Source organism: Chiloscyllium punctatum, chromosome 4 (assembly GCF_047496795.1).
Source record: "Chiloscyllium punctatum isolate Juve2018m chromosome 4, sChiPun1.3, whole genome shotgun sequence".
Taxonomy (NCBI): Eukaryota; Metazoa; Chordata; class Chondrichthyes; order Orectolobiformes; family Hemiscylliidae; genus Chiloscyllium; species Chiloscyllium punctatum.
Genome location: NC_092742.1, coordinates 105,206,207 through 105,350,385, shown reverse-complemented (window position 1 = coordinate 105,350,385; position 144,179 = coordinate 105,206,207). Strand labels below are relative to the sequence as shown.

Genomic DNA, 144,179 nt, shown 5'->3' with positions numbered 1-144,179 from the left:
AGATGGATTAGCCATGGCAAATGCAGAGTTACACGGATAGAGTAAGAGGTGGGTCTGGGTGGGATGCTCTTTGGAGGGTTGGTGTGGATTTGATGGGCTGAATGGCCTCATTCCACACTGTAGAAATTCTATGTCAGTCAAGTAAATGCCCAGGACCTGATCAGGTGCACCCTAGAACTCTGTGGGGAGCTAGGGAAATGTTTGCTGGGCCCCTTGCTGTATCATTGATTGTCACAGGTGAGGTGCTGGAAGACTGGAGGCTGGCAAACGTGGTGCCACTACTTAAGAAAGGTGGTAAGGAAAAGCCAGGGAACTATAGACTGGTGAGCCTGATGTTGGTGGTAGGCAAGTTGTTGGAGGGAATCCTGAGGGACTGGATTTAAATTCATTTGGAAAGGCCAGGGCCGATTAGGGATAGTCAACATGGCTTTGTGCATGGGAAATCATGTCTCATGAACTTGATTGAGATTTTTGAAAACGTAACAAAGAGGATTGATGAGGGCAGAACAGTAATGTGATCAATATGTACTTCAGTAAGGTGTTTGACAAAGGTAGACTGGTTGGCAAGGTTAGATCTCATGGAATACAGGGAGAACTAGCCATTTGGATACAGAACTGCTTGAAGGTGGTGGTAGAGGGTTGCTTTTCAAACTGGAGATCTGTTTGCCACAAGGATTGGTGTTGGGTCCACTACTTTTCATCATTTATATAAATGATTTGGATGTGAGCATAAGAGGTATAGTTAGAAAGTTTGTAGATGACCAAAATTGGAGGTGTAGTGGACAGCGAAGAAGGTTATCTCAGATTACAACAGGATCTTGATCAGATGGGCCAATGGGCTGAGAAGTGGCAGATGGAGTTTAATTCAGATAAATGCGAGGTGCTGCATTTCGGAAAAGCAAATCTTAACAGGACTTATACACTTAATGGTAAGGTCCTAGGGAGTATTGCTGAACAAAGAGACCTTGGAGTGCAGGTTCATAGTTCCTTGAAAGTGGAGTCACAGGTAGATAGGATAGTGAAGAAGGCGTTTGGTATGCTTTCCTTTATTAGTTAGAGTATTGAGTACAGGAGTTGGGAAGTCATGTTGCAGCTGTATAGGACATTGGTTAGGCCATATATGGAATATTGTGTGCAATTCTGGTCTCCTTCCTATTGGATGGATTTTGTGAAACTTGAAAGGGTTCAGAAAAGATTTACAAGGATGTTGCCAGGGTTGGAGGATTTGAGCTATAGGGAGAGGCTGAACAGGCTGGGGCTGTTTTCCCTGGAGCGTCAGAGGCTGAGGGGTGACCTTATAGATGCTTATAAAATCATGAGGGCATGGACAGGGTAAATAGGCAAAGTCTTTTCCCTGGGGTGGGGGAGTCCAGAACTAGAGGGTATAGGTTTAGGGTGAGAGGGGAAAGATATAAAAGAGACCTAAGTGGCAACTTGTTCATGCAGAGGACGGTGTGTGTGTGTGGAATGAGCTGTCAGAGGAAGTGATGGAGGCTGGTACAATTGCAACATCTAAAAGGCATCTGGATGGGTATATGAATAGGAAGGGTTTAGAGGGATATGGGCCAAATGCTGGCAAATGAGACTAGGTTAGGTTAGGATAACAGGTTGGCATGGACAAGTTGGACTAAAGGATCTGTTTCTGTGCTGTACATCTCTATGACACTATGACTCTATATGCTGGTCAGTTGCTTGGTTGATTCAATGGTAGACAGTCCTTTCGATGCTGTTTGGATTCTGATCGGTTTCTCAGTTTCTTTTCGAGTATTATGAACAATCAATGTCCACATGTTGCTGCAACTGAGCAAGGATAGGTTGGTGGACCACTGCTGTTATTTACAGTGCTTGCAGAGATTGACATAACTCCTGACAGATCCCAAAGTCTGTGTTTATTCTAGCAAAGACTTTGCACTATCTTTGCACAAAGCTTCAGAAATCTGAAACATAAAGGCATTTGGGAATCCTAATTCAGGATTCTATCAAGCAGGGTCAGTTGGCAAGGCACAGAGCGTTCATTTCAAGAAGGCATGAATACAAGAGCAGTGATGTATTACTGAAGCTGTCTAAGAGTCAGATCAGACCACATTTGGAATATTGTGAGCAGTTTTGGGCCCTGTATCTAAGAATGATATGCTGGCATTGGAAGGGGTGCAGATGAGGTTTACAAGAATGATCTCAGGAATGAAGGGCTTACCACTTGAGTAGCAGTTCGGGACTCTTGAACTTGTCTGTACTTGATGGAGTTTAGGAGGATGAGGAGAGATCTGATTGAAAGTTACAGAATACTGAGAAGTCTGAATAGAGTGGATGTGGAGAATACATTTCTAGTAGTAGAAAAGTCCAAAATCGCCAAGAGCACAGTCTCAGAATGAAGGGACAACTCTTCATTATTTGCTTATTATTATTGGTGCTTAGTGGTTAGTACTGCTAGGAGAAAGCAAGGACTGCAGATGCTGGAGATCAGAGTCAAGAATGTGGTGCTGGAAAAGCACACTAGGGCAGGCAGCTGTGCTTTTGCAGCACCACTCTAATCTTGACTCTAATCTCCAGCATCTTCAGCACCCACTTCCGCCCATATGTCTAACATGTGCCTGACAGACTAAATCAGCCATGAATGATGAATGAACTTTTACAGACTGATATATGATCTCCTGGCACACAATTGACATACCTGCAAAATATGATTAATATAAAACTTACTAACCAAATGACTGGGCAGTGGGGTTGGTTGGTGCAGGTGTCCCAGAGATGTTCTCTGAAATGATCCACAAGTTGGCGTCCTGTCTCCCTGATATACAGAAGACCAGATCAGGTGCAACAGATACATTAGATGACATTTGTGGGGGTACATGGAAAATTGCTGTCAGCTGTGGAAGGATCCTTTGGGGCCTTGGACAGACGTGAGGGGAGTAGTGTGGGCACAGGATTTGCACTTCCTGCGGTGGCAAGGGAAGGTGTCGGGAGTGGGGTGTGGGCTGGTGGGAGGGATGGGGACATGGATTGGATGGGGGAGCCACAGAGGGAATGATCTCTCTGGAATGCTGATAGGGGTGGGGAGGGAAATACATCTTGGGTGGTAGAGTCCATTTGTAGGTGGCAAAAGTGGCGGAGGGGGATGCAATGTATCCGGAGGTTGGTGGGTGCTAGAGTTCTGTCCTTGTTGTGATTGGAGGGGTGGGGTTCAAGGGCAGAGGTGCAGGAAGTGGATGAGATGTGCTGGAGGGCATCAATGACCACGTGGGAAGGGAAATTGCGACCTTGGAAGCAGGAGGCCATCTGGGATTTTTTTAAGGTGGAATTGGTTATCTTGGGAACAGATGTGGCGGAGGCAGAGGAATTGGGAATAAGGGATAGCGTTTTTACAGGAAGTACGGTGGGAGGAGGTGTAGTCTAGATAGCTGTGGGAGTCGGTGGGTTGTTATTACTGCTGCCTTACAGCACTAAGGGCCCAGGTTTGATTCCAGCCTTGAGTGACTGTAGGAATTCTATTTACTGAGATACAGTGAAAAGTATTGTTTTGCATGCTAACTGGACAAATTATACCATAGCTACAACAGGGTAATAGAACAGAATACAGAATGCAGAATACAGTGCTACAGCTACAAATAAGGTGCAGAGAAAGATCAACTCTAATATAGAGAGGTCCATTCATAAGTTTGATAACAGTGGGGAAGAACCTGTTCTTAAATCTGTTTGTACTAGTTTCAAACTTTTGTATCATCTGCACGATGGAAGGAGGTGAAAAGCAGTATAACTGGTGGAAGGGTCTTTGATTATTTTGGCTGCTTTCCCAAGGCAGTGGGAAATGTAGAATCGTACAGTCATAGAGATGTATAGCATGGAAACAGACCCTTCGGTCCAACTCGTCCATGCCGACCAGATATCCCAACTCAATCTAGTCTACCTGCATGCACCTGGCCCATATCCCTCCAAACCTTTCCTATTCATATACCCATCCAGATGCTTTTTAAATGTTGTAATTGTACCAGCCTCCATCACTTCCTCTGGCAGCTCATTCCATACGCGTACTATCCAATGCATGAAAATGTTGTCTCTTAGGTCCCTTTTATATCTTTCTGCTTTTGTTTTCCCAAAATGCAGCACCTCGCATTTACCTGAATTAAACTCCATCTGCCACTTCTCAGCCCATTGGCCCATCTGATCAAGATCCCATTGTAATCTGAGGCAACCTTCTTCACTGTCCACTACACCTCCAATTTTGGTGTCATCTGCAAACCCACTAACTATACCTCCTATATTCACATCCAAATCATTTATATAAATGATGAAAAGTAGTGGACCCAGAACCAATCCTTGTGGCACTCCATTGGTCACAGGCCTCCAGTCTGAAAAACAACCCTCCACCACCCTCAACCCTCCTTCCTCCTTTGAGCCAGTTCTGTATCCAAATGGCTAGCTCTCCCTGTATTCCGTGAGATCTAACCTTGCTCACCAGTCTTCCATGGGGAACTTTGTCGAACACCTTACTGAAGTCCATATAGATATAGATCATATCCACCACTCTGCCCTCATCAATCCTCTTTATTACTTTTTCAAAAAACTCAATCAAGTTTGTGGGACATGATTTCCCACGCACAAAGCAATGTTGACTATCCCTAATCAGTCCTTGCCTTTCCAAATACATGAACATCCTGTCCCTCAGGACTCCCTCCAACAACTTGTCCACCACCGACGTCAGGCTCACTGGTCTATAGTTCCCTGACTTGTCCTTACCACCTTTCTTAAACAGTGGCACGACGTTAGCCAACCTCCAGCTGGGGTCGATGGAAGGAAGGCTGGGTTTTGTGATGGACTGGGCTGTGTTCACAACTCTCTGTAATTTCTTGAGGTCTTGGGCAGAGCAGTTGCTATACCAAGCTGTGATGGATCTGGATAGTAAGCTTTGCTCTGGTACATCTATAAAAATTGGTAAGAGTCATTGTGGACATGGTGATTTTCCCTGAGGTATACAGGTAGTTCGGGGATGTTTACGCAGCACCATTTGGCAAAAACGTCACTGACAAATTAGGGATTGGTATTTTGGAGAATGCTCACTTTCGTCGGCAATAGAGCGATTCCAGCAGGGATTGCTTCTAGTGTTTCATTCTGTTCATGCACCAATGTGTGTGCCGAAATTTCCGTGCCATTCTGCACATGCGCTGGTGGCTATTGCCGTTCTGCGCATGCACCAGTACCCACGCATGTACCACATCTGTGCCAGTCTTTGTGGTATTCTGCACATGCACCAAAGTCTACTTGCCATTCTGTGCATGCACAATGTCAATGCCAAAGTCTCTGTGCCATTCTGCGCATGAGTAATGTCAGTGCCAGTCTTCGTGCCATTCCACGCATGTGCCGATGTCAGCTGCCAACAGACCAGCTTTCTGTGAGAGGTACTGTACAGCGAGCAGTGTTCTTACATTGTTTAAAAGTACGGTGCTAAATTTGATTTTGTTTCATTAATAAATATTATTTCAACCTTCGTTCAGGCTGTGCTATACTTTGTGTTAGACTTCTGGGTGATTTTTGATCGTGAGTGAGTGATCTTTTTTGCTGGTCTGCCCCTAGCCCCACTTTTCCCATAGGTCCCATTATTTCTGTGAAGTGATTTTCTATTAAGCGAGGTTGAGCTGGAACGCAGCTACGGCATTATAGGAGAACTACCTGTAGAGGCATTCGAATGCTTTCTTGACAGTAATGTCAACATGGATAAGCACCGACACCTCCTCCAAAATAATCCTCAACAGTGGAGCCCCGCAAGGCTGTGTACTCATCCCCTTACTACACTCCTCAGACACTCATGACTGTGTGGTCAAATTCTGCTCTAACTCCATTTACAAGTTTGCTGTTGACACTACCATAGAGGGTCGGATTGCAAACATTACCGAGTCAGAGTACAGGAAAGAGGCAGACAGCTTCCAGAATCATGAAGCAAGCCATTTGGCCCATCGAGTCCACATTGACCCTCCGAAGAGCATCCCACCCAGACCAATCACTGTAACCCTGCATTCCCCATGGCTAATTCACCCAGCCTGCACATCCCTGGACACTATGGTTAACTTAGCATGGCCAATTCACTCTAACCTGCACATCTTTGGCAGGAAACCGGAGCACCCGGAGGAAACCCATGCAGACACGGAGAATGTGCAAACTCCACACCAAAGAATGGAATCAAATCCAGGTCCCTGGAGGTGTGAAGCAGCAGTGCTAACCGCTGAGCCAGGAGGAACTTGAAGCTCTTGATCACCTCCATCACAACACCACTGATACAGATACACTGACACATCCTCTACTCTGCCTCCTGAAGTTAATGACTAGCTCCTTCATTTTGCTGACATTGATGGAGAAATTGTTATCTTTACACCATGCCACTAAGCTGTCTTTCCTGTACTCTGTCTCTTTGTTGTTCCAGCCTTCCCAAGTGGCCCAGCAAGTCACTGAGTTCAAGGGCAATTAGGGATTGGCAATAAATGCCCAGCCTTGCCAGCAATGGCCAGATCTCATGATAAATAAAGGGAAAACCAATCAAAGTTAAAATGAGAGCTTTAACATTCTATGTTCTATGTTCGAGAGTTTGCTTTTTACTATCATTTCTTGCTCTCAGAACCCAATTTAGAAACTGGATTGCTGTGTCATGCTTGCACAATATTGTGCTTTCCTAGCTGAAAAAAACTTCCGAAATTAAAATACATTGTTGAATGCAGAAGAAATAAAGCACCAATGTATCTGCTATAATTGGAAACACGATACACTCAACAGTTGCGTGATAGCACTCCCATCTAGTGACAGAGGTTGGTCGCTGCAAGTATCAGCTGAAACACTCAGAATCAGTCACACAGCATGGAAGCAGACCCTTCGGTCCAACTTGTCCATGCCGACCAGGTTTCCCAAACCGAAATACTCCAATTTGCCTGCATTTGGCCCATTTTATTCTAAACCTTTCCTAACCGTATTCCCATTCAAATGTCATTTAAATGTTATAATTGTATCCATCACTTCCTCTGGCAGCTCATTCCATACACGCACCACCTTCTGCATGAAAAAGCTGCCACTCACGTCTCTTTTAAATCTTTCCCCTTCCACCTTGAAGTCTGCACCTCATCTGCTCCACTGGCTGCATTTTTTAATGATAATGCCAGTTGTAGGGCCTGAGAGCAGGTTTTTGAGGAAGGGTCACACGAAACATTAACTCTGATTTCTCCCCACAGATGCTGCCAGACCTGCTGAGCTTTTCCAGCAATTTCTGTTTTTGTTTCTGATTTACAGTATTCACGTTTCTTTTGAGCTTTTATTCAGTTGTACAGCCTGTTTGAAATCCATTTGGACTTGAGGTAGTAAGTGCTTTTGCATAATTACATCATTAAACCCATACCATACAATCTCTCCGCGTTCATTAAGAGTTAAACCAAAGTCATATGCCTCTGCCAGTCATCTTAACCCAGTCAAAACTCTTGATGATTCCCCGGCTCTCGAATTGCTGAATAAAATCGATAGCATCTCAGAATTAGAGGAGGGGTTGTAGTGTTTGTTAACTCTCGAAAGATTTTAGTATCTGGTGCCTCAGAGTGATAGAGTCATAGTCATATAGTATGGAAACAGACCCTTCGGTCCACCTAGTCCATGCCGACCATGTTCCCAAACTGAACTAGTCCCACTTGCTTGTGTTTGGCCCATATCCCTCCAAACTTTTCCTATTCAAACACTTATCTAAAAGTCTTATAAACATTGTAACTGTACCAGCATCCACCACTTCTCTGGCAGTTCACCCATCATACAAGCCACTCTCAGTGTAAAAAAGTTGTCCCTCGTGCCCATATGTCCCCTAGTTTTTGAACTCCTACACCCTAGGGAAAAGCTTACCCATGGTCCTGATAATTTTATAAACCTCTGTCCAGTGAAAAAAGCCCCAGCTTACCTAGACTACTTTTATAATTCAAACCTTCCATTGCCAACAACATCCTGTTAATCTTTTCTGAACCCTTTCCAATTTAAAAATACCCTTCTTATAGGAACATAGAACAAAGAACATTACAGCACAGTACAGGCCCTTTGGCCCTCGATGTTGTGCCAACCTGTAGAGCCAACCTGAAGCTCATCTAACCTACACTATTCCATTTTCATCCATTTGTTTATCCAATGACCATTTAAATGTCCTTCAAGTTGGCGGGTCTACTACTGTTGGAGGCAGTGTGTTCCACACCTCTGCAGCTCTTGGAGTAAAGAAACTACCTCTGACATCTGTCCTCTATCTATCACCCCTCAATTTAAAGCTATGTCCCCTCGTGCTAGCCATCACCATCTGAGGAAAAAGGCTGCCCCTGTCCACCCTATCTAACCCTCTGATTATCTTATATGTCTCAATTAAGTCGCCTCTCAACCTTCTTCTCTCTAACGAAAACAGCCTCAAGTCCCTCAGCCTTTCCTCATAAGACCTTCCCTGGAGGGCGACCAGAACACATTACTCCAAAAGAGACCTCACAAACAATCTGTACAACCTCAACATAACATTCCCAACTCTTATACTCAAAAGTCTTAGCAATGCCTTTTTAACCATTCCGTCTATCGGTGACACAAATTTCAAAGAATTATGTAAATAAAAACCAAAAGAACTGCAGATACTGTAAATCAGAAACAAAAACAGAAATTGCTGGAAAAGCTCAGCAGGTCTAGCAGCATCTGTGAAGAGAAATCAGAGTTAACATTTCAGGTGCAGTGAGTCTTCCTCAGAACTGATGGTAGCTGGGGAAATGTTGGTTTAAATGCAGAAGAGAGGGTGGGGGGAGCGGGTAAACTGGAAACAATAGTTGAGGATTGAGATGGTTAGTGGCTAACAATGGGTTGTGTGTAATAGGTGACTACGTGACCACAGGGCTTGATGTGTGAGGGTGAGGGGGTGGTGGGAGATAGGGCATAAGAGAGTTCAAGCCCTAAACTTATGGAACTCGATACTGAGGCCAGAAAGCTGCAGAGTCTTCAAGTAGAAAATGAGATGTTGCTCTTCCAGTTTATCCTGGAGCACTGCAGCTAGTCTGAGACAGAGATAATGGCCAGGGTGGTCTGTTAAAGTGGCAGGCAACATCCCTCTGACTCTATCCCCTCTCCTAACACCATCTCCTGTCCCGTATTCACCATTCCTCCTAAACTTCCGCTCTCCGACGCTGAACATTCTGTACTCAACAAAGGTCTCAGTTTTATTCATCTATATCCCCACTTTAATGATTTTTAGCCACAACATAGAGTCATAGAGATGTACAGCATGGAAACAGATCCTTCGGTCTAACTTTCCATGCCTCTTAAATGGTGCAATTGTACCAGCCTCCACCACTTCCTCTGGCAGCTCATTCCATACATGTACCACCCTCTGTGTGAAAACGTTGCCCCTTAGGACTCTTTTATGTCTTTCCCCTCTCACCCTAAACCTATACCCTCTACTTCTGGACTCCCAACCCCAGGGAAAAGACTTTGCCGATTTACCCTATCATGCCCCTCATAATTTTGTAAACCTCTATAAGGTCACCCTTCAGCCTCTGACACTCCAGGGAAAACAGACCCAGCCTGTTCAGCCTCTCCCTATAGCACAAATCCTCCAACCCTGGCAACATCCTTGTAAATCTTTTCTGAACCCTTTCAAGTTTCACAGCATCTTTCCAATAGAAAGGAGACCAGAATGGCATGTAATATTCCAACAGTGGCCTAACCAATATCCTGTACAGCTGTAACATGACCTCCCAACGCCTGTACTCAATACTCTGACCAATAAAGGAAAGCATACCAAACGCCTTCTTCACTATCCTATCTACCTGCGACTCCACTTTCAAGGAGCTATGAACCTCCACTCCAAGGCCTCTTTGTTCAGCAATACTCTCTAGGGCCTTACCACTAAGTGTATAAGTCTTGCTAAGATTTGCTTTCCCAAAATGCAGCACCTCACATTTTTCTAAAATAAATTCGATCTGTCACTTCTCTGCCCATTGTCCCATCTGATCATTGTCCCACTTGTGGGCGGCACGGTGGCACAGTGGTTAGCACTGTTGCCTCACAGCGCCAGAGACCCGGGTTCATTTCCCGCCTCAGGCGACTGACTGTGTGGAGTTTGTACATTCTCCCCATATCTGTGTGGGTTTCCTCCGGGTGCTCCGGTTTCCTCCCACAACACAAAAATGTGCAGGTTAGGTGAATTGGCCATGCTAAATTGCCCGTAGTGTTAGGTGAAGGGGTAAGCGTAGGGGAATGGGTCTGGGTGGGTTGTGCTTCGGCGGGTCGGTGTGGACTTATTGGGCCGTAGGGCCTGTTTCCACACTGTAAGTAATCTAATCTAAGATCCTGTTGTAATCTGAGGCAACCTTCTTTGCTGTCCACTACACCTCCAATTTTGGTGTCATCAGCAAACTTTCTAACTATACCTGTTATGCTCACATCCAAATCATTTATATAAATGATGAAATGTAGTGGACCCAGCACCGATCCTTGTGGGATCCCAGCAGTGAACCCTGTGGCACCCCACTCATTACTGCCTGCCACTCTGAAAAGGACCTGCTTATTCCAACTGTCTGCTTCCTGTCTGCCAACTAGTTCTCTATCCACCTCTGATACCATGAGCATTAATTCTGTTTAATAATCTCTTGTGTGGAACCTTGTCAAAAGCCTTTTGCAAGTCCAGATACACAAGATCTACTGATTCACCCTTGTCCACTCTATTGGTCACATCTCAAAATGTTTCAAAAGATTTGTCAAGCATGATTTTCCTTTAGTGAATCCATGCTGACTTGGACCGATTCTGTCACCACTTTCCAAATGCTTAATAACTGGATGTAGGTTTCCTCGCTGAGCTGAAACGTTTGTTTACAGATGTTTCGTCACCATACTAGGTAACATCAACAGTGAGCCTCTGGATGAAGCAGTGGTGGTATGGCTCACTTTCTATTTATGTGTTTAGGTTTCCTTGGGTTGATGATGTCATTTCATGTGGTGACATCATTTCCTGTCATAATGTCATTTACTATTCTTTTTCTCAGGGGGTGGTAAATGGGATCGAAGTCAATGTGTTCATTGATAGTTTCGGTTGGAATGCCACGCTTCTAGGAATTCTCATGTGTGTCTTTGTTTGGCTTGTCCTAGAAACCCTTGCCACTCTCCCCACATCAAAGACTACTCAGACCTCTTGGCATCATGGTAGCCCACAAACCCACCAACACACTAAAACAGCAGCTAATGAACTTGAAAGATATTGCAATAACTGTAACACACACTACATTGGACAAACAGGCAGAAAATTAGCCACCAGGATACATGAGCATCAACTAGCCACAAAAAGACATGACCCACTGTCAATAGTATCCTTACATACAGAAAAGGAAGGACAGAACTTTGACTGGGACAACACATCCATCCTAGGACTAGCCAAACAGAGACATGCATGAGAATTCTGAGAGGTGTGGCATTCCAACTGGAATTCCATCAACAAACACATTGACGTGGATCCCATTTACCACCCCTTGAGAAAAAGAACAGGAAATTACATCACCACAGGAAATGGCATCATCAACCCAAGGAAACCTAATCATATAAATAGAAAGCAAGCCATGCCACCACTGCTTCATCCGGAGGCTCACTGAAGATTTTACCTAGTATGGTAACAAAACATCTGAAAACAAACCTTCCAGCTCAATGAGCAAATCTACATCCAGAACCTCAACCTGAGCTACAAGTCTTCTCAAAACTTGCTATCCTTAATAACTGACTCCAGCATCTACGTCAGGCTAACCAGCCTGGTTTTCTCTCTCCTTTGTTAAAAAAAAGTGGGGTTACATTAGCTACCCTCCAGTCCATTCGAACTCTTCCAGAGTCTATAGATTGCTGGTAAATGATCATCACTGCATCCACTATTTCTAGGCAATGTCCTTAAGTACTGAAGGAAGCACAGCATCAGGTTCTGGGGACTTATCAGGTGTTAATCCCATGAATTGCCCCAATATCATATCTTGACGAATAAGGATTTCTTTCAGGTCCTCTTTCATGCTCGATCCTTTGTCCCCTAGCATTTCCAGAAGCTTATTGTGGCCTCCTTAGGTCAGGTTTAAGCATGTTTTTCTATGTCAAAGGGAACATGCTTGCTTGTAAATAACATGTAGAGATTTCTCTTCACTCATACTTGACCTTCACCACGAACTGGTCTTTTACTTTCAACAATGTATTTCTAAGATCCTGTATTTTTATGCATGATACTTGTAATGTGATTTATTTAAGCTATATAAGTTAATTTGGTAAAACTGTAACACCAGCTCCTTTATCCAGTTTATACTGTATTGGTGTTCATTTACTGTCAGACTCTCATTCCAATCATTTGTTTTCAGAATCACTGATATCTCCCAAAAATAGTTTTATTCTGATCTTGTGATTTTTTGATGTCTTGAATGTGGCATTGCTTAAAGAATTTCTCTCTGTTTTCTAGTTGTTTGTATTTTGAAGTGACAGACTGTTTTAAAACAATCTACTTTGGCAATTATGGTACTGTACTCCCCTGCTGGACATTCTTCCCAGTTGCGTCACGTGTTTGTAGACCCCAACTCTACAATTTATATCAATGATCTGGATGAAGGTCAAATGGTTGCCAAATTAGCAGAAGACACAAAGATAGGCAGGAAAATAAGTGAGGCCATAAGGAGGCTACAAAAAGATATAGATAGGTTAAGTGAGTGGGCAAAGATCTGGCAAATGGAGTACCTTGTGGGAAATTTGGCAGACAAATTAAGACAAAAGTCTATTAACTACATGTTGACAGATTGCATAGCTCTGAGTTACAGAGAGACCTGAGTATTCTAGTGCATCGGTCACAAAACGTCAATATGCTGGCACAGTAAGTCATTGGGAAAGCTAATAGAATGTCATTGATGATTGAGTGAAATTGAGTACAAAAGCAGGGAGGTAATACTTCAGTTATACACTGCACTAGTGAGAGTGCATCTGAAGTACTGTACTCAATACAGACTCCTTATTTAAAGATAGATGTAAATGTGTTGGAGGTAGTTCAGAAGAGGTTTACCAGATTAATATCTGGAATGGGCAGGTTGTTTCATGAGGAAACTTTGGATAGTTCAGGCCTGTATTTGCTGAAGTTTAGAAGAGTTAGAGGCAACTTAATTTCTTATGCCCTTCTGCCAACTCATAGCCCAACCCACCATCCTTTGCCCTTCCCCGTCCATGCAATTATCCAGCAGGAGCATAACTCAGGAGGCACTACAACAGAAAATGAAATTACCAGTCTATTGATGATGTTACTCCTAAAAATGTGAACATACTCACTGATACTAAACAAACCTCTTACAACCTACCTGAGATTCGGAGACAGCACAGGAACACGGTATACAAATCACAGCCAAGGTTCAAAGCCGACAATTAGGCCTTCAGAGATTTAGGGAGAGCTGGCCTGCACTGAGTTTGAGAAAAATCTTAGAAAAATCAGTGAGTTCATGGTTGGTGAAAGGAACTGTTACTAGGAATTGTCTCTAAATATTAAGAAGTTAACTGGTAAACGAGAGGGATAAATGAAAGTCAGGACCAATATAATAAAGTAACATAAATAAGTCAGAATAGGATGAAGAAGGACTTATGCCCGAAACGTCGATTCTCCTGCTCCTTGGATGCTGCCTGACCTGCTGCGCTTTTCCAGCAATACATTTTTCAGCTGAGAAAAGAAAGGTCAAGTTAACACAAATAACTTTAAGGCAAACTCCAGTTTTGACTTTGATTTTTAAAATTTTAAATCAGTGATCCCTACAAATCAGATTCTCCCACAAACTTCTATGCTCTAGGGAAGATAGTCCCAGCCTATCCAGTCTCTTCTCATAACTCAAACTCTTTAGTCCCAATAACATCCTTGTAAATCTTTTCTGCACCTTTTCCAATTTAATAATAACATTTCTATAGAAGATCAATCAGAATGTACACAGTACTCTAAAAGTGGCATCACCAATGTCTTGTATAGCTGCAACATGGCATCCTAACTCCTGCACTCAAAAGCTCTGACCAATGAAGGCAAGCATTTACCCTGTTTATCTGTGATGCCACTTTCAAGGAACTATGTACCTGGACCCCTACATCCCTCAGTTCACCAATACTCTCCAGGGCCCTACCATGAACTGTAAAAGCCATACCAAAATGCAATACTTCACATTTATCTAAATTAAACTCCACCTGTTATTCTTCGGCACAGTGTCCCAGCTGATCAAGATCACATTGTAGTCTTAGCTAATCTTCTTCACTGTCCATCACACCATCAATTTTGGTGGCATCCACAAACTTACTAATCATGCTTCTTATATTCTCATCCAAATCATTTATAAAAATGAGAAACAATACCCTTTCCATAGTTTCTGTTATTAATTCCTAATCTCAACTTTCTATAGGACAGACACTCAGTTTGTTAATTCTTTATTTTTAAAAATACTTATGGAAACTCTTGCTAGCTTTTTTTTTATATATCTAGCTAGCTTTCTCTTGTGGTCTAATTTTTTCCTTCTTATTAATTTTGTTGATCATTTATTTTGCTGGTTTTTACATTCTATCCAAACTTCTGACTTGCAATTTGCCTTTGCATGAGCATAAGCTTTTTGTTTAAGTTTGATACCATCTTTAACATTCTAGTTAACTACAGATAGTGGATCTGTCCCTTGAATGTTTTCTTACTCTTTGGACTCTATCTATTCTGTGTATTCTGAAGTATTCCTGTAAATGTCTGGCACTGCATTGCTATTGATCTCATCCTTTAACCTAATTTGCCAATTCACTTCAGGTAACTCTGCTTTCATGCCATTATAATCGTCCGTTCCTTTTCCCACAAATCAAATGTAAAATTGAATATAGCCGTACTACCATGGGGTATGTTCAGTGTACAATCATTAATTAATTCTATCTCGTTTCATAAAACTAGATCTGATACAGCCTGCTTTCTGTTGGCTCCAGAACATGCTGCTCTAAAAAAAATTCCAAAAACAATCTCTGAATTAGAACATAGAACATAGAATATAGAACAATACAGCACAGAACAGGCCCTTCTGTCCACGACGTTGTGTCCGAGCTTAAGCACCCATCCATATACCTATCCAATTGCCGCTTAAAGGTCGCCAATGATTCTGACTCTGCCACTCCCACAGGCAGCGCATTCCATGCCCCCACCACACTCTGGGTAAAGAACCTACCCCTGACATCCCCCCTATACCTTCCACCCTTCACCTTAAATTTATGTCCTCTTGTAACACTCTGTTGTACCCGGGAGAAAAGTTTCTGACTGTCTACTCTATCTATTCCTCTGATCATCTTACAAACCTCTGTCAAGTCACCCCTCATCCTTCGCCGTTCCAATGAGAAAAGGCCTAGCACTCTCAACCTATCCTCGTACGACCTACTCTCCATTCCAGGCAACATCCTGGTAAATCTTCTCTGCACCCTCTCCAAAGCTTCCACATCTTTCCTAAAGTGAGGCGACCAGAACTGCACACAGTACTCCAAATGTGGCCTAACCCAGGTCCTGTACAGCTGCAACATCACTTAACGACTCTTGAATTCAATCCCTCTGCTAATGAACGCTAATACACCATAGGCCTTCTTACAAACTCTATCCACCCGAGTGGCAACTTTCAAAGATCTATGAACATAGACCCCAAGATCCCTCTGCTCCTCCACCTTACTAAGAACCCTACCGTTAACCCTGTATTCCGCATTCTTATTTGTCCTTCCAAACTGGACAACCTCACACTTGACAGGGGTGAACTCCATCTGCCACTCCTCAGCCCAGCTCTGCATCATATCTGAGTCCCTTTGCAGCCAACAACAGTCCTCCTCACTATCCACAACTCCACCACTCTTCATATCATCTGCAAATTTACTGACTCACCCTTCGACTCCCTCTTCCAAGTCATTAATAAAAATTACAAACAGCAGAGGACCCAGAACTGATCCCTTTGGAACTCTACTTGTAACTGGGCTCCAGGCTGAATATTTACCATCGACCACCACTCTCTGACTTCGACTGGTTAGCCAGTTTTCTATCCAACTGGCCAAATTTCCCTCTATCCCATGCCTCCTGATTTTCCGCATAAGCCTACCATGGGGAACCTTATCAAATGCCTTACTAAAATCCATGTACAGTATATCCACTGCTCTACCCTCATCCACATGCTTGGTCACCTCCTCAAAGAATTCAATAAGACTTGTAAGGCAAGACCTACCCTTCACAAATCCGTGCTGGCTGTCCCTAATCAAGCACTGTCTTTCCAGATACTCATAAATCCTATCCCTCAGTACCCTTTCCATTACTTTGCCTACCACTGAAGTAAGACTAACTGGCCTATAATTTCCGGGGTTATCCCTATTCCCTTTTTTGAACAGGGGCACAACATTCGCCACTCTCCAGTCCCCTGGTACCACCCCCGTTGACAGTGAAGACGAGAAGATCATTGCCAACGGTACTGCAATTTCCTCTCTTGCTTCCCACATAATCCTAGGATATATCCCGTCAGGCCCGGGGGACTTGTCTATCCTCAAGTTGTTCAAAATGTCCAACACATCTTCCTTCCTAACAGAATTGTTCTGGGTTTCCTTTGTCCATTGGACTTTTCTGGTTGATACATAGGTAAAAATATCAAATGATTACCACCATACCTTTCTGACAGACTCATTATTTGTGCTTTGTACTCCGCCCTACTGCGCAGTTACTGTTAAGGGATCTGTACATCACTCCTACAAGTGACGTCATGTACTTACCATTTCTCATTCCACCCAAACTGTTTCCACATCTCACTTTCCTGAATTTAGTTCATCTCTCTCAATTGTGTTAATACCATCATTGACTAATAGCGCCATCCCTCTACATTTCCTTACCTTCCTGCCTTTCCTAAATGGAGAAAGTGAGGACTGCAGATGCTGGAGATCAGAGCTGAAAATGTGTTGCTGGAAAAGCGTAGCAGGTCAGGGCAGCATCCAAGGAGCAGGAGAATCGACGTTTCGGGCATAAGCCCTTCTTCAGGAATGAGGAAAGTGTGTCCAGCAGGCTAAGATAAAAGGTAGGGAGGAGGGACTTGGGGGAGGGGCGTTGGAAATGCGATAGGTGGAAGGAGGTTAAGGTGAGGGTGATAGGCCGGAGTGGGGTGGGGGCGGAGGGGTCAGGAAGAAGATTGCAGGTTAGGAAGGCGGTGCTGAGTTCGAGGGATTTGACTGAGACAAGGTGGGGGGAGGGGAAATGAGGAAACTGGAGAAATCTGAGTTCATCCCTTGTGGTTGGCGGGTTATCCTGCACTCTTCAAGATTCAGGTCCTGATCCATCATCCCTATCCTGTAATAGATATATCAGATCATATTGATTCAGAAATAATATGTGCTCTCAGTTTAGCTGTTTTGATTCAAAAGCCAAGTTTCCCATTTATCTCTTTTTGTAAATTCTAGTCTCTGGGAAGATAGGGAGGAGATAGCAGAGCCTCTGGCTTTGATATTTGAGTGGTCATTGTCTACAGGTTTAGTACCAGAGGACTGGAGGATTGCAAACGTTGTGCCCTTGTTCAAGAAGGGCAGTAGAGATGACCCAGATAATTATAGACCAGTGAGCCTTACTTCTGTTGTAGGAAAGGTTTTGGAAAGGATTATAAGAGATAAGATTTATAATCATCTAGCAAGCAACAATTTGATTTCAGACAGTCAACATGGTTTTGTCAAGGGCAGGTCGTGTCTCACAAACCTCATTGAGTTTTTTGAGAAGGTGACCAAGCATGTAGATGAGGGTAGGGCAGTTGACGTGGTATACTTGGACTTCAGCAAAGCCTTTGATAAGGTTCTACATGGTAGGCTGTTGGAGAAAATGCAGGGGCATGGAATCAAGGGTGATTTAGCGCCAGTTGGATTAGAAACTGGCTTTCTGAAAGAAGGCAGCGTGCAGGGGTTGGTGGGAAATATTCAGCCTGGAGTCCAGTTACTAGTGGTGTGCCACAAGGATCTGTTTTGGGACCACTGCTGTTTGTCATTTTTATAAATGACTTAGACGCAGGCACAGGTTGATAGATTAGTAAATTTGCAGACAACACTAAAGTCGGTGGAGTAGTGGGCAGTTTGGAAGAACGTTTCAGGTTGCGGGGGAACTCCATTTGCCACCTCTCAGCCCAATTCTGCAGTTCATCCAAGCAGCTAAATGTGAGGTGATGCACTTTGGGAAGAATAACAGGAAGGCAGAGTACTTGGTCAATGGAAAGATACTTGGTCGTGTGAATGTGTAGAGGCATCTTGGGGTCCATGTACATAGATCCCTGAAAGTTGCCACCCAGGTGGATAGTGCTGTTAAAAAGTTATACAGTGTGTTAGGTTTCATTCGTAGAGGGATTGAGTTCTGGAGCAATGATGTCATGCTGCAACTATACAAAATGCTGTTGCCACCAAACTTGGAATATTGTGTACAGTTCTGGTTGCCATATTTCAGGAAGGATGTGGAAGCATTGGAAAAGGTGCAGAGGAGATTTACCAGGATGTTGTCTTGTCTGGAGGGAAGGTCTTATGAGGAAAGGCTGAGCGACTTAGGTCTGTTCTCATTGGAAAGAAGAAGGCTAAGGGGGGATTTGATAGAGATATACAAGATGATCAGAGGATTAGATAGGGTAGACAGTGAAAGTCTTTTTTCTAGGATGATGATGTCAGCTTGTACGAGGGGGCATAACTACAAATTGAGGGGTGATAAGATTTAAGACAGATGTTAGAGGCAGGTTCTTTACGCAGAGAGTGGTAAGGGTGTGGAATACCCTACCTGCTAATGTAGGCAGCTCAGCCACATTAGGGAGATTTAAACAATCTTAGATAAGCACATGGATGATGATGGGATAGTGTAGGGGGAACGGGCTGAGAATAGTTCACAGGTCGGCACAACATCGAGGGCCGAAGGGCCTGTTCTGCGCTGTATTGTTCTATGTTCTAGTCTTATCTATTTGTTTACTCTTAGATGGATACTCTCAAGTCACCATCTGTTTATCATTTCCTGTACCAATACCTTTCTCTTTGATTCTTTTGGATTAGATTCCCTACAGTATGGAAACAGGCCATTTGGCCCACCAAGTCCACATCGACCCTCTGAAGAGTAACCCACCCAGATCCATTCCCCTACCCTATATTTACCCCTGATTAATGCACCTAGTACTATGGGCAATTTAGCATAGCCAATTCACCTGACCTGCACATCTTTGGACTGTGGGAGGAAATCGGAGCACCCGGAGGAAACCCACGCAGACACAGGGAGAATGTGCAAACTCTAGACAGTCTGTCACCGAGGCAGGAATTGAACCCAGATCCCTGGTGCTGTGAGGCAGCAGTGCTAACCACTGAGCCATTGTGCCACCCTGACTCTACTCTTTGATTTAACTGATCTTCCAAAATATGATCACATGTCTCCACTGTTCATTGTCCAGTTGCACAGTCAGTAAGAACATTCTTCCCAGCATGAGTCAGGCAACACTGCAGAAGGCAGGAGGGAGGAGGAGGAGAGGAAGAAGGATAAGGATGGAGGAGGTGAATGGGGTGAGAGGAGAAGAAGCAAGGCAGGGGAGGGGAGGAGGAGAGAGAAAGAGGGATAAAAGTAGAGGCAAGAGAGGAGGAGCAAGGACGAGAGGAGGAAAGAGAGACAGGAGGAAGAGGAGGGGGAGGGGAGAAGGTGGAGGATGGAGGAAGAAGTTGAGAGTCCCCTGTGTGATCGGCAGCTTCTGCCAAATGTGGGTGAGAGGTGCTGGGAAGGTTATGTTGATGGAGATGTAGGGTGGGAGGAGTTGGGAGGGCTGCCTGGCAGTTTGTATACTCCCTGTGCTGCCTTCACCTTGCCCCTGTGTGCTCCTGCTGAGGTCTCTCGACTGTTTGGTGCCATCCCCATCTCCATTTTGGTCAGTCACAGGCAACGGACTCATGTATGTGATGGAAAATTCGAGGCCACGTTTACATTGTTGCCTCTCCCTTGTTCTTGGGTTTGATGCTGTGACTAGGCCCTAAGTTGGTCAGTTGTTTTTGGGGGAAATCTGGGCAGTGGGGTGGGTGGGGGGGGGGGTTGGTGCAGCATATGAACAGCACACGCTCCTCAGCGGAGCTGCTTTCCTCTCATTCCAGCCTCGATGCTGGGCATGTTTATTGGGAGAGGCTATTGGACCACCTTTAGATTTGGAAGAATTTGTGAAAGCATCCCTGGTGTTATTACTACCGGTCTTTGAGGACCTGCAGTACAATGTCCAGTTCTCAAGTACTTGAGTGCGAAGATCTGCCCTCAAAGTAAACCGTGCCCTTCATCTCTGTTTGTGCTCCATCCTCAAATACTCCCTTCCAAGGTCATTGAGACTGAGCTGGTACATTGAAGTGATGCCCAATTTAGTTGGTATCGAGCACAACTTTCCACCACACAGAAACTGTTTGATATATTCCAGGATTCATAGTTGTCGGGGAAAGTGTTTCACTGTGAGAGCCGGTTGCTAGTTTAGTTTTCTGATTGTTTTGTGAAAGATCTGTTTTTACATGGGGTAGGAATAGTGGCATAGTGTTACACGAGAACTCCAAAAGCCCAAGCTTTGGGGACATGGACTTCAATTTCACCAGTAAGAAATCAGCATCTTTAATAACTGGGCATTTTCAATTACCTACAGTGTGGAAACAGGCCATTTGGCCCAACAAATCCTCACCGACCCTCCGACGAGTAACCCACCCAAACCGATTGATAGCACATCAATACAGCCCTCCCAACCCCTCCCACCCCATATCTTCATCAACGCAGTCCTCCCAGGACCTCTCAGCCACATTCGGCAGAGACTGCTGATCACACAGGGGACTCTCAACTTCCTCCTCCATTCTCCATCTGCTCCTCTCCCCCCATCTCTCTTTCCCTCTTCTTCTCCTTGCTCCTCCTCTCTCTCGCCTCTGCTTTTATCCCTAATGCATCTAACACTATGGACAATTTAACAAAGCCAATCCACCTAACTGCACATCTCTGGACTGTGGGACGAAACCACAGCACTCGGAGGAAACCCACGCAGACACAGGGAGAATGTGCAAACTCCACACAGACAGTTGCCCGAGACTGGAATCGAACCCGGGTCCCTGGCACTGTGAGGCAGCAGTGCTAACCACTGAGCTACTGTGCTGCCCTATTTCTGCAAATTAAAGAACTAATACAGCATTGAACTTCTCTCTTTGCAATAGCAGAAACAATGCTGAAACCAGTCCCTGAAATCGTCTGGGTCAGACTATAATACTGACATTCCCAGTTAGCTGATTGAAGCTGGTGCCAGTGTTCAGAAAGACCTTAGGTTGGGAGTTGGGCAAAGAGGGACATAACTATCCCATCATTTGGGTACTTGTTCTGTGTCCATCAGATAGCAGGACTCACGTGGGCGATGGGTATTGCATAAACTACCAGCCCTCTAGAAATAGGTGAGATTAACAAATGCTCAGAGTGAGATTAGGATTGGTCAGAGGACAGTTCTCATCAGGAAGTTTTCTTCTTCATAGAGTCACAGAGATGTACAGCACGGAAGCAGACCATTTAGTCCAACTCATCCATGTCGACCAGCTATCCCAACCTAATTTAGTCACATTTGCCAGGACTTGGCCAATATCCCTCCCTAAACCCTTCCTATTCATATACCCATCCAGATGCCTTTTAAATGTTGTAACTGTACCAGCCTCCACCACTTCCTCTGGCAGCTCATTCCATATCTGTACCACCCTCTGCGTGAAAAAGTTCCCCCTTAGGTCTCTTTTATATCTTGCCCCTCTCACCCTAAACCGATGCCCTCTAGTTCTGGACTCCCCCACCCCAGGGAAAAAACTTTGTCTATTTACCCTGTCCATGCCCTGATGATTTTATAAAGCTCTATAAGGTCACCCTCAGCCACTGACGCTCCAGGGAAAACAGCCCCAACCTACTCAGCCTCTCCCTGTAGCTCAAATCCTCCAACCCTGGCAACATCCTTGTAAATCTTTTCTGGACCCTTTCAAGTTTCACAACATCCTTCCGATAGGAAGGAGACCAGAATTGCATGCAATATTCCAACAGTGGCCTAACCAATGTCCTGTACAGCCACAACATGACCCCCAACCCCTGTACTTAATACTCTGACCAATAAAGGAAAGTGTACCAAACTCCTTCTTCACAATCCCATCTACCTGTGACTCTTGTTTCAAGGAGCTATGAACATGCACTCCAAGGTCTCTTTGTTCAGTAACACTTCCCAGGACCTTACCATTAACTGTAAAAGGGTTCTGGATTAGTGGTGCTGGAAGAGCACAGCAGTTCAGGCAGCATCCAACGAGCAGCAAAATCGACATTTCGGGCAAAAGCCCTTCATCAGGAATAAAGGCAGTGAGCCTGAAGCGTGGAGAGATAAGCTAGAGGAGGGTGGGGGTGGGGCGAAAGTAGCAGCGTGCAATGAGTGAGTGGGGGAGGGGATGAAGGTGATAGGTCAGGGAGGAGAGGGTGGAGTGGACAGGTGGAAAAGGAGATAGGCAGGTAGTATTCTTGTAGAGAGAGGAGAGAAATTTTTACCTCATTAACTGTATAAGTCCTGCTAAGATTTGCCTTCCCAAAATGCAGCACCTCACAGTTATCTAAATTAAATTCCATCTGCCACTCCTCCGCCATTTGGCCCATCTGATCAAGATCCTGTTGTAATCTGAGGTAAGCCTCTTTGCTGTCCACTACACCTCCAATTTTGGTGTCATCTGCAAACTTACTAACTGTACCTCTTATGCTCACATCTGAATCATCTACATAAATATCAAAAAGTAGTGGGCCCAGCACCGATCCTTGTGGCACTCCACTGGTCACAGGCCTCCAGTCTGAAAAACAACCCTCCACCACCACTGTGTGTCAATCACCTTTGTTACTTTTTCAAAAAAACTCAATCAACTTTGTGAGACATGATTTCCCATGCACAAAGCCATGATGGCTATCCCTAATCAGTCCTTGCCTTTCCAAATACATATAAATCTTGTCCCTCAGCATTCCCTCCAACAACTTGCCCACCACCAACGTCAGGCTCACTGGTCTATACTTCCCTGGGTTGTCCTTACCACCCTTCTTAAACAGTGGTACCATGTTAGCCAACGTCCAGTCTTCTGGCACCTCACCTGTGACTATCGATGCAAATATCTGAGCAAGAGGCCCAGCAATCACTTCTCTAGCTTCTCACAGTATTCTAGGGCCAGATGAAAGTTAGACTGGAAGAGATTGAGGAAAGCCACAGGATAGGTTTCCTAACCCTTTGCTAGAGAGCAGGACACTGACTCCACTGCTGTAATGAAACAAGTATCTGTTCGTCTGCTGATGTCAGTGAACCATCCTCAATTGTCATGGGCTGTATACTCTTTGCCTAATTAAAATGCATTACATTTAAACTGCTGCTTCTTAACAAACTCTGAACAGTCAATTACCAATCTGCAGTAAGTGTGGTCCTGAATCCTGAAATCTAACAACGATAATAGGAGGTCAGTTCAGCTGAGAGTTTCATACTAGCAGAAAGGTTTAATGGGGGAAGCCTTAAGTTTTTAAGTTATCAGAACTGAAAGGAAGTTCAGGCCAGCAGAACAGGAGAAGTTGTAAAACTGTCTCAGCAGGTCCAGAAGCAGAATAGAAAAGAGTTATTTAAAGAGTTAAGACAACTATAATATAGCATTGGGATTGGTACCTATGATGGACATGGCAGGAAACAACTGGGTAGAAAATTTGTTTTGCTGTTTATTTTAAGATCATTTCAAACTGTCTTCCTTGTTCTGAGGGTCACTGGACCTGAAACGCTAATTCTGATTTCTCTTCAAAGATGCTGCCAGGCCTGCTGAGCTACTGTTTTTGTTGTTGTTAAATATATACACAGGTCATTCTGCTATAACGCATGTTTCACTAATGCAAATTCACTATAATGTGATTGACGAATTGTGGACAGTTCCTAAAGCCCGAACTTTTGAAGCGTGGATTGGTTATAACATGATTCCGGCCCCATTAGTTTAAATGATGCTACTATTACTTGATTTTCTTATAACGCAGGGTTGCACGAGGACGGAACTATCACACTTAGCAGAACCAACTGCATATCTTGATTCTTTATCTTCTTTTATGAAATAAACTTGTGTTCTTGTTGAAATAACTCCATGAAGCCCAGTGTCCAGTCATTAAGTCAGGCTTTATTAGCAATGTCATAGTACATAACATTGACCCCAGCTGGCACCGAGACATCTCCCAGAGTGAGCCCAGCCTCTGACATTCCTGTTTACATCTGTCAGCCAGGACTCCCTGATTTAGTGCACCAATCAGGGAATCAACTTCTACGAGATCCATCTAACTGACCTTGTTCCAATCACTACATCCCTCCTCGTCTAGGACGTAGACCCATTCTTTTTCTCGAAATCCCACGTTCCAGTTCCTCTGACTCTACCTCGGATACTGGCAACGTGTACCGGACCGTAGCCCACCTCTTGCTCCCAGAGCGTCTTGGCCAGAGTTCATCATTATCTTCAGGCGGTAGCAGTGTCAAGGCTGTAACATCTGCTGTATCCATCTCATCCATGACACTAGGCGGAGGGGGAGAACCTATGGGGTCTGATAACCTTGCCAGATGTTCTGAGGGGCCAGGTGTGCTTTGCTTCTGCCCCATTTGTGAGGTTGCAGCTTTCAGGTCATCCAGAACTGCCTCTCCTACCTGAGCTTTGGACATTACGGGACCTGACCTCTTACCCATTCAGGACCATTTCCATGGTTTCAATACCAAACGTTGTAAGTAAACTGCCTCTCTCACTTAGGGGAGTCTTGTGCCTGGTATTGGCATTCCTGATGCCATTTCACCCATGCAACCGAGTCCAGGATTTACCATTCCCACGAATGTGGACGAGCTGCTGGTAGTTATTTTTGTCCTTGTTGGCACTCTGGACACTGCCTCATCAACACAGTTATGTTGGCATCGCCACTGAAGTAACTCCATGAAGTCGCTCTGCAAAGTCACCCTTTATTTACACGTGCATAGTACATGACACTGACCCAGCTTGCTCAGAGCTGGCTCCCAGAGGTATCCCTGATTGGATCAGGTTAACAGCCCCAATCAGGGAACTCATACTCTATGAGATCCACCTGGCTGACCTCTATCCAATCACTACATTTCAGTTAAGAGGAAGTGGCAGTCTCACAGGAATATATTCACTAACCACTAAGGGAGGCAAACTGCAAAATAAAATGACCTCTCAAGCCAGGTTTCACTCTTAGATTTGACTGTCTGGTATTCCCATCAGTTGGAATCATAATCAATAGCCTGCTCAGTGATGCCCAGTTTGGGTTTCACTTGGGCCACTCAGCTCCTGATCTTATTACAGCCTTGGTTTGAACATGGAAAAAAAGAGCTGAATTCAAGAGTTGAAGTGAGAATGATAGCCTTTGACATCAAAAGTAGTATTTAACGATATGTGGCATCGAGGGGCCCAAGCAAAACTGAAAATGATGGTTAATGGGAGGGAAAGTCTCTGCTTATTGCAGTCATACCTGGCACATAGGAAGATGATAATTGTTGTTGGAGGTCCATCATTTCAACTCTAGGACATCTCTGCAAGAGTTCCTCAGACTAGTGTCCTAGGCCCAACCATCTTCTGCTGCTTCATCAACGACCTTCCCTCCACTGAAGTGGGGATGTTTGCTGATGATTGTACAATGTTCACCATCATTCCTAGCTCCTCAGATAATGAAGCAGTCCATGTTCAAATGTAACAACACTTGATCAATACCCAGGCTTGAAATAACATGTTGCAAATAATACTAGCACCCCTAAATACATTGCATTTATCAACCAATTTAACAATACACCCATTAACCACCAGATCATTGCACCCATAAACTACGACAGCACTGTCCCTAATAACCAGAAAATCACTGTACTCAATAACCACAACACCACTGCACCCATAAATCACTAAACACATAATCATTGCATCACTGAAACTAATAACTTATAGACCACTGTACCCAAAATCTGGAAGACACTGGAGCATGGTACACATAACCCACAAGAGCACTGTACCTACATACTACTGGACCACTATACTCAATATACACAACACCATCCATAAAGCAGTATACCACTCTACCAAATAAACACTGCAACACTCTACCAGATAACCACCAGACCTAGATATCCAATAACCTTGAGACCAGTGTACCTATAAACCACTTGACCACTGTACACAATAACCACATTCACACTGTGCACAATAAACAAGAGAACATGGAACCCATAAATAACTGGACCACTGTACCCAGTTATAAACCACGACACCATTGTGGGCAATAAATACGGCAGCACAATACCCATTAACCACCTGGACAACTTTACTAAAAATAACTTCTCATCCACTGTACCCAGTAAATACTGGAGCACTGTACTCAATAACCACAAGACCAGTATATCCAATAAACACTAGAATACTGTAACATAAACCACTAGAACACTGTAGTCAATAAACATTACTTCACTGTAACCAGTAAGACAGTGACATAACCACTGTACCCATAAACCACAAGAGTCCTGTATCCACTAACCACAGATCACCATACCTATAAACCACAAGATCACTGTGCATAATAACCACCAGACCACTTACCAATTGCCACTAGACCAAGATACCCAATAACCAGTCAACCAGTGTACCCAATAAGCACTGTATTCAATAAACACTGCAGGACTGTAACCAATAACCATTACCAGAACTCTGTATCCAAAAACCATTAGAACACTGTACCTTGAAATAACTGAATCACTGTACCCATAAACCACAACACCAGTGTGTGCTGTAAAGACTACAGCACTATACCCATGAACCACTCGAGCACTTTTCCTATTAACCACTTAACCTCCATATCCAGTAAACACTACAGTATGTACCCAATAACCACAAGACAGATATATCTGTGATCAGTAACCATGAGAACACTGTACCCAATAACCACTAGACCACTTGCCCAAGAACCACAAGACCATTGTGCTCGATAACCACGAACACAGTGTGCCCAACAGCCAGAAGATCACAATACTCGATAACCACAAGTTCACTGAGCCAATAAACCAAAAGAACACTGTACTAATGAACCACAAGACCCCTGCACTGAATAACTACTAGATTACTGTACTCATAAACCACGAGCCCAATTTCACCATTAAGCAGAAGAACACTGTACCCATAAGCCACTAGCTCAGTATCTTCATTGAGCACTCTACCCACAAACCACAAGAACACTATCCACTATCCATTCACCACTCAACCACTACACCCAATTACCACAGTGCACCCATAAACCTGCAGTTTGCTGTACCAATTAACCACAAACCAACTATACCCACAAACTACTAGACAATATCCCCATTAGCTATGAGATCACTGTTTAAGAAAGGCTGTAAGGAAAAGCCAGGGAACCATAAACCAATGCGTCTGACTTCAGTGGTGGGTAGGTTGTTGGATGGATTCTGAGAGACAGGATCGACCAGCATTTGGAAAGGCAAGGACTAATTAGGGATAGTCAGCATGGCTTTGTGCACGGCAAATTGTGTCTTACAAATTTATTTGGGTAACAAAGAAGATAGTACCTTAGACTGTCTGCATGAACTTCAGCAAGGTCTTCAAAACAAGGTCCTTCATGATACGCTGGTTAGTAAGGTTGGATCACATGAAGATCCAAGGTGAGCTAGCCAATTGGATTGATGATAAAGGACAGAGGGTGGTGGTAGAGGATTATTATTCAGACTGAACGCCTGTGACCAGCCGTGTGCTGCAAGAATCAGTTCTGGGTCTACTGTTGTTCATCATTTAAATCGGGCAAGATGGCGGCAGAGTTGGATCCTTCAAACGGAGCTCCACTGCTCCACCTATTCTTTTTGTTCCTTTTCTACTTTTTTCTCTCAGCATTCCTGGAGCAGTGAAGGGGAAATCTGAGTATGGGAGTGGCATGAAGGAGAAACCAGAATCCTGGAGTGGCACTTGGGGAAACCCAAGTATCGCAGTGGCACGAATGGAAACCTGAGTACCAGAGCAGTGTGAGGGGAGTTGAGTATCGGAGCGGCACGAGGAGAAACCTGAGTCCTGGTGCAGTGCAAGGTGAAATGAGTCCTGGTGCAGTGTGACTTACCTTGTGGCAGCTGAGCGCCGATGAATAGACCGGAGTAGAGCGAAACACTTGTGCCTGGTGCAGGGCAGCCAGACAACTTGCTCAGCTGCTGCTATTTGGAATTCTTTACCAGACTGTAATGTAAATCCTTTAACTCTCTTACAACTATCTTATCTCTAACTTTTTTTTAATATACTAAGTTATCAACTACTTTTCCTTTTAATCCTCTCTTGTACCCAAGATTTGTACCTAAGTACTCGTACCTAAGATAGCGCTATTGTAAAAGGTTTTCACTGTACTCCTGCACTGGTGTACAAGTGACAATAAAGAATATTCTCTTCTGAAATCAACTATTTAGATGAGAATATCAGAGATATGGTTAGTATGTTTACGGATGACATCAAAGCATAGTGGATAGTGAAGAGGGTTAACTAAGAATGCATCAAGATCTTGATCAGATGGGCTGAGCAGTGGCAGATGGAGCTTCACTTAAGTAAATGCGAGGTGTTCCATTTAGGTAAGTTGGGACGTCATGTTGAATTTGTACAAGACATTGGTGAGGCCACGTTTAGAATACTGTGCATGATTCTTGTTGATAAACTAGAAAGGGTGCAGAAAAGATTTACCAGGATGATGCAGGACTGGAGGGTTCGTGGTATAGGGAAATGCTAAATAGGCTTCACTCCCTGGACTGTCAGAGGATGTGGGGGATGATCTTACAGAGGTGAGGGAGTCCAGAACATAGGTTTAGGGTGAGAGACCTAAGAGGCAACGTTTTCATGCAGAGGGTGGTACGTGTATGGAATGAGCTGCCAGAGGATGTGGTGTAGGCTGGTACAATTGCAACATTTAAAAGGCATCTGGATGGGTACATGAATAGGAAGAGTTTGGAGGGATATGGGCCGGGTGCTGGCAGGTGGGACTAGATTGGGTTGGGGTATCTGGTTGACGTGAACAGGTTGGACCGAAGGGTCTGTTTCCGTGCTGTACAATCTCTATGACTCTCATGACTTAGAGTCATGGACAGGAGTGAATAGCCAAGACCTTTTTCCTGGGGTGGGGGAGTCTGTAACTAGAGGGTACAGGTTTGAGGTGAGAGGGACAAGAACGGCCTGAAGGATAATTGTTTTCACCCAGAGGGTGGTACGTGTATGGAATGAGCTGCCAGAGGAGGTAGTGGAGGCTGGTACAATTACAACATTTAAAAGGCATCTGGATGGGTTCAGAGGGATATGGGCCAAATGCTGGCCAACGGGACTAGGTCAGATGGGGATACCCTGATCGGTATGAACGTGTTGGGCCGAAAGCTCTGTTTCCATGCTGTACGGCTCTGTGACTGTATCCACTGGACAGAACAACCATTGACCCTGTGGTTGGCACCGCTGTGTCACTATGAGGGGGGAAAGGGGAGGGGCTTCGGGCGTTCTGACCTCTAACCCTACCCTCATCAAAGGTCACGTCATGGAGTCGACGCTGCGAGTTCTGAGGTAAGGGGAGGAGCTTCGGGCGATCAGGACTCTAACTCCACCCCATCTCAGGTCACGTGACGCCCCCGCCGCTGCGTCACGGCTAGCGGGCGGGGTAGAGAAGCTCGCGGACCCCGGATGTAGTGGAGCGGCCTTACGATGAGCAACGGCAAAGAGTGACCCCAACGGCGCGGTCAGTAAGAGAGAGACAGAATGAATCCCCCCCCCCCCACCCCCCCCAGGTCATTGAGTGAGTGACCCCGTCCCCCTAGGTCAGTGAGTGAGTGACCCCCCCCCCCCCCCGTCCCCCTAGGTCAGTGAGTGAGTGACCCCCCCCCCGTCCCCCTAGGTCAGTGAGTGAGTGACCCCCCCCCCCCCCCCAGTCAGTGAGAGAGTGACCCCCCCCCCCCCAGGTCAGTGAGAGAGTGACCCCCCCCCCGTCCCCCTAGTGAGTGACCCCCCCCCCCGTCAGTGAGAGAGTGACCCCCCCCCCCCCCCAGTCAGTGAGAGAGTGACCCCCCCCCCAGGTCAGTGAGAGAGTGACCCCCCCCCCCCCCCGTCCCCCTAGTGAGTGACCCCCCGTCCCCCTAGGTCAGTGAGTGAGTGACCCCCCCCTGTCCCCCTAGGTCATTGAGTGAGTGACCCCCCCCGTCCCCCTAGGTCAGTGAGTGAGTGACCCCCGTCCCCCCGTCCCCCTAGGTCAGTGAGAGAGTGACCCCCCCCCCCCCCCCCCGTCCCCCTAGGTCAGTGAGAGAGTGACCCCCCCCCCCCCGTCCCCCTAGGTCAGTGAGAGAGTGACCCCCCCCCCCCCCCCGTCCCCCTAGGTCAGTGAGAGAGTGACCCCCCCCCCCCCGTCCCCCTAGGTCAGTGAGAGAGTGACCCCCCCCCCGTCCCCCTAGGTCAGTGAGAGAGTGACCCCCCCCCCCCGTCCCCCTAGGTCAGTGAGAGAGTGACCCCCCCCCCGTCCCCCTAGGTCAGTGAGAGAGTGACCCCCCCCCGTCCCCCTAGGTCAGTGAGAGAGTGACCCCGTCCCCCTAGGTCAGTGAGAGAGTGACCCCCCCCCCCCCGTCCCCCTAGGTCAGTGAGAGAGTGACCCCCCCCCCCAGTCCCCCTAGGTCAGTAAGTGAGTGACCCCCCCCCGTCCCCCTAGGTCAGTAAGTGAGTGACCCCCCCCCCCGTCCCCCTAGGTCAGTGAGTGAGTGACCCCCCCCCCAGTCAGTGAGAGAGTGACCCCCCCCCCCCCCCCGTCCCCCTAGGTCAGTGAGTGAGTGACCCCCCCCCCCCCCCAGTCAGTGAGAGAGTGACCCCCCCCCCCCCCCCCGTCCCCGTCCCCGTCCCCCTAGGTCAGTGAGTGAGTGCCCCCCCCCCCCCGTCCCCCTAGGTCAGTAAGTGAGTGACCCCCCCACCCCCGTCCCCCTAGGTCAGTGAGTGAGTGACCCCCCCCCCCCCCCAGTCAGTGAGAGAGTGACCCCCCGTCCCCCCCCCCGTCCCCCAAGGTCAGTGAGAGAGTGACCCCCCACCCCCCGTCCCCCAAGGTCAGTGAGAGAGTGACCCCCCACCCCCCGTCCCCCTAGGTCAGTGAGTGAGTGCCCCCCCCCCCCCCCCCAGTCAGTGAGAGAGTGACCCCCCCCCGTCCCCCTAGGTCAGTGAGTGAGTGCCCCCCCCCCCCGTCCCCCTAGGTCAGTGAGTGAGTGCCCCCCCCCCCCGTCCCCCTAGGTCAGTGAGTGAGTGCCCCCCGTCCCCCTAGGTCAGTGAGTGAGTGCCCCCCCCCCCCAGTCAGTGAGAGAGTGACCCCCCCCCCCCGTCCCACTAGGTCAGTGAGTGACCCCCCCCCCCCCCCCCCCCGTCCCCCGAGGTCAGTGAGTGACCCCCCCGGGTCAGTGAGAGAGTGACCTCTTCTGATTTTGATCATGTTTTTTTAATTGGTTGCTTCAGGCATCACCTTTCACTCACATTGAAAACCAGTAGGTCATTGCATGGCTCATAGCTGTGATCAAGGATGTGGTACATAGTTTGTATTTGGGAGCACTGCTAGTTCTCACCCTCGAGTTGTGGTTGCACTTCTGAAAGCTGAGACTGTAAATTCATCATAAGTTCCTCTATGAATCAACATTGGAGGCAGGATCTGGTTCCTCTGAACCCTTCTTGCCCACTTAAAACAATATAGCATTTGAAATACTGTCCTGTGGTTGTAAATTGTTATCTGAAATAATTTTCAAAATAAAATAAAATGCTGAATATAACAGAAAAACTGAATTGATTCAAATCAGAAAATTCTGACTGATATTTCTCAGGAATGGATTTCTCTTACTTTAGCACCTATGATCTCTCTCTCACTCACTTTAATCATTGGCATGAAGAATTGAGGTCAGCTGCCCTTCACTAGTTTGAAAGTAGTACAAAATTTCCAGTTTTGATGTTGGTTGGTTGCTGGTTGACAGTCTGTAGTATTGGAGGTATTTAATTCTGACTGTGCCCACACAACCAGTTTGTAAATATTTAGACAAGCAGGAGAGCTTGGCAATGGAGGGGGTGGTAGTGGCTAGCTGGAGGATTGAGGATAATTGAATGAAAGTGGCAGATTAATTTTTTTGACACTTTTTCTGTTATATTTGGTTCCTTGTAGTGAGGAGAACGTTGGTGTCTGCATACCTGAGAAAGAACATTGAATTTGCTGTTTGGGATCTTCCTGATGTCGGAACTACCTGCCCAGGTTGTGCCTGTGTTCCAGGGAGGGCAGCCGACGGAGAGTGCATCCGAAAACCATCAAGTAAACACGGTGAGACCACCCACTTCTCATTTTTTGTCTGATTGTTTCTTCAACTTCAAATTACAAAGGGCTTTGATTGGCAGTAGAAACTGCTCATGGAAACGTAGACGATAGGAGGAGGCCAATCAAGCTTGCTCTGCTAATCATCACGATCATGGCTGATTGTCCAACTGATTAGCCTAATCCTGCTTTCTCCCCATAACCTTTAATCCCATTCGCTCCAAGTGCTATATCTAGCTGTCTCTTTGAATACAGTCAATGTTTTGGCATCAACTACGTCTGTGGTAATGAATTCCACAGGGTCGTCAGTTTTTGGTTGAAGAAATATCTCCTCATCTCTGTCCTAAATTAGATTAGATTACTTGCAGTGTGGAAACAGGCCCTTCGGCCCAACAAGTCCACACCGCCCCGCCGAAGCGCAACCCACCCATACCCCTACATCTACCCCTTACCTAACACTACGGGCAATTTAGCATGGCCAATTCACCTGACCTGCACATCTTTGGACTGTGGGAGGAAACCGGAGCACCCGGAGGAAACCCACGCAGACACGGGGAGAATGTGCAAACTCCACACAGAGAGTCGCCTGAGGCGGGAATCTAAATGGTCTACCTCGAATCCTCAGGCTGTGACCATTGGTTCTGGACACACTCACCATCAGGAATGCCCCCCCTGCATCTATCCTATCGAGTGCTGTTAGAATTTTGTAACTCTCTGTGAGTTCCCCCGTCATTCATCTAAAGTCCAGCAAAAACAATCCTATCCTAGTCAATCTCTCGTCATACATCAGCACTGCCACCCCGGAATCAACCAGGTAAACCTTCACTGCACTCCCTCAAGAGCATCCTTCCTCAGAAAAGGAGACCAAAACTGCATGCAGTATTCTAAGTGTGGCCTCACCTGTATAACTGTAACAACACATCCCTACTCCTGTACTCTACTTCCTGCAATGAAGGTCAACATACCATTTGACTTCTTTTCTGCCTGCTATACCTGTATGGTGCACCTTCAGCGGCTGGTGTACCTGGGTCCCACTACAGACTCCCCTCCCCCAATTTACAGCCATTCAGATAGTAATCTGATGCCTTGTTTATGCTTCCAAAATGAGTAACCTCTCATTTATCTAATTTATATTGCATTACCATTGATTTGCTCACTCAGCAAGCCTGTCCAGATCATGCTGAAGGATCTTTGCATCATCATCACAGTTCACCCTCCCATCCAACTTGGTGTCATCTGCAAACTTTGAAATGTTGTATTCTGTTCATTCATCCAAATCATTAATATATATTGTGAATAGCTGGGGTCTCAGCCCAGATCTCAGCATTGCTCGCTGCAGGTTCATTTAAAAAGGATACAGATTTTGGGATTATTGGCACAGGAAGCAATGGTGGGGCACAGGATACTGAATAGTAACAAAATCATTCTTGTATGGTATGTGGAATGCACTGCCTGTGGGGAGGGAATAGAAATGGAAGCTGGAGATTTGTAAGTGAGGTTAGTTTCAGTTTGAAAATGGAACTGGTTATCATTCAATGCTTGTTTTTTTTACGTCAATGAGGCCCAAGTGTGTATTGAAATAGCATGTTATTACCGGTTAATTGGTTGGAATTAATTTGTCAGTGGGGTGGGTTGGTATTTTTAAGATTGCAAGTGAAGCCAGGAATCCTGTCCCAATAGATTGTCTCAGTGACATTTTGATTGTTGTTTGTGGAACTTCTGCAATTCAAGGTTGTTGTATGTTGCTCTCCAGATAGTGCACAGTCCCATGCTCAAAGAAACAACTGTTTGCATAATGTGAGTCACAAATACAGAAATTGCTGGAAAGGTCAGCAGGTCTGGTATCATCTGGGATTTGTAAAATGGAGCCCAAAGAGAGGGAGCAAACAGTTGGATGGACAAAGGTTAGCCTGGAAGAATGAATAACTGCTCATGGTAACCATTAGTGGCTGACAATGGAATGTTTATGGTGGCAGCCCATGTGATGACAAGGCCTAATGTATTGGGGGGAATGGGATAAAGTCACTGCAGCACGATGGCTCAGTGGTTAGCACTATTGCCCCTCAGCGCCAGAGACCCAGGTTCAATTCCACCTCCGGGTGGTTGTGTGGAGGTTGCACTTTTTGCCCATCTCTGCATGGGTTTCCTTTGGGTGTTCTGGTTTCCTTTGGGTGTTCTGGTTTCCTCCCACAGCCTGACAAGGGCCCCTAATTTGTTATGAATCAGATGAAACCCCCTCAAAATGTATTCAGAAAGTAGTCTAGACCCTGAATCTTCTTTATTTTCCACGTCTTGTGTTCCAGATGCAATTCGATTGGTCAAACTACTCAACTGTTTATGCATACACTAGAGTTAAAATACAACAAGAAAGAAGAAATTGGAATAACTTTAAATAGATTATTTAACTACTAAACAGTAACTGTTCCAGTATAGTAACATCCATAAGCAAATTCAATAAAACCGATTGTCTCACAAGGAATTCCAGCAGCAGGAAGAGAGCCACCAGCATTTGATTGTAACTATGGAAGGAAAAATAGTTTCCACATCCAGTTTCACAACCCCAGCTACTGAAAAGCTAAAACTCAAATTTCTAGTTTTGTGGGAGCTTGCCCTTCCCATTCAGGCTGTTTCTATTGTTCTAATGTTTTTTTTAAAAAAAGGCCCCACAAACTGTTACTTTATGGGCTTTCAATAAATAGCTCAGAACCTGTGACTTAAAATCTCTATTTCAAACAAAACCACCACAAAATACACCTATTAAAGCCATTGTGTCATCATTTTCCATTTGTAAGTTTGCTGATGATACCACTGTACTGGGTCGGATCTCAAACAATGACAAGACTGAGTGCTTAGCAGCATGGTGTAACAATCTCTTCCTCAATATCAGCAAAACGAAGGATTTGGCCGTTGACTTCAGGAAGCAGAGTGGAGGACACGCCCCTGTCTGCACCAGTGGTGAGGTGCAGATGGTCACGCACTTCAACTTCCCAGGATTAAATGTCATCAAGCTGTCTACATTTTTCCTGTATTCTGTCTCTGTTGTTTGAGATCCACGGTGGTATTATCAGCAAACTTGTAATTGGAGTGAGAGCAGAATCATGGGTCATACACACAGTCATGGGTGTATAAGGAGTATAGTAACAGGATGAGTACACAGCTTTGCAGGGTACTGGTCTGCATCGGTGGTGCTGAGGTAAATATGGTTGAGAGTTTCAAGTTCCTAGGAGTAAATACCAACAACAATCAGACCTGGTCCATCTACATTGTCATTACAGTCAAGAAAATACACCAATGCTTCTTCTGCCTCAAAAGGCTAAGCAAATTCAGCATGTCCGCAATGATGCTTACCAATTTTTGTAGATGCACCATAGAAAGCTTACAATCCAGATACATCACAGCTTGGTATGGTTGCTCTGCCAAGACTGCAAGAAATTAGAGTTGGGAACGCAGCCCAGTCCATCATGAAATCTAGCCTTCCTTTCATTGACATCATCTCCACGCTTCCTGCTATCTTGGGGAAAGTAGCCAACATAATCAAAGACCCCTCCCATCCCAGTTATACTTCCTCTCACTCTCTTCAATCAGGCAGGAGATATATAAATGTTTGAAAATAAAGACCAAACGATTCAAGAACAGTTTCTTTCCAACTGTAATCAGATTTATGACCAGACCCTTATATATTAGCATTGATCTTTCTCTGCATCTTCTCTGTAGCTGTACTGCTATATTCTGGATTCAATATTATTACCCTTATGTAAAATACGATTTGTCTGGTTAGCACGCAAAACAGTGTACTTTTCACTGTGGCTCAGTACGTGACAATGATAAATCAAACCAGCTAGGTAGTGGTAATGGACAAAAATCTGGCATATGGAGTATAACTAGGGAAAATATGAAGTTTGCTCACAATGGTAGAGAGATTAAAAAATAACAGGGAATTACTGAGGAGGAGAATGACTGTAGAATCCTAATTTGTAGAGGGATTTGGATGTTCTGCTGCATTAACCATCAAAAAACAAGTGAAATAAAGGTAAAGATCTTATCCTTCAGTCATACAGGACATTGATGCGACCACATAACATCAGTACGGAAACAAGTCCTTCAGTCCAACTCGTCCATGCCGACCAAATATCCTAACCTAGTCACATTTGCCAGCACTTGGCCCATATCCCTGTAAACCTTTCCTATTCATATACCCATCCAGATACCTTTGAAATGCTGTAATTGTACCAGCCTCCACCACTTCCTCTGGCAGCTCATTCCATACATGACCCACCCTCTGCGTGAAAAAGTTGCCCCTTAGGTTTCTTTTATATCTTTACCCTCTCACCCTAAACCCTCTAGTTCTGGACTCCCCCCACCTCAGAGAAAAGACCTTGTCCATTCATGCTATCTATCCCCTCATGATTTTACACACCCGTATAAGATTAACTCCCCAGCCTCCAATGCTCCAGGGAAAACAGCCCCAGCCTATTCAACCTCTCCCTGTAGCTCAAATCCTCTAACCCTGGCACAACCTTGTAAATGTTTTCTGAATCTTTTCAAGTTTCACAGCATCCGTCCAATAGGAAGGAGACCAAAATTGCACGCAGTATTGCAAAAGTGGCCTAACCAATGTCCTGTACAGCCACAACATGACCTCCCAACTCTTGTACTCAATACTCTGACCAATAAAGGAAAGCATACCAAACATCACCTTCACTATCCTATCTACCTGTGACTCCACTTTCAGGGAGCTATGAACCTGCTCTCCAAGGTCTCTTTGTTCAGCAAACTCCCCAGGACCTTGCCATTAAGTGTGTAAGTCCTGCTCTGATTTGCTTTTCCAAAATGCAGCACCTAAATTAAACTCCATCTGCCACCCCTTAGCCCATTGACCCATCTGATCAAGATCCTGTTGTACTCTTAGGTAACCTTCTTTGCTGTCCACTGCACCTTCAATTTTGATGTCATCTGCAAACTTACTAACTATACCTTCTATGTGCACATCCAAATCATTTATATAAATGATAAAAAGCAGTGGACCCAGCACCAATCGTTGTGGCACTCCACTGGTCACAGGCCTGCAGTCTGAAAACCAACCCTCCACTATCACCACCTGTCTTTGAGCCAATTCTGTATCCAAATGGCTAGTTCTCCCTGTATTCCATGAGATGTAACCTTGCTAATCAGTCTCCCATGGGGAACCTTGTTGAACGCCTCACTGAAGTCCATATAGATCACATCTACCACTCTACCCTCATCAATCCTCTTTGTTACTTCTTCAAAAACTCAATCAAGTTTGTGAGACATGATTTCCCATGCAGAAAGCCATGTTGACTATCCCTAATCAGTCTTTGCCTTTCTAAATGCATGTACATCCTGTCCCTCAGGATTCCCTCTCACAATCAGCCCACCACTGACATCAGGCTTTAGTTCCCTGGCTTGTTCTTACCACCTTTCTTAAACAGTGGCACCACTGTTAGCCAACCTCCAGTCCCCTAGTACCTCACTTGTGAATTCTGATGATACAAGTATGATACATGCAAGGGGGCCAACAATCACTTCCCAAGCTTCCCGCAGAGTTCTAGGGTATACCTTTTATGCTTTTCGAGGCATCCAGCACTTCCTCCTCTGTAATTTAGACATTTTTCAAGATGTTACCATCCATTTACCCACATTCTATATCTTCCACGTCCTTCTCCACAGTAAATACTGATGCAAAATACTCGTTTAGTATCTCCCCCAACTCCTGCTACTCTACACATAGGCTGCCTTGCTGGTCTTTGAGGGGCCTTATCCTCTCCCTAGTTACCCTTTTGTCCTTAATGTATTTATAAAAACCTTTTGGATTCTCCTTAACTCTATTTGCCAAAGCTATATCATGTCCCCTTTTTGCCTTCCTGATTTCCCTCTTAAGTATACTCGTACTGCCTTTATACTCTTCTAAGGATTCACTCAATCTATCCTATCTATACCAAACACGTTTCCTCTTTCTTAACCAAACCCTCAATTTCTTTAGTCAATCCAGCGTTCCCTATACCTACCAGCCTTTCCTTTCACCCTAACAGGAATATACTGTCTCTGGATTCTCGTTATCTCATTTCTGAAGGCTTCCATTATCCAGCCATCCCTTTACCTGCAAAAATCTGACCCCAATCAACTTTTGAAAGTTCTTGCCTAATACTGTCAAAATTAGCCTTCCTCCAATTTAGAACTTCAACTTTCAGATCCAGTTTATCCTTTTCCATCACTATTTTAAAACTAATAGAATTATGATTGCTGGCCCCAAAGTGCTCCCCCACTGACACCTTAGTCACCTGCCCTGCCTTATTTCTCAAGAGTAGGTCAAGTTTTGCACCTTTTCTTGAAGGTACATCCATGTACTGATTTGGAAAATTTTCTTATACACACTTAACAAATTCGTCTCCATCTAAGCCCTTAACACTATGGCAGTCCCAGTCTATGTTTGGAAAGTTAAAATCCCCTACCATAACCACCCTATTATTCTTACAGATAACTGAAATCTCCTTACAAATTTGTCTCCTTCCAAATCTCCTTACAAACTTACAAATCAGTTACCTGCTGACTGTTAGGCGGACTATAATACAATCCCAATAAGGTGATCGTCCCTTTCTTATTTCTCAGTTCCACCCAAATAACTTCCCTGGATGTATTTCCAGCAATATCCTCCCTCAGTACACCTGTAATGTTATCCCTTATCAAAAACGCCACTCCCCTTTCTCTCTTGACCCCCTTTTTATCCTTCCTATAATACTTGTATCCTGGAACATTAAACTGTTAGATCTGTCCATCCCTGAGCTACATTTCTATAATTGCTATGATATCCCAGTCCCATGTTCCTGACCATACCCTGAGTTCATCTGCCTTCCTTGTAAGGCCTTTTCCATTGAAGTAAGTGCAGTTTAATTAATCAGTCCTATGTTGTTCTCTGCCTTGTTCCTGCCTGCCTTGACTGTTTGACTCGCTCCTTTACTGATCTGTACCAGTTTCAGATTGATCTCTTTCCTCACTATTTCCCTGGGTCCCAACCACTACCTTACTAGTTTAAATTCTCCCGAACATCTCTAGCAAAACTCCCTCCCTCCCTCCCTTCCAATTCAGGTGCAACCACAGAAGAGATTCCAGTGATCCAAAAACGTGAATCCTTCTCCCCTGCACCAGCTTCTCAGCTATGCATTCGTCTGTTGTATCCTCCTATTCCTACCTTCATTAGCTCATAGCACCAGGAGTAATCCAGATATTACTATCCTCGAGGACCTCCTTTTTCAATTCCTGCCTAATTTCTATATTCTCCCTTCAGAATCTCATCCTTTTCTCTTCCTATGTTGTTAGTTCCAATGTATACAGTGACCTCCTGCTGGTCCCTCTCCCCCTTGAGAACGTTCTGCACCCTCTGAGATAGCCTTGATCCTGGTACCAGGGAAGCAACATACCATGCTGGTTTTTCATTGCTGTGAAACATCTGTGTGCCTCTGACTAGAGAGTCCCCCATCACAATCGATGGCTTGGAACCCGACATACCCCTTATTACATTAGAGCCAGTCTCAATACCAGAAACTTGGCTGTTCATGCTACATTCCCCTGACAGTCCATCACCCCTGTACATTTTCCAAAACTGCATACTTGGTTAAAATGGGGATGTCCACAGAAGACTCCTGTATTACCTCTCACCTTTCCTGGAGTTAACCCATTTACCTGACTGTATCTGCGACTTTTCTCCCTTCCTATAACTACTATCCATCACATCCCTTAGCTCTTGTAAATTCCTCATTATCTCTTACTGGCCCTCCATCGATCCATGCGATTTGATAGCATTCACAACCAAAGGCACTTCCTGCAGACATAATTAGTAACATGAAAACTCTCCTTAAGCTCCTACATCTGACAGGAAGTGGAAGTCACTCTATGAAAGGCCATCTTCACTCCTTCACAATCTGCAGACCCAGAAAATAGCATCAAGAATACCATGTCCAGTGTTGATCTCCTTAGTTAAGAAAGGATGTAAATATATTGGAGGTGGTTCAGAAGAGGTTTGCTAGATTGGCACCTGGAATGAATGGGTTGTTTTTTGAGGCAAGGTTGGACAGACTGGATTTGTTTTCACTGGAGTTGTAAAAGTGAGAATGATTTGAATGAAGTGTATTAAGATCTTGAACAGTCAAATAAGCTGGACATGTTGAAGATGTTCACTTGTGGGTGAGTTCAGAACTAGCGAGCATTGTATTAAAATTAGGGATTACCTTTTCAGGACAGATATGAGAAGCTTTTTTTTCGAAGTGTAGTATGATATTTTAACTCTCTGCTTAAAAAGCCCGGGGAATATCATTGAATATTTTTAAGACTAAGGTGAGTAGATTCTTGTTAGGCAGAAATTCAAGGGTTAGAGGGTGTTGACGCGAATGTAGAACTCACAATACAATCTGATCAACCATGATTTTATTGAATGGACAAGCAGGTGTAATTATCATGCACCAGACTTTCCAGCCATACAGCTCAGAGGAATGCTGTCCAGGAACGTTTTGTACCCATTCTTGCCTCTGTTTGAGCTAGGTCTCTGTTAGAGCCTAACATTAACCTGCAACTGTAATTGTTATCTACCACAGTGCATTCATTCAAATGTACAGTAACCCTGATTTAGACATGATTGTACCCTCCTATATTGTAACCCCTTGCTATTCTCTATCCCAATGCTGTCTCTCACACAATATTCTTGGCATTCCCCTCGCTGGATTCCCGCATCCCTGCCAGGTTAGTTTGTGATCTCAACCTTTGCACAATTTCACTGTTTGTGAATGATGGACAACTTGAAAGTATTGAGAGTTGAGATTAGTATAGTGTTGGAGAGGACATAGGTTAATGGAATGGATGGACAAGTGGTGGATGAAATTTAATGCAAAGAAATGTGAAATTAATCATTTTGGCACAAACAAGATGGAAAGACAATACAAATTGAAGGACACCATTCCAAAGTGTGTGCAGGAGGAGAGGGACCTGAGTTTATTTTCAAATAATGAAAGGTGGAAGGGCAAGTTGTTGGAGTGGTTGAAGCATACAGCATCCTAGGCTCTATTAATAGGGACATAAAGTACAAGAGCAAGGAGGTTGTATAATATCTTGTTTATTTTATTATCTGCGGGACGAGGGCATCACTGGCTTGTTCAGCATTTATTACTCTTTCCTAATTGTCAAGAGGGAAGTTAAGCATCAACCACATGTCAGCCAAACCAGGTGAGGACAGCAGTTTCCTTTTCAAAAGGACATGAGGGAACCAGATGGGTTTTTCTGACAATCGGCAGTGGATTTTATGGTCATAGATGGTCATCATTGGATTCTTAATTTTACACTTTTATTTTTATCTACTGTGGCAATTGAACCTGATCCCCAGAACATTATCTGGGTCTCTAGATTAATAGACCAGCGATAATACAACTGGGCAATTGCCTCCCCTATATATTACACTGATTTAGCCTCTGTGAGTCTCGTATTCATTTCTCGTTCCACACTTTAGGAAGGATGTGAAGGCATTAGATTGGGTGGAGAAAACAACCACAAGAATAGTTCTGAGAATGCAGAACTTTAGTAATGATGTTAGGTTGCAAATGTTATAAATGTTTTCCTTGGAGAAGAGAAGGTTGAGTGGAGATTTGATGAAGGCATTCAAAATTGCAAAGAGCCTATACAGAGGTAGGGGAGACTTGTTCACATTGGTGAAAGGGCCAGGAATCCGAAGGCACAAATTTAAACTAATTTACAAAGACGCAATGGAGACTTGAGGAAAAATTGCTTTACACAGCAGGTGATTTTGACCTAGAATGCACTGCCAGAGTGTGGTGGAGGTACTTTCAATCAAGGCTTTAGAAGTTAGATGATTGTCTTAAAAAGAAGACTTTGCAGGGCTATCAGACAAAGTGGGGAAGTGACTCTAGATGCTACTACAGAGGGCCAGCAAAGGCAAACCTGGCTGAATTTTTTCTGGTTTTTTTTGCACATGTAACACATTGAATTTTGGAAAGCTGCCTGCTAGACTCCTTCAAGTATAGGCTTGTCACCTCAAATGTAAACATTTCCATCATGTCTTGCTGAGGAAGGACACATTGTCAAAGCATTTCAACTTACAACCATCAAGGCAGGATCACAAGAATACAAAAAGCCAAAGGGAGCAACAGTTCATATTCATGAAAGCAAAAGGGTACTGATTTGTTGGCAAGTGGTTTGTCACTCAGGCCTACCTTTTGCTTGCTAGAAGCTACATCTACCTATAGGTGGGGCTATAGACATCTACCTGTCTACTGCAGGTAGGCGTGCCCGTGATAATACTTCCACCCCAAAAGTTGACTTTTGAATTGACTTAGCTTTATTGTCACGTGCTCACAAGTACAGTGAAAACTTTACAAGTCACCACTTACGGCGCCATCCTAGGTACAAGGGTACATATAGCTACATATTCTTAAGTACAAATTCTTAGGAAACACAAATTACAAAAATAAAGAAATAAAAAAGTTCAGCATTACAGACCTTCAAAAGTATGAAATCATAGTAATACATTAGAAAAATAACAAAAAAAGGAAGTTCAGAACAACAGTACTTCCTTAACACTGTAATAATAGAGAGAAAAAGAAAGAAAGATACACCAGGCCTGGTGTTAAGCAGACAACCTAGCAGCCTGAATACTTCGTACCCTGCTGCCACCATGCTAGTTTAACTTGAACAGAAACTTGTGGAATTAATTTTTAAAAATGTATTTATGGGATGTGGGCAGCATTTATCGCCCATCCTTAATTGTGCTGGAGAAGGCAGTAGTGAGCTTCCTTCTTCAACTGCTGCTGTGATTTGGTGTAGCTAAACATGCAGTGCTGTTAGAGAGTTCCAGGTTTTTGACCCAGCGACAGGAGTAGTGATATATTTCCAAGTCAGAATGGCAAGAGGCTCGAAGGTAGTGGTGTTCCAATGTATATGCTGTCCTTGTCCTTTTGGGTGGTGGAGGATAGTGTTTGGAAGCTACTGCTGAAAGAGGGTAGATGATTTGCTGCTGTGCATCTTTGCAATTGGTACACACTGTTGCTACAGCACATTAGTGGATGTTGAAGGGAATGGATAGAGTGATAATTTAGATGGGATCCGTTGTCCTGGATGATGGCAAGCTTCATGAGTTGGGAGCATTTCATTGCATATCTCTCTTGGATCTTGTAAATGGTGGATAGGTACATAACTAAAACCAAGAACTATGGATGCTGGAGATCTGGAACCAAAATAAATTGCTGGCAAAACGCAACAGGCCAGGAAGACAGTTAATGTTTCACTGGACTCGAAACAACTCTGCTTTCTTCCCCCAGATAGCTGTCAGACCTGCTGAGTTTTGCCAGCAATTTTTCATGCTGCATAGAGATATGCAGCATGAAAAAAGACCGAGTCAAAAACAACCACTTAGATATTCTGATCCCTTTTCCTGCAATTGGTCTTATATGCCTTGGCATCACAAGTGTGTCATAGAGTCATAGATTTATCTAAATACTTCTCAAATGTTCTGAGGGTTTCTACCTCCACCACTCTTCCAGATTCCCACCATCCTCAGGGTGAACAAGTTTTTCCTCACATCTAGTAAACCTGCTTACCTTTACTTTAAATCTGTGCCTCTGGTCATTGATCCCTCATCAAGGGGAAATGTTCTCCCTGTCTCTATCTATGTCCAGCATACTTTGATATTTTTCAAGCATGTCCCCCCTCAATCTCATCTGCTCCAAGGAAAACAATCCTAGTCTGTCCAATCTGTGGGCGGCACGGTGGCACAGTGGTTAGCACTGCTGCCTCACAGCACCAGAGACCCGGGTTCAATTCCCGCCTCAGGCGACTGACTGTGTGGAGTTTGCACGTTCTCCCCGTGTCTGCGTGGGTTTCCTCCGGGTGCTCCGGTTTCCTCCCACACTCCAAAGACGTGCAGGTCAGGTGAATTGGCCATGCTAAATTGCCCGTAGTGTTAGGTAAGGGGTAGATGTAGATGTAGATGTAGGGGTATGGGTGGGTTACGCTTCGGCGGGGCGGTGTGGACTTGTTGGGCCGAAGGGCCTGTTTCCACACTGTAAGTAATCTAATCTAATCTAAATCTTCCTTCATAACTGAAACTCTCTAGCCCAGGCAAATCCTGGTAAATCTCCTCTACACTCTCCCTAGTGCTATCTCATCCCTCCTATAATGTGGATTCGAGAATTGCACACAGTACTCCAACTGAGGCCTAGCCAAAGTTTTATACAGTTTCAGCATAAACTCCCTGCGCTTAAACCCTATGCCTCGGCTAATAAAGGCAAGTATTCCATATACTTCCTTAACCACTTCATCCACTTGCCTTGATATCTTAAGGATGTGGACTGGATGCACACTAAAGTCTGTCTGATCCTCTGTGCTTCCCAGGTCCTACTGTCCATCATGTATTCCCTTACCTTATTTGTTCTACTCAAGTGCACATTTGCTACTAATCAGTCCATCTGACAGCCCATCTACATCCACTTGTAAAGGTCTCCCTCTATTTACCCATCCCCTCAAATTTTCTATTGTCGACAAACTTACTGATCACAAGTCTCCTACATTCAAGTCTAAATTGTTTCTATAAACCACAACGCTGACCCCGTGGGACCCTACTGGATGCAGACTTCCAGTTGGAAAAATACCCCTTTACCATCACCCTCCAATTTCTGCCACTCAGCCAATTGAGGATGCAATTCACGAAATATCCTTGGATCCCTTGGGCTATGTCTCCCATGCAGAACCTTTTGAAATCCAAGTAGACAATGCCAAAAACATAATCCTTATCTACACAACTTGTCACCTGTTGATAAGTTCAATCACCTCTCCTTGACAAAACCATGTTGACTGTTCTTGATTACTCCCTGCCTCTCTAACGTTCTCCCTCAGAATTGCTTCCAACAGTTTACCAACACCGTGGTTAGACTGACTGGCCTGTAGTTTTGCTAGTTTGTCCCTTGAATAACTGTACAACATTGGCTGTCCTCCAGTCCTGTGGCCAGGGAATGATTGAAACCTTTTGCCATCTCCCCCTACTATTTCTTCCTTCTCACTCATGAGCATCGATCCAAAGTATTCATTTAGACTGTGATCCTGAATGGGCCCAATGCCCTTGTTATCATTTTAACTTTTATGCTTATAAAACAACTTAGGATTTTCCTTTATTTTACTTGCCAGTATCCTTTCGCTCTCGTAAGCCCCCCTTTAAAATTCCTCTTGCACATCCAAATTCCTGTTGGGCTTCTGCTGATTTGAGCCCTCTGATCTGTGACAAGCCTCGCTTTTTTTTCTGAATCCAATACTGTATATCCTTTGCTATCCAGGATTCAGAAAATTTTATGGTCCCACCCTTTATGTTTTTTGGAACATATTGGTGCTGTTTATCCACACTTCGTTCTTGAATGCATCCCCTAGTTCTGAGACAGATTTATTCAAAAGTATCTGCTACTAGTCCACTCTGGCCAAATCACATCTGATTTTATTAAAATCAGCTTTCCTCAGTTTGATTACTTTACAATATGGAAACAGGCCCTTCAACCGAACAAGTCCACACCGAGCTGCTGAAGCGCAACCCACCCAGACCCATTCCCCTACATTTACCCTTTCACCTAACACTACGGGCAATTTAGGATGACCAATTCACCTAACCTGCACATCTTTGGACTGTGGGAGGAAACCGGAACACCCGGAGAAAACCCATGCAGACACGAGGAGAATGTGCAAACTCCACACAGACAGTCGCCTGAGGCGGGAATTGAACCCGAGTCTCTGGCACTGTGAGGCAGCAGTGCTAACCACTTGAGAATTTTGATTTCTAGCTCAGCCCTGTCCTTTTCTGTTGCAGTTCTGAATCTAATAGTGTTATGATCTCTGTTTGCAAAATGCTTTTCCACTGATGCTCCAACCATTTGCCCAGCTTCATTACCTAAAATTATGTCCAGGATTATTCCCTCCCTTGTAGGACTTTCTGTGTATTGGCCTTAAAAGCTGTTCTGGATGCATTTTAAGAATTCCACTTTTACACCATGACCACTCCTTTTAATATTGGGGAAGGATTAGTTTAGACTGTGATCCTTAATGGGCCCTATGCTTTCCCTTGTTATCATTTTAACCTTAATGCTTGTAAGACAACTTAGGATTTTCCTTTATTTTACTTGCCAGTGTCCTTTCATACTCCTTTTTTTCCTCTCCAAATCCCCCTTTAATTTTCCTCCCCTACTAACATTTCTCTTTTTTTTTGACAGTTTGGTTTCTGGTTAATAACCCCAGAATGTTGTTAGTGGCAGATTTAGTCAGGGTTCTATCATTGAGTGATGATTAGATTCTCTCTTGTTTCTACATGGCAACACTTCGACCAGTCATTGTCCACTAACAAATAAATCAATGTCCTGTTTCTCATGCAGTACAAATTATTGTTCCCTTTGACATTGATTAACTTTGTGCTTGCCTTGATAAGTGCAAGATGAAAAGCTATGACAGTATGTCTCTTCAACATACACATACCCCTGTACCATAAAGGAAATGGCCCAATAATGAACTAAGATATTAATATTCTGGGTGTCAGCACATTCATGAGGCTTTCCTTCAGCATACCATGTATTTACGCATCTGGAATCTGAGTGTAACTATTTACACTGTGCTCCTTCATACAAGTAACTGGAATTTTTTTCGTGGACTAAAAATATGATATACCAAATGCATTGAAAATATTTTCCACATGTTTGTGAAAATGTATTGTGTCTGAGATTGACTTCAGGATGTCCATGTCAGTTCGAGCAGGTAGTTTAATTGGGGCTCAATAGCATTCCACGTGACTGGAGCTTGAGAACGAAGGGTTTTATTCAAAACACAGTGACTTTACCACCCACCCTTCTAGCTGTTATTATATTTCCAATCTGTATTGTTTGACTTGGTTATCTGTCGATCTGACCTTGATCCTATTTTCTGCCTAACTGTTCCCATTAAGGTACAATGGCTTCAGATGTCAGTGAGCTTGGTATGACTTGTCAATATATTTGTCTTGCTGCTTGCACGTGAAGGAATGAGTGTCTCTGAATAATGTTTGAGAGTAAGGATATGGAACAATTTGTCCCTTTATTTTATGTATTCCTCCTCTCAACTTTTCCTCCAATCCTATCTCGCATAAGGATGCAAAGTCCAACTGTGAATCTGCATTCTAGTGATCAAGTCATACAGCATAGAAACGGGCCCTTTGGTTGCCGGGTTTGTATTAACCAACAAACCCTAAACTACACCAATCCTATTTATGGTCTATAGCTTGCTGTGCCCTGGCATTTTAAGTACTCATCCAGATGCTTCTTAAATGTTGCGAGAGTACCTGCAACCACCACCCTCTCAAGTATGCCTTCCATATTTCTGCCTTCCATATTTCTACCTCCCTCTGGGTGAAAAATCTTTCCCTCAGATCTCTAAATTACTTCATCCTCACCTTAAACTTGCGCCCTGTGGGCTTAGACATGTCTGCCGTAGGAAAGAGATTCTCACAATCTACTTTATCAATGCACCTCATAATTTTGTATATGTAACTTAGATTCCCCCCTCAGTCTCCTCTACTCCAGGGAAAACAAATACAGCCTATCCAATCTCTCTGCATAACTCAGACTTTTCATCCTGAGTAACATCCTGCTGTATCGTCTCTGCACCCTCGCCAGTGCAATTGTGTCCTTCTGATCAGAACTGCAGCAAGACTTCCTTGCTCTTGTATTCTTCACCCTAGCTAATGAAAGCAAGCACCCATATGCTTTCTTCACCATCCTGTCTACCTGTGTGGATCCTTTAGGGATCTATGGATTTGGACACCAATGTCCCTTTGTTCCCCAGTACTCCCTCGGGACCTGCCATTCATTGTGTAAATTCTTTCCTTAATGGACTTCCTAAAATCCACTATCGTTATTCCTTTCCATAATGACTTTAAAGGGCCACTATCCCTAAAATGTTCGCCTACTGCCATTTCAGCCACTTGACTGACATCATTCCCGAGGACATAGGTTTAGCACTGCCTCATCTCTAGTAGGGCTATCTATGAACGGGCACTAAAAGCGCTACTGAATGTACATTAAAAATTCCACCCTATCTAACCCTTTCAAACAACGATAATGTTAGCAAATTTGAAATCTCCTAACACAGCTCTGAATTTGTGTACAAACCTGCTTCTGTATCTCCCTCTGACTGTTGGGAGGCCTGTAATGTAATCCCAGAAAAGTGATTGCCCTCTTATTTTATTTTTAAGCTCAGTTGCAGCTTTCTTGAGTTTCTGGTCATAATTTAGACGCAATATTTGTTGTAGACTATCTCCTAGGTCATCTGTGAAAACCCATAATAAACAAGGTTAAATTACTTATCAGCTTGGAACTTGTACTGTTCTCTTTAATGAGATGCTACCAAGTATTGCAATATAATTCCCTTTAAATCAGAAGCTCTTAGCTATGATTCCTAAATAGCTTATGATTCATAGTTTGTGATTCCTAAAGGCGGTGGGAGTCAAGAGCATCATATCCATTATTATTCTGAGTGGTGGCTGGCCTTGTTCTGGTCTCCACACCTGGTCAGTGAAGCCAAGTAGATCTAGCCACACTCAGATGTGAAATTGCCATCTTTGCCTATATTGTTCATATTCCTTAGTGTAAATGCTAATCTGGGCTGTGATATATATGCATGTTAACATTTTGGGAGGTGGATAATTTTGATTCTCTTCATTATATTGCCTAAATTACTAGTTTTCTTCTATCTGGATTCTGAATGATTTCCACTCTTTGACGATCAGGACTGACACAATTTGGTCAAGTTGATCAGTTGCTGAGACCCACTTTATGCTCTAATTCCAGTCTGAGTGCCAACTGTGCACTAACTGAGGGTTTACCTCACTTTTCACCGCTTTGAGTTTGAGCTATGTATACTAATTGGTCCAAGTAGAGTTCTGATTGTGGTTGAGTTTGGGGTGATTCAGTTCATCAGTGATCTATTTGTTGCTGCAGGATTGAATTGATACCTTGGCCTTTGACTCTGCTACTTTGGAGATTTGGGGCCAGGTTTACCATTTGATAGTCTTGACCTGTTTGGCAAATTATCATTAAGTATTTAATTAAACTTAAATTTTAATGTTTGTAAATGAATAAAACCTCTATGATGAAACACCAAGCCCCACACACCCATCAGTGATGAGGGCATGCAGGACCTACAATTCAATACTTTCATTCTTGTATCCATTTTCTCTCCATCTCTCATTACCTCCAATCTTTCAATGCTCTAAGTTCCTTGCACCCCTTCAATTCTGACCTTTTGCAAATCCCCAACTTGACCTCAGTGATAGAGACTGAGAACTCTTTGAGTCTTCTCCCTGTCTCTCTCTGTCCTCTTCTAACATTCTTTAAAGCTTTTCATGTCCTTTAAAGCTTCACATTGTCCTAGTGCATTGGTGATTCTGTACGTCGTCCCCTCCCCTCCCCTTAACCTTGTTAACCCATTACCCTTGTCTCCAGCACCCCATTGTTAACTGTAAGTTCTTATCTGATCTAAGTCATGCTCAGCTGAATCCCTTGTTTCACAAAACTCTTCCCCTGCCTGCTTACACCCTTTACACATTCTAAATTTTACAAGGAGGAGCATTTAGATAATGCAACATGCATATTGATTGGGTGACCATTACAATGAGTGAGTATCAACGGTCAAGATTAAGCCAACTGCTGTTACGCAATAAATGTTCTTAACCTTAACTGGCTTCACATAATGAATACTTTTCACCTGGTTAAACTGACCTTACATACTGAATGCTTCCAATATTGTTAAATGGCTCTGCATAATGACTGCTTTTCCACCTTGTTAGCCCACTACCCTTGCCTCCAACACCCCACTGTTAACTGGAAGTTCTTATCTGATCTGAGTCATGCTCAGCTGAACCGCTTGTTTCACAAAACTTAACTCTTTCCCTGCTTGCTTATACCCTATACATATTCTCATGTAGAACTCTCTACCCCAGAGGTCTATGGAAACTCAATCATTGATCAGGTTCCAGACAGATGGCATGCAGGGGTATGGAAATAACGCAGGCAAATGATGGTGAGGTAGGTGATCAGACATGATTGTGAATGACAGCAGACTTGATGGGATGAGTGGTCTATTCCTCTTTTTATCCCTATGACTCAACATCAAATTTTTTCTGATGTGAAAATATAGAGGTTGTTTATTAACCAATATAACATATAAATATGCTGTATAAGTGCATGTTGATGTAAGAAGTGTTAGGTTTACATAATGAGCAAATTACAGCATTGTCCTTAATTTCAATTGCAGTCTTATCCTTTGATCTGGACATGATGTTGACTTAATAAAAGCAAGTTTTACTGCCTAATTGTTGCTTTCTCCTGTGCAAAGTTCAGTGGCAAACAGCTGTCCTGTTCTCTAACAAGTCCTGCCTTGCTATAGACCCTGGCCGGACTGTTCGGAAATGGACAGTGTTGATGAAAATGAGTGTGTTCCCTTGCTGATGTTCAAAGAGGCCATGTCCATCGAGACTGTGCAGGTAGGAATCTGCTCCTGGCTGAGACCTCATGGCAGTATGGGTTGTATTGGCCCCTATGCTTGATGTACTGGATATTCAGGCAGTTTCGTTGCTTCACACAAACAAGACACGTACCTCCTGGAATCTCAACAAACAGGAGAAGTCTGTTTATTCAGAAGGAGAAATTTCCAAAGTGACATTGTAATTTTAGAGTTGAGCAGGAGCTGAACAACCTAATGTCAGTTATTGGTGTGTACCTGTGGCTGTTAGTAGTGAGGATGATTTTTATTTTTTGTAGGAAATACAGCTGAAAGTGAGAGCACCTAAACAGGTCTGCCACAGTCTGGGTTGATTTATGGACTTGTATTGGTGGTGAAAATATTTGCAAACGATTAAACTTTTTGAGCAATTCTTCGAAATATGTGATGTTGTCTGTTTTTCCGTTCGTTCTATTCGTCCATCCCTACTCTCAAGACTTTGGAAAGGGGCAGCACCCTTTATTTGATTTGTATATTGACGCTTCTTTTTTTATTTATCATCCCCTGACCCTACGCCGGTCAAAGGCAGCACAATGACTCAGTGGCTGGCACTGCTGCCTCACAGCGCCAGGGACCTGGGTTCGATTCCAGCCTCGGGTGACTGTCTGTGTGAAATTTGCACATTCTCCTCGTGTCTGTGTGGGTTTCCTCCAGGTGCTCCGGTTTTCTCCCACAGTCCAGAGATGTGCAGGTTAGGTGAATTGGCCATGTTAAATTGTGCATAGTGTTCAAGGATATGTGGGTTAGGTGCATTATTCACGGGAAGTGTAAAGTAATAGGGTAGGGGAATGGATCTGGGTGGGTTATTTTTCAGCGGGTCAGTGTGGACTTGTTGGGCCAAATGGTTTGTAGGGATTCTATGATTCCATGATCTCAAAATCTTGTATGATTCAGTTGTCAGGCGTCCATGCGTTTTAGATTTGGAAAGTTCCACATATGCACTACCTTCTGGGTGGATCCCTGATCCCTGATTTCAGTCCTGAACGGCCTAATGCTTTTCCTGATTCTGATTTCCCCAAACCACTCTGTGAAATCTTATTTAATCATTCTGAAGAGCTGTAAGGCCACCCCACTAACTGTCTCAAATCAAGGTTGTACAAATCAGAGATATAATCCTTACAGATTTCTTAAATAAAAGTCTCTTGGTGTTTTAGTGGTTAAGTGTATTAGTAAACAACACAGACCAACAGTTCCCAGCTTTAATACACATTCTAAACCAGATTTCAGCAGGAACTGACCATTGGGGCAACATCCATGACTTCAGATGCCTGCAGCTATATGCATATAGATATAGCTTATAAGTTAACTAGGTTAGAAGTTTGTATGACATTGCTCTTTAATGGGACTGAAATGTCACTGCTCAGTAATCTCACTCAAGGACAAATTCAATTTCAATCCTGATTAGACTTTGGAACTTTAAAAGCTTTTATTATTGCCATATCCAGCTGCACACTTTTAAATGGCAGAGGAGATAAATATTGCAATAAAACCTCACTTGTCCGAAAAGTGAATACGTGGGTGTTACACGGGAGGAAAGAGAGAAAACAGGATACTCCGGGATGTTGAATCTTCTCAATTGTTTTTACTGTAACTGTTTCTCATAAACAGATGCAACCTTTTTTTGCTGGAAATTTCATTTTTTTTGGCGTGTGCTATTTTCACTAATAATGGAACAGTCCAGTTAGTTACAGAGGGTGTGACTTGTTACAAAAGTGATAGATTGTGTCCCCTCATTCGGGCCTGATTTAAAATGATTTTTCTCTTGATTGCCAAGGTAAAGGTTTGGTGAAAATTAGACACCCAATGTCATGGTGAGAACAGCATTACTCAGCAGCTTCCACTGGGCAATTGAATTGTGACATTAAATTGGGAACACTTTGCACATTTTCTTAAGGATAAGACTTATAGATTAAAACATTATGGATGTAAGTTTGCTCGCTGAGCTTGAAGGTTCATTTTTGGATGTTTTATCACCATAATGGGTTACATCTTCAATGAGCCTCCGGTGAAGCACTGGTGTTATGTCCTGCTTTGTTATTATGTGTTTAGGTTTCTTTGGGCTGGTGATGTAATTTCCTGTGTCGGTGATGTCATTTCCGGTACTTTTTCTCAGACGGTGGTAAACAGGGTCCAAGTCGATGTTTGTTGATGGAGTTCCGGTTGGAATGCCATGCTTCTAAGAATTCTTGTGCATGTCTCTGTTTGGCTTGTCCTAGGATGGATGTGTTGTCCCAGTCAAAGTTGTGTCCTTCCTCATTTGTATGTAAAGATACTAGTGATACTGGGTCATGTATTTTTGTGGCTAGTTGATGTTCATGTATCCTGGTGGCTAGTTTTCTGCCTGTTTGTCCAATGTAGTGTTTGTTACGGTTCTTGCACATATTTTGTAAATGACATTAATTTTGCTTGTTGTCTGTATTGGGTCTTTCAAGTACATTTCAAGTTTTAGTGTGTTGGTGGGTTTGTGGGCTACCGTAATGCCAAAAGGTCTGAGTAGTCTGGCAGTCATTTCCGCAATGTCTTTGATGTAGGGGAGAGTGTCTAGGGCTTCTGGGTGGATTTTGTCTGCTTGTTTGGGTTTGTTGCTGAAAACTCAGTGGACTGTGTTCATTGGGTACCCGTTCTTTTTGAATATGCTGTATAGGTGATTTTCCTCCGCTCCTCGTAGTTCCTCTGTGCTGCAGTGTGTGGTGGCTCATTGAAATAATGTTCTAATGAGCTTCGTTTGTGGGTGTTGGGATGGTGAAGAAACATCTGAAAATGAACCTTCCAGCTCAGCGAGCAAACTTACATTCAGAACCTCAACCTGACTTACTAATCTTCTCAAAACTCATTAAAACACTATTCTGGTTCTTTCCATTATAATTCCTCTGACCTTGTTTCTGAGAGAAGAATTTAAAGTATGAAATCTAGTTTAATGTGGTAAAGAATAAAACAACTCCCTGTCGGAGAATAAAAAGTTAAAAGCAAAGACTCGTTGAAGAGTAAGATTACACAACTGATTGTACTCTTGAGAAATCTCACCTTGGATTACTGAACCAGATCCTGGCGAAGAACAAATGTCGGAGGTGTAAGGAGTTTTCAATCTCACACTCAGAATCTGATCTTTTTGTCCCAAATTAATTCCTGAGTAGTGTTTAGTTTCTAAAGCCTGTGTGTGCAGTAATTGTTTTGTTTAGTTATCTTTCTGCTCCACCCGTTGAGAATTGTCTTCATTAGTAAAATGATAGACTGATTCTTTGTCCATCTACGACTTGTTCCCTGAAGCTGGATATGGCAAGGACTATTGGGGCACACTTACAATTCCTATACAGAGGATATGGATTATGTAAAACCTTCTCGCCCTTCCCCCCCCCCCCCCCCCCTCCCATTCATCCACTTTCCCTCCCTCCTTCCCCTTTTCCAACCTCCCTCTTTCCCACCTTTCCTCCCTCTTACTGTCCCTCCTCTTTCCCTCCCCTCTTGCCTTTCCCTCCCTCCTCCTTCCTCCCCCACTTTCCCTCTTCTCTTCCCCCGCTTTTCCTCTTCCCTTCTTCCTCTTTTCCATCTTCCCTCCCTAACTCAGGCTCTTCCCCTTCCTCCACCCTGCCCAAAGCTGCAAACTTTCGCATTGTAGTTAAGAAAATGTCACATTACTTTTTTTTTGTTGAGATATTTCTTTACATGGTTGCACTTTTATTTTCTGTCTAATGCCAACTCCTGTAAATCTTTTCACAGTCCGATCTCGCCCGCAGGAGGCTAAGTGATGACAACTCTTATCAAGAGAGGAATGGCCAATCTCAGAGTGCCAGCAGGCAGACTCAGGAGGAGGATGAGAGTGATGATGAAGAACTGACCCTTAAATATGGGGCCAAGCATGTCATCATGCTGTTTGTGCCAGTCACCTTGTGCATGGTGGTGGTGGTGGCAACGATCAAATCGGTGACCTTTTACACACGGAAAGAAGGCCAGTTGTAAGTGCATCCTTCCCCTTAAGTGTTTCATGCAATTCTTGCTTTGTCAAATCATCTCTTCTCCTTGTGGTGAGCAGATGTTTTCTATGTTTCAAAGGCAGTTTGAAACTGCACTTTTAGTATGTGGTTTCATATCTCCTATGGCTTCCAATAATTGGAAAGATGGTGACTATCTTTGTGTGCTCAGGGTAATTTTCTGCAGCATGTCCTCAGACAAAGAGAGGCTAGACCACATTAGAACTTCGTGTTGCTTTAATGAATCAGGTTCAGTTCTCAGCCCAACAGCGTGTGAAGATTTATTAAATGGTAATTATAATATGGTAAGCATACTGGTAAATGTTTGAAAGGGAGAAGTGTCGGGTTTTTAGTTTTGGGTACAGTTGACTTCAGTCATCTCCCAGATGATGACCATCCATAGTCAACTAAGCAAATTTGTTAATGGGTAAAATAGCTGTTCGTAAAAGCAAAATGTGATATCCAACCAGTTTGTATTCTTAAATTATCAGAGCTTTACTTCCAAGTTAAAACACCATAGGCATGTAAAAGAGACATGAAACAAAGAAAAATGTGCTAAGCAATGGCATATCCTGGTTAATGGAAAGTCTGCAAAAAACAGCAAAAGATGAGAAAACGATGCTGTAAGATCGGAGAATGAAAAGAAACTTACAAGAAATGTCAAAATGAGCTGTTTTTATAATTTACTTGATGGAAGTGTGGGTGAACAAGTACAATATTGGAAGCTTGTGTTTTTGTGGCCAATACATTGATTAAGGATATAGTGGATGTGCTGACTGATTACTTTATGACAGTTTGAAAGAGTACACTGAATGTTCCAATGAAGCTAATCTTGATCCAACAGTTAATAAAATTGATGTAAGTCCAGCTCTAACAATGTATCTTAGAATAGTCATAGCGCTAGGACAGGCTGTTTTGCTCATTGTATAGATGCTGCAGTACCTAATAGCAGTTTGCCTAATACCATTTCCCTTACTTTTGCCAGAAGGTCTGGATATTTTTCTTCCAAATAATGACCCAATTCCCTCTGTCATTCAACAACTGAATCTACCCTTCATCATCAGCTGGTGGTGTGGCTGGGCGTTCTAAGGCGCTGGATTCAGTCTCTAAGGAGGCGTGGGTTCGAATCTCACCGCTGTCATTTGTGTGCGTTGCCTGTTTTGGGGTGGCACCGGTGGTTCAGTGGTTAGCACTGCTGCCTCACAGCACCAGGGTCCCAGGTTCGATTCCAGCCTCGGGTGACTATCTATGTGGAGTTTGCACATTCTCCCAGTGTCTGCATGGGTTTCCTCTGGGTGCTCCAGTTTCCTCCCACAGTCCAAAGATGTGCAGGTCAGGTGAATTGGCCATGCTAAATTGCCCATAGGTTAAGTGCATTAGTCAGAGGGGAAATGGGTCTGGGTGGGTTACTCTTCGGCGGGGCAGTGTGGACCTGTTGGGCCAAAGGGCCTGTTTCCACACTGTAGGGAATCTAATCTAATCTAATATTCACAGGCAGTGTGTTCCAAATTCTAATCCCTTTCTGGTTTTAAAAGACCCTTTCTTCACGTGCTACCATTGCCTCTTTTATCAATTACCTTAAACCCGTGTCCTCTGTTTTACAATGCTTTTACTAATGGGAACAGTTTGTCTCTATCTAGTGTGAATCTGTTCTATTCCAGATGAGGGTAAATTGGTGCTTTGTATAGGTTTATCATAATCCATGTGGGAGAAAGTGAGGACTGCAAATGCTGGAGATCGGAATCGGGAGTGTGGTACTGGAAAAGCACAGCAGGTCAGGCAGCATCCGAGGAGCAGGAGAATCGACATTCTGGGCAAAAGCCCTTCATCAGGAATGATTTGATTAGATTAGATTAGATTAGATTAGATTACCTACAGTGTGGAAACAGGCCCTTCGGCCCAACAAGTCCACACCGCCCCGCCGAAGCGCAACCCACCCATACCCCTACATCTACCCCTTATCTAACACTATGGGCAATTTAGCATGGCCAATTCACCTGACCTGCACATCTTTGGACTGTGGGAGGAAACCGGAGCACCCGGAGGAAACCCACGCAGACACGGGGAGAATGTGCAAACTCCACACAGACGGTCACCTGAGGCAGGAATTGAACCCGGGTCTCTGGTGCTGTGAGGCAGCAGTGCTAACCACTGTGCCACTGTAAGGCTTTTACCTGAAACGTCGATTCCCCTGCTCCTAGGATGCTGCTTGACCTGCTGTGCTTTTTCAGCACCGCACTCTTGTGCCAATTTATGAATCCATGTCCCAATTTATGAAGCTCTGATCTTGTATGCTTTATTAACTGTGCTCAACCTGTCCTATTATCTTCAAATGAGCTGTGCGCATGTACACCCAGGTTCTTTTGATCCTGCATCCCTCTTAGAACTGTACCCTTTATGATGTCTGTCTGATTCTTCCTATCAAATGTATTATTTCACACTTCTTTGCATTAATTTCCCTTGAAATATGGCTGTCTTTTCCACCAGTCTGACTAGCTGTTAAAGCTTGCTTGGCTTTCCTACTAACAACGAGAGAACAAGAAAAAATTAAAGTATTAAAGATCCTTTATTGATGGCTTCTCACCACATGGTGGGAGAGCCCAGCAATCCCGAGTGTGTTCTTACACACTAGGCAGCGCTGCAAGCAGTCTCCCATGTGATTACACAAACCAAGGCTTTTTATGCCTTTTTTAAAAAAAAGAGGCGTTTCCTGGAGTTTCGTGTGCAACCACCACCAATTCAGTTACTGCTGGGACAAGCCTTTGGTCACATGCACTCGTTATCTTGCTGTTCTTTGTTTCTTTATTTTCTTTGATTACACTTGGCCATGTCCAGGCTAACCACACCCTGCCCCGACACTATTTTGTTTAACATATCAGTTATGTCAGTTTCAAGCAAACTAACATATGCCCTAAAATGTACCATTCTTACATAGCTTTCTGAAGTTTAGCATTATCCTCCTTTTGCAGTACTTCCAAGCTCCACATCCACAAATGTTGAAATGTTCTCCATACACAACATTGTTGTGCATTAGTATGGATCAAGAAGAACCAGTATCCTAACACTGATCTCTGGGTAATTCTGCTCTGAGCCTTTTTCCAACCTGAAAGAGTGATGACGAACCATTGCTTACCTGACACTCCGCTAATTTCATATCCAGTTACTGCTGTCTTTTATTTGATGAGTTCCAACTTTGCCACACAGCAGACTTGTGAACACTTTATCTCTAGCTTTACAGAAGCCCATGTCAACAGACTTACCCAGATACTGATCCTCCCTGTTACCACATCAACAAATTCCAAAATTAGTTGAATGAAAGACTATGGGATCAAATGGCTTCCATGTCAGGGATTGAAAGGATGTAGCTGATACCAGTACAGATGCACATTTGTAGTTTTATAAAACTATCTTTAAAACTGCTGCTTTAGCATGGAACGCGGGCAATACAACATTGGTATCTATTTGACCAGGTAGATACCAGTCCGGAAAAATCAGAACAAATCCAAAATGGTCTAATTCCACCCCAGTCTTGATCACCAAAGGGTTGCATGATGTTGTTGATGGTGCTATCAAGCTGCACTTAATGCAGTAATAACCAGTTCACTATGTTCACTTTTTGGTTCTGTCATGTAGCTTCTGACCTCATTACAACCTCACTCCAAACATAGACTAAAGGACTGAACTCTAGGTGAGGTGGCACTAATTACTTTTGACCAAGAATAGCATCAAGGAACCCAGAGAGAATGATGGAGGACAATAATCTCAGGCTCAGACACCATTACAGGAGTTCCTCGGCTTAAATATCTTTGGCTGATACATCAATGGTCTTCCCTTCTTTGGTCAAAAATGAGGATGTTCGCTGGTTGTACAATATTTAACATCATTTGTAACTCCTCAGAAACAGTTGTAGCAAAACCTGAATAATATCTAACCTTGGGCTGATAAGTAGCAAGAAACCGTGTACAATGTAAGTACCAGGCAATAGCCATCTCCAATGACAGAGAACCTAAACATCTCTTTTTGATATTCAGTGAATTACTGTCACTGACTTTCCTTCAACATATTGGATTTACAAATGTAATATGTGGCTACAAGAGATGAGCTGGCTGGATGGGTGCACCTCCAACAACACTCAAGAAGCTTTAGGATAAAGCAGCCTGCTTGATTACCACCCCATCAACTACCTTCAACGTGTACCTCCTTCGCCACCAACATTCACTGTGTATGCAGTGCAGTAACTCCTGAAGGTTCCTCTGACAGCATCTTCCAAAGCTGTGACCTCCGTTACCTAGAAAGGCAATGGCAGCAGATGCATGGAAACACCCACCACCTACAAGTTTTTTCTAGGCCTCGGAAATATATCACTATTCCTTCCTTTGGTGTCAGTGCGCCAAAATCCTGGCATTCCCTCCCTACCGGCATCAGTCCGTCTATTTATTATTATTCGTGCATGGAGCTGAAGATGGTGTGGGGAATAATAGGGGATACTTTCGGAGTGGAGGTAGAGTGGACTTAATGGAATGCTACATGGATCTATTGGAACATCAATCATTGATTCACTCATAGAACCATACAGCATGGAAAGAGACACTTCTGTCCAACCAGCCCATGCCGAACATAAATCGAAACTAAATTAGTCCCATCTGCCTGCTCCTGGCTCATATCTGTCCAAACCTTTCCTATTTATGTACTTAACTGAGTGTCTTTTGAATGTTGTAACTGTGTCCATGTCCACTAATTCCTCAGGAAGTTCGTTCCACATGTGAACCACCCTCTGCGTAAACACAAAATTCACCCCTCATGTCTTTTTTAAATCGCTCTCCTCTCACGTTAAAAACGTCCCCTCATCTTGAAATCCACCATCCTAGGGAAAGACACCTACCATTAACCCTATCTATACACCTTATCATTTTGTAAATCTCAATAGGGTGACATTTCAACCTCCTCCCATTCCAGTGAAAAATATTCTTGGTTATCCAGTCTTTCTTTATAACTCAAACCTTCAAACCCAGCAACATCCTGGGAATTCTCTTCTGAGCCCTCTCTAGCTTAATAATATCCTCCCTATAACAGCACAACCAGAACTGGACATAATAGTCCAGAAGAGGTCTCACCAATGTCCTGTACAACCTCGACATGACTTCCCAACTCCAATACTATAAAGGATTGAGCAATGAAAGCAAGCATGGTAAACATATCCTGTATATGCAATGGAAACTTTAAAGAATTATTTACCTGAACCCATAGGTCCCTCTGTTCTGCAACACTACCCAAGGCCCTACCATTAATTATATAAGTCCTACCCCTGTGTACCAAAATGCAATACCTCGCATTTATCCAGATTGAACTCCAGCTGCCATTTTTCAGCCCTATTTGATCACGATCCTTCGTAATCTTAGAAAATCTCCTTCACTGTTCACTATGCACTAAGTTTGATGTCGTCTGCAAATTTACTAACCATGTCTTCTATATTCTCGTCCAAGTCATTTATATAAATTTCAAACAAAAGAGGACCCAGAACCAATCCCTGTGGAACACTGCTGATCACAAGCCTCCAGTCAGAAAAGCAGCCCTCCACCACCATATTAGATTAGTTTCCCTACAGTATTTAAACAAGTCCACACCAAGCCTCCAAAGAGAACCCACCCAGACCCATTTCCCTACCCTATATTTCACCCTGACTAACGCACCTAACGCTATAGGCAGTTAGCCTGACCAATTCACCTGATCTGCACATCTTTGGATTGTGGGAGGAAACCGGAGCACCCGGAGGAAGCCCACACAGACACTGAGAATGTGCAAACTCCACACAGGCAATCGTCGGAGGCTGGAATTAAATCCGGGTCCCTGGCACTGTGGGGCAGCAGTGCTAACCACTGAGCCACCGTGCTGCCTACTCTGTCTCCGGCTGTCAGACCAATTATGTATCCAATTGGCAAGTTCACTCTGAATCTCATGTGACTTAACTTTACTAAATAGTCTACTGTGCAGATCCTTGTCAAACTCTGGAACAACTTGGCTGATGGAGTTATAAGCCTACATATGCTAAAGACACCATGATTGCAACCGTCTCTGAAGGTTGATTGCTGAAAAGTAGTTTCACAGCTGACCTTGGGAGACCTACAATATCAGGATTGCACACTGCAGTTGGAAAAGCTCACTGTTGATTTCAGAGCCTGATCAGCTAAGTGTTTGCTTTTAAAACTTTTAAGATTTAAATTGTGATTTTTTTTGTAAATCTATAATAGTAGAGTGAGGGTATATTTTATTGTATGCTTTACTGAGGTCTGACTTGACTGAATTTTAATATAAAGATAGGTACTAAGTTATCCCACAGCAGTGTTTTGAGCAGTAAGACTGTGCTGATATTGAGTTTCTGAGCAAAGTGTGTTGTGTTTGTTTTAGGTATTTTCTGGCTTTGTAGATTATTAAAGGGGCAGGGATGGCTTTTAGAAAAGAGTGATGTGCACTTTCTGTGACATGTGGGAGATCAGGGTGAATTTAAACATTCCTGGAGGCTACATCTGCAGGAAATGTGTTTGATTACGAAGCATGTTGGATCGCTTGTATTGTTTGGTGCGGCACTTAGAGAGGAATTTACAGGAGTTGGGGGTGTGATAACTGGTGGTTTTCAGGAAAGTAGAAAAAAATGCAGGTACAACCAGGTAGATGGGTTACCTCTGGGAGAGGTAAGCAGTAGTCTCCTGTAGCTATCCCCATCTTAATCAAATGCGCTGTTATTGATACTGTATGGTGGCCTCTTTGGAAGTAATATCTGGATTACTCCCAGTGCCATATGCTAGTGAGAAAAGGAATCTGAGGATAGTGCAAATGAATGTGTGGCTAAGGAGCTGGTGTATGTGTCAAGAATTCACACTTTTGGACCATTGGAATCTCTTCGGGGGTAGAAGTGACCTGTATGAAAGGGATGGGTTTCATCTGAATTGGAAGGGGACCAATATCCTGGTGCAGAGATTTGCTAGACTAAGCGGGAAGCTTTCAATTAATAAATGTTTTGGTGGCAAGGGGTACCCAAAAAGAGAAGTCTGAGGCTGATACAGTAGATAAGGGGCGCAAGTTAACTAGCCAAGGCAGGCAAAAGTGTGGCAGAGAACGAGGTGAAACTGATAAATTAAACTGTATTTATCTCAAATCAAGAGGCCTAACAGTTAAGGCAGTTGAACTTAGAGCATGAATAGGAACACGGGACTGGGATATCAAAGCTATAACAGAAATGTGGCTCAGGGAGGGGCAGGACTGGCACCTTAATGTTGTGTGGTATGGATGCTATACAAAGGGGGGGAGGAGAGGGGGAGGCTTGACATTTGTGATGAAGGATAGCATTACGGTTGTACTTGGAGATGATATTTATGGGAGAACGTCCAGTGAAATTATGTGAGTGGAACTGAGAAATAAGAAAGAGATGATCACTTTATTGGGACTATAGTGTAGGCGCCCCAATAGTCAAGATATCAAGAAGCAAATATGTAGGGAGATCTCTGATATATGTAAGAATAATAGGGTTGTATTGGAAGGGGATTTTAACTTCCAAACATAGACTGAGACTGCCATAGTATTAAGGGCTTGGATGGAGAGGAATTTATTAAATGTATACAAGAAAATTTTCTTATTCTTTATGTAGATGACCCTAGTAGAAAAGGAGAAAAACTTGCCCTTGTGAAATAAGGCAGAGCAAATGTGTCACTGGGGGAAAACTTTGAGACAATTGATCTAAATTCTATTAGTTTTAAAATAGTTGTGGAAAAGGATACACCTGATTTAAAAGTTGGTTCTAAATTGGAGTAAAGCTCATTTTGACAGTATTAGGCATAAACTTCCAAAAGTTGACTGCGGAGGCTATTTGCAGGTAAAGAGACCTTTTGAAAGTGGGCGGCTTCAAAATTGAGATAATGGGAATGCAGAGACAGTATGTTCCTGTTAGTGCGAAGAGCAAGGCTGATTAGTGTAGAGAATGCTGGATAACTAGACAAATTGAGGTTCTGGTCAAGAAAGAGGAGACAGCTGGGATCAAGTGAACCCCTTGAGTATAAGGGCAGTAGGAGTATACTTAAGAGGGAAATCAGGAGGGCAAAAAGGGGTCATGAGATAGCTTTGGCAAAGAGGTTTAAGGAGAATCCAATGAGATTCTATAAATACATTCAGGACAAAAGAGTAACCTGGCGGTCTATGTTGTTATGGCCCAGTGGTGAAGCCTTCTGTTAAATAAATCAAATACCCAGAAAAGCTCACCTCGCCTCAAAATCTGTTAAATTATGAGTGACAGAGAACTTCCAAATTCCACTATTTAAAGAAAATAGTATCAATTTATTTTTTCACTCTAAATGTGAACATTAAATAACAACTATTCACAACTTGAATCCCCCCCCCCCTTTCTCTTAACTGCTGATTACCTGTCTCCAACTCCATAACAATATACAGTTCCAATAAGACACTTACTAAAAATTACATCAACTTAGTTTCAAAATCACACAGCTGCTGTTGTCTTCGGTGTCTTTCTACTTCTGGCTGCTGAATTCCCTGGGTCATCATCTTTCTTTTTACAGCAAATGTGTTTCATATGAAAAGATACCTTTGATAGAGTGTTTCCTAATTACTTGGGTCGCTCTCAATAACAGTTTCTCTTACTGCAATTTTCAAAATGTCTGCATTTTTATATTTCCAACATCAGATCAATTTTTGCAAAATAATAAATTCAAACTCAATTGAGAGTCCAAAACTTAGAGGGCATAGAATCCCTACAGTGTGGAAGCAGGCCATTCAGCCCATCAAGTTTACACTGCCCCTATGAAGAGCATCCCACCCAACCTACCCCACTTACCCTATCCCTGTAACCCTACATTGCCCGTGGCTAATCCATCTCGTCTGCACATTCCTGGACACTACAGGGCAATTTAGCATAACCTGGGACATAATTTGAACTGGTTAAATTAAAATTGTTGTCAAAACAGCAAACAAAACTCATGTATCCATTTCGCAGCCAAATGTTTCAATTTTCCAGTACACACTGAGACTGCCATCTAGTCATATCACACAGGTGCTTGTCAGCTCTCAGTGCAGAGCAGCATTCACAGACTCTTAAAGGTACAGTACACGCCTTCAACTTCATAACAATGTGTGGAACCACAGCCACTGGGAGAGACTCCAAATGAATATTTTGCATCAGTATTTACTTTGAAGAAAGACATTGAAGCTAGGGAACTTGGGGAAATAAATTGTGATGTCTTGAAAAGTTTTCATATTGTAGAAGAGGAGGTGCTGGAGTAGATAAATCCCTGGGACCTGATCAGGTGTATCCCAGAGCTTTGTAGGAAGCTAGGGAAGAGATTGCTGTGTCCTTTGCTGATATATATGAATCATTGACCACCACAGGTGAGTGGACAGAAAACTGGAGGGATGCTTATGTGATGCCATTATATAAGAAAGGTGATCAGGAAAATCCAGGGAAGTATAGACAGTGAGCCTAACACTAGTGATGGGTAAGTTGTTGGAGGAGATTCTGAGGGACAGGATTTTCTCGCGTTTGGAATGACCAAGACTAATTGGGAATAGTCAGTGTGGCTTTGTGCATGGTAAATTGTGTCTCATGGTAACTTGATTGAGTTTCTTGAAGGGGGTGACGAAGAAGATTGATGAAGGCAGAGCAGTAGATGTTCTCTATCCGGACTTTAGCAAGGCGTTCGACAAGATTCTGCATGAAAGACTGGTTAGTCTAGTTCGATCATGTGGAATCCAGGGGGAGCCAACCAATTGGATACAAAATTGGCTTGAAGGTAGAAGACATGGTGGTGGTAGAGGGTTGCTTTTTCGACTGGAGCCTGTGACCAGTGGTATGCAGCAAGAATCTGTGCTGGGTCCACTGCTTTTCATTTATATGAATGATTTAGATGTGAATATAGGAGGTCTGGTAGGTAAATCTGTAGCTGACATCAAAATTGATGGTGTAGTGTACAGAGAGGAAGGTTACCTCAGAGTGCAAGGGGATCTTGATCAGATGGGCTAATGGGCTGAGGAGTGGGCTGATGGAGTTTAATTTAGATAAATGGAAGGTGTTGCATTTTTGTAAGGCAAACAAGGGCAGAAGTTGTATAGTTAATGATAAGGCTTTGGGACTGTTGTCGAACAGAGACCGAGGGTTGCAGGTGTGTAATTTCTTGAAAGTGGAGTTGTAGGTAGTCAGGATGGTGACACACTAGCCTTCATTGAGTATAGGAGTTGGGATGTCATGTTGCAGCTGTACAGGACATGGATGAAGCCACTTTTAGATTACTGCATACAATTCTGGTCTGCCTGCAATGCCTAAAGGTGTTAAACTTGAAAGGGTTCAGAAAAGATTTACAAGAATGTTACTGGGATTGGAGGGTTTGATCTTTAGGGAGGGGCTCAATAGGCTGGGGTCTTTTCGCCTGGAACATTGGAAGCTGAGGAGTGACCATATAGAGGTTTATAAAACATGGGGCATGGATAGGGTGAATAGTGAAGGTCGTCTTCTTTGGGTAGTGGAGTCCAAAACTAGAGAGCATAGAATCCCTACAAGTGTGGAAGCAGGCCATTCAGCCTATCAAGTTCACGCTGACCCTATGAAGAGCATCCCATCCAACCTACCCCACTTTGCCTGTGGCTAATCCATCTAGTCTGCACATTCCTAGACGCTACAGGGCAATTTAGCATAACCGATCTACCTAACCTGCACATCTTTGGACTGTGGGAAGAAACCAGAGCACCCGGATGAAACCTACACAAACACAGAGAGAATGTGCAAGCTCCACACAGACAGTCACCTGAGGTTAGAATCAAACCTGCCCAAACCTTGGGACCCTGCAACGCCTCATCTTCTGCCTTGGGACCCTGCAATTACACGGGATTAATGTGGATTTCACCAGTTTCCTCGTTTCCCCTCCCCACCTTATTCGAGTCCCAAACCTCCAAATAGGCACCACCCTCTTGACCTGTCCATCTTCCTTCCCACCTATCCACTTTACCCTCCTGTCTGACCTATCACCTTCCCCACCTCCATCTACCTATCACATTCGCAGCTACCTTCCCCAAGCCCCACCCCCCCTCCCATTTATCTCTCAGCTCTTCTTCCCCCCCCCACCATAAGCCTCATTCCTGATGATGGGCTTATGCCCGAAACATCAATTCTCCTGCTCCTTGGATGCTTCCTTGATCTGCTGCGCTTTTCCAGCACCACACTCTCGACACTGGCCATATAGCCACCATGCAGCATGTGAGGGGCCACTATCCCTGTCTCTTTCAGCTCCTTCAGCCAGTATTATATCTGCCGGTCACACAAACTGAGATTTCTCCTTAAGTTCCTCTCCTCTATTTTTTATAACCAAATGTATTAGTGATTGGACTTAAGATGACCAATCACTTTTGTCCACACTAGCCAAAACTGTAGCATTCCTTTCCCAACATGCTGAAACATCTTCAGTTTAGTTGCCTTTGGCATTCCTAACATTATGTGAAGATATCCTGTTTTCTCCTGCCCCCTCAAGACTGAACGAGTCACCTCTGTTACATTTACTGTCCTTTCACAGCAGCAGTACTATGGCTAGACTACAAATCTAGAGGAACAGGTAATGTTCTGGGGACCTGGACTCATTCTACCGTGGAAGACGTTGGAATTTGAACTTAATAAATGTCTGTAACCATCTGGTTCACCGAAGCCTTTCAAAGAAGAAAATTTGCCATTTTTACCTGGTCTGGTCTATATGTGACTCCAGAGGCACAGCAATGAAGCTTATTTTTAAATGGCCCAGCAAGCTACTCAGTTGTAGCAATTGCTACACGGTCTGAAAAATTAATTTTAACTGGGAAGACCACCCAGGACTGACCTAAGCACTGGAAACGGTAACGCCAACATTGTGTGTTTACCGATTAGCACTTGACTGCAGTGCTTCAAGAAGGCAGCTTTATCACCACCTTCTCAAAGGTAACCAGGGATGGGCGATAATGCTGGCCAAGCCAGGAGCACCCACATCCCATGAGTGAATTAAAATCAAAACAGAAATTGCTGTGTGGCTCTCAAGTTTCAGTTGTAAATCTCAAGAACTTCTCTGACCTGCCATCTCATTGGCACAACAAGGTCTAGCTAGATATGCAACTTGGGTTTCAGAATTATTCAACCCACTGCATTATTATCAAGATTAGGCGCCATTAAAAATTTACCCACTTTACTGCATCAAAGATAGTGTCTTTGTAGCAGATTAGTAAATGAACCAATAAAACGAAAATGGCATTTTCATAGAATCCCTACAATGTGGAAGCAGGCCATTTGGCCGATTGAGTCCACACCGACCCTCTGAAGAGCATCAACGTTGACTTCGCCAGTGTCCTCATTCCAGATCCAATCCTCCAACTCGGCACCACCCACTTGAGCTGTCCTACCTGTCCATTCTCCTTCCCACCTAACCGCTCCACCCTCCTCTCCGACCTATCATCATCACCCCCCCCCAAACTGCTTCCAACTTTCCAGCTACCTCATCCCCACCCTTACTTTTCTATCTATCTCTCAGCTCCGGCCCCTCTTTCCAACCCCATCTCTGATCAGGTTTTATGCCCAAAATGTCGACTCTCCTGCTCCTCATGCTGCCTGACCTATTGTGCTTTTCCAGTGCCGCACTTTTCAACTCTGATCTCCAACATCTGCAGTCCTCACTTTCTCTTCCACTATAAGCTTCTGGCACTCATCCAGGCAAGTGGAGAGTATTCCATTCGGCCGCTGACTTGTATTTTTAAATGAGGACAGACTTTGAGGAGGCAGGAGGTGAGTTACTTGCTACAGTATTCCTAGCCTCTGACCTGCTCTTGTAGCCACTGTTTATATGGTGAGTCCAGTTTCTGGCCATTTGGTAACCTTTGAGGATGTCAATAAGGGATTGAGTGATTGTAATGCAATAGAAATTTAAGGGGCAGTGATTAGATTCTGACTCTTATTGGCGACAGTCATTACCTGGTTTTTGTGTGGCATGATTTCATTTTCCAGTTTTCAGCCCAAGCCTGAATATTGTCTAGGTCTTGTTGCATTTGGAGGTGGACTTCTTCAGTATCTGAGGAGTTGCAAATGGTGCTGAACATAACGCAATCATTGGCGAACATCTCAGATGGTAAGATTGGTGGGGTGATAAATTGTGACAATGATAGCATTCAATTATGGGAGGATATAGATGGGCTTGTCAAATTGGCTGATCAGTGGCAAATGGAACTCAGTCTAAATAAGTGTGGGGTGATGCACTTGGGCTGGACAAACCAGGAAAGGGAACACATGAATGGTAGAACCCTGGACAGCATCAAGGATCAGAAGGACCTTGGTATGCAAGTCCATTTAAGGTAGATGAAGGCATTTCGAATTCTTGCCTTTTATTAGACAAGGTGTGGAGGTGCTGGTGTTGGACTGAGGTAGACAAAATTAAATAATGCACAAAACCATCTTATAGTCCAATACGTTTGTTTGGAAGCAGTAGCTTTTGGAGCACTGCTCCTTCGTCAAGTAGCCAGTGGGGCAGGATCATAGGACACTGAATTTATAGTAAAAGATCCAACTGTCATACAACTGATACAATGAATTGAACAAACCTAGCTTGCTGTTAAGTCTTTAATCACTTAGAATAGGTTGCAGATTTTGATTCATTAATATGTAAAACCCTGAACTTCTTTCAGGTTACATTCCCGAGATTCGGCCTAGGATCTTCGGGTGACCATCCTCCAAGGTGGACTTTGGGATGCACAACAAAACAGAGTCGCTGATAGCTAAGTTTGGTACCCGTGAGGGTGGCTTCAATGGGGACCTTGGGTTCATTTCACACTACAGGTGACTCCACGACACAATATGCACACGCATTCTTACACACGTGCACACAATCACACTCATGCAGACCCCTCTCCTACACACGCTCTCAGACACATGCCCCCCCCCCCCCCCACACTTTCACCCATGTGCATAACCTCTCACAAATATATACTCCTCTCTCTCATTCAAAAAGCTCACAACCTGTAGGCAGTTAGTCCATGTGACATTTTAGAAATTCCTATTTTGGTGATAGAACCATGAGTGAATTGTCTGAGCTAAGATGTCACTTTTTTTAAAACCTTAACTTATCTCACGAATGTGACTTGAAAGAAGTTCTGGGATTTACATATTAATGAATAGAAATCTGCAACCATTTTGCAATCCAGAGTGTGTAATGCCTGCTTATTTACCTCCTCCCTCCTTACTATCCAAGGCCCCAGACGTACCTTCAAGGTGAAGCAGCAATTTACCTGCACTTCACTCAATCTAGTTGTTGAGTCCTAGAGGCTGCAGGGTTCCCAAGTGTGAAATGAAATGCTGTTCTTCAAACTTGTGCTGAGTCTTGCAAGAACACTGCAGCAAACCCTTGTTGACTTAGTTTCTCCAGTATTTTCTGTTTGTATTTCAGACTTAGAGCCTCTGCACTATCATGCCTTTGGTCTGCACTCTGGAGACCATTGGAGGGAAATAGATAAGTGATGATTAGGATAAAAATATCACAAAATTTGTATTATCTTCTTATAAACATGCAATTTTCTCTTTCAAATTTGGTATTTTGTTAAACATCATTGGATGCGTAATTTCATTCTGACATCTACCAGAAGATGGCAGACCTGTTATGTTGGTATAATACACTGAGCTTGCCGTTTAAAGACCTATGTTGTTTTCTTAACTCATTCATAAGGTGCAGGTGTTGCTGGCTAAACTTGCCTTTATTGCCAATTCCTAATTACCACAAAGGTATTTCAAAGTCAACTATAATATGGAGTCAAGCATAGGCTATTCATAGAACCCCTAAAGTGTGGAAACAGGCCATTTGGCCCAACAAGTTCACACTGACTCTCTGAAGAATAACCCATCCAGACCCATTCCACTACATTACCCCTGACTAATCCACCTAGCCTACGCATCCCTGAATGCTATAGGCAATTTAGCATGACCAATTCACCTAATCTGCGCATCTTTTGGATTGTGGGAGGAAACCGGAGCACCAGGAGGAAACCCACACAGACACTGGGAGAATGTGGATTAGTGGTGCTGGAAGAGCACAGCAGTTCAGTCAGCATCCAAGGAGCTTCGAAATCGACGTTTCGGGCAAAAGCCCTTCATCAGGAATAAAGGCAGTGAGCCTGAAGCGTGGAGAGATAAGCTAGAGGAGGGTGGGGGTGGGGAGAGAGTAGCATAGAGTACAATGGGTGAGTGGGGGAGGGGATGAAGGTGATAGGTCAGGGAGGAGAGGGTGGAGTGGATAGGTGGAAAAGGAGATAGGCAGGTAGGACAAGTCCGGACAAGTCATGGGGACAGTTACTGAGCTGGAAGTTTAGAACTAGGTTGAGGTAGGGGAAGGGGAAATGCGGAAACTGTTGAAGTCCACATTGATGCCCTGGGGTTGAAGTGTTCCGAGGCGGAAGATGAGGCGTTCTTCCTCCAGGCGTCTGGTGGTGAGGGAGCGGCGGTGAAGGAGGCCCAGGGCCTCCATGTCCTCGGCAGAGTGGGAGGGGGAGTTGAAATGTTGGGCCACGGGGCGGTGTGGTTGATTGATGTGGGTGTCCCAGAGATGTTCCCTAAAGCGCTCTGCTGGGAGGCGCCCAGTCTCCCCAATGTAGAGGAGACCGCATCGGGAGCAACGGATACAATAAATGATATTAGTGGATGTGCAAGGAAAACTTTGGATGTGGAAGGCTCCTTTAGGGCCTTAGATAGAGGTGAGGGAGGAGGTGTGGGCACAGGTTTCACAGTTCCTGCAGTGGCAGGGGAAAGTGCCAGGATGGGAGGGTGGGTCGTAGGGGGGTGTGGACCTGACCAGGTAGTCACGGAGGGAATGGTCTTTGCAGAACGCGGAAAGGGGCGGGGAGGGAAATATATCCCTGGTGGTGGGGTCTGTTTGGAGGTGGCGGAAATGTCGGCGGATGATTTGGCTTATGCGAAGGTTGGTAGGGTGGAAGGTGAGCACCAGGGGCATTCTGTCCTTGTTACAGTTGGAGGGGTGGGATCTGAGGGCGGAGGTGCGGGATGTAGACGAGATGCGTTGGAGGGCATCTTTAACCACGTGGAAAGGGAAATTGCGGTCTCTAAAGAAGGAGGCCATCTGGTGTGTTCTGTGGTGGAACCGGTCCTCCTGGGAGCAGATCCGGCGGAGGCGGAGGAATTGGGAATACGGAATGGCATTTTTGCAAGTGGTAGGGTGGGAAGAGGTGTAATCCAGGTAGCTGTGGGAATCGGTGGATTTGTAAAAAATGTTAGTGTCAAGTTGGTCGTCATTAATGGAAATGGAGAGGTCCAGGAAGAGGAGGGAGGTGTCAGAGATGGTCCAGGTAAATTTAAGGTCAGGGTGGAATGTGTTGGTGAAGTTGATGAATTGCTCAACCTCCTCGCGGGAGCACGAGGTGGCGCCAATGCAGTCATCAATGTAGCAGAGGAAGAGGTGTGAGTGGTGCTGGTATAATTATGGTCGATCAACTGCTCTACGTAGCCAACAAAGAGACAGGCATAGGTGGGGCCCATACGTGTGCCCATGGCTACCCCTTTTGTCTGGAGGAAGTGGGAGGATTCAAAGGAGAAATTGTTAACGGTGAGGACCAGTTCAGCCAAACGAATGAGAGTGTCGGTGGAAGGGTACTGTTGGGGACGTCTGGAGAGGAAAAAAACGGAGGGCTTGGAGGCCCTGGTCATGGCGGTTGGAGATGTAGAGGGATTGGATATCCATGGTGCAGATGAGACGTTGGGGGCCGGGGAAACGGAAGTCTTGGAGGAGGTGGATGGTGTGGGTGGTGTCCCGAACGTATGTGGGGAGTTCCTGGACTAGGGGGGATAGGAGAGTGTCGAGGTAGGTAGAGATGAGTTCAGTGGGGCAGGAGCATGCTGAGACAATGGGTCGGCCAGGGTGGTCAGGCTTGTGGATCTTGGGAAGGAGGTAGAACCAGGCAGTGCGGGGTTCCCGGACTATGAGGTTGGAAGCTGTGGGTGGGAGATCTCTTGAGGTGATGAGGTTCTGTATGGTCTGGGAGATGATGGTTTGGTGATGGGGGGTGGGGTCATGGTCGAGGGGGCAGTAGGAAGAGGTGTCCTCAAGTTGACGTTTGGCTTCAGCGGTGTAGAGGTCAGTGCGCCAGACTACCACTGCGCCCCCTTTATCCGCTGGCTTGATGGTGAGGTTGGGATTGGAGGGCTGCGCGTTGTGAGGGTGAGAGGTTGGAGTGGGGGAGGGGGGGGCGACAGGTTGAGGCGGTTAATGTCCTGGCGGCAGTTGGAAATGAAGAGGTCGAGGGCAGGTAATAGGCCAGCGCGGGGTGTCCAGGTGGATGCAGTGTGTTGGAGGTGGGTGAAAGGGTCTTCGGGAGGTGGGCGGGAGTCCTGATTGTGAAAGTAAGCTCGGAGGCGACGGAAGAATTGTTCGATGTCACGGCGTGTATTAAATTCATTGATACGTGGATGGAGGAGGATGAAGGTGAGTCCTTTGCTGAGGACTGATCGTTCGTCCTCAGTGAGGGGGAGGTCTGGGGGGGTGGTGAAAACTCGGCAGGGCTGGGAGCTGGGATCTGGGATCTGGTGTGGGTGTAGAGCTCGGAGTGGGGGCGGAACCTGTAACTGGAGTGGGTGTGATGGTGGGGGGAATGCGGGTGGAGTCATGAGCAGGGGTAGTGTTACCCTTGGGGTACTTTATTTTCTGGGGTGTGGGGATAGTGACAGTGGGGTCTGTGGGGGCATGTCAGCAGAATGCAGGTGAGTGGTGCTGGTGGGGGCGTCAGTGATGGTGACCACGGCAGTAGGGGTGGCGGAAGTCACTGAGCATGTGTGTGCAAACCCCACACAGACAGTCGCTCAAGGCTGGAATCGAACCTGGATCCCTGGCGCAGTGAGACAGCAGTGCTAACCACTGAGTGACTGTCTTGCCCAAGTGTCAAATCAAGGCAGGAGTTTCATGATGAATGGTAGTGCCTTAAGGAGTGTAGTGGAACTGAAGGACCTTGGAGTTCGGGTGCACGGAGTGGACTCACAGGTAGACAGGGCAGTGAAGAAGGCTTTTGGCACACTGGCCTTCATTAGTCAGGCCACTGAGTATAGATGTTTGGAAGTTATGTTGCAGTTGTACAGGACATCAGTGATGTCACACTTGGAGTGTTGTGTTCAGTTTTGGTCACTTTGCTACAGGAAGGATGTTATTAAACTGAAAAGAGTGCAAAAGAAATTGACAAGGATGTTGCCACGACTCAAGAGTCAGAGTTATAGGGGAACATTGGACAAACTAGGACATTTTTCTTTACAGATAGGAGACTGAGAGGGGACTTTATAGAAATGTATAAGATCATTAGTGGCATGGATAGGGTGAATGCACTCAGTCTGTTTCCCAGGGTTAGGGAATTGGGGACGAGAGGGCATCAGTTTAAGGTCAGAGGGGAAAGAATAAAAGGGAACCTGAGGGGAAACTTTTTTACACAGAGGGTGGTATGCAAATGGAATGACCTGCCAGCGAAGTGGTTGGGATGGGTACATTAATAGCATTTAAAGGGCATTGGGACAAATACATGGATAGGAAAGGATTGAGGTTGGGTCAGAAATGGTTGAGGACTCCACATGGGTGTCATAGGCATCAAGATGAATGATTGACAGGTGGTGGAGTTCTAGATTTTCTCCTGTCTGCCACTTCCTAGGTCAGTATTCAGGTAAGTGAGTCAGAATTGTCCAAAGCCTCTAACTCTAAAGTTGAGACCTTTTCACAGGGTCCTAGGGTGTTGCCTGCCAGACATTGCTACCTTCCCCCACCCTCCTTTCTGACCTATCACCTCCATCCCCACCCCCATTCACCTATTCTACTCTATGCTACTTTCTCCCCACCCCCACCCCCCTCTCATTTATCTCTCCACTCCGCAGGCACCCTGCTTCTATCCCTGATGAAGGGCTTTTGCCTGAAACGTCGATTTTCCTGCTCCTCGGATACTGCCTGACCTGCTGTGCTTTTCCAGCACCACTCTAACCTAGACTCTGGTTTCCAGCATCTGCACCCCTGTTTTTACCTATTTAGGTTTCTTAAGCAATTTCCACAGAGTCCACCCATCAGGAATTTTGAGGGTTCCCGTAGCATTCTTTGTGGGTGCATCTGATTTCCGATTATTCTGAGCCTTTGAGATTTGGGCAGTATTGGCCAAGAAAGTGTTGAATTGAGCATGTGTGAGCTGGGTGAGTTACAATGATGCTAAATGAATTTAACTGCAGTATCTAAAGTTGAAGCAGAAAAGGTTTGAAATACTCAGCAGCTGATGTGGAGAGAGATGAACAACAGTTGATGTTTCAGCTCAATGATCTCTGGGATTACAGTTTATCTTTGTCATGTAAAATCACTGTGATTAAGAAGGATAATCACTGGGGTGATTTACTGGAAGCAAATAGAACCTGAGCCTAGCTTTGTGACAGTAGAAATAAGCCCTGGGGTAGAGAGGGAAGTGAGATGAATCTCTGTTCCCTGTGTGACAATGCTGTCACTTTAAGAGGTTATTTTGTCCTGTTTTATTTTGAGAGAGAGATTGTAAGGCAGAGGTGCTGAGCTTACTACTGAAAACGACTTGAGTAAACAACTTGGGAGGCATTAGGTTTTATTTTAAAACAAACTGAATGGGTGTAGCCAGCTGTCTCAGATTCAGATTTCTGGGTTTTGTTTTTTTTTCAAAAGCATCAGAGCTACTGGGGTCTGAACAGAGTTGGGAACTTCAGTGATTGTTTCCTGACTGCTGCTGCTCTCGTGTTTTCCTCCTGGATTCGAGAGCTGCATGTGAGAATCTATCTGAATTTTCCTTTTTGCCAAGGGATGTTTTATGGGATGTAACTATATTGGATCAGTTAATTATTAATAGTTACTGTTATTCTTTATTCCTCTTTCTTTGGTTGCATTTTAACTACACTGTTTAAATAATTTGTGTTTTGCTTAACATGATTAGTTTGACCAGTCGCATCTGGAACAGACACTTGACATTTACCTTAATAAGACAAAGTTAGGGTCTAGGCTACCTTCTTAAAATATTTCAAGGGCTCTGGTCTGTAACACTTGAGGAAGGCAAAAGTGGGTACTCCAGATGCTGGAGATTAGAGTCAAGATTAGAGTGGTGCTGGAAAAGCACAGCAGGTCAGGCAGCATCCAAAAAGCAGGAAAATCAACATTTCGGGCAAAAGCCTTTATCAAGGCTTCATGATGAAGGGCTTATGCCTGAAATGTCGATTTTCCTGCTCCTCGGATGCTGTCCGACCTGCTGTGCTTTTCCAGCACCAGTCTGATCTTGACTCTATAACACTTGACTTTGCTGTTGATGAACCTTCCTGTTTGGAGTGACCAGAAATTGGGGATGAGGTCTGAAATGGATTCGCTGAGAACAACTGGGGTAACCTGCATATTGAAAAGTCTTGAATTGTTGTTAATAGTTTGCTCAGGAAACTGCAAATGGATCAGGTTGTTTGTTCTGATGCAAATGGATTGAGCACTATGTAACGTTTGCTTCTAGGTTGTATACCCCATTTACAGAAGACACAGATACCGTTGGAGAGCGAGCTGTAAACTCCATATTGAATGCCCTCATTATGATCAGTGTCATTGTTGTGATGACACTTGTTCTTGTACTTCTCTACAAATACAGGTGCTACAAGGTATGTGTCCACAGAAGTCTCCTCCTGTCTGCAGAATGCATTTGTGGTTGTACATGTTTATAACCTCCTTTTCCCATTGATTGACGGACTAACAAAAATGAGATTGCAGCAGCTATGATGAAGTGATCAAATTGGTTGTATCCTACATAAGTGGACCCTCTTAACCTATCTGCTAAGATTGTGACACTCAATGCAATTCATCTTTCTCTGCATTACACTATCTGCAATTGCTTTTTAGATTACCTTGGATGAGATACCTCTGCCTTAATCAGCAGCTACATGTTGCAACTTCCATTTAGCTTTTCTTGTTGCTGCTACATGCTGAAGATACAGTAAAGGTGTGGTATAAATACAAACTGATGTAAGCCTTACCGTTCTAATGTAGAGATGATCCATCTTTGGATAGGCCCTGGGAGTTCAGCTGCATTTCTTTGGAAGCTTCCACTGGTTTGTAAGAAGTACAGAGTAACTGGTTCACTTGGAGAATGATTCTGATCAATTCAAAAGCTTTAGCAACAGCTGCAGGAAAGATAATTTGTTTTCATCAAGTTTGAACTGAGTTTTGTTACTGCAGAGAACAGGCAGTTTCTGCTGGGGGCAAAAAAACAGCACATGCTTCTGTGTGCCTCTCTATGTAAGTTGTTTCCAGTTCCAATCAGCTTTGCTTCTAAACAACAACTCCTTGGCTCCTGATTGCTTGTGCATAGTGGGTAGGGGTTCCTGTAGAGTTCACAATAGGTATCAAATTCCTTGCTGTGCAGTTCTGCAGCCATCCTGGTAAATCCCTTGTCTTTTTTAGATATAAATAAAAGTAATTTTGTTTTCCTTGAAACCCACAGATTTTGAAGATACAAAATACAAAGATATTGTTCTTATAACGTTCATAGGGCTAATAATGTCCTCATTGAACTCCAACATTCTGTAAATCCAATGATGCACTCACATCTAGTGTGTCATGGCAGGAGGAGTGTTGTACAAAAGAGGATGTTAGATTCCTGGACCCCAGCCCTGACCTTCCAAGATAAGACCTATTCAAAGTAAGCCACTATCTGCTCAAGAGCCAAAGGAAATTGCCAGCAAATACTGACATTGCCAACGGTAGTCACCTATGGCAAATAAGAAGAAAGATGTGAAATGAAGAGAAAAGCTTCCTCAAGAAAGAAGAAGCTGTTCCATTTGAGTTGGGTTCTATTTAAACCTTACTAGGATCAGTGACGTGACAAATTGTATAGTCAGGGCTGTGAACACAGCTTCAAATTAAAAGGTGGGGTGTCTAGCAAAGAGAGAGAAATCTAAAAGGAAAAGCATTACAGCAATTGCTTAATTTTTGGGTAGAGCAAAGCAGAGTGTCACAGGAAGAGACAGTTTAACAGTGATATTGCAACAACAAATAAGGTTTATGCAAAGGCAGCAATTAAAAAAAAATTAAGATCTTTAGAGCACAAAGCACTATTAAGACAGAGTGGTGCAAACAGATGATAAGTTTGTATAACCACCTGGATAACCATGTGGGAAAAGGGTCATCTAGATCAGGAAGTAAATGTTCCAGGGTGGACAACAGTTTGGAAACCGAATGGAAAAAGAGTAGTAATCCTGAAGGGTGACCTATGGAGACAAGTAAGAAAAAGACCTTAGATTAAAAAAAGGCAGCTCTCCACTCCCTTCCCTCCAACCCCAACCTCGCCATCAAACCCACAGACAAGGGGAACGCAGTAATAATGTGGCACATCTCTACAGTATTGAAGCCAGGCGAAAACTCGTAGACACTTCGTCCTACTGCCCCCTTGATCGTGACCCGACCTTCCATCACCAAACCAGAATCTCCCAGACCATCCACAACCTCATCATCTCTGGCAATCTCCCATCCATGGCCTCCAACCTCATTGTCCGTGAACTCCACACTGCCAATTCTACCTCCTTCCTAAGATTCACAAACCTGACTGCCCTGGTCGACCCATTGTTTCAGCCTGCGCCTGTCCCACCAAACTCCATTGTCTCAACCTCCATTTCTTACTCTCACATCAACCCAACCAGTACCCTTCCACCGACACCCTCGGTGAACTGGTCTTCACCCGTAACAACTTCTCCTTCCTCCCACTTCCTCCAAACCAAAGAGTAGCCATGGGCACCCGCATGGGGCTCCGCCTGTTAGTCGGATATGTGGAACAGTCCATCTTCCGCAGTTACACAGGCTCCACCCCCCCCACCTGTTCCTCCATTACATCAATGACTGTATAGAACATAGAGCATAGAAAAATACAGCGCAGTACAGGCCCTTTGGCCCTCAATGTTGCGCCGATCCAAGCCCACCTAACCTCCATTAGCCCCCTATCCTCCATATGCCTATCCAATGCCCGTTTAAATGCCCATAAAGAGTCCACCACTGCTACTGGCAGGGCATTCCATGAACTCACGACTTGCTGAGTAAAGAATCTACCCCTAACATCTGTCCTATATCTACCACCCCTTAATTTAAAGCTATGCCCCCTCGTAATAGCTGACTCCATACGTGGAAAAAGGTTCTCATGGTCAACCCTATCTAAACCCCTAATCATCTTGTACACCTCTATCAAGTCACCCCTAAACCTTCTTTTCTCCAATGAAAACAGCCCCAAGTGCCTCAGCCTTTCCTCATACAATCTTCCTACCATACCAGGCAACATCCTGGTAAACCTCTTCTGCACCCGTTCCAGTGCCTCCACATCCTTCCTATAGTATGGCGACCAAAACTGGACACAATACTCCAGATGTGGCCGCACCAGAGTCTTATACAACTGCAACATGACCTCAGGACTCCGGAACTCAATTCCTCTACCAATAAAAGCCAGTACGCCATATACCTTCTTCACCGCACAGTTTACCTGGGTGGCAACTTTCAGAGATCTGTGTACATGGACACCAAGATCCCTCTGCTCATCCACACTACCAAGTATCCGATCATTAGCCCAGTACCCCATCTTTTGTTACTCATACCAAAGTGAATCACCTCACACTTACCCACATTGAACTGCATTTGCCACCTTTCTGCCCAGCTCTGCAGCTTACTGTAACCTGACACATCCTTCCTCACTGTCAACAACTCCACCGACTTTCGTATCATCCGCAAACTTGCTCACCCAACCTTCTAGCCCCTCCTCCAGGTCATTTATAAAAATGACAAACAGCAATGGTCCCAAAACAGATCCTTGTGGAACACCGCTAGTAACTGCACTCCAAGATGAACCTTTACCATCAACTGCTACCCTCTGTCTTCTTCCAGCCAGCCAATTCCTAATCCAAACCTCCAACTCACCCTCAATGCCATACCTCCGTATTTTTTGCAGTAGCCTACCATGGGGAACCTTATCAAACGCCTTACTAAAATCCATATACACCACATCTACCGCTTTACCCTCGTCCACCTCCTTAGTCACCTTCTCAAAGAATTCAATAAGGTTTGTGAGGCACGATCTGCCCTTCACAAAACCATGCTGACTATCCTTGATCACATTATTCCTATCCAGATGTTCATAAATCCTATCCCTTACAATTCTCTCTAAGACTTTGCCCACAACAGAAGTGAGATTCACCGGCCTATAGTTACTAGGGTTATCCCTACTCCCCTTCTTGAACAAGGGAACCACATTTGCTATCCTCCAGTCTTCTGGCACTATTCCTGTAGACAACGAGGATCTAAAAATCAAGGCCAATGGCTCTGCAATCTCCTCCCTTGATTCCCAGAGAATCCTGGGATAAATGCCATCAGGCCCAGGGGACTTATCTATTTTCACCCTTTCCAGAATTTCCAACACCTCTTCCCTACATACCTCAAAGCCGTCCATTCTAATTAATTGTGACTCAGTATTCACATGGGCAACAATGTCCTGTTCCTGAGTGAATACTGACGAAAAGTATTCATTCAGTGTCTCCCCAATCTCTTCAGCCTCCACACGCAACTTCCCACCCTAGTCATTCTTTTATTCCTGACATACCTATAGAAAGCCTTTGGGTTTTCCCTAATCCTACCAACTAAGGACTTATCATGTCCCCTTCTTGCTGCTCTTAGCTCTTTCTTCAGATCCTTCCGGGCTACCTTATAACTCCTAATCGCCCCAATTGAACCTTCACGCCTCATCTTTACATAGGCCGCCCTCTTCCCTTTAACAAGGGATTCCAATTCCTTATTAAACCACGGCTCCCTCACACGACCCTTTCCTCCCTGCCTGACAGGTACATACTTATCAAGGACACTCAATAGTTGCTCCTTGAACAAGCTCCACATACTTTTCCAAGCCACGCATCCTAAGTCGTGCCTCACCGCATCATAATTACCCTGCCCCCAGCTATAACTCTTGCCCTGCAGTGCACACTTATCCCTCTCCGTCACTAGAGTAAAAGTCACCGAATTGTGGTCACTGTCCCCAAAGTGCTCACCTACCTCCAATTCTAACACCTGGCCTGGTTCGTTACCCAGAACCAAATCCAGTATGGCCTCACCTCTTGTTGGCTTATCTACATATTGTGTCAGGAAACCCTCCTGCACACATTGGACAAACACCGACCCATCTAACGAACTCGAGCTATAGTTTTCCCAGTCAATATCTGGAAAGTTAAAGTCCCCCATAACAACCACCCTATTACTTTCACTCTTCTCCTGAATCATCCTCGCAATCCTTTCTTCTACGTCTCTAGGACTATTAGGAGGCCTGTAGAAAACTCCTAACAGCGTGACCTCACCTTTCCTATTCCTAACCTCCACCCAAACTACCTCAGATGGCGAGTCTTCATCCATCGTCCTTTCCACCGCTGTAATACTATCTTTGACAAGCAAAGCCACACCCCCCCCCCTCTTTTACCCCCACCTCTGACCCTACTAAAACATTTAAACCCTGGAACCTGTAACAGCCAACCCTGTCCCTGTTCTACCCATGTCTCCGTAATAGCCACAACATCAAAATCCCAGGTACCAACCCACGCTGCAAGTTCACCTACCTTATTTCGTATACTTCTTGCATTGAAGTATACACACTTCAAGCCACTTTCCTGTTTACAGGCACCCTCCTTTGAGATTGATGCCATGTTCCTAACCTCCCTACACTCCAGGTCCTTCACTCTAAAGCTACAGTCTCGGTTCCCATGCCCCTGCAGAGTTAGTTTAAACCCCCCCCCCCCCCCCCGCCCACAAGAGCACTAGCAAACCTCCCCCCATATATTCGCGCTGCTTTGTGCTCCGACAAGGAGGTTGAACAGTTCATCAACTTTACCAACATCTTCCACTTCAAATTCACCTGGACCATCTCTGAAACCCCCCTCCCCTTCTATATACTACAAGCCCATCAACCCCCACAGCTACCTAGACTACACCACCTCCCACCCTACCTCCTGTAAAAACGCCATCCCTTATTCCTAATTCCTCCGCCTCTGCTGCATCTGTTCCCAGGATGACCAATTCCACCTCAGAGTCCTAGATGGCTGTCTCCTCCCATGATCGCAACTTACCTTCCCCACGTAGTTGACGATGCCCTTCAGCGCATCTTCTCCACTTCACGCACCACTGCCCTTGAACCCCACCCCTCCCAATACAAGGACAGAACCCCTCTGGTCCTCACCTTCCACCCCACCAACCTCTGCATACATCACATCATCCTCTGCCACTTCCGCCACCTCCAAACAGACCCCACCACCAGAGATATATTTCCTTCCCCACCCCTATCAGCGTTCTGGAGAGACCATTCCCTCCGTGACTCCTTTGTCAGGTCCACGCCCCTCACCAGCCCACACCCCACTCCTAGCACCTTTCCCTGCCACCGCAGGAAGCGCAAAACCTGTGCCCACACCACTCCTCTCACCTCCGTCCAAGGTCCCAAGGGATCCTTCCACATCCATCAGAAATTTACCTGTATGTCTCACAATCTCATCTACTGCATCCGTTGCACCTGATATGGACTCCTGTACATCGGGGAGACAGGAGACATTCTTGCCGATCGTTTCAGAAAACATCTCTGGGACACACGCAGCCACGCACTTCAACTCCCCCTCCCACTCCATCAAGGACATGCAGGTCCTGGGCCGCCTCCTCTGCCAAATCCTTACCACCTGACGCTTGGAGGAAGAACACTTCATATTCCACCTTGGGACCCTGCAACCATATGGGATAAATGTGGATTTCAACAGGTTCCTCATATCTCCTTTCCCTACATTATCCCAGTCCCAAGCCTCCAACTCGGCACCACCCTCCAGACCTGTCCATCACTGCCCCCTCTGACCTATCACCTTCTCCCTCACCTTCATCCACCTATTGCATTCCCACTACCTTCCCCACCCTCCCCCCTTCCCATTTATCTCCCAGCCCCAGCCTGAAGAACTTATGCCCGAAACGTCGATTCTCCTGCTCCTCAGATGCTGCCTGATCTGCAGTGCTTTTTCAGCACCACTCTCTCGATTTTGGTCTCCAGCATCTGCAGTCCTCACTTTCTCCTATGAAATTAAATCAGTGTGGATAAAGATTAGGGACAACAAGTCAAAACACAGGTTTTTAAAGTACTTGCAGCAATTGAACAGTAGTTGTACCGTTAGGTAGAATATTAAGTAAGAAATAATTAAAGCTTGTAATTAGCACTGTGTAACCATTGTAGGGCGCCAGTTCTTTTTTGTGGAAGACTAATTTGTCAGAAACTTTTGTGTGATCATTTTCTGGAACAAACTAAGGGTAAAGCTATTTCAGATGTAGTATTGTGTAATGAGGGACACTTGATTAATAATCTCTTAGCAAAAGATCCTTTGACCGGTTTCTCCCATTGTACAATTAACTTTCAAATTAAATTTAAAAGCAACATACTTCAGTCCCAAAAGAAAATAATTAAACGCAAATAAAACCGATTATGTACGTATATGGGGAGGTTGATTGGATAAATAGTCTCAAAGATTTGGCATAAACAAATCGAGAATACTTGAAGAAACTATTCAAAATATTTAACAAAAAAACGTTCAGTTGAGTAACAACCTCAGTGACAATAACCTCATGCGAAGGTTAATAGACTGTGTGGAAGAGGACAAATGAACTTGGCAGAGACTGGACAGCAGAATTTTTAAAGAAATGAAACCAAGTGCACCTCTAACTGAGGAGGCTTCAGTTTAAAATCTCACCTGAACAAAACCAGCTCCTGTCAGTGCACCTTTCCCTCAGTGTCACACTGGAGTGTCAACTGGGGTTAAGCAACTGGACTCAGAAGGAAAAATAAGTATGTGGAATTCTGATACATAACTCAGGATATATAGAAAGGATCTACCCCCTTTCCTATTGTGGTGCCATAGTGATCAAATTGTATTTCTATTAACTAATATGAGAAAGAAATCTGCCAAGCCAGTTACTTCAGCCGTGTGAAGCCTCACAATCTTTCTTGATGTCTTTTAACAGGTCATTCATGGATGGTTGATAATCTCATCTCTGTTGTTGCTTTTCTTTTTCTCATTCATCTATTTGGGGTAAGTTTCTCCTTTTAAAGAATTGTAACTGTGCTGGGAGTTTTATTTGATATCTGTTCCTACTGTAAATATCTTAATGCTAATTTGTCTAACTGGTGGCATCTGGGTGTAGGAGCTGTCAGGTGTTTGTAGAAGATCCGCAGGTCTGGCATTAGCAGGGTTCACAGAATTAGATGGAGTATAGGATTCATTCTCCGTGTTGGTGTGTTTGTAACTACTGGGTCAGAATTGCGTTAGAGTCATAGAGATGTACAGCACAGAAACAGACCCTTCGGCCCAACTTGTCGTGCCGACAAGGTATCCTAACCTAATCTAGTCCCATTTGCCAGCACTTGACCCATATCCCTCTAAACCCTTCCTATTCATAAAGTGATAGTAGTCCTTGGAGTCTAGGGACACCCAAAATGCTGTCAGGAAGGGAGTTTCAGGATTTTGACCCTCAACACTGGAAGAACAATGATCTATTTCAAAGTCAGGATGATGTTTTTCTTGGAGGGGAACTTGCAGTTGGTGGTGATTCTGTTCATCCCTTGTCCTTCAGGCTGGAAGTGGTCATGGGTTTGCAAACTGCTGTCTAAGGGGCCTTAGTGAGTTACTGCAGTGCACCTTGTCAAAGATACAATGTCACATTGTTGTACAACTCATTTGGTTTGCTCATGTCATTTTAGGGAAGAAATCTGCCATGTCTCTCTCTAGTCTCACCTACATGTCATTCTAGACCCACAGCTCTCTGGGTATTTAGGGGTGGGTGATTAAAGATTGACCTCACCAGTGAAAACCAATTTCAAGGGAGTGAATAATGAAGATATTGAATGACATCACAGTTAAGTGGACTGCCTTGTTCTTGTTGCTGTTCATATTGGGTGTCATTACAGCATTGCCCTCAAAATGAGGAATGAGAATGTAAATGTCTGGAGAAGATGAGAAAGAGTGGCTTGCAGGAAAATGCTTAGTTCCATTCAGTAAATCAGGCTTCTGTCCTTTCTCTTCATCAGGGAAGTCTTCAAAACCTATAATGTTGCCATGGATTACTTCACGTTGGCATTGGTGATCTGGAACTTTGGAGTGGTCGGGATGGTCTGCATCCACTGGAAGGGCCCACTTCGGCTCCAGCAGGCTTACCTGATCATGATCAGTGCTCTTATGGCTCTGGTTTTCATCAAATACCTCCCAGAATGGACTGCCTGGTTAATTCTAGCGGTGATTTCAGTATACGGTAAGATCCCCTCCTGGATTTGTGTTTGAATTTTCCTGTGAGCTTCTGATCAGAAGGAGTGGAATCAAGTTTATTCTATTTTACAGAAGGCTGGGTTGAGTTAGAGTGAATGCTGGGATATATCTCATACAGAATAGAGATTCTCGGTGATGTGAATCTTGAAATGTTAGGATTTCCAAAAGGTTTTGATGCAATCTGGTGATTCCAGTAGCCGATGGCAAGAGAGCAAAACCTGACCTTACATGGGGCATTTACTAAATAATCCCCTATACAAACTAAATTCTGCTCATTTGTATGTCAAAGTAAATCAACTTGAATTTCTCAACCTTCACTTCAGTGAGCATCTATCCTAAAGGTAGATTGTGTGCCTGTACATTTTTAATTGCATTTAAATGTCGACTTCTCCATCTCCTGATGCTGCCTGGTTTGCTGTGTTCTTCCAGCTTCCTGCCTGTCTATTTTGGATTCCAGCATCTTCAGGTTTTTTTTTGTCTCAAACCCACATATGTTTTTAACAGCACAAACAGCACAACACAGTCACATGGATGACCCAGTGGCTCAGTGGTTAGTACTGCTGCCTCAGCGCCAGAGACCTGGGTTCGATTCCTTGGGCGACCGTCTGTGTGGAGTCTGCACGTTCTTCCCATGTCTTGTGGGATTCCTCCGGGTCCTCCCACAATCCAAAGATGTGCAGGTTAGGTGAATTGGCCGTGCTAAATTGCCCATAGTGTTCAGGGATGTATAGGTTAGGTGCATTAATCAGGGGTAAGTGTAGAGTAATAGGGTAGGGGGAATGGGTCTGGGTGGGTTACTCTTCAGAGAGTCAGTGTGAACTTGTTGTTTCAAAGGGCCTGTTTCCACACCATAGGGGTTCTATGACATGCACTGTACGTTTCCAGACTGAGTTTTGAAATTAGATTAGATTCACCACAGTGTGGAAACAGGCCCAACAAGTCCACACCAACCCACTGAAGAGTTACCCACCCAGACTCATTTACCTACATTTACCCCTGACTAATGCAATTTAGCATGGCCAATTCCTGCACATCTATTTTTGGAATGTGGGAAGAAACTGGAGCACCCAGAGGAAACCCATGCAGTCACGGGGCGAATGTGCAAACTCCGCACAGACAGTCACCCGAGGCTAGAATCGAACCCAGGTTCCTGGTGCTGTGAGGCAGCAGTGCTAACCACTGAGCCACCGTGCCACCCTTGGAGGGGCAAAAGCTGTCAGTGATTTGATGAAGCAACAAGTGTGCTGACAAATTAATTCAATTCTTCGTGCCTGTAGAGAGAAAAATGCCAACAACGCGCACAGTCTCTGATCATTCAGTGTGAACTTCAGCCACGGTGTGTAGTGTGCAAGTCCTCGATCATTGAGTGAGAGCTGGAGCTGAGGTGATTGCTTCACTGACTTCATTGCATTATACTTAGCTGCTGTTTCTCACTGGCACAAAAGCAAATCCTGTACAAGTATAATAATATTCATTGCCATCGTCATCATTCAAACTTGTGGGGAAAATCACCAGCCGTGGAGTCAGAATCGGGATTCAACGACAGAGTTTATTGTACAAAGAAACTGGAGCTCTGGAGAGAGAGAGAGAGAGAGATGCCCACCAGCAGGGCTGTCAGCTGCGAGCCTTCTCTTACCCTCTGAGCATATGTCATAATATTTTATACATTTTGTGGTATAATATTTGAAGTCTTTGTTTGTACAGCATGGTTTGTTTACAGAAAACATTGCAGAATCATTCAGTTTCAGTAGCTGCACAGTACTGCATATTGTTGCAGTAAATGGTCATGTTCGTTCTTCCTGAGAAGCAAGATTGTTTTCCATTAGTGCAAATCTAAGGTATTAATACTTGTATACATTTCTATTGAAGGTGGTGGCTGGACTCAGACACTTTGGGCAGTAGACATTACTGATGTGTATTCTCTCCCCCCGTGCGCCCCCCTGTGTTCTGTGTCTATTGTGCTGGTATCCTGATAGCCTCAGACAGTATCTGTGTATGCTTTGTTGTATTTTCTATGTAATGGCTCAATGGTCATCTTGTGTGCTAAGTGACCAACCTATGACTCAGTGGCCATCTTGTGTCTGTATACCCTGTGTCAGCTAACCCCATGTAAACTCCCACTTCAAAACCATTACTGATCTACAGCTCACTCCGTGTGTTCTGTATCCCACAAAACCCCAACAAGATTAAAATCTTTTAATCGAATGTGAAATATTTTAATTAACTTCTTCATCTTCCACCTTTTATGGGGAGAGAGTTTCAAATGTCCACATTTTCAGGATGTGGAGGAGCTGGTGTTGGACTGGGATGGACAAAGTTAAAAATCTCACGACATCAGGTTATAGTCCAACAGGTTTAATTGGAAGTACTAGCTTTTGGAGCACCGCTCCTTAGCCGATGAAGGAGCAGCGCTCTGAAAGCTAGTGCTGCCAAATAAACCTGTTGGGCTATAACCTGGTTTTATGTGATTTTTGACTTTGTTCACATTTTGAGGGTGTGTAGTAGTATATAATGTAAAATTAACATTTTCTTTACTATCCAATGTTCCTCAAAGTAAAACATTCTCTTCACCCATTAAGCTGAAATTATACAACACATTCAGACAGTTTGATATGTTCATTTTATATCAGTCTGTTTTGTAGAGATTCTCTGAATAACGAAATGAAGTGAACTGCTCCTCATGACTCCACTGCCATATTCTCTTGGTTACCCATCCCGAATGGTTTCATGGCAGGTTTCCACATTACCCAGCTAATTGAGGCTGATGTGATTGTCAAGACTTGCCTTTTGTTGTCTATTAATGGGGAGCTATGTCTCCAGAATTCTCAAAGGGCTTTTCTTTCTTCTCAAAAGCAAACACCGAAACCACACACAGCCATCTGTTTAAAATAATTAGAAGTATCAGACACAATAACACCTTTTTCAGAGTGTGATTCTTCCCTCCCTCCTAAGGTTATTGGACTGTTTGTTGTATCTACATGTTCAAGTACATTTATACTGGTATGTTCTTGCGAGTTAGATTAAAGCTTCTCTTTGAAGTTCAAACATAGTAGTTTTTACTATGATGTTCATTTGTAACCCACTGTCTGCATATGTCAGTAGTAAGGAGGCACTGGGTGGGGGTAGGATTTAAAGCAAAGAGACCTTAGAGAGTTACTTGGCTAATTTTGTTTGTAATATTGAAAAGTCAATGTACAGAGCCTAGACTCATTGTTCAGTAGGCGGTGTAGATATGAAAAGGGCCAAATTGAATTGTGGTGGTTTAGTTCTGTCATAAACCTTGAGATGGGAGATGGAATGCAGGGGAAGGTTTACTGTTGGGTTACTGGAAATAGAGAGGGTGCAGTGAGAAGTTAGGAAGAATACAACCAGAACTGCATTTACCTATCCTTTGATACAATGTGAGTCCCACAGCTATATGCAGGAGTGTAAATCAGCCAAAAGATTACACGATGTATTCACTGTGCAAGAGCCTCAGTCATAGTCAAATAATAGTGAGATTATCAAAAGTTGTGGTATGAGTGAGTGACTGCAGACTGAAAACGTGAGAAGGAAGGACTTGCTCCATCTCCTACCCTTGAAGAGTGGTACTATGTGCCATCTCTTAGATGCTTGCTGCCACTATTTGCCAGTAATACAGGCATTGACTGTTGCTCTGTGCACAGGGAGGATACTCCGAAGCTGCACATTTAGTGTGAGACCGCATTCTCCCCTTATTTTCTCATTGCGAAATCATTCCTACATGTAAAATCTTTGAGGGATTTGATAGATCCCATGTCACTGGTTATTGAATTCCTTCCCCTGTTTACCTGACAAACGTTAAGCCCTCAAAAACATCAGCAACAACAAATTATTTAGTCATTTATCTCATTCCTGTTTTTGAGCATTTGCTGTGCGTAAATTGGTTGTTGCATTTCAATTTTACTATACAAGTGCTTTGACTACAAAGTCATTGGTGATGTTCTGAGACTGTGAAAGGCATCGTATAAAGGCAGTTCATTTTCTCTCATTGTGTGATGAAATAAGTCTTGGTAATAAATCATCTGGACCTGTGCACCACATGTCATAATTCATGGTGCAGCCACAAAATTACCTGTTGGTTGTTCACATAAAGCTTACCTCTGGTATAACTAAACTCTTGAAACCATATTCCTTATTAAGCCTCCAGGCAGGAAAAGCGGTTGCTTGCAAATGACAGGATTTGGTTATGCAAACAATAGGTGAATTATGAGCTCCTGAAAACTACTGAACAATTATTTTTAACTACTACTTGCAAAGTCAAGCAAAGTTGCTTTGATCTGGCCTTGTGCAGGTCTGGAGAGTGGGAGGAAAGGGCCAGTGGTCCCTGCAATAGGGTGTGTATATGTAGCCTGCCAGTTACCCAAATCTCTGAAAAGAAAAGAAAGATTTCCATTTATATTATGCTTGGTATGTCCTCAGGGCATCCCAAAACAATCAACGGAATGTTGATGCTATTGTAAAATAGAGAAAATGCAGCAGCCAATTTCCACACAGCAAGCTCTCAAAAACACCAAAACTCGAGGTGTACAGTGACTGCCCACTTCCAAGGTGCTCCATTTTTAAACTGCCCCATCACTCTATTCTTATATATGGACGATCCTCCCAAGCAACGAACTGATATCCGTCTCATCAGAGCTCAGTGTGCGTCTTGTCATATCTGGCACAAATGAAGATTGTAGTTGTTGGAGGTCAGCCATCTTCACTTCCTCAGTGGAGACATTTTCGAATCAACCTGTTGAGAGATCTAATTACACATTTCTGGAGTTGGTGGATCTTCAACCCGAGCCTCCTGGTTCAGAGGTAGGGTTGCAACTCTGCACCTCAAAGCCCTTTTAAAGTTACTAATGTACATATTTTTAATCATAGAAATTTAGAAAATAAGAGCAGGAATAGGCCATTCAGCCCTTCAAGCCGGTTTCAACATTGAGCATGATCATGGTTGACCATCCAACTCAGTACCAGTTTCCACTTTCTCCCCATACCCTTTGATCCCTTTAGTTCTAAAAACTTTATCGAACTCATCCTTGAAAACATTCAATGTTTTGGCCTCAACCATTTTCTGTGGTCATGAGTTCCACAAACACTGGGTGAAGAAATTTCCACTCTATTCCATTCTAAATGGTCTACCCCACATCCTTTTACAGTGATGCCCAGTTCTGGACTCCCTGGTTATTGGGAATGTCCTTCTTGCATTTGGCTTGCCTAATCCTGTTAGAATTTCATAGGTTACTATGAAATTCCCTTTCTTTCTTCTAAACTGCAGTGAATATAGTCTGCCTTCATATGTCCTGCTACCCCTGGAATCAGCCTGGTAACCTTGTTGAACTCCCTCCATAGCCAGCTTATGCCCGAAACGTCGATTCTCCTGCTCCTTTGATGCTGCCTGACCTGCTGCCCTTTTCCAGCAACACATTTTTCAGCTCTGATCTCCAGCATCTGCAGTTCTCACTTTCTCCATAGCCAGAACATCCTCCTTCAGAGTAGGAGACTAAAACTGCACACAGTGCTCTAACTGTGGTCTCACCAAAGCTCTGTACAATTACAGTAAGATGTTCCTTCTTCTGTCCATGAATCCTCTTGCTATGAAGGCCAACGTAACACTTACTGTCTTCACTATTTGCTGCACCTATATGCTTACGTTTAATAACTGGTTACAAGGGCACCCAGGTCATACTCCCGATCTACTGCCAGTCAGATCATCTGCCTTCCTGTCTTTTAGTCAACCAGAGTGGATAACCTCATACTGAAGCATCTCTGCATCTTCTTCAAAGCTCACCCTGCCAACTCACTTTATGCCACCTAAAATCTTGCTGATATTACTTTTAATTCCCTCCTCTGAATCATTACAATATTTTGTGAATAACTGGGGTCTAAGCACTGATCCCTGTGAGATATAAGTCACTGCCTGTCACTTGGAAAAGGCCCTTTTATTTCAGCTGTTTCTTGTTTGCCCATTAGTTCTCTATCTGTCAGTTCACTATCCCCCCCCCCCCCAATGTGCTTTAACTTTACATGCTAGTCTCTGTTATAGAGCCTTGTCAAGAACCATCTGAAACTCCAAATTGCATCCACTGACCCGCCACCCCCATATCAACTCTACTAGTTACATTCTTGAAGAGTTTCAGGAGATTGGTCAAGCATGATTTCCCACCTCAATTACCCTCCTTGGTGCTGCATTCCAAGCTTCTACCATGTTCTGGGTGAAAAGAGTTTTCCTTGAATCCCTTCTACATCATCTGCCTTTCACCTTCAAATTATACCCTCTTCTTCTTGACTTCGTAATCTTATATACCTCGATCAAGGTCCCACCTCAGCCAACCCTGCTCCAAAGAAATCCTGATGAAGGGCTTATACCCAAAACGTCAATTCTCCCGCTTGTCAGGTGCTGCATTACCAGCTGTGCTTTCCCAGAAGCACACTCTGATATCCAGCATTTGTAGTCCTCACTTTCTCCAAGGAGATCAACCCAAATGTATCCATCCTTGCTCCAAAACTAAAATGTTCCATCCCAGGCAACGTACTGTTGACTCTCCTCTGCGCCCCCTCCAATTAAGTCACCTCCTTCCTATAGTCTTGTGATCAGAACTACAAACTGTACTGCAGCTGTAGCCTTATCAAAATCCTGTACAGCTTCCCTGTAGCCTCCCTTTTATTGGAATCTGTGCCCCGGTTGATAAAGGCGAGTATCCTGTATGCTGTCTTAACTATCCTATTGACCTGCCCTGCTACTTTTAGGGATGTGTGGATAAGCAGCCCAAGATCATTCTGTTCCTCTGAGCTTCCCAGTGAAGACTCCTTCATCTTGTTAATTCTTCCAATGTGCATGACAGTCAGTTTTGCTATAACACATGTTTCTTCAATGCGAATTGGTCATTAGGTGATTGAAGATTTTAGACTATTATTTGTAGAATGCAAACGTTCCTTGCGTGTGTTGGCTATAACACAATTCTGTTCCCATTGGTTTAAATGGTGCTGCTTTTACACAATTTTCCTATAACGCGTGATCGCACGGGAACAGAACTATCGCGTTCTATCAGAACAGACTATATTTCCCACTTATCAAGGTTAAATTCTATCTGCCATGTCTGCCCATCTGACCAACTTATCAAGGTTAAATTCTATCTGCCATGTCTGCCCATCTGACCAACTTATCAAGGTTAAATTCTATCTGCCATGTCTGCCCATCTGACCAATCTATTCAAGTACCAGCAATGATCATACCCAGTAAAAGAGAACTTAACCATAGCCCCTTGACATTCAATAGCATTACCATCACTGAATCACTCATCCTGGGAGTTACTGTTTCCAGAGACTGAATTGAACTAGCCACCTGTGGCTACTAGAGGAGGTCAGAGGCTCAGAATCCTACTGCAAGTAATACACTTCCTGGCTCCCCAAAACCTGTTCACCATCTACAAGACACAAATCGGGAGCATGGTGGAATACTCCCCACTTGCCTGGTTGGGTACAGCTCAAGCAACTACTCTATCTAATCTGCAGTTTAATGAAGTCCAAGTAGGTTTACAGGAATGCCATCATAATAGCCAGAAATAGGAAGAAGCCTATTTTCAGTGACAAATTCACAATAAGCTGTGTTCACTCAATCTGCTCTGTTTTCTTTTTAACCAAGTCTGTGCTGTATTTGCTCTTGTTGAAAAGTGCCAGATTTGTGAGTAACACCATGGGAGGGGCATGGGTGCAAGTTCACTGTCCCAATGACAGCTTTGTTGGACGCTGTGGACAGAAAGCAAAGTCTGTAAAAAGTACTTTTCAGAACCAAAACTCAGGCTTTGACTCCCAAACTGCTGTGTGAATGTTTGTGCCTGTCTATTCCTGTACATGGTGGTGTTAGTTAGAGTATCAGTCTAAGGCAAGTAAGTTATGACACAAACAAGCAAAAATTATAACTAGAAACATAATATTCTGAATCACATTTATCCAGCAAGTTATAATTAAGGCTTATATGTAGTCATAAGTGTTTTAAAAAGCTTAAAATTAGATAGCACATGGTCCAGGGAATGATTTGACTGACTGCCAAAAATGTTTAGATATTATGTATATGTTCAAGCTTTGAATGTTTGACATCATTCAACAATTGCTGTGAGGCACTCTTACTGGCAGAAATCAATTGTACTGTAATGTTAAGATGGCTGTGTGGTTACTAGACAGATCTGTATTCATTGAGGAAGAGCATTGAGAAACAGTATTATTAAATGTTAAACTTGTACAGAACCTTGGCTTGACCACACTTCAAATACTGCACAATGCTCTGGAAAAGTTGCAAAACATGATTTATAAGAATTATGCCAGAACTGTTTTAGTATGGAAGGGCAAATGTGTCGGCGCAGGCTTGGAGGGCCGAAGGGCCTGTTCCTGTGCTGAATTGTTCTTTGTTTTAACTCTGTCCATCAGGAAAGGATGAAAGACTGAAATTGTTTCCTTGTGTCTGAGCCATAGAAGGGTCCAACAAATTGACGCCTTGGGAGATTATGAAAGGGTTTGAGATTGTAAAGATTTACAGTTAGAACATATATAACACAGGAATGGGTCCTTCGACCCACAATACTATGCCGAACATGACACCACATTAAACTGATCCTTTCTACCTACCCTTGGTCCATATCCCTCCATTCCTTGCATATTCATGTGTTTATCTAAAAGTCCCTTAATCACCCCCCTAGTATCTGCCTACACTATCACCCCTGGCAGAATGTTCCAAACTCTCTGTAGAAAATTTGCTCCTCCTCTCTCCTTTGAACTTGCCCCTCTCACCTTAAATGCATGCCCCCTCGTACTAAATATTTCAACTCTGGTTGGTGGTCAGAATCTTTTTCCCAATCTATGCATCTCATAATTTTAGATTTCTATCAAGTCTACCCTCAGCCTCTGTCACTCCAGAGAAAACAAGCTGAGTTTTTCTAGCCTCTCCTTATTGCTCATACCCTCTAATCCAGGCAGCATCCTGGTAAACCACTCCTGCACCCTCTCCACATCCTTCCTGTAATGTGGCAACCAGAATTGAGAGCAATACTCTAAATGTGCCCAAAGTTAACAGTTGATTCTCCTGAGGTGTAGCACCTCACACTTGCCCAAATTAACTTGATCTGCCATTTCTGCACCCATATCTTTAACTAATCTATATCTATATTCCATTGAAAGAGGATGCTAAACCAGGAATTATCAGTACAAAATAGTCCTAAATAAATCTGATAAGGAACGCAGGAGAAACACATTTACCCAGAGAATGGCAAGAATGTGGAACTCACTAACCTCAGGGCTGGTGAACAACTAAGATGCATTTAAGGCAAAGACGGCTAAACATTTGAAAGAGAATAGAGGAATAAGCTGTAATGAAAGCAAACTATTGTTGATGTTAGAAACCTGAAATTATAGAAAATGTTGAATAAACTCAGCATCTGCAGAGAGAGAAACAAAGTCAAGTTTGATATGACATTCAGAACCAGAGTCATAGCAGACTTAACATTCTCCACTGATGTTGCCAGACATTGAGTTTCTCCAGCATTTTCTGTCTCCATTACCAGAATGGATGAATATTGGGAGGAACCTCATGTTGAGCATAAATCAGTTAGATTGGAAATCTGGATTCTGTGTTATGTAATTTGTTAAATGCAGTTTACAACTGTCTGTAGCAATTTGGGCTGCAATAATTTGCAAAAGCAATTTGTGCATCATTAGCAAACATAACCACTCAAACTACAGCACCATTCACCACTGAGACATTCCATGTCCAATTGTTAGCAAGACCTGAATGTTATCCAGGCTGGGACTGATAAGTGAGGAGTAACATTTATGCCACACAAGTGCTTGGCATTGACCACTTTCAACAAGAGAGAACCTAACCATTACCCTTGGACATTCACTGGTTTTGTCGTTACTGAATTCCCCCACTATCATCGTCCTGGGGGTTGCCATTGATCAGAAACTGAATTGGACTTGCCATATAACCACAGTGGCTGCAAGAGCAGGTCAGAAGGTCGGAATACTGCAGCAAGTAATTTGCCTCCAAAATCCTCAAAGCCACAAGGAGTGAAATGGAATACTCCCCATTTGCATGGATGAGTGCAGTTCTAACAATGCTCAAGGAGCTTGACGCCATCCAGAAGAAAGCAGCCCACTTGATTGGCACCACGTCCATAAACATCCACTCCGTCCACTACTGGCAGCAATGTGCACCATCGGCAAGATGCATACCGCAACTCGCCAAAGCACCTTCAGCTGCACCATCCAAACCATGATGCCTAGCAATTAGAAGATTGGATTTTAGAATATAAAAATTATTTTGATTAAATCTTACATTACCCAGTTTTCTATCAAACCATGATATGAAGTTTATATTGACCAAATGTTTTTTTTTCAGATCTGGTCGCAGTCCTGTGCCCCAAGGGTCCTTTGCGCATTCTAGTCGAGACTGCACAAGAGAGGAATGAACCAATATTTCCAGCTCTGATCTATTCTTGTAAGTTCAGGGGGGAGCTTTGCCATTCTGATTGTTAACCTGAAGGTCTCAGTGCACAGGGTTAACCCGGCTGTTTGTTGTTTTGCATAGCGACAATGGTATGGTTGGTTAATATGGCAGATACTGATCCAGAAGCCCGGTCGAACCCTCCGAAAGATTCTGGTTTGCCACCACCCGGTGAGTGCAACAGTTTGTTTTAGTTAAACCTGATAGGAAACATCCAAGAAAGTCACTGTGGACGTTGTGTAATAAAACTACTCTGATATTGTCTCTAGTTCTGCACTTGTTGGAGTTGCATTTGATTTCTGAGCGTTGTTTCTAAAATGTTGTTTCCTTCAATTACTATGTCCAAAAGAGCTCACTCAAAATAAGGGAGATTTTACTTAATCTTTTGCAACAAACGATAATCTGAGGTATTGTTTTCAAGAAAAAGTTGTTAGAGTTCAGAAAATTGCAAATTGAAAGGAAATGCTTAAGGTAAATTTGAGAAAATTATGCCTTTCATTCTTAAATGTAAACCGATGTCCTATATTCCAAGAGCACAGATACAGCTACAGAAAGTCTTTCTATTTGTATTAACGCCTTCAATTACTGCATCCAGTGATTCTAAAATAGTTTGAGTTACATTTCCACTATTCTACCAAGAAATCCTTGATGCTTCTTCCTGTCTTAACTTACCTATCACCAGTATGAACCTGAGTTCTTTTGTGGATCTGTTCTAGTTTCACTTGGAATAGAGTTGTTAGAATATTTAAAAGTGGCTTAAATGTTCAGCATATTGCAGCTTCCTTTATTTGAGTCTATTTGCCCTGAGTGTGAGTGCAGAAGAAAAGGGAGATTAAAGTGCATCAACAACGACAGTTTAGGAACAAACCGAGAATGCTGGGGAACCTCAGTAGGTCTGGCAGTGTTCATGAAGCAAGAAACAGTTTATTTTCAGCTGGATATCGTGGTTCTTCAGAATTCTGTTTCATTCAGTGCAACTTCTTTTCCAGTTTTGAACCAGTCATTTGTGCATACAGAACATGAGTATTGCTGCAAAACGACGCATTCTGTCAAAACTTTTGGTCTTGCACTCATCAGAGCATTTGCAAGAAATAGCAATGTAGAGGGGAAACTATATGAGTCTTGTCTTTTTTCAACAAAGCTATTTGGAAACTTTAAATTCAGATAATGTTAAATACCTAGTGCAAGACATGGTCTATAAAGAACCATTTGATGAGACATGCCATGTCACAGGTAAGAACTAAGATTGACTTATAAGTCACAATACAATGAACAGAGCTTCTCTGAGAAGAGTTGAAGGCTGAGTGGAACATGGGATAAACACCTCAGATGAGTTGTCTGCATGATTCTCTGCATCTGGTATACTATTCATGTGTAGATACAGGCCTCGGTAATCAGGAAAGAATGACACTCTTGTCTTCAAAAATAGTTGTGCTTTCAGCACAGGTCTGTTCACCCTGACAGCAGACAATGGAACTGGAACTGATCACACGATTGTTTATGTTTAAGAGCGCACGTAGGAACGGAAGCAGGCTATTGGTATCTTGAGCCTGCTCTACCATTCAATAAGTACATGACTGATTTGATTGTGGTGTTAACTCCAATTTCCTGCCCGGCCTTTGGCTCCCTTGCAGATCAAAACTCGGTTGGACTCAGTGGGCTTGTAAGTTACACAGCCTAATGACCCTCAGAAGAAATTCCTTACTTTAAATGTGTGACTTCCAGTTCAGATACCCTATGAGAGGAGAGAAATAGCCTGAAGGGGAAGATTACAGAGACCTTGGAGGGTCTGATAAATGGTGAGATTTTGAAGTCCAATCTCTTGCTAGATTAGCAACTAATTTAGGTCAGTGAGTATTGGCTTGTTGGGTAAATTGTGAAATGTCAACTTGACTGTCCATTGAACTTTGATCCAATATGTTGAAGTTGTCTTACCAGGCTACTGGAATCTCGAGTCTTGAACCTTTTTTGCCCTTGAACCTGGTGACAGTAGTTAAGAGTCAGAACAGTATCAAATCTAGAGCATTTCATTGATATTTCACAGGTCAAGAGTCACTGCTGTTTTCCATCAGGTAATGCACAATTGATGACTATGATTCAATGATGTGTAGTTGAACTTGATTTCAATGGTTCTGAGTCACAGCTTTCCCAATATTTACCCTTAAGTTGGAAAGGAATTTCCCAAGTGATTTTCCTTGATTGGTTGCAGCTTACTGTTCTGCTCAGATTGTTTTTATTTGCCAGAGTATTATGTGGCTATATTGGCCTAGCAGTATGGGAAATAGAATCATGGGGTGGTACAGCATGGTAAGTTATTCGTCCTTGCATGTTTCTGCTTACTCTTTTGAAATAAGTATTCAATTAGTCCCACTCTGCTGTTCTTTCCCCAGAGTACTTCCTCAGTGCTTAACTCTTAACAATTAGTCTTGAATTTGTTTAGCCCACTGTAGACCATGCATTGCAGACTGAATCATTGACTGGAAAATGTTACCTTCTGTGGCTCTGCTTTTCAGTGTTTTTGCAGTGTCTGTTGACCTGATACTTGAACTGGGGTCTTTGACTGATGAAGGTTTGTCCTCAAGTATATTCGGATCTCCTAATCTGACTTGGTGACAGGAACTGCCTACATTTGTAATGTATCTTCTCTGCTTTTAACCTCTGCAGGCCTTGCCCTTAATCAGACTTGTGCTGATGATGGCCCGACCCAGGTAGACGATGGGGGCTTCACTCAGGAATGGACAAACAGCAGAAATGCCAGGTTGGGTCCTATGGAATCGACCCAGGAGAGTCGGGCAGCCGTGCAGGCTCTGCCTAGCCCTCCAGTAGCAATTGAAGATCCAGAGGAAAGTAAGTGAACTTAGCACTGGAAGCTATAAGTTGCTAGGTTGTATCATTCAACTGTGTCCTGGACGACTGAGAGGCAGTGTTGAAGCAGGAGCCACAATCTGAAAAATGTATCCATTGTCTTGACCTACACTTTATATCTAACCTCTACCTTTGGATCTCTGTGCTTCCATATTTCAGGCTTCTGGTATATCTTGTGGGTCATAAATATAAGATAGTCACTAATGAATTCAGGAGAAACTTCATAATTCAGAAGGCAACTGGGATCTGGAACTCACTGTTAGTTGGAGAAATTGAAGCAAATAACATGAATGCATTGAGGGGAAGCTAGTTGAATGCATACAAAGAGAGAGAAAGAAATAGAATTATGGACTTGTAGGGGTCACGTGGGATGTGGTTTGAGTAGATAAAAATCAACAGCAGTTGCTTCATAGAATTGTATTCTGGTTTCAGCACATAAAAAGGCCATTTGCCCCATCATGTCTGTGCTAGCTGTCAGAAGGACCAGCTCTCCTAGCGCCATGTTCCCTGTGTAGCCCTGCAAGTTCCTCCTCCTTTAGATAATATTCTACTTTCCTTTTGAAAGCCTCATTTGGCCCTGCCTCCACCATGCAATCAGGCAGCCTATTTCAGATCCTAATCACTCTCTGTGTGAAAGTTTCTTCCCGTTTTCACTGTTGCTTCTTTTGCTAATTGCCTTGCATCTGTGCCCCCCCCCCACACCCAATTCCTCATCCTATCATCAATGGGAACAGTTTTTCCATAGCTACTTTGTTCAGTCCATAATTTTAATTACCTTCTCAGCCCCAGCTTCAAACTGTCCTCATAACTGAAGTCCACATCCTCTGAGCCACTTCTGTAAATCCTTCCTGTACCCTCAAGAATGCAATCACATCTCTAAAATGTGGTGCCCAGAACCTTTTTTAATTCACTTGTGGGATGCGTACCTTGCTGGCCAGCCAGCATTTATTGCCTGTCAAAGTTGATACAGTGCTCCAGTTGAGGCTGAACCAATAAAACATGCAGGTTTGACATAACTTTCTTGCTTTTGTACTCTGGACCAGGATCAAGCCCAGGATTCTGTATCTTTAACCACTCTCACAAACCTGTGTGCAGTTATCCTTAGGTCCTGTTGCTCCTGCACCAACTATTCTATCCATTTGTGGGGTTTGGGGGTCACTGGCTGGCCAGCATTGATAGCCCATCCCTATTTGCCCTTGAGAAGGTGGAGGTGAGCTGCCGCCTTGAATCGCTGCAGTCCACTTGCTGTGTGTTGACCCACAATGCCGGAAGGGAAGGAATTCCAGGATTTTGACCCAACCACTGTGAAGGAACGATTGTATATTTCCAAGTCAGGATGGTGAGTGGCTTGGAGGGGAACTTGCAGGTGGTGGTGTTCCTAAGTACCTGCTGCCCTTGTCCTTCTGGGTGGACATGGTCGTGGGTTTGGAAGGTGCTGTCTAAGGATCTTTGCTGAATTTCTGCAGTGCATCTTCTAGATAGTACACACTGCTGCTACTGAGCGCCGGTGATGGAGGGACTGAAGGTTTATGGAGATGGTGCCAATCGAGCAGCTTCTTGAGTGTTGTTGGAGCTGCACCATCTAGGCAAGTGGGGAGTATTCCATCACATTCCTGACTTGGAGTGTGGTGGAATACTCCAACTCCAGAATTGTCACCTGTGTTACATATTGCCTTCCCATGTTCTTCTACCAAAATTATCAAAATGAATTTCTTAATACTTTTCCGCCACGTGTCTGATTTCCCACAAAATGAGTTTTTAATAAATGAAATCAGACACAGCTGGTCTGTGTCCTTTTGATGTTTAACACTATCTTCTCTAATCCATAATGCTTCCCAATTATGTATTATCTGCAAGTATCATGCAAGCGCCAATGACCGTCTGTAATAAGGGAGACTCTGACCATCACCCTTTGACATTCAATGGCTTTATAATCACTGAACTCGCCCGCTATCAACATCCTGCTGCTTACTATTGACCAGGAACTGAACATCATAGTTTTGTGACTACAAGAAGAAGGCAGAGGCTACGAATCTTGCAGCGGTAACTGATTCCCAAAACAGGTCCACCAAAAATAAGGCATAAGTGACAGAATGCTCCCCAGTTGGGTGCATAAGTGTAGCTGCAACAGAACTCCAGAAACTTGACACTATCCAGGGCAAGGCAACCTGTTTGTTTGAAACTACATCCACAAAAATTCACTTCCTCCAGTATGCACTATCTGCAAGATGCAGTGCAGAAATTCAGCAATGTACTTAGCACCTTCCAAGGCACTCACCATCCTCACTTGAAAATATATCGCCGTTCTTTCAGTGTTTCTGGTTCAAAATTCTGAACTTCCGTCCATAATGGCATTGTTGGTCAACCCACAGTAGTGGACTGTAGTGGTTCAAGAAGGCAGCTCACAACCACCTTCTCAAGGGCAATTAGGGATGGCAGGTCCAGCCAGTGACGTCCACGTCCCACAAAATGAGTTTTTAATAAATGAAATTGTTCCATCACTGAGGTCATCACAAAAGGTCAAAGGGCAGTGAATGACCTATTTGTATGCTGAGCATTGCCACTGAATATAAATCTTTCAATGAAAATCTTTCAATCTTTCCAGTTATACACACAGAATCCTAGGATCCCTTCAGTGTGGAAACAGGCCATTCAGCCCATCGAGTTCATACCAACCCTCTGAAGAGCATCCCACCCAGCCCCACTTCCCTACCTTATTCCTGTTACCCTGAATTTCCCATGGCCAATTCACCTAACCTGCACACCTTTGTACTCTGGGAGGAAACCAGAGGAGACCCACACAGGCACGGGGAGAATGTGCAAACTCCACACACACAGTTGCTGAAGGTGACTGTCCGAGGCTGGCATCAAACTCCAGTCCCTAATGCTGTGAGGCAACTGTGCCAACCACTGAGTCACCAGGCCGCCCAAACAACATATGCCCAAGCTAGACTGAATGGGCCTCTGTGTGGAAACTAGAGAGCTGAAAGCAGGCATTAAAATACTGGCTCATTGTGGGACCCTTCCTCTCTCTCATCATGGTCAAATTATATTTTGCTTTGCTTGTTAGGGGGTGTGAAACTTGGATTAGGTGACTTCATATTCTACAGTGTCCTTGTTGGAAAAGCATCAGCCGCAGCAAGTGGAGACTGGAATACGACTCTGGCCTGTTTCGTAGCAATATTAATTGTGAGTATACATCATAGGGACTTCCCCAGGACAGCCTGGGGAAAATATATTCTGCTTATAGAACTGCAGCACAGTAAAAGTGCCCAAAAGCCGCCTCAAATGTTGAAAAGTGTCTGTGCGTAACATTGCAGACTACCGCAGGCTGGTTGGGGTGCAGGTTTATGGTGCTTTGTCTGACATTGTATGGGTCAGCAATCTGAGCTCTGAGTGCAGCTCTGCTGAATCTGGTTCAGCCTTCCCTAGCCCAGTCTAGTAATAAGTTAAAAATCACACAACACCAAGTTATAGTCCAACAGGTTTAATTGGAAGCACACTAGCTTTCGGAGCGACGCTCCTTCATTTTAAACTTTGTACACCCCAGTCCAATACCGGCATCTCCAAATCAGTCTAGTAATGGTCACTAGAGTAGGTATACTGACTAATAGTGACCTACTTTTCTTTATCCCCACTGCTCCTTCAGAGATGCAGTGTTGGAGATCTTACACTTCCATTTAAAGCCAAATTAAAGCGCCCTCTTAATCACAGTGGAAACCAAACTTTGCACATTGGGTGAACCAGATTAATATGACAACTGTAGCTTGCTCACTGTTGTATTTAGTGAATTTGGTGATGTATTGATGGAGACGTGACACAGCCTTCTTTTAAGAATCATTTTAACTGTGGGGGACACTGCAAACAGCTTTCATTCTAAGCACTGGGAATTCCCCAGGTTGCAAACATTCTTGATTCCATTCATAAGTCAGTTTACATGTAAGGTGGAACACAGTGCAGGCGAATATGAAGTAGCCGTTCGTACATACAGCAATTGTCGGATCTTTAAAATTATCCCCTGTATAGCATCGCATCTGTAAGTATGAGCATTTATAAGTTATGTTTAAATGATGCACAAAGGCCTGGGGTTCTTTGATTAAAAGGCTGGCAACAGAACACAAAATGGTGTAATTCTCTTTTATTTTGAGGGCCATTCTATTCTCCTTGTGTGCCAATTTTTATCTTTCTTTTCACATTCCCTCACAAGCTATTGTTGTGGTTTTTACTTGAAGAATTCGCCTAACAGGCATCAATGCATTCTCTTCTTCATCGTTCTCCTCTCGTCCTCTGTCTCTGCTTTCCCTGCTCACTACTGGCCAACAATTTAATGGACAAATTGAACACAATCAGTATCCTCTATTTATCCTCCCACTGGTGTCTCTGCAACCTCACACTCAGGGCTGCGGTGGTAAGAAATAAGCATTCTCCCTTTTCAAACCCCTTTTCCCCCGCCACCCACAAAAATAAACGCCACCTTGGCCAACCATAAGATTGAACCACAAGCTTTGTGCTGACCTGTATGGGTATGAATGTGCTCTTCTTTTCCAGCATCGTCCACTGAAGAGGAGTTTCATAGGAAATGATGCAGATTTAGTAATTTGCCTTACCTTTACACTTTCAGGGTTTGTGCCTTACTCTGCTGCTGCTTGCCATCTTCAAGAAGGCACTGCCAGCACTGCCCATCTCCATCACCTTTGGCCTGGTTTTCTATTTTGCTACTGATAACCTGGTCCGCCCCTTCATGGACCAACTGGCTTTGTATCAGTTTTATATCTAGTGTTTGTTTTGGAATAAATGTTTCAAGTTGTACTGTAAAACTTTCATGCTGAGCACTGGAAAAGGATTTTTTTTGTTGTAACTGGTATAACCATCTCTCAAGTAGAGAACAATAAAGCTGTATGGGACCTCTGTGGATTGTAATTATCGGAACAATTTGTTATTTTTTTAAATCCAACTGTTGCCTGTGCACACTTCTGAATTTGATCACTCCTGTGTGTCTGTGGGATTGATTTTAACCTGATATACCACTGAGTGCCATGGTCGAAGTGAAAAGTGGCAGGGCTGTGCTGTTAGAAGTTTCGATGCAGCTTTGCTCTTGCTCAGCTTTTCTGCAAAGTATGTTATAACATTGCAATGAAAAAAAAGCTGCATTCAATGTCCAGAATGCAGCCTTCTTTGCAACATTATTACTGTGTAAAAAGGTTTTCATCCTTTAAAGGCAGTTTTCTGAACTGCTGAGGGTCCCCCATTAAGTAAACATTTCTTGAATAGATGCCTGAACTTTATTTCACCCTATACTGGACATTCCTTCCCTCATTCTGCTTAAACTCACCCGCTGAACTTTGGGAATAAAAACAGGCAATGCTGGAAACACTCAGCAGGTCAGTTCAGACCAGTGGAGAGAGCAAAGATGTGAGTTGAAGTTCCGGGCCCATGGTCAGGTTTTTGGATCGTGGCCCAACAACTTTGTTTTCATCACAGCTTTCTAGCAACAGTGGTATTTTGCTGTTTTGTACTTGATTTTTTATTTGAACAAAGCAAACGTGAATCAGAAGCTGTGGATTTCGTGATGTTTTGTGACAATACATGCAGACTTATTGAATTGCTTTTGAACAAATGGGGGTAATGATTGGACTTCCTTTGGGGTCTCTGATCTGTAGCAATTAAAAGTTGGCGGTGCAGTGGACTTGTGTTTTCCAGTTTTTTTTTTCTGACAATCGCAACTTATTGTCTCATGGGAGGAGAGGGGGAGTTGGGAGTCAACAGGAAATAAGCCAAAGGCATTTCTCATAAGACATGAGTGAAACGAGTTTTTAAAATAAATTATTTTTAAAATAAATTACCATCGTTAAAATAATTGGACTGTTTGATAGTGTAGATAGGAACCTTTTCCTCCAACAAGGAGCCAAAACATGAAAGCATTAGTTTCATATTCAACTAGGTCCATTCACTGCTCCTGGGTCAGGAGGACAGAGCCAGCAGAGAGGACAGCACAGTATACAGTCAGGAAGGAGGCAACCTGAGGTTCATCAACTTTGGTGACTCTACATCCATGGTATCAGATGAAATGTGGTCTAGGAACCTCCCTGTTGGAATGTGCGATCAGCCATAATGGGATTAAATAGTGGAGCAGACTCAAGGGGCTGAATGGTCTACTCCAGTTCCTCTGTCCTAGCAGACGATGCTGTAGAGTCTGAGGTAAGTGCTGAGGGAGGAGGAGCATGCTTCATCCTCTCACTAATCTGCTTGTTGCACATGCATCTGTAGTCGATGTGTAACCTGTGCACAGTCTTTGTGGGGATGAAGTTCTGGTGTCCACACCATTGTGGGATTCTCAGGGTGGTCTGGCCTGCAGTTAACACCTTGCCAAATGGGATTGATTTAACAGCCCGAGCTCTCCCAACATGGGAATCTATCAGCAGAAATGTGTCCAACCACAATCTTGTCATCTCATAATTGTCATCTCATGAGCCATTATTGTCAGGGACCAACCCTGATGCAGTGAAGGGTACAGGAGAGTGTACAGTAGCAGAACCAATGACACCTAAAAATGTGGTGCCAACATGGTGAAGCTACAATGCAAGAAGGCATAAATACCAAACAGTGGGATTTGAGCAAAGTAATCCCACAACAAAGCAATCGGATCTGAGCTGTGCAGCCCTGCTATATTCAGTCATAAATAAGGGTGGGCGATTAAACAACTCACTGGAGAAGGAGGGAGGCCCTGTTCAGTGAGGGGGCAGTCCAGCATGTCGGTACAGATGACCAGGCTAAAACACCACCTGTCAATTTCAGGTGCGTGGATAGAAACATAGAAAATATGGCCCTTCAAACCTGCACCATCATTCAATGCAATCATGGCTGATCATGCAATCTTAGTTTCCCATGCCCGCCCTCTTCCCCATACCCATTCCCAGGGCCATGTCCAGTTCCCTCTTGAATGTATCTAATGAACTGGCCCCAACAGAGACTTCCACAGGTTCACAACTCTGAAGAAACTTTTCCTCATCTCAGTCCTGAATAGCTTACCCCTTGTTCTGGACTTCCCCAACATCTGGAACATTCTTCCCAAATCTAGCCTGTCCAGTCCCATCTGGAATTTCTATGTTTCTATGAGACCCTCCCCATCATTCTTCTATATTCCAGCAAACACAAGTCAATCCTGTCTGTATTCAGACTGGTGAACCTTCACTGGACTCCCTCAATAGCAAGAATGTCCTTCCTCAGACTAGGAGACCCAAACTGCACACAATACTCAAGGTACGGCCTCACCAAGGCCCTGTATAACTGCAGCAAGGTATTCAATACTCAAATCCTCTCGCTATGAGGGAGAGCATGCTATTAGCTTTCCTCACTGCCTGATACACCTATTTGCCAACTCAGCGACTGTTCCACCATGATACCCAGGTCTCATTGCACCTCCCCTTTTCCTAAACTGCCACTATTCAGATAATAATAATCTGCCTCCTGAAATCAGGGAACTGGAAAGCAAAGGAATCATCAAACCAGTCCAGTGCAGACATGGGCAGCTCCAGTCATACTGGCTGTGAAGTCTGATGGGTCAGTTCGCCTTGGTGAGTATCTTAAACAAAAGATAAACTGCTTCTTACAGTTGGATAAATACCCAATGCTTCACATAGGGGACTTCTACACAAAGCTGGAGCCGGATAGGAGCTGTCCTTCATGAAGCTAGACATGAGCCATGCATACTTGCAATTGCAGTTAAATGAGGATTTCCAGAAATATAGTACCATTAATATCCACAAGGATTTGTACCAATACAAGAGACTGCCATTTGGGGTTTCATCAGTCTGTGCCATTTTCAATCGCACAATGGAGAATATTTTAGAAGGTTCACCCCAAGTCACCCATTTATCTGGATGACATGCTAATGAAGGGAAAGACCAATAAAGAGCACTTAGAGAACTTGGATATAGTCCTTAATCATTTCTCCAAGACCAGGGTACATCTTAGGAAGGAAAAATGTATGCTCCAGATACTCCAAGTGATCTGTTTGGAGTAGAGTCCAACATGACCAAGTTTCACCCATAAAGTGTGGGCATTCACAGGTGGCCCAGCTCCTACATCTGCACCAGAACTTAGGCCTTTTCTTGGGTTGGTGAATCAAACCCAAAAATTCACATGTACCCTGGTCTCCATCATGGCATTTGCTATTATAGAGTCATAGAGATGTACAGCATGGAAACAGACCCTTCAGTCCAACCCGTCCATGCCGACCAGATATCCCAACCCAATCTGGTCCCACCTGCCAGCACCCGGCCCATATCCCTCCAAACCCTTCCTATTCATATACCCATCCAAATGCCTTTTAAATGTTGCAATTGTACCAGCTTCCACCACTTCCTCTGGCAGCTCATTCCATGCACGTACCACCCTCTGTGTGAAAACATTGCGAAAATGGTCTCATGATGTAGCCTTTAGTGAAGTGAAGAAGCAGCTAATGTCATCTAAGCAGTGGGCGCACAATGATCCCAAGTGAGATATAGTGCTGACATGTGATACCTCCCCATATGGTATCGGAAAAGTGTTGACTCACAAATGGCCCAGGACTGTGTGCTTCCAGGACTTTGGTAGATGCAGAGCACAAATCTAATATCCACTTAAGGGGCACAGATTTATGATACCCCAAATGGCAGTCATGTAGATTGGTACAAACCCTTATGAGTATTAATTGTAGCATACCTCTGGGAAACTTTATCTAATTGTAATTGCAGGTACACGTGTCTAGTGTCCAGTTTCAGGAAGGACAGTCTCCCTCACTGGTTTTGGATACAAGTCTTAAATATGAGGAATTGCATATTTATTCAGCTGCAAGAAGCACTTTACTGTTTGTTTGAAATCCCCACAAAGATTAACTGACCAATCAAGCTTCACAATCGGTATAACCAGTGCTGCCCAATCCACTAACTTCTCTGGTTTGATGATTCCTTGGCTTTCCAGCCTCCTGATTTTGCCTTGACTTTTGTGAGGTAAATAGCACTGGGTGGGCCTTGCCAAATCATGGAATTGCCTCTTGGTCAACATGTGAGGTGGCCTTTTGAAAATCCCTAGGCCACCCTGAGAAACTTCCAGGTATTTCATTAGGACTTCACTCAGGTAGACATTTTCTAATCAAAAAATGTTGAGCCAATCCAGTTGAACCTTTCTTTACCAATTTCATCCCATCAAGCTTGGGTCTGAGCCCTTTTACAGAAATTGGTGATAACTGAACCAGCTGCTTCTCATAAGAGACCAGAACCGTAAATGTACCCTTATCCATGGGAGTTCGCCAGTATAGGTTCTCAGCCTCGCTGAGGTCTCATGCAAACCTAAGGGTTAGGATCCAGAGTGAATTTTGATAAGGGCTGATTCCACAACCATTGATACAGCTGCACTGGAATGGGTGACAGTTTAACCAGACTGTTTATTTTCATTAGTTCTGACTTGGATGTTGCTGAGCAATTTAACTGTTCCACACCAGCTATAGGTGAACTTTCCAGGGTATGCATTCTCCTGGATATTGGCCTATGAGTTATCGTACTCAGTTCAGGCCGAGTGAGACTCTTTTGCTGTCAGCTACTGGCAGCAACTACAATGGCCTGCCAGCATGCATCCTCGAAAATTGTAACCGTTTGGTCGAATCCTTGGCTTTGTTTTGGTGTTTTGCCGTGGGCTGACCTAGGGCCCCTCAGTTCTGAATATGTCCTGAGTGAGAATATGAAATTGCCCTCACTCAAGTGGTGTTCCCCAAGCTCAGTTGGCCTGGTGAGAGTGTCCACTTCTATCGGCATATCCTAAAGTCCACCTGTAATTCCTAAAGTCCACCTGTCGTATTTTCTAATGACAAAGCCAGTTGTAGTGCTTGCTTGAAGTCCACATGGGCTTCAGCTAATAGGCGTGTGCATGGTTACATTATTAATCCCTCTTACTAAACATTCAGCATCTCACTTAGTTAACTCTAATCCAAAATCCTATGCCTGTACCAGTTGTCTTAAACCTTGTTATGAAGGTGTAAGTGGTACTGTACCTCTAAGAGAGATGATGGACTGAGCAAACATACAGGGTACTGGAGAATTTACAATGTAATGTTTGATCCAGCAGCTAGCAGCACCTGGGTTGCAATGAGACAAAAAGAAATTAAAATTCGGCCAATCAGTTTAAATTATGCCCTATGGATGCTAAACTCCAATCAAATTTGAATTTAGTATTTTGACGATATTAAAAGCCAATGAAATGATGTGATGCTTTGGGGTATAAAACCAAAAAAAAACTGAACAGTTAGAGAAGAACTGCCAAGCTACCAACACGTGCAGACTGCCTGTAGAATAGCTCTCTTAAAGGTACCTTGGGAGTTTTTATTGGACCAGGTTTATAGAAGGGGATGTAAAGGATAGGTTAGAGAAAGGAGGTGTAAATAGTTTAGATTAGATTACTTACAGTGTGAAAACAGGCCCTTCGGCCCAAAAAATCCACACCGACCCGCAACCCACCCCTCTACATTTACCCTTTCACCTAACACTACGGACAATTTAACACATCCAATTCACCTAACCCGCACAGTTTTGGACTGTGGGAGGAAACCGGAGGAAGCCCACACAGACACGGGAGGAATGTGCAAACTCCACACAGACAGTCGCCTGGGACGGGAATTGAACCTGGCTCTCTGGCACTGTGAGGCAGCTGTGCTAACCACCGTGCCGCCCAATGATGGTGAGGTATCAGAGAGAAGATGGTGGCACTGATCCTGGCAGAGTGGATAATAGTTGTTAGTTTATTTTCCAGTTAGACTTAAAGAATAAAGTTGTTAAATTTTTTGTACTTTAAATAGTGACTTTTGGGAAAGTTCTTGGCCTCTTGAATTTTCACAGGTTACCGCATAGGTTAAATCTTTTCTGTAATTTATTGTTTAAAATAGTGTGGGGTGGGGGGGGGGATCTAAGATGGCGGCGATCTGAGAAGATCACACTGCAGAGCTTCGCATCGTAGCAGGAGCAGGACGGTCCTTTAACCCACCCAACCCAGGTCATCAGGATTTCTTGGGGCATTGGAAAGATTGTGGAGCCCCAAGAAACATTTACCTGTATTTTCAGCTGTCCAGAAATGCCTAAAAAGGGAGGAGGAGCATCTGAAGCCGGGCCTGCAGCTCAGCCTGCAGCAGCCTCAGAGCAGATTACTCTCCAGGACCTGGTGAACCAGCTCTCGAAATCATGCGAGATGTTGGGAAACAGATTGAAGAGAAGCTGGCTCCAGTCTCTCTCATGCTGCAGATGCATAAGCAGCAGCTGGGAGACCTGGAGAAGAGGACAGATGAGGTGGAGCACAGGGTCACAGTGGTGGAAGCTGATGCCAGTTCATTAAAGGAAGAGATCCAAGCCCTGAAGACGCAGGTTCGTAATTTGCGTGACCAATTGGATGATCTTGAAAACAGGGCAGGTGAAAAAACATTCGGATCATCGGTCTGCCTGAGGGTAAGGAAGGTGAGCGGCCTGCAAAATTTGTTGAAGATTGGCTTTCAAAATTCCTTGACTTGGACACTGGCATGAGAGGATTGAAGATAGAGAGGGCTCACCGGGTCACAGCACAGAGGTCGGGTCTGGGTCAACGCCCTCGTCCTTTCCTGGTGCGGTTCCATCATTACCGGGATAAGGAGAGAGTCATGGAGGCTTCCAGACTCCAGGGGAAGGATCCAAAGGCCCTAATTTACGAGGGGTCTAAGATCATGTTTTTTCAGGACTTTTCAGTGGCAGTGATCCAGAAACGAAACTCGTATGATGGTGTCAAGAGAAGATTTGAAGGAGCTTGGGATTCAGTACTCCCTGAGATATCCGGCAGTGCTTCGGATCACCTTAGATGGATCCATGTATCTCTTTGACACATCGGAGAAGGCAAGAGATTTTGTGGACACACTAACCTAATTTAAACAATTGTAGTATGTATAAATATTGTTGCTTGGGTATGCATTTATCATTCTGTAAAAGAAATGGAGGAAATCTGGTTGGAGCTTTGTTTTTCCCCTTTTTTTTCCTCTATTGATGATAATTTGGTTCAAATTATGTCTGGCGGTGGTTAAGATGTACATTTTAAATTTCTAAGTTAGGACATACCAAAGGATGGGTGAGGTATTTATTCCCTTTTTTTATGAAAGAATGTTTTTTTATTCATATTGATTTTCTATGGGGTGTTTATTCTTTTTAGCTTGTGCTTGCGATGCGGCTCTAGCTGGAAGAAGTGAAGGTGGTTGAGATGGTTAGATGCCTAGTTATGGGCAGTTCGGGAAGGGTAGTTGCCCCCTTCGGGCAGGGGGTGAGTTCCCCTACTCAGCGTTATTGGCGCTTTATATGTTGGTTTGTTTTCTGGTTTGTGTTGATTTTTATTTTTAATAATTTTGTATGTTTGTTAAATGTAGTGGTTTTAGTTTATGTAGTTTTTATATTTGGTGAACCATGCGACACTAAGGCTCAGCAATTTGTGGTTCGGGTTCCTCCTCTCTGGAATTTAAATGTAATTGCAGAAGATTATGGCTAATAATTTGATTAAATGGTGTACCTGGAATATCAAGGGAAGTCGCTCACCAATTAAGAGGAAAAAGGTACTCTTGAGTCTTAGAAAGGAGAAGGTGGATATTGCTTTGTTACAGGACACGCATTTGTATGACAAGGAACATCTGAAATTACAGCAGAATGGCTTTGACCAAGTTTATTTTTCATCATTTAATACCAGAAGTAGGGGAGTGGCTATATTGGTAAGGAAAAATCTCTCACTTAAATTGTTGGAATGTGTTAAAGACACATACGGGAGGTTTGTAATTCTTAAAGCCTTGATATGGCATTTTAAATGTTTATTGTCCCCCAGCTCATCCTATTAAATTCTTGGTAGATGCTTTTTCTAAACTGATAAGTCTCAAGTCTCGGCACATCCTTATAGGGGGAGATTTTAACTGCCTCATGGACCCCACAATAGACAGGTTGCCAAAAGGTCCCTCGATACCCTCTGCACAAACTAAACAGTTATTGGGTCTGTGTGGGGAATTAGGGTTGGTGGACATCTGGAGGTGTCTCCACCCGACAGGTAGGGATTTCACATTTTTCTCCAATCCACACAGATGTCACACCAGGATTGATTTTTTTTCTGACCCCTGCGGTAACCCTGGATCTGGTGGCATCCTGTACGATTGGTAATATTGCCATCTCTGATCATGCTCCAATGTACCTCATGGTTAAAATTAAGGATGTTACAGTAGATTCAATGTACTGGCAAATAGACCCCTTTATTCTCATGGACAGCAAGTTTGTGGAGTATTTCTCTAGGGAATTTCGGGCATTCCTAGACATCAACATAGGCTCAGTTGATAGCTCATCTGTTCTCTAGGAAACTGCCAAAGCTTATGCCAGATGGTTAGTTATTTCATATTCCACCAGTGGGAAGCGGCAGAAGGGTGAGCAGCAACATCACCTTGAAGCACAGTTGAAGGCAGCCGCGAAGACCTATTTTGACAGACCCTCGTTGGTCAAACTACAGAGGAATTCGGCACTGTGGTCTACACCAAATTCCGTGCTCACGCAGACGGCAAAGAAGCAGCTGGCTTTTGCAAAACAAAGGTTAAACGAGCATGATAACAAGCCAGGCAAATACTTAGCATACCTTGCCAGAAAGAGAAGTGCCCCACAAACCATCAAAGCGATTAGGGAAGGGTCTGGGAACCTAACATGTGATTCTAAAAAGATTAATGTGGCGTTCCAGAGATTCTACTCTTAAGTTATATCAGTCTGAGAATTGTGAGGAGGGGCAGGCCAAAATGGAATCCTTTTTTTAGAGATCTGAAGCTCCCGGGTGTGACTCCCGAACAACAGTCCTTTCTCAATGCTCCATTATCAGAGCAAGAAGTGCAGGAAGCTGTGAGGCAGCTTCAGAGTGGAAAGGCGCCCGGTCCTGATGGACTTCCCAGTGAATTCTATAAGGAATTTATAAGTATACTGTCAGGCCCGATGCTGAATATGTTTAATAATTCATACAGTCACGTTTGTCTCCCACCATCTCTAAGAGAGGCCAATATTTCACTTATCCTTAAAAAAGGGAAGGATCCGGAAGACTGTGCTTCATACAGGCCCATCTCGCTCTTAAATGTGGACTTTAAGATCCTCTCTAAGGCTGTTGCGTTAAGGCTGGAGACTGTGTTACCCTCTATTATTAAAGAGGATCAGACGGGCTTCATAAAGGATCGCAGATCCTCCAATAATGTTAGGAGGCTGCTTAACGTAATTCAAGCATGCCAACAGCAGTCAATACAGGGATTGGTGATTTGTTAAGATGCAGAGAAGGCATTTGACCGGATTGAGTGGCCATACCTTTTCTATACTCTAGACCGGTTTGGTCTGGGCGAAGTTTTCATAAGATTGATAAAGGTACGATCAAGCAATTTTAATATTTCTAGGGGCAGCCGGCAGGGCTGTCCCCTTTCACCAATACTTTTTACGTTGGTGATTGAACCGTTGGCAGAGGCCATTCGTGGGGATCTCAATATATGAGCTCCAGAAGTGGGGTCAAAATTACGTAAGATCTCACTGTATGCAGATGATGTTCTAATTTTCTTGACAAATCCAGCAGTCTCAGTGCCTTGCCCGATACAATGCATTCACTCGTTTGGCGCTTTTTCAGGGTATAAGATTAATTTTGCTAATTAACTTTGCCTATGGGTGGCCTTATGAAAGAGTTGGTTCTTGAGAGTGACTATAGAGTCCCATTTAGGTGGTCACAGGGGGGGTTTGTGTATTTGGGCATATTCATTACTCCAATTCTGGATTGGCTGTTCAAAGCCAATTTTACTCAATTATTTGAAAAAATTAAACAAGATCTCCAAAGATGGGAGGCACTTCCAGTCTCATGGTTGGGTCGGATAGCACTTATTAAGATGAATATTCTCCCTCATTTGCTATCCCCTATTCGGATGGTCCCCCTGATTTTCAATAAACAAACACTCAGGAGACTGAACAGTTGGTTCAGCTCCTTTATCTGGCACCATAAATGGCCCCTCATTAAATGAGCCAAACTGCAGTTGCCTCACAGATTGGGGGGAGTAGACCTTCCAGACATTAAAAATTACGAACTAAGCTCGCTTTTGACCTACGTGAGTGATTGGGTTTGTGGGGACCCTCTTTCAATATGGCTAGATATCGAAGCCTCCCAGGCAAGGTGCCCCCTTACCCAGTTTGCTGCTTTTGGACAAGATGAGGACAGTTAGGGAATATTGCCATAACCCAATAGTCATCAATACTGTTAAAGCATGGAGGGCAATTCGGCAGAGGGAAGGTAATATTGGCAAAACATCTTTGTTTACACCTTTAGTGGGTATGCCGGGCTTTCAACCAGGTGTGATAGATTTGGGATTTAAATGTTGGGCAGCGAGGGGTATATCTTGCATGGGTGATTTATTTGTGGGAGATGTAATGATGTCCTTCGATCAGTTAGTACGGAAGTACGAGTTACCTAATAGAGACCTCTTTCATTTTTTTTCAAGTTAGGGATTTTATTCAAAAAAAGACCACACTTTTGACTGATCCCTACAAATCTGACATAGAAAGAGGGGTACTAAGGGCTAAGAGTACACTCTCTGTCAGTACTCTATATCACCAATTGGGGGGTGCCACCTCAGATGAGTCTAATTGACTTTGCAAGATGTGGGAAAGTTTCTTCAAAGGCATGGGAGGATATTTGGGAGAATGCAAGGAAGATATCAATTTGCAATAGGACCCATGCTTTACAGTTGAAGATTCTCCACAGGGTCCACTTAGCCCCAGACCGTTTGTCAAAATTTAAACCAGGGGTATCTTCAGCATGTCCCAAGTGCAAGGTCTGTATGGGTATTCTTAACCATTGTCTTTGGTTTTGTGACAAGCTTCAAACATACTGGGGCACTGTGGTGGGTGCAATGGAGAGGAGTTTAGGTGTAGGGGTGGAGAAGGACCCAATTTCACTCCTTTTGGGCCTACACATTGCATTTCCTGCAGACTCGCATAAGGAAAAACTTTTCAATATTCTTACATTCTGTGCAAGAAAGAATATCTTGCTAGGTTGGATATCAGAAAACCCCCCAGGCCTGTCGGGTTGGCGGAAGATTGTTATGGAGCATATTCCCCTGGATTTTCTCACAATTATGGTACACCACAAAACTGAGAATTTTTACAAGACATGGCAACCCTTTTTGAATACCTGGACACAGATTTATCTGCCACATTAACAAGGGCTTTTATATAGCCGTAACGATTGTGTTTCATGAGTCCAATATCCAGGGAGGAGGAACTGTGAATGTCTGAGTGTTTTGTTTGGCTGGGCTGAGTTATTACTATTTATTTGTTTGTTGTTAGGTATTTATTTAGTTAGTTAAATAACTAGTTTAGGTTTTCTTTTAATTTTATACTTCTCTATATATGTTTATGCATTCATATAGGAGGGTGGGTTGGGGGATTTTTTTTATTATTTGTGTTTAGTTTTGTACTATTTTTGTATTGCATTGTTTTATATTTGTTGTAATATTTAAAAATCTATTTTTTCTTAATAAAAATATGTTATATTAAAAAAAAATTAGCATGGGGATTTACCCCGTGTCATAACAATTCGGGGGCTTTCGTCTGAGATTTGAACTTGTTTAGACAGATTTCAATAAATTTGGGGATACGAAAAGTCCCAGCAGATGTAAGCACTTGCAGGTTATTATCCTAAATCTTTAAATAAAACGTAGGTGAGACAATTGTTTAATTTCAGTGACTTTTGGTTGATTAAATCAAAAATGAGAGAAATGGCTCTTAAAATTGCTGAGGAGGTTATTGGATTTGAAGATGGCCAAGTAAGTTTAGAAGGAAAGAGAAACCATTCTTTTAAAATTAACAATTAAGTTAGATTTGGGATTAACCAAGGACAAAAGTAAAACTGTAATTGTTAGGGGGTTACTCAGACACTTAGGTGTATCAGAGAAACAGTGCAGGAGAGGTGAGGAAAATAGAGTTAGAAGATAAAGAAAGGCAGAGAGAAAGAGAGAAGAAAGAGAGAGAAGAGAGATAAAATTTGAGCTTGTGAAGTTGCGTCTTAGTCAGCAAAGCTGAAAATGTGTTGGTGGAAAAGCGCAGCAGGTCAGGCAGCATCCAAGGAACAGGAGAATCGGAATCCTGAAGAAGGGCTTATGCCCGAAACGTCGATTCTCCTGTTCCTTGGATGCTGCCTGACCTGCTGCGCTTTTCCAGCAACACATTTTCAGCTCTGATCTCCAGCATCTGCAGTCCTCACTTTCTCCTCTTAGTCAGCAAAGTCAAGTTAACAAGATGGAGATTAAAAGAGAAGGTAGTGATAGAACATAGAACATAGAAGAATACAGCGCAGTACAGGCCCTTCAGCCCTCGATGTTGCGCCGATCAAAGCCCACCTAACCTACACTAACCCACTATCCTCCATATATCTATCCAATGCCCGCTTAAATACCCCTAAAGAGGGAGAGTTCACTACTGCTACTGGCAGGGCATTCCATGAACTTACGACTCGCTGAGTGAAGAATCTACCCCTAACATCAGTCCTATATCTACCCCCCCTTAATTTAAAGCTATGTCCCCTTGTAATAGCTGACTCCATACGTGGAAAAAGGTTCTCACTGTCAACCCTATCTAAACCCCTAATCATCTTGTACACCTCTATCAAATCACCCCTAAACCTTCTTTTCTCCAATGAAAACAACCCCAAGTGCCTCAGCCTTTCCTCATAGGATTTTCCTACCATACCAGGCAACATCCTGGTAAACTTCCTCTGCACCCGTTCCAGTGCCTCCACATCCTTCCTATAGTATGGCGACCAAAACAGCACACAATATTCCAGATGCAGCCGCACCAGAGTCTTATACAACTGCAGCATGACCTCAGGACTCCGGAACTCAATTCCTCTACCAATAAAAGCCAGTACGCCATATGCCTTCTTCACTGCACTATTTACCTGGGTGGCAACTTTCAGAGATCTGTGTACATGGACACCAAGATCCCTCTGCTCTTCCACACTACCAAGTAGTCTACCATTAGCCCAGTAATCCATCTTTTTATTACTCTTACCAAAGTGAATGACTTCACACTTAGCTACATTGAACTCCATTTGCCACCTTTCTGCCCAGCTCTGCAGCTTCTCTATATCCCGCTGTAACCTGCCATATCCTTCCACACTGTCTACAACTCCTCCGACTTTCGTATCATCCGCAAACTTGCTCACCCAACCTTCTAACCCTTCCTCCAGGTCATTTATAAAAATGACAAACAGCAATGGTCCCAAAACAGATCCTTGCGGAACACCGCTAGTGACGGCACTCCAAGATGAACCTTTGCCATCAACTACTACCCTCTGTCTTCTTCCAGAGAGCCAATTCCTAATCCAAACCTCCAACTCACCCTCAATGCCATATCTCTGTATTTTCTGCAGTAGCCTACCATGGGGGACCTTATCAAACGCCTTACTAAAATCCATATATACCACATCTACCGCTTTCCCCTCATCTACCTCCTTAGTCACCTTCTCAAAGAATTCAATAAGGTTTGTGAGGCACGACCTGCCCTTCACAAAACCATGCTGACTATCCTTGATCACATCATTCTTATCCAGATGTGCATAAATCCTATCCCTTACAATTCTCTCTAAGACTTTGCCCACAACAGAAGTGAGACTCACTGGCCTATAGTTACTAGGATTATCCCTACTCCCCTTCTTGAACAAGGGAACCACGTTTGCTAGCCTCCAGTCCTCTGGCACTACTCCTGTCGACAAAGAGGACACAAAAATCAAGGCCAATGGCTCTGCAATCTCCTCCCTTGCTTCCCAGAGAATCCTAGGATAAATGCCATCAGGCCCAGGGGACTTATCTATTTTCACCCTTGCCAGAATTTCCAACACCTCTTCTCTACATATCTCAAAGCCATCCATTCTACTTATTCGTGCCTCAGTATTCATATCGACAACAATGTCCTGTTCCTGAGTGAATACTGACGAAAAGTATTCATTCAGCGCCTCCCCAATCTCTTCAGCCTCCACACGCAACTTCCCATTACTATCCTTGATTGGACCTATTCCTTCCCTAGTCATTCTTTTATTCCTAACATACCTATAGAAAGCCTTAGGGTTTTCCCTAATCCTACCAACTAAGGACCTTTCATGTCCCCTCCTTGCTGCTCTTAGCTCTCTCTTCAGGTCCTTCCGGGCTACCTTATAACTCTCAATCGCCCCTATTGAACCTTCACGCCTCATCTTTACAAAGGCCACCCTCTTCCATTTAACAAGGGATTCCAACTCCTTATTAAACCACGGCTCCCTCACGCGACCCTTTCCTCCCTGCCTAATAGGTACGTACTTATCAAGGACACTCAATAGTTGCTCCTTGAACAAGTTCCACATATCAATTACGCTCTTGCCTTGGAATCTACTTATCCAATCCACACATCCTAAGTCATGCCTCACCGCATCATAATTTCCCTGCCCCCAGCTATAACTCTTGCCCTGTAGTACACACTTATCCCTCTCCATCACGAGTGTAAAAATCACCGAATTGTGGTCACTGTCCCCAAAGTGCTCACCTACCTCTAGTTCTAATACCTGGCCTGGTTCGTTACCCAGAACCAAATCCAGTATGGCCTCACCTCTTGTTGGCTTATCTACATATTGTGTCAGGAAACTCTCCTGCACACATTGCACAAACACTGACCCATCTAACGAACTTGAGCTATAGCTTTCCCAATCAATATCAGGAAAGTTAAAGTCCCCCATAACAACCACCCTATTACTGTCACTCTTCTCCTGAATCATCTTCGCAATCCTTTCTTCAACGATTCTAGGACCATTAGGAGGCCTGTAAAAGACTCCTAACAGGGTGACCTCACCTCTCCTATTCCTAACCTCAACCCAAACTACCTCAGATGGCAAATCTTCGTCCATCTTCCTTTCCACCGCTGTAATACTATCTTTGACAAGCAAAGCCACACCCCCCCCTCTTTTACCCCCACCTCTGACCCTACTAAAACATTTAAACCCTGGAACCTGCAACAGGTGATATATACAAATATGTCAGAACTCTGCCACAATTTGATGAGAAAGACATTGGAGCCTTCTTTATTTCATTTGAAAAATTGGCTAGGCATATGGAGTGGTCCGAGGATTTATGGGTAATGCTAGTTCAGACTAAACTGATAGGCAGAGCTATTGAGGTATTTGCCATGCTGTCAGATGAGGGGTCAAGAGATTATGAAGAGGTTAAACAGGCTATTTTAAGTGCTTATGAATTGGTACCAGAAGCACATAGACAGCGGTTCAGAAACATAAAGAAGGAACCAGGTCAGACTTATGTTGAGTTCGAAAGAATTAAACAGTCATTTTGGTGGATGGTGTGTGTGCTTTAAAAATAGGTAGGACATTTGAGGCTCGAAGAGAGATTATTCTGCTGGAGGAGTTTAAAAACCCACTTCCAGAGAAGGTAAGAACTCAGGTGGAGGAACAGAAGGTTCAGGAAGTGAAAAGGACAGCAGAATTAGCAGGTGAATACATGTTGGTACACAAGACAAGCTTCCAACCAGAATTTTGTCCTGTGAGGTATAGAAGTTGGGAGAAGGTGAGATCCTATACTACAAAACCAAGAGTAGAGAACACTGGTAAGATTTTACCACAGGTTAAAAATGAAGCTCAAGAGAGTGGAAAGGAGGTGAAAGGCCTCAGGTGTTTTCACTGTAATAGAGTGGGACACAGAAGATTTCAGTGCCGGTGGTTTCAGAAGGACACTGGGAAAAGGTGCTTTCACTGCCAGAAGGTGGGACACGTAAGGTCACAGTGCTGGTCATTAAAGAAAGGCACTGTGGGAAAAGATGTGGTAAGAGAAGCTAAGCCAGTGGCATTAGTGAAGGTAGTAAAGGAGACCCCAAGAAGAGCCGGGGAGCTAAAGGAGAGTGCACAGCCTCGGCAGGGACTGGGTATAGAGTTAGTATCTGATCTCTACAAAGAATTTGCCTCTGTGGGTAAAGTTTACTGAGAAAGAACAGGGGGAGAAGGACAAGAAGTTATAATTTTGAGAGATACAGATTCTAACCAGTCGCTGATAGTAAGGGATGAGCGAATATGCACTCTTTTTGATCTGTTACCGAAGAGTGTGGTAACTTGTGGGATAGATGGACAGAAATTTAGCATTCCCCTATGTAAGATCAGGTTGGAGTGCCAACTCAAGAATGGGAATTAACAGTGGGAGTGATTGAGAGTGTCAGTTCCAGAAATTCAGTTTGTTCTTGGGAATGATTTAGCAGAGTCCAAGGTGGGAGTGACACCCCTTGTTGCGGAAAAGCGCAAGGCAGACCAAGAAACTGAGGAGTTAAAACAGAAATATCCTGGTATTTTCCCAGACTGTGTGGTAACCAGATCCCACTCTCATGTCATAGCACAAAACGAAAACCAAAGAGAAAGATGAACGAGTTGAGGTTCAGTTAGCACACTATTATGGACTAGGCCAGACCACTCAAAACATTCTTCAGCAGGCAGCCCAGACCATAACTTTGCAATTTGTTTCGGTAAGTGTACAGTGAAGATTACCCAGATTAAGTTAGCTAGGTTGACTACCAGGTTTTAAAACAGACAAAAATATATTCACAAAATTACACAATGAAACACAAAGGACAGAATAAAAAACCCCTACAGAACTCAGTCTATCCAAACTAGACTTCATTGTGCTGTTCCGAATATACACAACAGTCCCAATAAACAAACCCCTTAAACACAGTAAAAATGAAACAAAGGCTTACAGGTCGAAGTTAGAAGGGCAGAAGGAGAGAGAGTTTAGCAGCCTGTTTCCACACAGCTTCACTGCTGAACTGACTCTAATATTCTGAACTCTTAACTGGTCAGCTAGAGAGCTGGCCACACCTCCTTGACTTGTACAGGTTAATTCTAAAAACATAAAAGCTTTGGCCTTAAGTCTCATCTGTTTACGTATGAACAACTAGGCCTTTCGTCTCTATACCAAACCCAGCCATTCCGGAGCCCAGAGTGTTTATGACCCCTCTGACAAAAGCCAAGGATACCATATCCTTGAGAAAAGGAACAGCTTTTAGAAAAAAAAGGGACCAGTTTTGTAACACGGACACCTTGTGTGACGTAATGGTGCGGGAAATATCTGAACAGACAGAGGGTCAAACAGAAGGGTTTAGTCCTGAAAGGCTAAGGGATTTGCAACAGCAAGACAAGATGATAAAAGATATATAAGTGGGATGCATACTCCGAAAAGGAGGCAGAGGATATTCCAGAGTTATTATCTGAAAGATAGAATCCTCAGACAGAAATGGAGACCACGGCAGGTTAGTGGAGAGGAGAAGTGGGCTGGAGTGCACCAGATTGTGTTGCTGGTAGTATACCGATAGGAAATGTGATGGGTAGCACATGAACTACCTGTAGGAGATCACCTAGGGGTACGAAAGATTCAGGCTAAGGTACAAAAACGCTTTTATTGGCTTAGAATGCACAAGGATGTGGTGAACTTTTGCCGTATGTGTCATTCATGCCAAATGGGAGGTAAGCCACAGGCAGTAATAAAACCTGCACCTTTATTGCCAATTCCCATTTGAGGAACCTTTCACGTGGGTTATAATTGATTTGGTAGGTCCCCTCCCAAGAACTAAAAGTGGGAACCAGTACTTGTTAACCACAATGGATGTGTCTACCAGACCTCTCTAGAGGAAATTCCAGTATCAAGGCAAAAAGGATAGTAGAAGAGTTAGTAGCTTTCTTCACATGGTATGTTAGTCAGATCAAAGGTCTAATTTTATTGCTAGACTGTTTAAGGAGCTTATGGATAGTTTGGGTACAAAGCACTTTAAATCCAGTGCAGATTGTCCTGAATCTCAGGGAGCTTTAGAAAGGTGGCATCAGACCTTGAAGACTATGTTGAGAACATACTGTCAGGATCATCCAAATGATTGGGATAAAGGTATCCCATTCGTATTGTTTGCCATGAGAGATGCCCCAAATGAATCAACTTAGTTCACTCCCTTCGAGTTAATCTTCGGGCATGAAGTGAGAGGCCCTTTAAAATTAATTAAAGAAAAATTGATAGGACCAAAGTCAGAGATCTCTCAATTGGATTATGTATCAGAGGTGAGTTAGCTAAACAGCACCTAAAGAGGGCACAGTACAGAATAAAACAGGTGGCAGATGAATTTTCTGAGACTCGGATGTTTTCCCGAGGGGATGACGTGTTAGTACTGTAACCACTAATAGGAGATCCCTTCAAAACCAGGTTTAGTGGTCCCTATCAAATTGAGAAAAAGGTGAGTCAGGTGAGCTATCTCGTAAAGATGCCAGATAGAAAAGAAACGTATCAGGTATGTCGTGTGAACATGTTGAAACCGTATTATACTGGAGAGAAAGAACTGGAGAAACAGGTGTTAGTTACTGCCTCGCAGAGTGAGGAATCAAATCCAGATGATGTGGGTTTTGAAGTGCCTCAAAACAGATTTAAAATTGAAGAAGAAGTCCTTGAGGAATGGGATAGGTTAGTAAACTGTCTCATGAGCATAGCACAGTTGAAAGGTTTGTTACTGAAGTATAAAGACATATGTAAGAATCAGCTGGGGAGGACTAATGCTATTGTACATGAAGTAGACATTGGGAATACTGCTCCGATAAAATAAAATCCCTATTGGCTTAATCCTTTCAAAGCCAGACAGGTCCAGAATGAGGTACTGGCCTTACAACATTTTAATCAGTATGTCATGAACAATGTATCAGAGACGGTGGGGTACACAGATCACAATCGTCTTACGTTCTTAGAACGCTTTAAAGACATTCAGTAGGATTCTTCTTTGGAACCTGCTCCCTGCTTTGCAGCTCTCTGTACTCAAATGGTACTCTTACTGGCTTCTGAACAGTAACCTTACAGTAATGCTGGTGAAAACTCTGAATCCAGATCCACTTCCTGCTGACCTACCCTAACCCTAATCCTAACCCATCACTCTTTCCCTTGTTGTCTAATGTAAGCTCTCCCATGATGCCGGATATGAAAATGCTCATCCTCGTGTTACCCTCTCTCTTTGCATCATTTTCTTCAGCTCTGATCAACCACCCCTTTCTCAGGGCCAATGAGAGATGAGCACAAATGGACCCAGCCAGGGACACCCACATCATATGGAAGAATAAAAGCATCACCTAACTACCCTATCAAGTGGCCCATCGAGCTACTCAAAGTATCAAATTATGACAAAAAGTTCCACAAGAAATTAAATGAAAGGCCAAGCCTAATTTGTCAGTACAGGGTTTTGTTCTGATTGTGCCCCCAGTGAGGTAAATTGATCACAGTGGCTTTGGTGCAAAAGTCAAGTTGACTGAGGCAGTTTGAACAGGACATGCAAGAGGGTTACAGTGACAAGAATCTCTGGGTCCTTGTAAGGAAAAAGTGGGTCAGAAATTTGGAACATGTTAAAAATGACCTGGATGAGAGCATAGAAGGATGGGTCAGTACATTTGCAGATGACACTAAGATCGATGGAGTTGTGGATAGTGCTGAAGGATGTTGTAGGTTACAGAGGGACATAGATAAGCTGCAGAGCTGGGCTGAGAGGTGGAAAATGGAGTTTAATTTGGAAAAGTGTGAGGTGGTTCACTTTGGAAGGAGCAACAGGAATGCAGAGTACTGGGTTATTGGTAAGATTATTGGTAGTGTAGATGAGCAGAGGGATCTCGGTGTCCATGTACATAGATCCTTGAAAGTTGCCATCCAGGTTGATAAGGTTGTTAAGAAGGCATAAGGTGTGTTAGCTTTTATTGGTAGAGGGATTGCGTTTCAGAACGATGAGGTCATGTTGCAGCTGTACAAAACTCTGGTGCAGCCACACTTGGAGTATTGCGTTCAGTTCTGGTTACTGCATTACAGGAAGGATGTGGAAGCTTTGGAAAGGGTTCAGAGGAGATTTACCAGGATGTTGCCTGGTGTGGAGGGAATGTCTTATGAGGAAAGGCTGAGGGACTTGAGGCTTTTTTCGTTAGAGAGAAGAAGGTTGAGAGGTAACTTAATAGAGATATACAAGATGATCAGAGGGTTAGATAGGGTGGACAGTGAGTGTCTTTTTCTTCAGATGGTGATGGCTAGCACAAGGGGACATAGCTTTAAATTGAGGAGTGTTAGATATAGGACAGATGTCAGAGGTAGTTTCTTTACTCAGAGAGTAGTAGGGGTGTGGAATGCAACAGTAATAGACTTGCCAACTTTAAGGGCATTTAAATGGTCATTGGATGAAAATGGAATCGTGTGGGTTAGATGGGTGTCAGATTGGTTCCACAGGTCAGTGCAACATCGAGGGCCGAAGGACCTGTACTGTGCTGAAATGTTATATGTCCTATGTTAAAAACCTTGGTGATTCTGAGGAATGAGAGTAAACCAGCACTGCAGAGATTCAAAATGCCAGCTCCCCATTACCTTCTCAACAATCAAATCTTCACTATGCTAAATGGGGCAGACTTCGAACAGATCCAGCAATTTAAGACTGGGCACCCATGAAGTGTTGTGCACAACCTGCACCCTCACGGCCCAGCATATTCCCCCACTCTATCATTACCCTCAACCCAGGGGATTCATGCTGGTTCAATGGAGAGTGCAGGAGGGCATGCAGGAGCAGGACCAGGTGTAGCTAAAAGGAAATGCAGAGGAAGGACAGAGTAACTTAAGGACAGGGAATTATTTCTGATGTGAGTGAGTGTGTGAGCTTAACAATGTTTGTTAAATGGTCAGGGACAACAAGGGAGGGAGGTGGTGGTTCCAGAAGATTGGTTTGACCGAGGAGGGGAGGATGTTTCTGAGAGAGGTGGTACTGGTTGAGATGTTACAGCATGATCTGAATTTGTGGGTCAACAATGAGAGATAAATAAAATAGTTGAATCTTTAAAATGAAGCATCCATGCCCTCCTCACACAAGATAGCAAAGTGAACAGAGTACACTCTCTATGCCAGGTTAGTTGTGGCTCAGTCTGTTTTACCATTTCTGCTAAAACACCAGGTTGTGAGTTCAAGTCCCAGTCCAGGATCAAATCACAGCTGAGGGTCTGGAGTAGGGCTGAGGGAGTACTTGCTTGTTGAAGGAGCTGGTTTTTGGATGGATTATAAAACGCCAGTCTTGTCTGCTCCCTTGAGTGGATGTCAACCATTCTCAGGGGACGGTAAGGGAGTGACTTACGAAAGATACTGAGAATTCTCACCAGGTCTCACCGTATCTGTGGATGGAGGACCAAAGAGTTAATGTTTCAGTTTGATGACACTTAGTGAATTAATAAACAATGATGACACTCCAAAAGTACTTCATTCACTATAACGTGTTTTCAGAGATCCAGTGGTTATGAAAAGTGCAATATAAATGCAAGTCTTTCTTTTAGCATTCTCTCCCTCCATTCGCTTCTTCACTATTGTTGGGTCCATCTCCTAGAACTGTCTCCCTGACACCATTCTGGCTGTGGCGAAAATGAGGACTCCAGATGCTGGAGATTATTCCTGCATTCCTGATGAAGGGCTTTTGCCAGAAATGTCGATTCTCCTGCTCCTTGGGTGTTGCCAGACCTGCTGTGCTTTTCCAGTACCACACACACTCGACCATTATGGCTGTTCCAGCACTGCAGAGATTCAAAATGCCAGCTCCCCATCACCTTCTCAACAATCAAATCTTCACTATGCAAAATGGGGCAGACTTCGAACAGATCCAGCAACTTAAGACTGGGCACCCATGAAGTGTTGTGCACAACCTATACCCTCACGGCCCAGCATATTCCCCCACTCTATCATTACCCTCAACCCAGGGGATTCATGCTGGTTCAATGGAGAGTGCAGGAGGGCATGCAGGAGCAGGACCAGGTGTAGCTAAAAATGAAGTCTTAACTTAGTGAAGTTACAAAACAGGACTGCTTGCGTGCCAAACAACGTAAGCAGCAAATGGTAGGCAGAGCTAAGTAATCTGTCAACCAACAGATCAGATCTAAATTCTGCAGCCCTGCCGCAACCAGTTATAAATAATAGTGGACAATTGAACAACTCACTGGAGAAGGACGCTCCACAAATATCCTCATCCTAAAAGATGGAAGAACCCAATCAGGCAAAGATAAAACTGAAGCATTTGTTGCAATCTTCAGCCAGACAAGGATGTTGCCAGGGTTGGAGGATTTGAACTATAGGGAGAAGCTGAACAGGCTGGGTCTGTTTTCCCTGGAGCGTCAGAGGCTGAGGGGTGACCTTATAGAGGCTTACAAAATTATGAGGGGCATGGATTTGATAAATAGGCAAAGTCTTTTCCCTGGGGTCTGGGAGTCCAGAAGTAGAGGGCATAGGTTTAGGGTGAGAGGGGAAAGAAGTAAAAAGGGACCTAATAGGCAACTTTTTCACGCAAAGGGTGGTACGTGTATGGAATGAGCTGCCAGAGGAAGTGGTGGAGGCTGGTACGATTGCAACATTTAAGAGGCATTTGGATGGGTAAATGAATAGGAAGGGTTTGGAGGGATATGGGCCGGGTGCTGGCAGATGGGACTAGATTGGGTTGGGATATCTGGTCGGCATGGACGGGTTGGATCGAAGGTTCTGTTTCTGTGCTGTATGTCTCTATGACTCTATAACTCTAAGTAGCTGATCCATCTCAGTCTCCTCCAGTAGTCCTCAGCATCACAGATATCTGTCTTCAACCAATTCAGTTCATTTGGAAGCACTAGATACTGCAAAGGTTGTGGGTTCTGACAACATCCCGGCAATAGTACTGGACACTTGTGCTCCAGAATTTACCGTTCCCCTCGCCAAGCTTTTCCCGTACAGGAACAACACTGGCATCCACATGACAATGTGAAAAATTGCCCAGGTATATCCTGTACACAAAAAGCATACAAGGGAGTCATACAAAGTGCAAAGGAAGATGGTTGGACATCAATCATCTCAGCTCCAAGACATCTGTGCAGGAGTTCCCCAGGGCATGTCCTAGGCCCAACCATCTTTAGCTGCTTCATCAATGACCATCCCTCCATCAAAGGTTAGAAGCAGGATATTTGCTGATGATTACACAATGTTCAGCACCATTTGCGACTCCTCTGTCCATGTTCAAATACAACAAGATCCAGACAATATCCAGGTATAGGCTGACAAGTGGCAAATATCATTCACACGTAAACCAGAGAGAATTTTGCCATTGTGTTAAAATTGTTGAATTCCCCCTGCCATCAACATCCTGGGACTACCATTGACCAGGAATTGAAACTGGCCTAGTCATTTAAGTACTGTTGCTACTTGATTGGCATCAAGCATCTACTCCCTCCCCCACCATGGGATATGAAATGTGGTAGCATTGTGTATTATCTACAAGTTGCACTGCAGAATTTCAGCAAAGCTCTTGCCTACGGCCATACTGTTGTGAAAACACCCAATCTCATCCGATCTCAGAAGCTACGCAGACTCAGACTTGGTTAGTACTTGGATGGGAGACTGCCCGGGAATACCAGGTGCAGTAGGCTTTTGCATTTTGGAGGGCAGCATAGTGGCTCAGTGGTTAGCACTGCTACCTCACAGCGCCAGGATTCCAAGTTCGATTCCAGCCTTGGGCGACTGTGTGGAGTTTGCACATTCTCCGTGTCTGTGCGGGTTTGCTCCACTTTCCTTCCCCAGTCCAAAGTTGTGCAGGTTGGGTGGATTGATCTTGCTAAATTGCCCATAGTGTTAGATGCATTGGTCAGAGGGAAATGGGTCTGGGTTTGTTACTCTTCGGAGGGCTGGTGTGGACTGGTTGGGCCGAAGGGTCTGTTTCCACACTGGAGGGATCCTAATTCTAATCTCAGACAGCATCCTCCAAACCCATGACCACTTTCATCCAGAAGAACAAGGGCAGCAGGTACATGAGAACACCAGCACCTGCAAATTCCCCTTCAAGCCACTCACCATCTATCCGCCATCATAAAGGCAAGCATCTGTTTAGCAATCTGTACAATAACCAATCCCAGGGCCTTATTCAGTACATTGGCCAATCATGAAGTATAGAATCCTCTCCACCAATCAGAGCACAAAATCAGAATAAAGCAAATAGCAAGTGCTGCAGAAACTCAGCAGGTCTGACAATACCTGTGGAGAGAAAGCAGAGTGAACATTTAGATTCTACTGACCCACTTGGAGAACTGATTGTATCTGGGAAAAGTTCTACAGGTATTCACAGTGCAGGAGAGAGAGAGAGAGAAAGAAACCCACACTGCTAACTGACACAGCAATGAACCTGCACGGTTACTGCCTTTGCTGTTTGAATGGAATGAGCTTCCAGAGGAAGTGGTGGAGGCTGGTACAATTACAACATTTAAGAGGCGTCTGGATGGGTATATGAATAGGAAGGGTTTAGAGGGATATGGGCCGGGTGCTGGCAGGTGGGACTAGATTGGGTTGGGATATCTGGTCGGCATGGACGGGTTGGACCGAAGGGTCTGTTTCCATGCTGTACATCTCTATGACTCAATGACTTGGAAATATATCACCGTCCGTTTGGTATCACACACCATCATGGAATCATGGAAATCCACAGCAGGTGAACTGCAGCAGTTCAAGGAGGTAGCTCACTACTACCTTCTCAAGTGCAACTAGGGACGAGCAATAAATGCTGGCCCAGCCAGTGACATCCACATCCCACGAGTGAATAAAAAACATTCTTTGTATGGCCTTTCCTCACTTCATCTTTTTGCAGCTTCAAGCCCCCACACACCCATCCTCCATCCTCACCCTTGTCTTTTCTTCCACAATTTGTAGGATAGCCCTCAGCCCATGCTGACCCTGCCTTTTGGAAATTGGTCACTCTGCCTCTCAAAAATTCTTCCCTGAACCTCATTAGTTTTTAGCTGAAAATGTGTTGCTGGAAAAGCGCAGTAGGTCAGGCAGCATCCAAAGAGCAGGAGAATCGACGTTTCGGGCATCAGCCCTTCTTCAGGTTCCTGAAGAAGGGCTGATGCCCGAAACGTTGATTCTCCTGCTCCTTGGATGCTGCCTGACTTGCTGCGCTTTCCCAGCAACACATTTTCAGCTCTGATCTCCAGCATCTGCAGTCCTCACTTTCTCCTCATTTGTTTTTAGCCAAACGTTGTGTTGAACTCTGTTTCCTGACAGTTCTTGATAAATTATTTCTCTTCTTCCCTGATCCGGATCCTTCTGAAGCAATTCTGAGATGGATTTGAGGTTAAGATATACAATGTAGTAGTTGCGGTCACTGAGTTCAGTGGCCCAAGCCCTGAGAGTTTGACTGTTAAATACTGAACTAGCTTGTCAGGTCAGTATTAACAAATGGTCATCTGTCTTTAGCCAGCACACAATCTGAAACAAGCATTCGAGATTTCACATGGCTGTGGGAGGACTTTACCTCTTCATGGCATGCTGTTATCAATTTTCATTTGATTATTTTACATCCTTAACGGGAAGATATAAATACAAGCTATGCTTACTACTAAATATTTTAAAAGTTTAACCTCTATTATAAAGTACAGTTTAAAATAGAAGTACCCTCTTTGTTTATTCTTCCCTCTTTCATGTTTTGCCAGTTAACTGATTGCAAAAGGTAACTTTCTTCTTCCAAACTGATAGAATTGCTGACACTTAAACATTGATAAGAGTGGCTAAAAAGTATTATGAAGGGAAACTTGCAAGGGGCATAAAAGACAATAAGGAGATATTTTATTGTTATATAAAGGGAAATCAGCTGATTAAGAGTCGTGTTGGCCCACTGAAGGCTGAGCATTATGCATGACTTTGGGGAAATAGCAGACATGTTGAATGATAGTTTTGCTTCAGTATTCAGAGCAGCACAAGAGAATAGCTTGCCAGAAGACAACAGAGGACCAGGGTTAGGGGCTAAATAAAACTTGTTAAAGTAAATCACTAAATGGGTGAAATTAATAGAACTGAAGAGTGACAAATCCCAGGACCTGATGATTTTCAGGGTGTTAAACGAGGCAGGAGAGTACATCGCTGATACTCTAACCATAATCTTTCAGAGTTCTCTGGATTTGAGAGTTGTACCTCTGGATTGGAAATTTGCACACGTCACTCTGCTCTTTAAGAAGTGTGACAGAGGGAAGCTAAGGAATTATATACCGGTCACCCTGACATCTATGGTGGGGAAATTGTTTGATTCTATAGTCAAGGGTAGGGTAACTGATAATCTCCAAAAATTCAGTTAATCAGGTAGAGTCAGCAAGGGTTCATGAAGGGTAGAGTTTATTGAAGTGGTGACTAAGGTGGTGGACAGACATAAGTCAGTGGATGTTATTTATATGGTCGTCTAGAAGGCTCTTGATAAAGTCCCACAGAACAGAATGTTAGCTCAGATGGAAACCTATGGAGTTGAGGGCAGATTATTGATATGGATAGGAAATCAATTGAGTGGCAGGAAGTACAGAGTTGGAATAAGTACTCAAATTGGTAGGAAGTGACTAGTGGTGTCCTTCAGGGATCAGTTTTGGGGCCTGAATTATTCAGAATATTAATTAATGACTTTGATAATGGCATAAAAAGTCAAGTATCCAAACATGCTGACAACACACATTTGGGCAGCATTGTAGACAGTGTTTATGACAATATAAATTTCCAACATGACATTGATAGATTAGGAGATATCAATTTTGGATCAGGTTATTTTTAGAAGACATAAAGTTGCATGCAATGGATTTCCAGTGGAATTTGGGGACATAGATACATGGTTCTTTAAAATGCCATGAACAGGTGGCATTTTGAGGGGGTGACAAAGGTGATTGATGAGGGTAGAGCAGCGGATGTTGTCTACATGGATTTTATTAGGGCTATCAACAAGGTCCATCATGGAAGGTTCATCCAGAAGGATCCACAGTGATTTGGCCACTTGGATTCAGATTGATTTGCCTATAGAAGATGGAAGGCTGTTTTTCTGGCTAGAGGTCTGTAACTTGTGGTGTTCCATAGGGATCTGTACTGGGACCTCTACTATAAATGAGTCCGATGAAAATGCAGAAGGGTGGGTTAGTAAGTTTGCAGATGTAAGATCAGTGGGGTTGTGCATCGTGTAGAAGTTTGGAGAAAGTGAGGACTGCAGACGCTGGAGATCAGAGTCGAAAAGTATGGCGTTGGAAAAGCACAGCCAGTCAGGCAGCATCCGAGGAGCAGGAGTGTCGACGTTTTGGGCATAAGCCCTTTATCAGGAATGTGGAGGGGGAAGGGAGCTGAAAGATAAATAGCAGGCATGGGGTGGGGGTGGGGCTGGGAGTAAAGTAGGTGGGAAGGTGATAGGTGGATTCAGATGGGAGGTAATTGTGATAGATCAGTGGGGAGATGGAGCGGATAGGTGGGAAGGAAAATAGACAGGTAGGATGGGCCAAGAGGGCAGTGCCAAGTTAGGGGGTTAAATCTGGGGTGAGGTGGGGGAGGGGAGATTTGGAAAATAGTGAAGTGGATGTTGATGCCGTGTGGTTGTAGGTCCCAAGGCAGGGGATGAGGTGTTCTTCCTCCAGTTGGTGGGTTATTTTGATTTGGAAGTGGAGGAAGCCCAAGACGTGCATGTCCATGGGGGATTGGGAGGGGAAAGTTGAAGTAGTTGGCCACAGGGCGGTGGGGTTGATTAGTGCTTGCCTGTCAGAGATGTTCCTTGAACCATTCTGCGAGTTGGCGTTCTGTCTCCTTGATGTAGAGGAAACTGGGGAGATAGAATGTTAACTCATGGAGCAGTTTATGGAACATTTCTGGGACACACACACCAAACAACCCAACCGCCTGTGACCAACCACTTCAACTCCCCCTCCCAATCCCCCATAGACGTGCAAGTCCTGGGCCTCCTCCATCACGAAATCAAAGCCACCCACCAATGGTGAACGAACACCTCATTTTCTACCTTGGGACCCTACAACCTCACAGCATCAACATCAACTTCACCAGTTTACAAATCTCCCCTCCCTTCACCTCATCCCAGATCCAACTCTCCAACTTGGCATTGCCCTCTTGATCTGTTCTACTTCTCAATCTTGCTTCCCACCCATCTGCTCCACCCTCCCCACCGATCTATTGCAATTACCTTTCCTCCTGCATCCACCTATCATAATTACCTCCCACCTCACAGTCCCCCCAGCCCCAGTCCCACCTCATCTCCCTATTTATTTCTCAGCCCCCTTCTCCCTCCACATTCCTGATGAGGAGCTTATGCCCAAAACATCGACTCTTCTACTCATCAGATACTGCCTGACCTGCTGTGCTTTTCCAGCACTTTTCGACTCCAATAAAGTAGAAGTTTATCAAGGGATACGGCGGGAAATAGATTAGTTCCAGATATAGGTGGAGAACTGGCAGATATGGTTCAATCCAGATGAGTGTGAGGTGCTGCATTTTGGGAGATCAAATGTTAAGGAAAAGTATATAATTAATGGCAGGATCCAAAACAGCATTGATGTACAGAGGAATCTTGGGGTAGAATCTGCAAACTCCACACAGACAGTTGGAATTGAACCCAGGTCCCTGGCACTGTGAGGTAGCAGTGCCAATAACTGAGCCACCACCCATAACTCCCTGAAAGTGGCCACACAAGTAGATAGGGTGGCAAAGAGGTGTATGGCATTTTTACCTTTATTGGACAGGAAATTGAGTACAAGAATCAGAATGTCATGCTGCAGCTTTATGAGACTTTGATTAGGCCACACTTATAGAGTATTGTGTTCAATTCTGGTTGCCACAATACAGGAAGGATGTGGAAGCTTTGGAGAGGGTGCAGAAGAGGTTTACCAGGATGTTGTCTGGATTAGACAGCATGAGCTCTCAGGAGAGGCTGGAAAAGCTTGGGTTGTTTTCCACAGAATCCGTACAGTGTGGAAACAGGCCATTTGGCCCAACAAGTTCCCACCAACCCTCTGAAGAGGAGTGGCATGGTGGCTCAGTGGTTAGCATAATGTTTGTGATAACTCCTACAAGGCCTAGGGAATCACTAATCAATTTCCTTATGGAGCTTGCTGAGTGTAAGTTCCCTTAGTAACAGGTAATATTAATGAGCTGGAACTCATCACCTGAGGCCTTTGTAAGGCAGACCCTTGCATTACCCTGAACAGACTTTGCACGTAAATATTCAGTTGGCCAGCTGGGTATTTTTCAGGTGGTGGCAAAAAAGGGAAAACAAAACTCTATTCACAAAGGTGTCTTTATTTTCTGACACCCTGATATTTAAAAAACCACTATGGAATTAACCACGGGTGATTTAGGGGAAAATGTGGCTGCAAAAACAAATGAAAAATGAAGGAAAGGTTTGTGTGTGATGACACTTCAGGATATAAATAAAAACAGAATGGGTGACCATCTTGTGACACATTAAAATAAGATAGGACGTCAGAGGCTGTTTTGTGGTGCTGCAGTAATGTTCCTGCCGTTGGACTGGGAGGCCCAAATTCCAGTCCCACCTGCCACAGATGTGTGCAATATCATCTCTGAACAGGTTGATTAGGTAAATAGGTTAATTTTTTCTAAAAAGTGGAATCTCAGAGCCTGTAGTGGTTGTAAGAGCTGACAGCAAACGATGCTACTCCTTTTCAGCATGGTATTAAGACTGTTTAAGACTGTTTCTCCTCACAGAGGAGGAGAGAACTAAAGTAGAACCTCATTGGTTTGCATTGCCCTTAATGGGCTTTGCTTGGAGATACTCAATTGGATACACAAGTGGTTTTACTAGTGGCAGTTACTCATTTTTTATTAGACAAAAATTTGGTAAATTTGGTTTTGGGAAGGACATTCAATTGTGCATTATAGCACTTTTGGGCATATAGAAAATAAGAGTCTAGATTAGAGTGGTGCTGGAAAAGCACAACAGGTAAGGCAGCATCTGAGGAGCATGGAAATTGATGTTTCAGGCAAAAGCCCTTCATCAGGAATTCCTGAAGGGCTTTTGCCCGAAACATCAATTTTCCTGCTCCTCGGATGCTGCCTGACCTGCTGTGCTTTTCCAGCACCATTCTAATCTAGACTCCGGTTTCCAGCATCTGCAGTACCCACGTCTGCCACAAAGAAAATAGAGCAGACTCAGGGAAGACTCTGCAGAACTGTTAATCTTAGGCTCGGACTAACCTATGTATGCCAAGAGTAGTGGCTGTAATTTGTACAATACTAAATAATGTTCTTCTCCAGTCAATTTTCCTGAGTTATTACAGCAAACCTTGTTTTAAGCAGAAGGTTGTCAACTGGTGCTCTTAATAAATTGGCAAAAATTATGTACCTCAAAATTACATTACTCAATTATATGCGTGATTAGATTAGATTACTTTCAGTGTGGAAACAGGCCCTTTGGCCCAACAAGTCCACACTGCCCCGCCGAAGTGCAACCCACCCATACCCCACATCTACCCCTTACCTAACACTACAGGCAATTTAGCCTGGCCAATTCACCTGACCTGCACATCTTTGGAGTGTGGGAGGAAACCGGAGCACCCAGAGGAAACCCACACAGACACAGGGAGGACATGCAAACTCCACACAGTCAGTCACCTGAGGCGGGAATTGAAGCAGGTCTCTGGGGCTGTGAGGCAGCTGTGCTAACCACTGTGCCACCGTGCTGCCCACAATCTATTGTGATCTATCACAATATCTGAGTATTTATGCTATAAATGTAATAGTGATGTGTATACCCCTGAGTTACATTGCTATTACTAACTGTGTGTTTTTACATTGATGTTAGGAAGTGTGTTGATGTTTTTAAGATAGATATTTTTGAGGACTGTTGATGTCTTAAAGCTTCACTTGGTCAGGCTTTACCGTGGTTATGCAGACCTCTTGATTATCCAGAATCTTTGATCAATTGGCACACTCCTGGTCCCACAATGAAACGTTCGCTGTACTTTGGAGGATAAAAAGTGCGAGCAAAGAAAACTTTTTGATAGACTTGCCCTTTAGCGGACACAGTAAGACTGTGAAGGGGAAATATTGGAAATGCCGCTGACTGGGGAACTGGAACCATACGATGTGCGTGTGGAAGATTGGCCCCTGTATGCTGAAAGAATGAGAGAGTTTCTTCTAGTAAACCAGAAAGAAGGAGATCATTGACAAAACGTCATACTCCTGACCATTCTGGGACCCTGATTTTCAGCATCATAAAGAGTTTAACCTTCCCAGCAACTTGGAGTCAAAATCCTGATAGATGTGGTAGTGGAGCACTATGACTCTAAACTGTCTTTTATATTGCAGCATCACAGGTTTAACATGGCAAATAGACTTTGTCGGAACCAGTTAGTGAATTCTTGATAAGACTTCCCAAATTGGTGGAACGCTTCTGCGAGTCCAGGTCAGCACTTCTGAAAATGTTAAGAGGTTACTTAGTTTGTGGAATTAATAATATTGTAATCCAAACGAAGCTCCTGGCCAAACCAGATCTGGATTTCAAGAAAGCCGTATAACTGGCCCTTTCCCATAAAACCAGAAGCTGTTGGGTTCCAGAACTGGATGGGAGGTTTCTCCACAATACAGTGAGGTGAAGAATGTCCATGCTGCAACTTGTGGTCATAGAGTTCACCCCAGACAATGCCACTGAAACAGGCAAAACACATACCACCCAGGCCAAAGGTGACATCACCTCAAGATGGGCCTTGGCAAGTAAATCAGGCTGAAGATGAGGAATTTTTGCAGCTAAATTGCAGTGCTCCCAAAGTGGACCCAATTAAGACAAAACTGCAGGTAAATGGTCACTCCATAGATGTGGACGCAAGATGTTCCAAGAGGGCCTTAGGAGTGCGAGGCCAAAGTAGAGGTCAAATGGGAACATCTAGAGGAATCATATGCCCAGTGCAATTTGTTAAATAGACCATGCTAGCGATCCCAATTTTACAACCTGCCACCTTCGTCCATCTCTGTGGGGTTTATGAGTTTCCCAGACTGTGCCACACATAGAAGACTTGTTTGAAAAGCTGGCTGGGGTTGGGGGGTAGGGGGGCATCACATATGTTACCAAAATGGATATGAGCCTCACCCACTTCCAGCTAGAACTTGAGTGGTCATCCAAGAAGTATATCACTATAAATAAAAAGAATCTGATCAACCTGTTCCGAGATGCTGTAGAGCAGGTGGGACTTGAACCCAAGTCTATTGGCTCAGGGATGTGTCACAGGAACCTCAGAAAGAACCGCACGAATACATTTGCCCATTGGGATACCTTCAGCTGGCATCATCTTTCCAAAGGTAATGCAGAACATCCTCCAAGGGCTGCTCAGAGTGTCAGTACATCTCGATGATACTTTAATCTCAGGAGCTTCCACAAAGGAACATGTGAAGAGTTTGAAGGAAGCTAACAGCATTCTCCTGAGGCTGACATCCAGCTAAAAGGGGAAATACATGTGTTCCAGGTAAACAAAGTCACTCAGGTGCAGAGTCGACAAGGGCAGATTACACTCTGTTGAAGAGGAGGTGAAAGTCAGAAAATGTGGCTCTGTCTCTTAGGAATACAATGGGGTCAAAGTTTATCCTAGGTTTCAGAGGTTACATGGTCAAAACTGGGGAGAAGATCAAAGAAAATAGAAAACACATCGACCATCTCCAGCAGGAACCCTCCGCTGAGGTGACTGTTTTCAGTGGAAGCACTACTGAGGATGAGTATCTTGCAGTGACTCTTCAACAGTCTTCACAGAAGAGACATTCAATTTAATATACACTTCCTTGACCAGATCCTGAAAGCAACAGGAATGGGGCCATGGGCAAAATGACACAAGAACATAGAATACAGAACTGTATAGTACAATACAGTACAGGAACCATGATGTTGTGCCAAATATAATGTCAAATAAAACTGATCCATTCTACCTGCCCATGGTCCACATCCTTCCATAACTTACTTATTCATGCGACTATCTAAAAGCCCCTTAAACACCCCTGACATATCCACCTCCACCACTATCACTAGCAGTGTATTCCAGGCTCCTCCCACTCTCTGTGTTTAAAAAAACTTGCCCCTCACATCTCCTTTGAACATTCCCCCTCTTCCCTCTGGTATTGGACATTTCAACTCTGGGAAATAAGATTTTGACCACCGACCCTATTTATGCATCACATAATTTTTATAAACTTAGACTAACAGTGTGGAGACAGGCCCTTCAGCCCAACAAGTCCACACCAACCCTCCAAGGAATAACCCACCCAGACCATTCCCCTACACCTTAGCAATTTAGCATGGCCAATTCACCCAACCTGCACATCTTTGAACTGTGGAAGGAAACCCACACAGACACGGGGAGAATGTGCAAACTCCACACAGACAGTTGCCCAAGGTAGGAATTGAACGCAGGTCCCCAGCGCTGTGAGGCAGCAGTGCTAACCACTGTGCCACCATGCTACCTTCTAACAGTTCTCCCTGCAGCTTCCAGCACAGCAGAGAAAACAACTCTAGTTTGTCCAGCCTCTTCTTAACAGCTCATACCCTCTAATCCAGCAGCATCCTGGTAAACCTCTTTTGCACCCTCTCCAAATCCTCCACATCCTTCCTGTAATGTGACATCCAGAATTGAATGCACACTCTTAAGTGTGGCCTAACGGAAGTTTTACAAAGCTGCAACATCACCTCTTGACTCTTGTTCTCAATGCCCTGACTTGTAAAGACAAGCATGCCCTATGCCTTCTTTAGCACCCTATCTACTTGTGTGGCCACTTTCATGGAGCTATGGACTAAGATCCCAAAATCCCTTTGTAATCAAGGATGTTCAGAGTCCTACCATTAACTGTATACTTTCCCTGAATGTTTGATCTTCCTAAGTACAATGCTTCAAACTCGCACAGATTAAACTCCATCTGCCATTTATCCACCCATATCTGCACCTGATCCATATCCCACTGTATACTTGGATAACCTTCTACACCATCCACAACTCCCCCAGTCTTTGTATCATCGTACATAGAACAGGAACAGGTCCTTCAGCCAAACATAATCCCAAATTAAACTAATCCCTTCTGCCTGCTCTTGGTCCATATCCCTCTATTCCTAGTATATTCACCTTCTGATCTATAAGTCCCTTAACACCCCTAATGTATCTGCATCTAACGCCATGCTTGGCAGCACATTCCATACTCCTACCATTCACTGTGTAAAAACACTTACCCCCTCACATCTTATTTGAACTATCCCCCTCCACCATTAATTCCCCCTGCATTTAGTTGTCTGCAAACGTACAACGTACCTATCTCACGTTTTCATCCAAGTCATTTTTCGAAATCACAAACAACTAAGGTCCCACTGCCATATGGATCCCTGCGGAACACTACCAGTCACCGACCTCAGCCAGAAAACCACCCTTTCACCATCACCAAAGGAGTGATTGGCAGCCCGCAGATTTGGATAGGGAGGGACGTGAGAACTTTGAGAAAGCCCATGGGGAATCACAAATTAATTGAATTGGAGCTCCCTTAGTAAAGGGCTATGCCTGCAGAAGTGGAACTCATTAGCTGGGCCCCTAATAAAGCAAACCCAGTATAAAAATATCTTAACAAAATAAAGTAGACCCAGTTACATTGAGCCATTTTCCAAACATCCTAGCAAAGCGTTTTTTTCCCCCAGGTGCACCCCTCCCTCCTGTTTATTGACTGCGTTGGTTTGCAGAACACCCTCAGGGCGCTGCCTGCCTTTTGCCAGGACCTGAACACTGACGGAACAAGAATGACTCACACCAGGTATACCCTCTGTCAGGAGCTGCGGCTGTCATCGGGGAACTGTTGGTCAGGAATCCGCACCTCCGTACTCGCGGGTTTGAGTGGCTGGCAGAGGGGAGGGCCGCGGCTGGAAGGGATAACCACAGTCAGGGATGTGCTGGGGGGGTGGGGGCCTGGGCTGGACGTTGCCACATGAGTTGACACACGGGGCGACAGTAGATGTCCAGTTCGTGGCCACTGTTGTCGAACAACTTAAAACGGTGGCTTTGGTACCTGACGTTATGCACCAGTTGAAGGATGCTCAGGTGTGCAGTGGAATCCTGTCTGTGCAAACCCATGCTCAGATGCAATATTACATTGGCCCCAGGATTCTGTGCCTCACAGCCTGAGCTGCCTCCACAACATCCAAAGTATGGATTTTAGAAATGCTAACTGGCAGGCCATGGGTAGAATGCTGCTTCACACCATCCATCTCTTCACCCTTCATCCCCCACCAGGACATGCCTCAGTGTACCCATTTACCACTGGGCGGTGGGAATCCCTGGTGGAGGGCTCTCTGCGTGGCCGTCCCCCACAGATTCCCTGCCCAACTATTTGTTTTGTGGTGCTGTGGAGTCTGTGGACCATGTGGGTATTTGCACCCCCTTTTTAGTTACCTCAAAGATCGTCTCCTTTGTCTTTGGTTGCACTTCAACCCCCCAAGCTCCTGATCTTTGGGCACCTAGTGCAGAGGAGGGTGGGCAGGACGGAGGATCTCCTCATGTCTGCTCCCAGGCCTTGCCACACTGGCCATTAAGAAGTCCAGGCAGTGGGGGCCGTGGAAGGGAAGATTTGTACCGATTGCCTGCTCCTCTTTCACAGTTATGCTTGAGTCTGTGTGTCCCTGGAGAGAGAGCATGCGGTGTCCATCAACACTATTGATGCCTCTAGAAAGAGAGAGATGGGCACCATGGAGGGTGGAGTGCTTTATTTCCCCTCCCAATTCTATTTTGATTTAGTCCTTACCCTCCCCCTCACTTTTTCTTTCATGTAAATATTGCCCCTACCATAAAGGAGAGAGAGTAACACCCAGAGTGAGAGTAAACAAGAGAGAGTAACACTGAAAGTGCTTGTCACTGGTTCCTTGGCCACATGGATAATTTTTCCTTGTGGTTGAATATCAATAAAGTTATTTATATAACTGATATTTTTCACTGTGTCCTGTACCTACACACACTTACTATGGGTGCTGCATAACATAAGTAAAAAAAAACCCAGTAGATTAGAATCTCCTCAGTTGAGGACTGACTCTGAGCTGGCTGGCCATAACCAGTATACTGTGGAGGAAGAAGCTTAATTTTGGACTGAGCTGTCATCTCAACATCTTTTAAAGAAAGCGTAAAGCAAATACAGCATAAAAATATCTTTTAAAAATAAAGTAGACCCGGTTAAATTGAGCCCCCACTCAGATGGTGCACTTTAGCAAAGTATTTTCTTCTGCTGGGTGTGCACTCTCCATTAAGACACAACTCCTGTTTATTGACTTGTAAGTCACTCCTCAGGACACTGCCTGTCTTTTACCAGGACCTGATCACTGTCTGGAACTACCCTCCTGCAGGAGTAGTGGCTGTTGTCAGGGAGCCATTGCTCAGGAATCTGCACCTCCGTACTCGCGGGTTTGAGTTGCTGTCGGAGGGGAGGACTATGGCAGCAAGGGTGACCAGGGTCCGGGACGTGCTGGGCTGGACGCTGCCGCAGGACATAGTGAGCAGGGCAGTGGTAGTTGTCCGGTACATGGCCACTGCCATCCGACGCCTTGAACTGGCGGTGCTTGGACCCGACGTAGTGCACCAGTTGGAGGATGTTCAGGTGTGCGGTGGAATCCTGTCCGTGCTCACCCTCGCCCAGATGGAATTTCACATTGTCCCAAGGTCCCGAAATTTCCCCAGGAACCTGTGCCCCACAACCTGAGCCACCTCCGGAATTTTAGTTTTGTCCCTTTTCAGGACGTAAAAAGGCGGGCCCTGTACAGACTGCTGCTGCACACTGTCCACCTCTTCTCCCTCATCCACTGTCCGGACACGCCTTGGCGTGCCCATTTGCCACCGGGCGGTGGAGGTCCCCAGTGGAGGGCTCTCTACGCAGGGGTCCTCCCCCTTTCTCTCGGGGATCTGGGGTGGAGGGTGCTGCATGCAGCAGTCCCCTGCAACCGCAGATTGTGGTGGTTCACGGACTCCCAGCCCAATTGCTTGTTCTGTGGCGCTGTGGAGTCCATGGACCATGTATATATTGGGTGTGGGCGTTTGCACTCCCTTTTTGATTTTCTTAGAAACCTTCTCTGTTTTTGGTTGCACTTCAGTCCCACGCTCCTGATCTTCGGGCACCCGGTACGGAGGAGGGAGGGCAGGTCCGAGGACCTCCTCGTGGGTCTGCTCCTGGGCCTGGCCAAACTGGCCATCAACAGGTCCAGGCAGTGGGCCGTGGAGGGTGTCGTTAGGGCTGACTGCCTGCCCCTTTTCCGGGGTTACGTTAGAGCCCGGGTGTCCTTGGAGAAGGAGCACGCGGTGTCCACCAACACCCTGGAGTCGTTCAGGGAGAGGTGGGCGCTGCAGGGAGTGGAGTGCTTTATTTCCCCCTCCAACTCTATTTTGATTTAGTCCCTACCTTCCCCTTCACTGTTTGATCACACAGCATTGCCCTTTGATGTGAAGAGCACTGCTTGTCACTGGTCACTCGGGTATTTCTTTTCTTCCTGGGGGTGGAAACTGAATAAATATTTGTACACCTTGTGTCTTTCACTGTGTCTCACACCTGCACACACACATGGGTGCGGGGGGAGAAATAAGCACTATTGCAGTTAGGCGGTAGTATGGGGTAATGAGAAAAAAAAGGAAAACGAAAGAAGAAATATTTTAAAAATAAAAATATCTTTTAAAAATAAAGTATACCCGGTTAAATCGAGCCCCCACTGACATGGTGCACCTTAGCAAAGTATTTTTTTCTGCTGGGTGTGCACTCTCCATTCCGATGCAGCTCCTGTTTATTGACTTGTAAGTCACTCCTCAGGACGCTGCCTGTCTTTTACCAGGACCTGATCACTGTCTGGAACATGGTCAACTCATGTTGAGTCTACCCACTGTCTAGCGTAGCGGCTATCTTCTCAGGGCTGTTTCTCAGGACTTTGCACCTCCACCAGCATGGGTTTCGATTGGTTGGCAGAGGGGAGAGCCGTGGCAATGGTTGAGGGGGGTGACCACATTCAGGGATGTGCTGGATGGCGGGGGCCCGGGCTGGATATTGCCACAGGAATTGGAATGCGGGCAGTGGTAGACATCCAGCTCTCGGCCCAATGCCATCCGTCACCTGAAAATAGCGGTGCACCAGTTGGAGGATGTTCTGGTATGCAGTGGAATCTGTCTGCGTCTACCTGGTTCAAACAGAATTTCACTTTCGCCCCAAGGCCCTGAACCTCCCTCAGGAGCCCCCCCCCCCCACACACACACACACACACACCCTGAGTTGCCCCTTTAATATGTGTTGCATGCCTTTTTGTCTTGTTGCTGCACACCATTACCTTGCCTCTTACGCTCGCGGCTTGGACATGCTTTAGCATACTAATTTGCTGCTGGGGATCACCAGAGTCCTTCCTCTTTCCTTTGAGGACCTGGCGTAAAGGGTGTTGCTTGCAACAGAATGTAGCAGTACATGGATATCCGTGCTGTGGAGTCCATGGACCATGTATATTCTCCTTATAGCCATTTGCACTCTCGTTTTTGTTATTCAGAAAGTCTTTTGTTGTGTTTTTAGTTATACTTCACCCCTGTGCTTCCAATCTTTGGGCATGCAGAGGGGTGCCAGCAGACCAGAGGACTTCCTCGTGGTTCTGCTCCTGGGCCTGGCAAGGCTGGATATAAACAGATCCAGGCAGTGGGCTGTGGAAAGGGTGCATCTCTGCAGACTGTCTGCCCTTCTTCTGTAGTTACGTTCAAGCCCAGGTATCCTTGGAGAGGGAACAGGCAGTGTCCACCAATGCTGTTAATGCCTTTGGGCAGACTAACGCTCTTGGTGATACTCTCTCTAACTCTTACTTTTGGTGATACTCTCTCTCTTTTACCCTCACACTCAGTGTTACTCTCTCTGTTACTCTCACTCTCGTTGTTACTCTCTCTCTCTTGTTGTTATGCTCTCTTTTACCCTCACTCTCAGTGTTACTCTCTGTTACTTTCACTCTCATTGCTACTCTCTGTTACTATCACTCTCATTGTTACTCTTTCTCTTTCACTCTTACTCACGGTGTTGCTCTCTCTTTTACTCTCACTCTGTTGTTACTCTCTCTCTTTTACCATCACTCTCAGTGTTACTCTCTTTTATTCTCACTCTCGGTGTTACTCTCTTTTGCCCCAGTCCCAGTGTTACTCTCAGTCTTTTACACCCCCCCCCACTCCCAGTGTTAGTCTCTCTTTTACCCTCACTTTCAGTGTGACTCTCTTTTACCTTCACTCTCAGTGTTGCTCTCTCTCTATTACTCTCACTCTTGTTGTTACTCTCTCTTTTACTCTCACTATTTTCTCTTGTGCCCTGCTGTCTCTGACACAAGAGTCTCTCTTTGTCCCTATCTATATCTCGTCTACACCCTACCTCTTTGTGAAGTTATTGTATGTTGAAAATACCCAGCTCCACCTCACTATCACCTGTCTCCACTCCTCCTACATTCACTACATTGTGACACTGATATCCAAGATCATGTGCTGGAGAAATGGTGATGTCTCCACCCCCCCCCCCCACTCCCAAACCGGTGGTACACTGGGAACACTGCAGCCATTTGTCTCTGTCTGACTGTAGCTCAGGGACAATGAGCTTCAGAATGGGAAGCTGACTCTACACAGAGCTTTAGCCAGCTGAGGACTGTTGCAACGTGAGTCTGGGAAGGGCCAACACCCAGTTTAATAGCTCCTGTGAAAGATCATGATCAGAAAACTCCAAAAGAGGGCGGGACTTGTTCAAGAAAGAACACGCCAGAAAGATTATGAAATATTTTTTTTTATAATTAACTCAATTGAAGGAGCAGTTGACTTTTGTTGGTCAATTTTTCACTCTCAACAACGTTAATTCTTCTTGAGCTAAGACTCAGGTGCATTGTTACAGCAGATGCAGGCAGTTAGCTGTTATAGGATCATACAACATGTTCCCAAATCAAACAAGTCCAACTTGCCTATGTTTGGCCCACATCCCTCCAAACCTGTCCTATTCATCTACCTTGCTCCACCCCTTCTCCAAATGTCTTTTAAATGTTGTAACTGTACTTGTATTCACCACTTCATCTGGCATGTTCATTCCATGTCTGAACCACGGTGTGTGTGGAAAAGGTGTCCCCATGTCCTTTTCAAATCTTTCTCCTCTCACCTTAAAAATATGCCCCCTAACTTTGAACTCCCCCACCCTAGGAAAACGACCCTTGCTCTTCACCTTATCTATGCCCTTATAAGGCTAGCCTCAACTTCCTACAATCCTGCAAAAAAAGTCCCAGCCTATCTTCATAACTCAAACTCTCCATTCCCGGCAACATCCTGATAAGTCGCCAATTTAATAATTTCCTCCTTTAGCAGGGTGACCAGAACTGCACACAGTTCTCCAGAAGAGGCTTCTCCGATGTCCTGTACAACCTCAACATGGCATCCCAAGAGTGGCAGATGGAGGTTAATTTAGATAAATGCAGGATGTTGCATTTTGGGAATGCAAATCTTAGCAGGACTTATACACTTAATGGTAAAGTCTTAGGGAGTGTTGCTGAACAAAGAGACCTTGGAGTGCAGGTTCATAGCTCCTTGAAAGTGGAGTCACAGGTAGATAGAATAGTGAAGAAGGTGTTTGATATGCTGTCCTTTATTGGTCAGAGTATTGATTACAGAGTTGAGAGGTCATGCTGTGGCTGTACAGGACATTGATTAGGCCACTTTTGGAATATTGTGTGCAATTCTGGTCTCCATCCATGGAAGGATGTTGTTAAACTTGAAAGGGTTCAGAAAAGATTTACAAGGATGTTGCCAGGGTTGGAGGATTTGAAGCTATAGGGAGAGGTTGAACAGGCTGGGGCTGTTTTCCCTGGAGCTTTGGAGGCTGAGGGGTGACCTCATGAAGATTTATAAAATTATGAGGGGCATGGATAGGATAAATAGACAAAGTCTTTTTCCTGGGGTAGGGAGTCCAGAACTAGAGGGCATAGGTTTAGGGTGAGAGAGGAAATATATAAAAGAGACCTAAGAGGCAACTTTTTCATACAGAGGGTGGGGCATGTATGGAATGAGCTGCCAGAGGAAGTGATGGTGGCTGGTACAATTACAACATTTAAAAGGCATCTGGATGGGTATATGAATAGGAAGGGTTTAGAGGGATAAGGGCCAAGTGCTGGCAAGGTGGAACCAGATTGAGTTGGGATAGCTGGTCAGCATCGATGGGTTGGACCGAAGGGTCTGTTTCCATGCTGTACATCTCTATGATTCTATGCACCTGAACCCCGAGGTGTCTCTGTTCTACATCATTACCCAAGGCCCTAACATTAATTGTATAAGTCCTGTGCTATTGTTTGATTACCAAAATGCAGGGGATGTAAGTCAGAGATTAAAGAAGGAAATGTTGGAAAAACTCACAGGCAGCATCTAGGGAGAGAAACCAAATTAATATTTCATGGCATCCCTGACTCAGAGGTGGTCCATGTGCTGCAGGGAGACCCAAAACACTCTTAGGGAAGGAATTCCAGGATTTTGACTCAGTGACAGTGAAAGGATGCAACATATTTCCAAGACAGGATAGTGAGAAGAGAAGGGAACCTGCAGGGGGGTGGTGTTCCCATGCATCTGCTGTCCTTGACCTTCTAGATGGAAGTGGTTGTATATTTGGAAGGTGCTAATGATTTT

At 44.2% G+C, this 144,179-nt stretch overlaps 1 protein-coding gene and 1 pseudogene across 2 annotated transcripts; both read left to right on the top strand.

Moving 5' to 3' along the window:
- Positions 1 to 29,677: 29,677 nt before the first annotated feature.
- psen1 (presenilin 1) lies at positions 29,678 to 103,329 on the top strand. 2 transcript variants are annotated; one of them, XM_072569484.1, is made up of 11 exons: positions 29,678 to 29,794; positions 32,228 to 32,380; positions 54,665 to 54,900; positions 75,439 to 75,580; positions 82,977 to 83,044; positions 84,040 to 84,260; positions 94,674 to 94,772; positions 94,863 to 94,949; positions 97,443 to 97,625; positions 100,714 to 100,832; positions 102,265 to 103,329. In XM_072569484.1, the coding sequence occupies exons 2-11, from the start codon at positions 32,294 to 32,296 to the stop codon at positions 102,418 to 102,420; spliced, it is 1,398 nt and encodes a 465-aa protein (XP_072425585.1). In that variant the 5' UTR covers positions 29,678 to 29,794; positions 32,228 to 32,293; the 3' UTR covers positions 102,421 to 103,329. The 2 variants fall into 2 exon arrangements, with proteins under 2 accessions (XP_072425585.1, XP_072425586.1); XM_072569485.1 differs by lacking the exon at positions 29,678 to 29,794 and adding an exon at positions 50,834 to 50,930 and having other exon boundaries at positions 32,250 to 32,380.
- A 22,707-nt stretch (positions 103,330 to 126,036) lies between these two features.
- On the top strand, positions 126,037 to 126,155 carry LOC140476644 (5S ribosomal RNA; annotated as a pseudogene).
- Positions 126,156 to 144,179: the final 18,024 nt, after the last annotated feature.

Coding starts and splice junctions, on each gene's coding strand:
- psen1 (XM_072569484.1), top strand. CDS start 32,294: ATGTCGGAACTACCTGCCCAGGTTGTGCCTGTGTTCCAGGGAGGGCAG. Junction 97,626..100,713: donor AATTGAAGATCCAGAGGAAA/GTAAGTGAACTT, acceptor TTTGCTTGTTAG/GGGGTGTGAAACTTGGATTA. Junction 100,833..102,264: donor GTTTCGTAGCAATATTAATT/GTGAGTATACAT, acceptor TTACACTTTCAG/GGTTTGTGCCTTACTCTGCT.